Raw genomic sequence first — 144,179 nt, 5'->3', positions numbered from 1 at the left:
ACACTATCAAAGTCAATTTTCTATTTTTGTAGATAATTTGTCTAATTTATAAAATAAGGACTTTGAATAAGATTGTCTCTAATATTCCCCAGGATTAATGTTGTTAGTATAATTCTATTTTTTAACCCCACAAATACCTAAGACATTGTTTCATATTCCTCTTTCTATGATCACTTTTTAATTTACTTTTCTCAAACTTTTAGAGGTTGAAATTTATGAAATCTTTTAAATTTGTAAATTCAAAAGACCTTACTCAGGCCCATTCTTCCTGAGTCCCATGAGGTATTTGGCACTGGATGTCATCCAAGACATACATAGAGATGTGTTTTTTTGCATTAGTGTAATGTTGTAAGGAAAGATCCCATTGATTTCATCAAAATGTTCATCACATTTCATGGCACAGGAAATAAATCCTTTAATTGATACAATAGTAAAAATAAATAAATCAAATAGAAAGTCACTGGAGACCATTATTAAAGTAGCTCCGTGAAGTACTTCAGATAAAAACAATGTACTATAAAAACACATTGAAAGGTAAAAGAAAACTGATGAAGTGGCAACACCAGATGTAGCCAATAATTTTTAGAGGGAGATCTCTCTTTTTTTAATCACCTTAATCAGATCTGTGGCAATAATTTGTTAGTGACATTCGCAACGTTCCTCTGCCAGGATATGTAATGATCATCAGTTGATTTCCTTTATTTTCTAGAATGTCTTAATGGGTTTATCTAAGTTGACACACTGAGTTGTGGTAGATCAGTCTACAGTATGGGTTTCCAGATCCTTTCACCCAAATCCTTGCCACCATGTTATATGACTTCTTAATGCTTTACGTATGCACTTAGCAAGTCAGAAGCATAGTCTTATATCTTTTAACATGATGTGGCTAACAAGAGTTTGGACTTTGACTCACAGGACCTACGTTCAACCCAGTTTCTTCCTCTGCAAAGTAGAGCTAATATGACATTCACCTCACTGTGCTTTTGAGGTGAGGATGTATATAAAGCACTTTACAGTGCTTTGGAAGAGCATAGCCCACAAAAAGAGGTCCATAAATACTGGTGTAATTATGATTATGATACTTGTATTGCTCTGCACGGTACAATATAACAACATGGTAAAAAATGAGGGCTTCGAGATAGCAAAGGGCTGAGTTCAAATCAGGCATCACTCTTTCCTAGCTGTGGAAATGCAGGCAAGTTTTATTATCATTGCAGGAACAAGACCCATAGAACAGATGAGTAAATGAATTGACATTTGCGATTCACCATGCTCACTCTTAAAAAATATTCATCCATGGCTGCAATGAATGTGCCATTCTTTTTTTTTTTTTTTTTTTTGAGACAGAGTCTCACTCTATTGCCCAGGCTGGAGTGCAGTGGCACGATCTCAGCTCACTGCAACCTCTGCCTTCCAGGTTCAAGCGATTATCCCACCTCAGCCTCCCGAGTAGATGGGATTACAGGCATGCACCACCAGGCCCGGCTAATTTTGTATTTTCAGTAGAGATGGGGTTTCACCATGTTGGCCAGCCTTGTCTCAAACTTCTGACCTCAGGTGATCCGCCAGCCTTGGCCTCCCAAACTGCTGGGATTACAGGCATGAGCTGGGGTGCCTGGCCATGACTGTGTCATTCTGCATTTAAAGGCTATTTTCCCTTTTATCTCAGTAATCACAGAAAGAGTTAATATGCATGTCACACCTCCCCCTTGGCCTAAATCTCAGCAAGTAACTGTTGCTTTGGCAAAGACACAGCTTCCCAGGTGCAAGCAGTAAATTGCCCCATCCTTTGTGAATAAGCTTTTTGTAAACAAAAGTAACAAGTATCCAACGCCTTGGAATTCAAGAAAGCCAAACTGGCCAGGTGCGGTGGCTCACCAGTCTAATCCCAGCACTTTGGGAGGCCGAGGTGGGTGGATCACAAGGTCAGGAGTTTGAGACCAGCCTGGCCAACATGGCGAATCCTCGTTTCTACTAAAAATACAAAAATTAGCCCGGCGCAGTGGTACGTGCCTGTAATCCTAGCTACTCAGGAGACTGAGGCAGGAGAATCCCTTGAACCCAGGCGGTGGAGGTTGCGGTGAGCCGAGATCGTGCCACTGCACTCCAGGCTGGGCAACAAGAGTGAAACTCCATCTTATAAAAAAGAAAAAAAAAAAGGAAAACAGAAACCAAACCAAGGAAGATATAAAGTGAAATGAGGATTTGGAAGGATTCTGAGTAACACGGCCTCCTTATCTATTAATCTCTCCTGGTCAAAATATTTTTTTAATCACCAAAATGATGCTGTAAATTCCACAGTGGTGGCCAGAAGTTCATATGATACTGCCATGAATCCATGTGATAATTTGAATTCTCACAACATACTCTGTTCATGTAAAGGAGAATTTGTTAAAGAGCCACAGTAATACCTCACAGACCTCTAGGAAAGGAATATTTTGCAACTATGTGAAGAATCAGGAGAAAAAAATCAAAGTTCCCATCATCTGATTTTTTTGTTTGTTTGTTTGTTTGTTTTTGAGACGGAGTTTTGCTCTTATGCCCAAGCTGGAGTGCAATGGCGTGATCTCAGCTCAACACAACCTCGTGCTTCCTGGGTTCAAGCAATTCTCCTGCCTCAGCCTCCCAAGTAGCTGGAATTACAGGCATGCACCACCACGCCTGGCTAATTTTGTATTTTCAGTAGAGACAAGATTTCTCCATGTTGTCAGGCTGGTCTCAAACTCTCGAGCTCAGGTGATCCTCCAGTCTTGGCCTCCCAAACTGCTGGTATTACAGGTGTGAGCCACTGCACCAGGCCCATCATCTGATTTCATAGCAGTAAAAACTTAGGTTTGAAAATGCTCTATTATACACATCTGGCTGTAACTATCTAGTTTAATCCTGATTAACAATTCTGTGAAGCAGCTATTATTATTAGTCCATTTTATAGATAAGAAAATTGAGTTGAGGAGAGGTCAAGTAATTTGCTAACACCAGGAAGTGGTAGAGCTAGGCTTTGCCCTCTGATGCAAATCCTGGCCTTCAGAGTCTGGACTGTATTACCTCTTGCTATGCTCTGTGCAGCACTGCATTGTAAAATCGAGGGCAGCACTGCATTGTAAAATCCAGCAGACTGTTTGCAACTGGTGTCTCTTTTCATTTGCTGATTTCTGATGGGACTTCTTAAAAGTATGCTGAATTTCACTATCCAGGTCAAAATCCATCAGGAAATATCGATCTTGATGCTGATACCACCACTACATTAAGTTGTTGCACATTAGAAAGAGGCAACTCATTTATTGGAAATGAATCCGAGATTCTCTTTTGCTTTCCTAATTCCTTAACTTTCAGAAAATATGTCCAGATTTTCCAGGCTCTCAAAATTATTCAAATAGAGCAAAAAGGATCAAAGAGCAAAATCAGGAGAAACAATGTTGTTTGGGTGTTTTGACTTTAAAAAATACAAAGGCTGTCAAATCACTTTCTGGACTTGTGAGCTTGACATTCTTTCACAATAACAACTACAGGTAATAAAATAAAACCAGCATCACCTTCAGAAGAGTTTATTATTTCTCCTTCCCTTATGTGCTAGGAGGGAGCTTGCTTCCCCGATGCAGCTGTTTCAGAGGCCTGGGGCCTGCTTCACCTCTGGGGACATTAGCTCTAACCTTTCCATCTACTGGATTTAATCATATAACCATGTAATTAAATTCCAATAGTCAAGTTTCAGGGGCAGGGAGGCAAGGGCTGGGCCAGTTCCATTTAGCCCAAACAGATGGCAGACACTGCTCCTAAAACAGTGTGCTCAGATCGCATGTTGCTAGCATTTGTGTTGAGTCCCCATTAAACACGTGTAACAAAAGGTACAGTCAGTCTGCTTAAGGAATGAAAGCCTCTTCACCTGCTTCTGTGAGATAAGGTGCAATGTATTTTTAATGTACACTTTTATCCTTTCTTGACAGTCAAGATTGTTTCCACGTGATAGCCAAACCATAAGGTAAGCAAAGCTAATGGGTTTGATTTGTAGACAGCATATGGACCCCTAGGTTCCAATTAATGCGTTCTTTCTTTTTCTCTTGCCTAAAGCTTTTCAAATCTTGATGAGGAGCTTTCAGGATTGAGTTTAAAGATGCTTCTTCAATTTGTTTAACTGTTGTTAATAGCCAGGTGTTATTTCAACATCTGGTTAAAGTCTGTTTTATGATTTTACCAAGAAGACATCAGCAACATCTCCTACCTTGTTAAATTAACAATGCTGTGTTGAGAATATAGTAAAATCAGGGTTTCCATACACTGCAGGTTAATCTGTAAGTTAGTAGTACAAATTTCATTGAAAGAATATGACAGTGTAAAATAAAAGCTTACAGATTCATTCCTTTGCCCAAATGTTCCACTTAATTGAAATGCACAAGCAAAACAATGTACATACTGCCTTACATATGATACTGAAAAAAAGACATCTAAATACCCTTCACTGGACCACCGATTAAATAAGTGTTGTTACATTAATAAGATAAAATACTATGTTTGAAAAGTACATTTTATGAAGATAAATTGCTCAAGTAGGATGCAAATCTGCTTAAATGTATTATACCATTTTTTATTAAGAGTATGCATAGAGATATGAAAATGGTAAAATTAGTTAGATCTGGCTGATAAGAATACGGGTAACTTTTATTTTGTACTTTATGTACTTTTTTTCAAATTGTCAATGATAAGTAAACACTACAATTACACAGACAAAGTTATTTACAAAATGATAACATGGCATTGTCATAGCTGTCTCAAATCCATGCTATTAGTCATTTTAAAAAAATCACAATACAAAAAAGACAGTCTTTTCATTCCCCAGGAACTCAGCAGAACAAGTTTGGCATAGACATAAACATCAAGGTATTATCTTTATGAATTTGTATTTTAATATGCCTTGCCTTAAGTGAAATCATTCTGATTTCATCAGACGACCTCAAAAACAAGACTATAAATGACATTAAGTCCATTAATACAAAGTGATGTTGACTTGAGAGGAGCAATAGCATTTAGGAATCATATACTGTTAGTATCAAGAAAGATAATTATAGGTACAGTTTCTTTGTACTTCAATTAAAAAAAATAGACACCATTTTGCTATGTTTTCTTCATTCATTTCTAGAAAGTTTGCTACTCAGCTCTGTTCTTCATGTCTCTAATAGCAACACACAGAGAAGGAGTCACACACATCAACTTATCCTCAAAACATCCCTGCAACACAAGCTAGGAATGGAACTTAGAAGAGCACAGAGGTTAAGTGACACAATCAAAGTGACTCTGTGGCTGAGTGCTCTTAATAGTCTACATCTCCAGTCTCCGTGCAGGCTCTCTCCAAGGTGGCTTTGGTGAAGGAGACGGTTCACTTGGACCAGGGTTTCTTTCATGTGCTTTTAGGAAAAGGCAGCAAGTTTCAGTAGCAGTGTGGAGAATACTAATAGATCCCCTAGTGGAGGTATTTTCAGCTTTGTCAGTTTTCCTTAAATCTCCGAAGGATACAGTTAAATCGAGATGCTAGAGATCACTTGCTAGGAAGTTTAGTTTAAATGCCTTAATGGAGCATCCATCCATGTTCAATGAGTTGACATAGAACCACCGGATATTCGTCACCCAGGTGTGACTAGCCAAATGGCATCCTATTGATGGCACCAGAAGATTTCTCATCTAGAATGACAAAATTGGTACTTCTCCAAGTTACATCTGTTCCCTAGCAAAGCTGTTTTTGGGGGTAGGGTTACAACTTTGCTCAAAACATTTCATTTACATATGTGACTCAAAATATCTTGAGCCTATCTACATACAAGTCCTCAAGTAGATCACAAATTAAAAATATTTAAAAAGAAAAGGTGTTCTGACTTCAAATGCATAATTATAGATATCTGGAACCATTTGCTGCTTTCTTTCTTTTAGGTAATGGCCATTATCCCAGCCATTGCATATCAGCTGACTTGAGTTAAAACCTTAATATTCCCTTATTTGTTCTCATGTGGTTAAAGGCAACTTCCATTCACAGAATGAGCTATGACATTCCCCCAGCTGAACAAATCAAAAGGCGAACAGTTCTATAACCTCAGAGTTCAATGAATGTAAAGTAAGGTGTTCTTACATTGATTAATGACCAAAAAACATGTTAATCTCCTAGAGGGGAAGATTTGCCAAGCAGAAACTTTTTAAAATGATAGAAAAAGAAAATTCATTGATACTTTCTGGATTCTTATAAATCAGTGAAAATATTTTATGCTTATTAGTTCAGCTATATATTCATTCTAAGAAACTTAACTGATATAACTTGCTGTGAACAAAAGTCACGTGTGAAAATCCATGATTGATTCACTAATAGATGAAGCTTATATTTAACTGTAGCCTAATAAAAGTCATAAGCTCTTCTTAAATGTGTTTAAAGTTGTATAATATTTTATTCAGAGGCTTTTGATCTAACAATAAAGATGGGGTTTTTTGTTTGTTTAATCAGATGAAGAACGTTATAAGAAAAAAATTCTCAAAAAACAATTTTTCTATGGCAACAAACAAAATGGTAAAGGCAACTTTAAGGTGGAAAATTGAAATTACTTCTGAAAGAAAACTTGGTATCTTGGATATTCCTCAATGAAAAGGAAGGATGTCATAAAAAATAGAAGTTTTTCCCCAGACAATTAAAAAAGTTGCTTCTCAATATAAATGTTACTGCATATCAGAGCATTTAATAGTGCTGTTTGAGATTCTTGAAATAATACATAAACTCAAATCATTAAAACATCATCTGCGCTAATAAGGTCATTAAAAACAGAATTATAATTGATTTTAAATAATATGTTTATGAAAGAATCTTCAGCAACATCAAACATACTTTTAATAATACTTTGCCTCCTAAGGAGTCTTTGTTGTTCCTTGCTCAATGCTTTTTTTAATAAACAGCTGATTTAATGAGAATTATCTGATCTACAATATTTTCCTAGTGTTGTTTTGAATCCCATGTTTTACACAGAAGACTTTTTAAGATGTATTTTCCATTAGTTCCCAGCCCTAGTGGGAAAGCATATGTAAATAGGCAGGTGATGATTCCCAATAATATGTTTGAAATTCCTTTTATTGTTCAGGAAATTAAGAAAGTGTTGATTAATTTTAGAATTAAAGTCAAATATGCATGTTGAGATTTTCAGGAAACCAATAACAGGAATAAAAATAGAACATATATCTTTCAAATCAATTGAGGGGAAAAGGTAAAACCTCTTTGCAAGGCATGCAATTTAATCATAAAGACATAGAAAGGATAAAAATGAGAAAAAAGTAACAAAAAAAATCAGCCACAATAAAAGTCTGTATGATCAGATTAAGAACAATCAAAATAGAGTTTAAAGCAATAAAACAAAATATATGTTTGTCTGAGAAATTAAGTGGGTCTCTGCTTAATTAGAAAATATATGTAAGTATTTTAAAATCTTTCCGATTAATAACATAGAGTCATGATATAAGATATTATTGAAATAAATGGACACAGGTACACACATTTAACACATTATCTCAATAATCCATAGAACAGACAAACAAAGACAAAATGTGATCAGAGATAAAATGAAGCGATATTAGCTTAATCTAATGGAGTTGCATAGAATTCTGTAGATAACAATCAGGCAAAATCTCTAATTTAAAGCAATTGACCAAATTACTAAAACATAAAACAAATCACGACGAATACACATATACACACATAAACAAATGAATACTTTCCAGGCCATATCCTTTGACTTAAATGAAAATAATTTAGAAATACGTAATTAAAGATACCTATATACCAAAAAAACTTTTTGAGACATTTTCCTGAACAATTGATTAATCAAAAAAGATAATTGAATTAGAAGAGTTTAAAGCTGAATATTGACTTAAAGTTACATATAAAAGAATGAGGGAGGCAACTAAATTAGTTCTTAGAGGGAAATGTATAGCCTTATATTAAGAAAAAGAAAACAGGCCAGTGGCTCAGGCCTATAATCCCAGCACCTTAAGAAACCAAGGCAGGAGAGTATCACTTGAGCCCAGGAGTTGGAGGCTACAGTGAGCTGTCATGGTGCTACTGCATCCTAGCCTGGATGACACAGTAAGATTTTGTCTCTTAAAAAAAGAAAAGAAAAAGAAAATTTTAATAATTATTGCAAAGAATATAGCTAGCTAACACTATTCAGCATGTATAGAGAACATGAACCAATAAGAGAAAAAATGAAGAAAATCATGAACACATAATAAATAAATAAATAAATAAGAAATTTAAACACAACAGGATCTGGGGAAGTGCAAATTAAAATCAAAATGAGACTCCATTTTTATCACTCACATAAATACTTAAATGTTTTGCAATAGGAAATGGCAAGCATGTGAAAGTGGAAACTCATATTTTCCCAGTAGTAGAGAAAATTGGTACACATTAGAGAACAATTTTACAATATTTAGTAAAGTTCAAAATGAAAATTGAATGTTCAATTTTGGCAATTCAAATTCTAGATATACTGTGTGTGTTTAGGAACTCTCATACCTGACACCAGAAGACATTAAAAGAGTGTTCATTGAAGGATAGTTTATGATACTAAAAAATGTAAAACAGTGGGAAATGTTCATCAATATAATACAGTAAAATTAAAATATCTATATATTTTAAATATATATGTATTTATACAATAGCATATTATAATGTATTGAAAATGAATGAATTAAAGGAATATGGAAACATTTCAACAACAGGATATTAAGCACAAAATAGCAAAATGTAGAATGATTCATTAAGTTTGAAATTGTATGAATAAATTTAAAACATGTAAAATAAGACTATACTGTACATAATACATTTGAACGTAGTAAATATTTGACAAAGCAAAGAGCATAGTGTGACAGGTGAGGGGCTCAAGGGCTTCAATTGTATTTGTAATTTTTAATGAATAAAAGCAATGAAGCAAATTTAGGATGATATTAAGTTCAGACAAGGCTGGTTAATGTGTACATGAGTGTTCCTTTTATTACTTTCTTTACTTTCTTGTGTTATTCAAATATTTTTAACAAAAAAGAAAATAATGAAATAATATAGCAACAAACTTTATAATCATCTAGGACAGAAATGTTTCATTCTTCTTCAGAATATGAAAAAGTATTTTATATGTATAAGATGTACATTAAAAAATAAAAGTAATTTATTGCCTTTATCCAAAACACTCCCTCTCCTTTGAAATTAGTTGATACAACTCAGGTAAAGAAAAAAGAAGAACTCATCATTGACACAAAAATATTAATGATACAAGGTTCATTAAATTTTACAGTGAGAAAAAGTGTGGATACTAACACAAATTCCAATATGAAAGAATTTATCTTACAATCCTTTGCCTAAAACCAATACGATCAAAACAACATTCTCGTTTTGATTCCAAACTTTGTGTTTATTAGGATCAATCTGGCATCATCTTTGCACATCACTGAAAAACTTAATCCAATATATTGTATGCTACTGATAACAAATGTGGTTAAGGAGTTCATCTGACAAAATACTCTGAACAATTTTGAATTAAGTTCTGCCTCGAGACACACATATCCATCTTGGTTCCTGATTATCTTCTTGTTTTTCAAATTATTAAAGCACACAAACCAAAAGACCAATGGATGCAAATAAGAGTTACAGCATCTGCAACAGATTTTATCTGCTTCAGGCTAGTTCTTTCAATGAGCTATTAAATCATCAAAATTTGAGTCAAGTGATTTCTACTCAAGTAAATTGTTACCCAGAATAAATACATAGGGGCTTTCTGGAGGAAACTGTACAAAAGAGAATTAATAGTTTATAAATTTCCAGAGAAATACCATTTGACCCAGCCATCCCCTTACTGGGTATATACCCAAAGGATTATAAATCATGCTGCTATAAAGACACATGCATACGTATGTTTATTGCGGCACTGTTCACAATAGCAAAGACTTGGAACCAACCCAAATGTCCATCAGTGACAGATTGGATTAAGAAAATCATTTCTAAAAGGTATATTTTTACATGTATGCTTCTGCAATCAGACTACAGAAAACTGATGCTCTCCCTGTCGATCTTAAATTATATTGAGGTAATAGGTATATTGACAGGGAGAGTATCAAAACTGGAGCATTGCCTGTAGCCAAAATATTTTGCATGGGTGCTATGATGCAAAGGAATTGGTAAATTATAATAGATCAGTGAATTCTGTGACTACTCACACATGGTTTAAAGTCTATTCATTCAGAAAAATGTTATTAAATTCCTCTTATGTGCCAAGCATTGTGTTAAGTACTTATCAAAATAAATTCTTAAATTCCTGGATCTTATCACTTAATGGGAGGCAGGCATTAAAAACACAAGCACAGAGGTAAATGACCACTTAGAGTTGGCATCATTGGTGGAGTCCTGTGGGCGGTTAGGGTGGCAGACAGGACATCTCATCTGTGTTTGGTAAGAGGTCCAGTTCAGGAAATAAAACCTACCTAGTTATTTAGGGAAAATGGGCAATTATATACTTAGAAAATTATAGAAGAACTAAAGGAGCAAAGAAAAGGGACTGCCAAAGGAAGTGTTAAGTTCAATAGCACATCTGAGTGATTGCTCTCTGGGAATCAGGAAAACACAGCTGCACTGTATAGCCACCATCTCCACCTCAACTTCCCTTGACACTCATGTCTTAGTAAACTTGCTAACCAAACCAGCAACACAGAGATGGCCTCTGCCTCATTTTTGCCTTTCAAAATATATGAGTATGTTTAATGGTGAAACCTCATTCCCATTCAGACCCCTACCAACAAGGGACTCTGGGAAATGCACTTGTGGGCTTATCGCTTCTTTAGTACAAGATGACCCCTAGAAGGATATGAAAATAGATGCCAAATACTAAATCCAGTACAGTGTACACTTTGTACCCAGAACTTAGACTTGAAAAAAGTAGCAATATCAACATGCACCTGCCTAACATATAGTAATTATTCCTTATGCAATTAGAATTAGACTTACACTGTCCTCAAATTTTGTTAGTCACTGAATTCATAGCTGGGTTTTCTTTAACCTTCAATTCCAATCATAGTTTCAAGCTGATAGTCTGTAACTTGAGGGACAAATTACAAATGTATCCCAATTTTTGTAAAATTGTACGGAAAAAGAAAGAGGTGAAAAGTCAGTACATGCATAACAAGGCAAGGAAGAGAACAGGAGTAGTTATTAATTTCTTATTCTGCAACTGGCCGTGAGATCACAGTTGTTTATGACACTGTTTATCCCCATTTCATATAACTTTTGACATCAGATAGCACTGTGACTAATTAGAGCTCTGCCCAGTAGGGTGACCCGAATCCTAATTCCTGAGGGGTTTTTACCCTTAGTGATTCTGCCTGTATGTGATTGTGATAGTTGTCCATTTAACTTTTGACAGAAAAGCATGGAAGTTCTTAGAGATGCTTCTGTAAAATTCCCTGGGTCCCATACATATATCTCCTTGTCTGTAGGAACAACTTACTCTCCTTAATAATCAGGACCAATTGTTCCAGTTAATACAGATAACTTCTTTGCTTATAGGCACGGAAAGACCAAATTATTCAGTGGTAATCATGGAGTTCAAAGGAATCATTGTTGTGTCCTCTTGGAAGAGAAACATTCTTCCTTTGACTAATAAGATTTCTACGCCATCATATCCTAACATCATGTGGATGGAGAGCTAAATATTGTGAGTGATGCATAGGTGAAAAATGAGTGTTATCTCTCCCAGTTCCATCCCTTGAGTTTTAAACACATATAATTTGGTATGATTTACATATATTGTACTGCTGGGAAACATTCGATTCCGTTACAGAAAACAAGAAAACAAAACTCATACGTTAAGTAAGTTAATAAACTATAAGGCATATTAAGCAAAGGTAAAATGTATGTCTTGTGCATACTAAACATAGATAAAAAGGAAAGACCAAAAGATGCCTAACATTCATAATATACTATGTATACATGGGGTACCTCAGGTACCGTCATACACTACATGTACACGAAGCATAAGGGATACTAAAATTCTATGAGGTTGTGGATCAGTTGCATATTAGTGACATCCATCCTGAACCGACATGCACTTTGTCTAAGAAAGAGAAACAAAATTCATAGCTGTTCATCAAGTAATTGAGAAGCTATAGCTTTGGCCAGCTGTGCATGTATGTGTCACTGTGTTTCTTGGACAGATTATGTTGATCCCAGGCAACTTCCATACCTTAAGGCCCTTCCTTAAACTTCAGTTCTGGTCCACATAACCTTGCCATCAGAGAGGAAGCGTGATAAAGTCAAGAGACAGAACCAACCTAGCCAACATGGTAAAACCCCATCTCTACTAAAAATACAAAAATTAGCTGGGCGTAGTGGTGGGCACCTACAATCTCAGCTACTTGAGAGGCTGGAGCAGGAGAATTCCTTGAACCTGGGAGGCAGAGGTTGCAGTGAGCCAAGATTGTGCCACTGCACTCCAGCCTGGGCAATATAGCAAGACTCCACCTCAAAAAAGAAAAAAAAAAAAGAAAAAAAAATTCAAGAAGCCCTGAAACAGAAGAGGCCAAGGAGGAAATTATCTGATTCTGAACTCAAGAGTCAAGTACTATGGTTCATTCTACCCACTTTTACCTTCTTCTAAGAGGACTGCAAACCTACTTCATCCTTTCCTCCCTTCCTTCTCGTGATTTGTTTTAAATTGATTCATAAACTATCTGATTTCAGTATCTTAATTTGGTCTGGGAGCTTCTCTGTCCAATGACATCTGAGATTACCATGAGCTTAGGTAATTCCTCACATCATATTTAACTACAGACAAAAAGGGCCAGGTATTGGCCACTAATTCAGATCATACCTCTTATTCTGAATGACAGTGTCCTCAACTTCCAATGACAGCTTCACCCACGTGGCACTCTAACTGATTTTTCCACAGTCCATTATAGTATTTTTAAAGGCTGGTTGCTTCAGGCCACTTGTGGTGCGTGGTAACAGTGACTCTTATTGGCTTGAGTTCATTTTCTTAACCTCTGTGCCATAAACAAATCCACTGTTTAAAAGCAATGTTGTATGGTTCACCATAATAATGTCCCATTAAGTAAGGAAACAGATGCAAAGGCATGGTTACAAGGCAGGCAAATCTATATACAGAGTAATTGTCTATTTCAATATGGATAGTTGTCCTTTGCATAAGAGAAGAAGTCCACTGTCATCACCTGCCATTATATAGATTGCTGAACCTCCTAGTGAATGGTGCAATACGAGGGTATCAGAAATTTGGCTCTTAGGTACTCAGTATTGACTCTACCAGATGAACTATGTTGTTGAATGTATATGTTACCAACGTCTTTGCTAGCATAAACTTCTCATTCATGAAGTCATTGAGCAAGACATGGGGAGGGTGGCTGGGAAAAGAGACAGCTGACATTCATATGATAGATCACCTTATCTACTGAATCACTGAAAGATTCCTCAACTAGGGAGGTCTTCTGAAAAGAAATTACATGTGGCATGAATATTCTCATAGGTTCTGCCACTCATGAACAGTCCTTAACATGTATTTCTTCCCTAAGTCTCCTTATTACCAATCATCCAAATTGTATCCATGCTTAGTGAAACTTTTGTTTCCAAGCAGAGTGAACAAATAGATGTACCATTCAAAGACCTGCTACTTGGAAGTTTCCTCTTCTCTATAGTTTCTCTGAGAAGCAGGTATAGGTTGAAGAAAAGGTGGCAATTCAGCAGTAAAAATTTATGTGGGAGGGTGAACACCTGCTCAAGCAACAAATGGAGCACTCAGTGAATCATATATACACACACACACATATGCATATACACATATATACACAAGCACACATATATACATATGTATACATATACATACGTGTATATATATATATAATTTTTACCTGATGTAGAAGTTCTGCTGCCCAAGCTCAACTTTATGGTTGGTTGATCAAAACACATGATTATAATTGCAGTTGCATGACTACCCAGGATCCAGTGGCCAACAGTTTAGCCTCTTTCGGCATCATTTCTATTAGTATAAGACAAGAACTGTCCCTGACAAGGAGATTAATAATCTAAGAAACAAGATGTGATTTTGCTTCAGAACCACAGAGGTCTACACTCTTAATTTCCTACCAGATTGGCAAGGTTTTTACAAACTGCATGACCATCTGCCTGAAACACTTTACGCACCGTTGAATTTGCTGAATCATTGTAACCAAGTAGCAAAGACAGCAGCTTGGATCACAGCCTGTAAAAGCTAGAGAGTCTACTCTTCCTCAGGAACAAACCAAATTCACAGCTTTAGGGATTACTAAGTATTGAATCAAAAGTATCAAAGCAGCACATCTAAAACTAGTATATGTTGCCTTCAAACATCCAGGGAGCCCATCAAGAACAGGCCCAATTTCTTTGGAAAGGGTTTCCAGACATGCCCGACTAAACTGCCAGAAATTTGCAAAAGGTGGCATGTCCCTGAGTTTTATTGAAAAATTTCTCTTACCTTCTTGAATGCATGTGAATTACTGAGCTTTCTAGGATATCTTTTCCTTCCAGTTCTTCCACTTCAGTCACATAACGTTATTAAGCTGTAGACCTGTGTGACAACCTCTGGTATGATAAGACAATCAAGGTCACTGGGAGTAATTTGTGATATCTCTGTGGGCCATGTTAATGAAAGTGAAAGCAGACTATTATAATGTTCTTTGCCTACTGAGATAAAAAGAAAGAAATTTCTAAATTGATAGTTGCATTGGAGATATCATAGTGCAGTTGAATTTGTTTCAGTTGAAACCATATCTTCCACAACAGTAGCAACTGGAATTACCACCTGAGTAAACTTACATCAATTGCATATTCTCCAAAACATAGCCAACTTCTTCAGAGATTTTTAAAAAAGCAAGTTAAATGCGGATATCTTAGAAATATCCACTGCTGCACCTTGAATCTGGGAATTGTGTGATTGTTAATGATACTGTATTGTGCTAATTAGTCTGGCTTCAATTGCCCAAACCTGCGTCTTTCCTTCATTTGTACAATTCAGGTACAACTTAAGTTGGTTGAACATCTATATTATTCATGAAGCTATAATGAGCAATTATCCATTCTTGAAAACAGGTGAAACCCAGTTTCCTACTACTATACCTTGGATGGTTATAATAAAAACCACATCCATTCTGCTGCAACTGGAGTAAATGTTGTCATTTGTTCTCTGTCACTCCAGGATTCCATCACCCCTACTTAAACAGGGAGCAGATTGTGTGGGCAGCATCTATACTTTCATCTCTCTCTAAGAGAGGAGTGTCCTCATCAATGCATTAATGAATGCCTTAGTTAAACACCCTCTGGCCGGGTGCGATTGCTCACACCTGTAACCCAGCACTTTGGGAGGCTGAGGCGGGTGGATCACCTGAGGTCAGGAGTTTGAGAGCAGCTTGACCAGCACGGTGAAACTCCATCTCTACTAAAAATACAAAAATTAGCCAGGCGTGTTGGCCCACACCTGTAGTCCCAGCTACTCGGGAGACTGAGGCAGGAGAATCGCTCGAACCCAGGAGATGGAGGTTGCAGTGAGCTGAGATCATGCCACCGCACTCCAGACTGGGTGACAGAGAGAGACCCTGTACCCTCTGAACTTTCTGATGAGATGTTTTTAGACATTAAAGTGAATCACATCATGGGTCACTCCAATGTCCATATCTCCCTGTTATGGACTGTATATTTATGTGCCCCTAAATTTCTTTTTTATTTTATTTTACTTTATTTTATTTTATTTATTTTATTTTATTTTTGAGATGGAGTCTCGCTCTGTTGCCCAGGCTGGAGTGCAGTGGCCGGATCTCAGCTCACTGCAAGCTCCGCCTCCCGGGTTCACGCCATTCTCCTGCCTCAGCCTCCCGAGTAGCCTGGACTACAGGCGCCCGCCACATCGCCCGGCTAGTTTTTTGTATTTTTTAGTAGAGACGGGGTTTCACCGTGTTAGCCAGGATGGTCTGGATCTCCTGACCTCGTGATCCTCCCATCTTGGCCTCCCAAAGTGCTGGGATTACAGGCTTGAGCCACCGCGCCCGGCAATTTCATACGTTGACATCCTTGCCTCGAGAGGAATAGTGTTTGAAGATGAGGCCTACGGGAGGTAATTAATCCATAAGCATGGAGTCCTCATGATGAGATTAATGACCTAATAAAAAGAGACAGGAGAGAGCCTTCTGAAGGCAATTGTTTACAACTTAAGAAGAGGAGCATCACCAGACACCAGATCTGCAGGCACCTTAATCTTCAACTTCACAGCCTCAAGAATTGGAAGTAATAAATGTTTATTGTTTAAGCCACTCATTCTATGATATTTTTGTCACAGCAGTCCAAACTGACTAATATACACCCTATATTTCAGATTCTACAGTATGCCAAGGCTCTGGTACATGTACTCATATGGGCTAATATGGCCCAATCTGTTTATGATTTTTCCTACCTGGGGTACCTCCTTTTGAGTCTGCTGCCATACATAGTCCGCAGATTTCTCCTTATAAAAAAATAACAAACCATTGCCATTTTTTGTTGTTATTTAACCTTTTCTTCCCAGTTTATACTTCATATTTAAGCCCTACTGAGACACTGGGAACCAACACTAATTCTAGACCTGGAGGCAGTGATGTGACCAGAACAAGCTATTTTACATTAGTTACCTCAGGTGAGTTAGTTCTCCCCACAGAGGCAGAATCAACCTTATATAACAAAGATGAAGGAGTTCTATGGCAAAGAAGGCTCACCGGACTTACTTGGGGGTTCAGTATAGTCAAAATAATTTAAACCTACCTAACATTCCCTTTATAATGCTCTGGGTTTCTGATATTTCTCACTGAATGCCCTAATTTTCACAGGGAAGACCTGGTGCGGGTGTGATTCAACTGAAATTATGTTTCAGCAATAGACAAGATGAGACACTGTTTGCCGTTCTCTCTTTTTTTTTTTTTTTTTTTTTTTTTGGTCATCGGCAACCTTGAAACTGTAAGACATAAAATAATGTGACACATAATCATAGATGCTCCTTGGACCTCTGACTTGCCTTGAGCCGAGTATTTAAAACTCTGAATTTGTTTTTTTCTTTCTATACATGCTTCAGCCTACCTCACAATTATCATTCTCATCATAAAATTCTGACGCAATCACGTTGGCCGCCAAAGCCTTGCCTTTAATAAGCTCTTCATTCAGGTGATCTCAGGTAATAATTTCAGTTGCTGACTTTTCTTCTTGTTGTAAGTCAAAAGATTATCAGTGACCCATTATGCATGAATAGGACTGTCTCTTCTTTCAAATTCAGCCAGTTTAGGTAACCAATATCCAATGTATACCCTTAGGTAAATAGACCCTACCATCAGTTTTAGTATAAATACTTAATCCAACAAGATAAAATGCAGGAAACAGAAATTATTCCAGTTATTCAAAGCAGGAGAGGTGTTTAATATAAGTATTAGGTGTGCACAAAATCAGTGAACGAATTGGACAGGGGAGGAGGATAAATCAGGAACTACCTCTTAAATTGTTGCATCCAAGGACGTACCACTGTAGCCTTTATCCAGAAACCAGGTCTCTCCTGCTACTATTAATATCACCCCTGACTTCACTGAAGGTAGTGACTAGACACTAAAACACTGATTATGGGCACCGTGCCTGACTGCTTCTTGGGCCCATGACTGACATTAGTAAGAAGACAGCCTCCACTTCACCTCCACCTTGAAAATTTTGTACACGTGCCTGTCATTGGTAGAACCTAATTGATACGTAGAATCCAAATATAAAGGAGTCCAGCAAATGTGATCGATTCTGTCCAGAAAGGAAGATACATAGAAGGAATTGGGAATAATGAATACCATTAAGCCGTACCCAGGGAAAAAGCTGACCCTCACAGCTTTCCACCCTGGTGTTAAATACCATGCTCTCTCCTTTAATCTTTGGAGGCCGTTAGGTTTTTAAAGTCCTTCCTTATTGTTAGTTTTCACTTTCGTGGGTTTTTGCAGAAATAAGTCATAGACTAAATACTTTGTGGATGGGATTAGAATAATTGCCACCCATATTATGGAGAACTGCACTAGATGTAGTACATGCTTTCTATGCATTTTAACTCATTAAGTACTTACACCAAATCTATGAGGAAATTATGGCTACAGTTTAAGCCACTTGCCCAAGGTCACAGGGAGGAAAGGCCAGAAGAAAGTGAGGTCAGGATTTTCATGTAGGCAATTCAACTGTGCTGCTGAAAAGCCTAAGGTGGGATCTGCATTTTAGAAACGTTTGTGTACACCAATTCTCTCAGGCGATTTAAGAGAGGAATAGGAGGCAGTTTCTAATGATGTGTTTGCCACACTATGTGGCCTATGTTCTACTCAGGGGGATCAAATCTCTTTGCAGAGATCCTCGACTCTAACAGCAAAGACTGAGCCTGACCAGTGAGAATTTAGCACATGTATGGAATATTCACAAAGCATATTTATTCAATAGCAAAAAATTTATGACAGCAAGTGGTTCTATCATGGCAGAGACCTTGATGAGAGAACTTAGTCATTATTAGTATTATTATTAAATAATTCTGTGTCTCCTAATTTGCTTCTGGCTCCCAGAAGTCTCCCAGTGGCTTTCCTGTGAATTAAACAATTAAAGAAAACCTCTCAAGATATTTAATACTTGCTATGTATATTGTAGTGACCAAACTTTACTTCCCAAGGAAAGCTTGGTCACAATCTGCATTAAACACTAATAATTGCATGATTCTAAATGTAGTCAGCAGTTTGGAAGGGTCATTACTCCACTGATTCCCTTACTGTCCTGAATAAATACACAGTTTTGGAAATAAAGTATTCAGGTTGGCCATTTCCAGATTTCCTTTGCTTTATCTGCAGAAGGAACCACTGCAAGCTCACAGCAGAGTCCACACTAGTCAAGCAGTTAGATAACAACAACTGTTAAGAATTTCTGCTAGTGAAAGCACTATGGTGAGTTGAGGGAAAACAGCCTGATTTGAAATCCTAATCCCGGTATTTCAAAGCTCATTCCACCACTTATTGTAAGAGCTTAGCCAGTCCTTTCTGGGGGCCTCACTGTTTCCATCTTTAAAATGGATGATGCACATAATAATAGCAATAGTCTATAAATATAAATTCTACTAACACACACTCTAATTTTAGCCAAACTCATAAGAGGAAATTCAGCAGCTATCCAAGAAGATTGAGACAAATGAATCATTGCTACCATCATTTGGGCTCGTTAAAAAGTAGCAGAAAATGGACACAAGTCTCAGAATGACTGGTGGGGCCCCTTCTACTTGCATTATAGAAAGTAAATGTGGTTCCTTGAATGCCTAACGGCCTTTAATACTCATCCTCTTTTTGCGCATCCCAGTAAACTACTTTCAAGAAAAGCTGCTTATTTTAAAATCATAAATCACTTCACAAAGAGAATTCTATTCTCTTTTACTCCTGTCAAGATTTTGTCAACTTAACCAGAAGGCATGCTCATAAACAACTTGCCATCTGGTTAACTGAATTTGTCAAGGAGAAGGAAACAGGACCACAGTGAATGAGAGTCATCACTTCCCCAGCTTCCAGTCAATCACTGAGAAAATCTGTGGGATCCTACAGGTATCCTTAAAATAACTGGATCGTGAGAAAACATTGTTACAGAATAGAGACTGCCTGCTTCAGAAATTTTTTTTGTTTCAGTTTAGTTTTTATCTATGCACAAGAGACGACACTTATCCTAATGCACCAGTCGTTGTGATTGTCATTTTCTTGGACATTTTTATTTTCAGATAGAGTTGATAAACTTGGTTTCACTGGGCTTCATTCAAAGAATTGATTGTTAGCTAACTTTTGTTTGCTTTTTTGCACTGTATGTTTTTTAATCTTTTATTTTTAGCATATACCAAGGTTATTTGACAGTCATAAGAGAAGGGGAAAAAATTCAGCCCTGGTTAATCAAAATAGATTTGCAGACATACAGCAAACTCTGGGCCTCATATATGTTCAAGTGCGTCATTTAAATTCATGGAATTGGAACAGTCGGTGGTTATAACACGAATTAATGTTACTGTGCTCTGCTCAATAAGTACAGAAATCCCTTGGGCCTAGCCTCACACCTTCACATAATTACAGTTCTATTGTTGGAGGAATTCAAGACAGCCTTAAGAAGAAGTGTGAAGTAGGCTGTAGCAGGTTGGGTTCCCAAGGAAACGGATTCTGAGACAGAGCAGCACACGAGAGGCTTACTTGGGAGGGTTTTTGCAACTGACACCTGTGGAAGGTTAGGAAGAACCAGGACTGGTAGAGGGAGAAGTAAAGCCATGATGAAATCTCAAGGGAAAACTAAACTGAGCCTGCAGCCCATCAGAGCAGATCTGAGCTGGAGTAAGATGTCTAAGACTTCCTACCCCAATATCTATCAGTCATCAGGAAGTGTTGCCTGGAGAAAAAGACAGAACCATGGGAAATCACTCTCTTCAGCCTGGACAACAGGCAAGGGGCTAACAGCAAGGCTCTCTGCCAATAGAACCAGACCACTTCCAAGAATGCCAACCACACAGGCAAACCTTGCTCTCCCCGGTGGCGTCTGTCCATCGTAATGGCCCATGCTCCAAACTCTTCCATTTCTCCTTTCTCTGTCCACTCTCAGTTGTCCTTTATCCCATTCTCTACTGGTAATTGTTACATTTAGCAGAAGCCACCTAGTCCCAGCTTCCATCATAATGGTTACTAAACATTTCACTTCTTGAAAATCTAGGTAATGTGTATACATTTTGGTAGTGATGCCTGGTATCAAAAGAATGAGGATAATGGTAGGCATTTCAAGCGTAGTGGAGGATAGTGGAGCAGAGTAAGGACAAGAGAGAATTTAAATTCCCTTTAAATGACACCACTATATGGTTTCATATAATTAACCCTATAATTACCACCGGTGGGTGATTACAACATGAAAAATTTGCAAGAGTGTGTCCCCTGCCAGCTTTTCCAGAGACATCCACAGAAGCTCCAGAGGAAGCTATTATGTTTCAAATCTTCCTTTAAGACAAGTGATAGATGAACCTACCCAAATAATATGACAGAAATGGTGGGTCCACCCTCAAAGCTACATCACTCCTGATCACACGAGAAGGCACCTTTCTCTGTCTGAGATATTCATGGAAGAACAGACTGGAGGAAGTTTGCTGTCAGTGCAGGAGCATGGAAAATCACTTACTTCTACCAGGAGTGACAGACAATTGTGGAAAGAAAGAATATTGAATGGAGTTAATGTAACAAAGCAACTGTATATACTAGACACTGTGCTAGTAACTTGAAATGAGTCCTCACGCCAACACTATGGTAGGTATTTTTGTTATACCTTTTAAAAAATATGAAACCAAACATTAAAGAGGTAAAGTTGTTTGATTAGAGAACACAGCTGGCAAGTGAATGAGTCAATATTTAAACGCCAAAGCTAATGCTTTTCCTAACCACGTCTATGGCATGGTGATTCTTAATGAGTTTTAATTACTGCAGTTTAACTTTCTAATACTTACAGAGATAATATTTTCAACTACTTGTTAATGCTTTTAATAACTTCTTGGTCTAGATGAAAATTTTTTTATAATTTATAAATTACACTTGATTAGTTAAATTTGTACCCATGCCGGAAATGATTTGTACGTGTAAAATGTGTTTACATTTATCTCCACAAAACATGTTTGTTTTTCCCTAAAAATGTATGTCACACCACTATTTACTTGCCCACTTTGACTATTGTTTTGTAAAACGTGTTGTTTTTGTTTTTGTTTTTGTTTTGTTTTGCCTGTTAGAATGTTAGTCTCCTTTTTTTTTTTTTTTTTTTTTTGACACGAAGTCTCGCTCTGTTGCACAGGCTGGAATTCAGTGGCGTGATCTCAGCTCACTGCAACCTCCGCCTCCCACATTCAAGCAATTCTGCTGCTGTCACAGCCTCCCGAGTAGCTGGGATTACAGGCGCCTGCCACCATGCCCAGCTAATTTTTGTATTTTTAGTAAAGGCTGGCTTTCACCATGTTGGCCAGGCTAGTCTCAAACTCCTGATCTCAAATAATTCACCCACCTCAGCCTCCAAAAGTGCTGGGATTACAGGCGTGAGCCACCGCACCCGGCCAAGAATGTTCATAATTTCGTATAAATATTTTATTTGCCTTTCTTTTTCTTTTCCTGAAGATGGTTTGTTGCTTACTTTTCAGTTTATACTGGCTTTTTAAAACAGATTTCCTTTGGGGTAATTCTTTCAATGGTGACAGCTGTATTTACTGAAATAAAATGTTTCAAACATGTCTCTGGAAGTTTGAAGTTCTGTCACTTTAGAAAATTGGTTAAGGTTAATAAGAATATGATTTTTTTTTTCCCACAGATGACTTCACCTTTGATTTTCCTACATTTAAGCAATGTTAGTGATGTTCTTTAAACTGCCAGGTAGATTTTCAATGTTTGTGATACAAATACCGTTAAATACTTTTATTATATTAACTTTGATAAATTCTTTTAAAAATACTATTTTGATCTTTAATATTTAATACTAACTTTATAAAAATAATTATTTTACTAATTTGGTTGCATTTTATTAAATTCCCTTTACAGAATTAATGAACTTTTAAAGATTTTGTAACAAAGAACTAATTAATGAAAATCATAAATAACAGCTTATGAAAGAATAGATAATGATACCTCAATCTGAGTCCCAAGGACCACTTTGCAATTACACAATTACAAGCCATTAATTTAAAATATCAATCATTAGACTATTATCAATTATTGGAAATGTGTATTATATAAATATTATATAAACATCTTTAATAAAGCCATGTTGATTATATTCAGGTGTATGATGTGATGAAACAGAGCTAGTGTTCAGTGGCAGATTTTCTTAGGAAACCACTTTAAAGACTAAACATTTTGAAATTAACATTCCATTGTTACCTACTAAGTAGTGGTTTTATAAAAGTATTGAAGGTCCGGGAAAGAATAATTTCCTAATTATTCTAAAAACTTGTCATCTTTCTTTTTTTAAACCATAATTGTACATTTGTTCAAGATTCAGATAAAAGTGGCAGGGGTCAGGGTTAAAATCTGTTCTACTCCATTAAAAATAAACCACATTTATTATTTAATATTTTCTAGCTATTCTTATAACTCTTTTTCTGTCAAATATTAGGGTTTAATAGCTGTTACATAAAGGCTTGAAAACATAAAATATTTAATATTTTAAGAAACTTTTTTATACAATTTGTATTGTAGGACACTATATCTGTGATAATTTTTACTGAAATAGAGTATTTTATAAATAGTCTATTCAGTAATATAGTTTGCATTTCCTTGTTTTGAGGGAGAAGTGATTGAACTAATGAGTTCTGTTTTCACTCCCTTTCTATTCATTCATTTCTATTCATTTGTAATTTTTCAGTCACAATGCATTTTAATATATGCCAACCACTGAAGTGAAGACGACATAAATTATCTCATCAAATCCTTAAAAGTATTAGTACCTCATTTTGTATATGAGGAAACTGAGGCTTAGGGACATTAAATAATATCACACAGATACAAAGTCGCAGTTCTTTGTGATTCTGTAACTCCTGCTTTTAATGGTTATGCAGGTTGCTTCCCAAACATAACAAGTTTAAGTTTATTTTAACTAACAGAAACATGTTAGTCTTTATACTCAAGTCAATGAAACTGAGTGTTTATGTTTGCTCTATCTATCCTATACACATCTTCCTGAATTTTAAAAGAACACAGAACACAAATCAGTCCAATGAACTAAATCTAAACTACATAGAAAATGAACAAGCATAAAACAGAATTTAAGGTCCAAAATAACTTGGGAGATCAACTAAATTCCTGTGCTTTTGACTATAAGAAACAAGCCAGAGAGAGAAGTGGTCTTACCCAAGATATAAAGGGGGTTTGAGTTATTGTAGCCCAATTTTTGCACACTAATTCCATATATTTTCAGAAAGCAACTGATATTCATTGAGCATTTTATATGTGTCTGGCACTGTGCAGTATGGTTACTGTTGAGGTGAGTATTGTTATTAACCCATGTACAGATGAGAAAAATTGAAGCATAAACAGGCCGAAGAACCAAGGTAAGTATGAGCCAGGGTTTCAGTTTAGCTGTAGACAGCACTGGACTCAGAATTTAAAAGATTCATCATGTTTGCGTAATATAGCTTCCCATCCAATACGCTACGGTCTTAGAGACACTGTCGCTCTCTATTAGATATAACTGGCCTCCATTACAAAACAGCTCACTTCCTGCTTCTTCCTTACTTCGGATACACTAGTAAAGCATGCTGTATTCCAACTAATGAGGGCAGATAATTGTAAAATATTTAACAATAGGATAGCTGAGGCCTACCAATCAAAACAGACACTGGTCCAAACAGAATAGAGATTAGCAGTAGACCACAGGAATGCCAGTACCCATTGACACTTGCCAAATAACTGTCCTGAAACCAATTAAATCATGCAGTCAAGGACTGAGAAAGTATATTTCCCCCATCATCAAATATCTGAACTTCTGCATTTATTGAGCAAGGAAAGACATAAATAGAAAAGGAAAATAATGCTAATACAGACCATAGTGAGTGAATTGCTTTGAGACTATTAACTACCACAAAGTGTACAGAAAGAAAATAACATGACCCAGCTGAAGAGGATGCATGCCTGATAATAACAAACAGATTACAAACTTAATAATGATATCACTTGTGAAAAGTAACTGCATGACAGGTGGCAGACGATTGCATCTGCATTGCAGAGACATTAAAATGTTCTTCCATTTGACTGCTACCATCCCCACTATCAGCAAACCAAGTGTGGATTTAGATGCCGTAATTGGTGGTGTACTAGAATCATAAAACTGTGTCTTACTTAAAACTATAGATTTCTGAAACAGAACATCAGAAATGTATTACTTTTTTTTTTTTTTTTTTTTTTTTAGACAGGGTCTTGCTCAGTTGCCTAAGCTGGAGTGCAGTGGCACAATCAGAGCTCAATGTCACCTTGATCTCCTGGGCTCAAGTGACCCTCCTGCTTCAGCCTCCCAAGTAGCTGGGATTATAGGCACATGCCACCACACCTGGGCTAATTTTAGTTTATTTTATTTTTATAGAGATGGGTTCTCACTGCATTGCCCAGGCTGGTCTGGAAATTCTGACCTCAAGCAATCCTCCCATCTTGGCCTCCCAAAGTGCTGCGATTATAGGCATGAGCCACTGTGCTCAGCTTATCTTGATTTTGTTTTTAGCATTCTGATTTCCAATGCCTTCTGAATGCTTGTTCCTGGGGCTCTTTTGACACCCACATATTCTGAATTAATTTTCAGCAATAACCACACCTACGTGTACTCTACCAGATAGAATATATGCTACATCATAAAGAAGTCTGTTCTCTTTCTGTTCAACAATGTTGTTCAATGATCCCACTCACCACGAGAAAAAAGGCCTGCCATGGTTGCGCGTTAGCCCATGGCACTTCATCTTCTCAACTATTTCCCCCAGAAAGAATAGAAAATAATGAAAACCTTCCTGACAGACTCATCTTTACAATGGCTGTGCAAATTATTGAGTGTTATGAGGAATTCTGTGTGCTAATTACCTTTAAATAGATCATCTCTACATGTAATTCTGATCTTAATACTCGAGAAATTTGGTTTTCATCATAAAAAGGTGGCAATTTGTCACCATGTGCTTGTAAATTACATCTGCATGAAAATAACATGTCAATAATATGTCATTTATTCAATGTATACTCAGTACCAGATACTGTGTCAACTACTATACATGCCTTTAATTCTGACAACCACCATATGTGTTAGACACCATCATCTCCATTTTAGGGAAATTACACTGATAACCATAAAGTGCAAGTTATTGCCAAGGTCAGTTGGCAGGTCAGTGGTTGAAGCAGGATTCCAAAATAAGTCAGCTTGATTTCAAACTGATTCCTTAATAACTACCACTCTCCACTCCCTTCTTCTTTAGGAGCATATCATTTCTAGGAAAGACTATTTATTCTCATGGCAATAACCAAGATAACACAACATGAACCTTTAAATGATATATGCTATATTTTTATATGGGATATGACATAGTGAATAATGACTGTCTCTTTCGATTTTGCTGATGAAAAAAAAAATCTCTCTCTCTGCTTTTCACATGCAAAGAATTCATTTTGACTAGCAAACTGTCAAAATGTTTAACTTTGTGTCTACTTGTGCTTTGTGGACTTTTCATGATGATGGTGATATTTTGTTGCAAGGTTTTTTTTTTTTGTTTGTTTGTTTGTTTTTAATGAGTCTCACTCTGTCTCCAGGTTGCAGTGCAATGGCACGATCTCGGCTCACTGCAACCTCTGCCACCTGGGTTCAAGCAGTTCTCCTGCCTCAGCCTCCTGAGTAGCTGGGACTACAGGCATGCACCACCAAGCCCGGCTAATTTTTTGTGGTTTTAGTAGAGATGGGGTTTCACCATGTTGGCCAGGATGGTCTCCATTTCCTGACGTTGTGATCTGCCCGCCTCGGCCTCCCAAAGTGCTGGGATTACAAGCGTGAGCCACCGTGCCTGGCCTTAAGGTGATTTTTAAAGATACCTTTTTGTATGCTTTTCTGTAAGCTGATTCAGTTTTGAGTTTGTCTGCAATATATAAAAAGGATATTCTTGGCCTGGCACAGTGGCTCACACCTGTAATCCCAGCACTTTGGAAGGCCTAGATGGGCATATCACCTGAGGTCAGGAGTTCGAGACCAGCCTGACCAACAGGGCAAAACCCGTCTCTACTAAAAGTACAAAAAATTAGCCTGGCACGGTGGCGCACGCCTATAGTCCCAGTTACTCAGGAGGCTGAGGCAGGAGAATCGCTTGAACCCAGGAGGCAGAGGTTGCAGTGAGCCGAGATCGCACCACTGCACTCCTGCCTGGTGAGAGAGTGAGATTTCAACTCAAAAAAAGAAAAAATAAAAAGATGTTATTCAAGTCATTTTAATTGTTCTCTCAGCATACCCTATGAATGTAGACATATACTGATTTCATCTAAAGCTTTCAAATCAGATGCATGGCCACCAAATAATCATAAAAACATTTCTTTTAAAAATGTTAATGAGGAATCAAGAGATTTTAAAGAAAATATGTATGTTTGTTTTTTCTTGTAAAATGCATACTGTGGTGTTTGAGCAAGGCTAATGTTGCATAAGTCAGAACTCTGCAGCTCTTTCTGGGGCTTAAAAAAAAAAGCCATCTGGCCATAAGCTACTGACAGAGTGGCTCTTCCCCTGTAGCTGGGCACCTACCAGGGCCTGGGCATGGCTCTCAATGCTGGATGACGTACAACAATTTACAGAATACGTTCTCTCTCTCTCCAGGGACCCTAGTGTATAGGCATGAAGCAGACTCATAAAAAATTGCAATATATAGGTGCTAAAAATAAAAATATTTTAAAGTTGTATTAACTGCACAAAGGGGTCAGATAATTGGCAGGTGTGATTCCAGCAGCTTTGGAAGAGAGGAATTTGACTGGCATCTTAAAGGATAAATATATCATCAGGCAAAGGGGAATGTCATAGGATGAAAGACCTTCAGCAAATATACAGTGGTCTGAAGGAGCTTGAGATCCCAGGAAGATAAACTGAAAGCATTTTGTTGGCTCATGTCATTCATATGTATATATACACACACACACATATATATATGGACACACATATATATACACACACACATATATATGTGTATATATATACACACATACATATATATATAATCTACAGCATGTAATGGAGGAGACAATATTGGTAAGGAATGTTGGAGCAACGTGCAGTAGGACACATATGTCACACAAAGAGTTTGAATTCTATCTTGCAAGCAATAAAAATGCATATTTTGCAAGCACTACAGTACCATTCCTTATAGATTATGATTACCATTTGTCCTTCAATGTGTTGGAAAGGCTAAATTAGAAAAAGACTAAAGGAAGGGTGTTAACCAAGTCAGAGTCGGGGAACCGAGAGGAGAAAACAGTTGAGACCACTCTAGTGCTGGGACTAGCAGAATCCTAGGCTGATTATTTAAATACAGCGGTGTGAGTGCTCAAAGAAAGCAAAGAGGCAGAAAGAGTCCAGGCCCAGAAAGAGTGTTAAAAACCAGCAGCTTCCCAGAAAGACTTTTGATGTGCAAAATTTAACTCTCCTGGAAAACATTCTTATTCAGTACCAGAACCTACTAGGCCTCCGCAAATATTTGCTGAATGAAATCAAAACCAAACCAACAAAGGCCCATCCTATCCCAACTAGGGAGTTTAGAAGACTTTCTGAGCCAGCATAGTTTTATATTAAGAAAAGAGTGACCCAATACGGAGGTTTACTATGTCATTGAAATAATAAGAATTCCCCTAAGGATATATTGAGGTTCTCGTCTAGTTTAGACTTCATATCAAAACAAAACAAAACAAAAATAGACAAGTATGATCACCAGTTGGTATGTGTGTGCTAAAGTGACATAGAGTTTGGGGTATTACCATTAAAAACTTTTGTATCCTTAACTTTCAGCAGAGCCAATGAAAATAAAGCTAATATAATATCCCCTAAAGCACACATTTTTATCTATGTTATGGGAAAAAAATAAGAGCATAAATTCAGAAGCCAGTTTACTAATGCCCTAATAGATTGTGACACATGTGCTTTTTCAGCGGAGTCTACAAAATACTTAGAGCAACATCTCAAGTATGAAACAAATTCATTACTAAAAATAACCCAACTCAAGACCTTTCAACGGCTCTTTGAGCTCACCCTATGGGTAGAGACATATCTTGATTCCATCTGAAACTTTCCAATCAGATAAGTGTGCAGCCATCAAATCATCACAAAAAGAATTTTTATAAAAAGTAGGAATGGATGACCAAGGGCTTTAAAAGACAGGAATTTTGAGGTTTCCAAAATTTTCCCTTGATTTGCCATAATAATATATGCATCCACTGAGAAGTTGTGATAGCTCCATCATGAAAAATCTGAAGGCTAGTCAGTCTCAAGGATGGTCAATTTATTAAGAGGCAGGAAAACAATTAAGAGTCCATGGAGTCATGCTCAGGGGTAATTCCTGACTCTGTCATTTATAGGATTTGTAGCTATAGACTAACCACTTAGCTTCTCTTGAAGCTAAGTTTTAAGATCTAAAAATTAAAATAATGCACCTTACAGGGTTATTTTAAAGACAAAATGCAAACATATGTTATCACACAGTTTGCACAAGGTCTTACATAAACAAAGGTTGTTAGTAATTGTCAGGTGTCATTATTACTCCTTTAGATTGATTTTCATTGAGATGCTCAATAAAAATTTAAATGGCTGCATGTATAATCACCAAATACAAATTCAAAGTTTTCAAATACTTTTTGGAAACTTGAAAATTTAATTCAAATTAAGTTCTGACTTTATCAATGTACTCTCTCATTGCTGCATCTATTAAAAACCAAGAACATCTAACATATGACAGGTGCATCAACCTTACCAACAGGTGGAAACATCTCTTTTGTCACCTTAGATGTTCTGTCAGTTTAACGAAGTAGTATAAAGTAATTACACAGTCTCTGAGACACTGGAATGCATTAGAAAAAGTGTTTATTACCTGATCTGAGTTCCTTAATGGCTCCCAGACATTTTTCTCTGAATCCCCAGAAGACCCTAACATAGTGCTATACAAAGTAGATGAATAGTAAATATATCAGATGAAGAGATTTCTTCAGGGACATAGTGAGGGAGATTTGCCTGATTTGGCTAAGAACGCATTTCCTTATTCTGTGAGGCCTCTGAACTCAGCCTACTGTTTGGAACAGAGTAGGAAGACACTAATAAATTATTTTTGAATGAACGGTATTTTTTGACTAATGGTTTAGTCTGCACAGAATAAGGTCTGTAACTCTTGGCAAACCAAGAATAGCATGGATGTTACTTTACATTAATTCCCCAAACGTAATATGAATTACCTGTTAGCACTGTCTTTCACAGTCGATGTTCCAACAGAGATTCTACAAACAGGTAATACTAGTTAACTGAAATGTCACGTTTCCTGATTCAATCTCTGTCAAATACATTATTAATAAAATGGCCAAGAGGGATTAGCAAAAGGGGTTCTGAAAAATCATGAGACTAATCAGAACAGAACTTGAGCATGGACTTACATTTCCATGAGTGCCTACTGAAAGGATGGATGGATGTGCTATAAACTCTGAAGCAGAAAAGTACTATGAGAATTCTTAAAGAAAACTGACATTTAAAAACAACAGTGTGGCTGGGCATGGTGTCCTATGCCTGTAATCCCAGCACTTTGGGTGATGGAGGCGAGATGATTGCTTGCATCCAGGAGTTTGAGACCAGCCTGGGCAACATGGTGACACCTTGTTTAAACAAAATTAAAAAATAAAAAATAAAGCCAATAGCATCTATTTTGAATAGAGGAAAAGACTATTCTGATAAGTACAATGTCATTATCTATATCCTAAACAACATAGATTTCACCAATATGAAATAAGATGCTCTGTGTATGTGTGTATTCATAGGAACACACAATTTAGTTAGGAAATTTAAAAGAACATGAGGATTTCATATAAACTCCTCACACAAAAAGGATCAAATGGCCTTTAGAAATGCAAGTCATCTTCATGATAGGAGAATACAAAAATCCTATTACTTCCTTTATTCCTGCCCTCCTGCATCATTTATTCTACATTAACAGCACAAGTATTGACTGTATCCCAATGAACTTACTCAGATAAACACGATGTGGTTTTCTTTTAAAATAAGACTTTACTGAATATATCAACAAGGTACTGTATAGTGTAGAGTGAAGTTTGTCATTAACAAAGTGTGCGACATGGTAGGTCTCAGAGGATGTGTGATGCAGAATCTTCCAGCCCCTTGTCAGAGAGAACACACTAAACAGAAACCAGAAGCAAATCAGCATATGGTTCAAACAATAACAAATCATCAGGTTAACTTTCAGTGAATATACACTAGTCCTATGAGGGACACACAGTTGGCAATGCCTTCACCTTGCCTTAAACGGTTATAAATCTTACATTCCAGGGACACCTTTACAAACGCCCCCGTGTGTGTGTGTGTGTGTGTGTCCACGCATGTGCATGTTTGATATTAATTTTAAAATGCTTGTTGCGATGGCCTTCCTTTGTGCTCTTCTGGTGGGTGTGTAGCTAGAAAACAAAAAACTATAGTAAGAAAATCTGATTTGTTGTAACAACGGTACCAGAGATGTACAAAACTCTTTCTCCACAGTGACAAGCATTCCCCATTGCTGGTAACTGTCTTTTGACCCTGCTGAAGAAATCAGAGAAGGATGTAGGTTATGCCTTCTTAGCATTCGTATTTTGACTTTAGAAAGAGCATCAGGCAAGGTTTGACAAGACCAAGAAAAAGACCAAGAACTGTTTTGTTCTGTGTAAGTATCTTTTTTCCGTTTGGGGCACTGCTTTCTGCTTTGCTTTCCCCTGCAGCTGGAATGGTAAATCGTGAGCAAAACTGCTATTCTCATGTTCTAAAGTAAAACGTAATGTCTCCTTGTTATAGGTTAGGGAAAAATGCTATAAGCAAAGATGCCAATGGAAATTAACCACTTCACTTTTCAAGAGCTGCGATGGCCTCTGCAGCTGAGGTCCGGCGATCAAGTGAAGCATCCGTTCCCTGTGGACTACACTATTGCCTCGTGTTCTGAATGGATGCTTCGATCACAGCATGAAGTTGTCCTCCCTGGTGGGGAAGGAAGTTCTGATTTGTGTGAAATGACTAAGACTCTTATGATAGGTGCTAGTAGAAAATGAAGTTGTAATATGAGCTACTTCATTAATACTTTTTACCAGACAGGTCACATTATAGGTTTTGTTTGTAACCTCAGGGACAATGTCTAATATATTTTCAACGAACATCCAGATAATTAGAAACTGCATTCTTTCTCACAGGGGAGAATGTTTTCCATTTGATACACAAGGAAAATAGGCAGGGGATACAATCCTCGTAGCTGCCTGCGATTGTCCCATGCCGTGGGCTGCTAATTGCATCTGATGGTGTTTGAGGGTAGCCCAGAGTGTCTCTATAATCAAACATATCTCCCCAAACAAGCAGGTATTAACAACTACCCTGGCTATAGATAACTGTCAATATATCCTTGTGATCATGACTATGCCACTTCCTTTTCAATGTCTTCTGTACAGTGACAGTTACCGAGCTCTGAACGGGATCAGATTCTATCTGAATCACCTTATTTGGCCAGGCAGCATCAAGCTCTTTATTGGCCAGCGAGCATGGATTTTTTTCCATGGTCTTGGCCTGTACTCTCAACCTTGACTCTTGACTCGTCATCTCAAAATACATCATAATGACAGCAAGAGAGGCCCAAACACAAAGCAGGTATTTCTGCAAAAATACATTCCCATGACTAAAAATGCCAATCAAAGCAGAATCGCCAGGGACAGTTGTTTGGCTATTTTCATAAGACACATTAGACATCACAGATTCCATCATGTGCTTTCTATCCTGGTGTAGGTGAGGCTGCAACAAATGGGAGACGGATTTTAATCTTAGCAGTCTTTGTCATGTTGTACACAAGATGAAAATAAAGCCTGTTACTAGGTTCAATCTCTTCAGGAACACCTCCAGCAAAAGGGACCCCGTCAGACCACCTTAAGCATTGCACGTGACTGTCTCCATTGTACTACTTAAGCCCCAAATAATTCTGTGAACTCCATAAGAAATGACAGGAACCTCTTCATCCTTGTTTTTCCTGGCCCAAAGCGATGTCAGCAGCCAGAAATCCCACTGGGGGTTAAACACACAATATACATACATGAGAATGATTATTTGGTGAATAACAGAAATAAAAACCCTCGAAAGTCAAAGTACCATCATTTGAATGCACAATTTTATCTACACAGCCAAGGGGAAGAGGACGGTAGAAGGGAATTACCCAGCTGAGTACACAAAGCCCCCATGTCATTGTCTTGACTTTAGATGTCTTAGTGCTACACTGATCACCTTCACACTCTTTTCCCTTCACTGCGTGGACCTAACTTTAAAAAAAGCAACAGCCAAAACCCTCTAGCTAATAGACTAAAATGGAAACCAGAGTCACTTTAGAATTAATTTAAATTAATTCATAGCTAAGTTCAGCTCTACTGACTGCACAGTTTCAATTCTTGTGTCTAACATACAGCTGCAGTTATATTTTCTGCTTATTCTGAGGGAGAAAGGAGATTAAAACATATAAGTTGGGCTATATTATTAAAGAAAATAAAGCTCTTACTATAAAGAAAAAGTTGCATAGCATTTTATACCTAAACTTTTACAAAGAAGACACATCACAGTTTTATTTTGCTGAGAGAGAGAGAGCAAGTAAGATGATGGTGACATTTACTTCATGGGTCCTTATAATAATGGCCAGTGGTAAAAGAAATATGCATCACAGAGTGAAATGTTTAAATTTGATTTTAAAAAGATTTTTTTTCCCAGGGAGTAGTTTTTGATAATGTATGTGATCCATAGCCCTTCTCTGTCTAAGGACGGCAAAGATTAAACTATGTGTTTTATGAAGATGTTGCCTCAAAAGTATCTAGAATTAAGCAAGGACATCCCTCTCTTTTCTATGCCCTGCTCTGCCAGGATTAGGGGAACAAGCCTTCACTCTCTGACTTGTTTGTTTTTCATGCGTTGTCCTGCTAACAGAAGATTGATGATCCCTCCGCAACTGCCAAAGTAGAGGAACATCCACGACGGAAAAGGAACAAATAAAATTTCAAAAGTGGAATAGGATCAAAGTCAGTACAAGGTGGAAACCAGGTGTCACTTTTTTAAAAATTAATTATTTTGGCCAGCTTTGATGTGTCCTTACAGAATTATTAGCAGTGAAAATTAGTATGCATTTAAAAATGTATAAGTACATATGGATATTTTGTGCAGCCAAGACTGGCATCCATAATTTTCTTTGAAATACTGAGGAGAGGGAGAAAAACGAAGGTGTTATAAACAACTAATTACGAAAATATATGGGAGATGATTGGAAGACAAGAATTTGCAAGGGGATAAAAGATATTACTTCAAGCTATTTCAACATGATACTAACAAAGTCAGCTGACATAACAGAAGCACTGACCAGTTGTTTTTGTCTAAATAGCAGTAAGGGTAATTTTTAAATAAGTCATTGTTGTATTTTCAAAACATTGATCACCTGTTGGTCTAAATATCATGTTGACATAGCCTCAGTGAATCTACCCAAATAATTCTCATTATCAAAAATAATTCCATTCAATATAATTCTTCCCTTAATTTTATTAGCCTCTTCTAAAAAATTATTCTAGAATATATCTCTGTTGAATGTGATTCAACCTGACATACGATTTGAACAGTAACACTTTTAAAGGGAGTTTTCTTGCTACAACATCAGACCGGTCCCTGAAGATGACTGAAATCAGACTCAAGTCTCTAACTCTGTTATCACTTAGGACCAGGGAAGCATGAAGAGTGATTTTTAAGTTCCCAGTCGGAAAGCCAACCCCTGCATTTTCAGGTCTTTTCAAATCTCATCTCAATTTTCTTGATTCTGTCAGGCCGGGTTAACTTATCTCACGGGAACTAGCTTCCTCCTGGTGCTTTCAGCATTTCCCGCACTGGGTCAAATCAGGGTAACTACCTCCATTCTTACATTATAGAATTTTTTTTACCTGTCTTCCAGACCTGGAGGTATAGGAATAGTGTGAAACTCTCTGGGCCATTTCTTGTTTCACCCATATTATTCCTCTTACCCTGATGAGTCCATTTAATCTGCCCTTTCATCTGACCATCAGGAATTTATTCTGACAGCTTCAACAGCGAAGTGGTTGATGTGTATCCTAAGGAAGAATCACTCGTTCTTTTTGCCTTGGCATTGGGTTCTCATTGTACAACCCTGTACAGTACTTCAGCAACTATTTTTTTTAAGTTTTAAAAAGCAAAGAGTTACAAAACTGTTTGTAATTAACTTGAAATAGAAAAGATAGCACTTTTTTAAAATCCCATTATATAGTACACCGTATAAATTACAGAGTATTCAAATGCACAAATGCATCTGTGTAACATTTATCAAATGTAATCTGCGTGTCTTTACGTGCACACACGAGTGTGTTCTCAAGAGTCTAACTGTCCGCCTTGATAACGCTGGGCCTCTGGCTGTCACGTATGGCAGTGCTCTAGGTCTGGCACGCTGCTGTTGCAGTATCGCATGTTGTTGGGGATATGGCAGTCTGTGTAATTAATGCCCCCATTTGGGGTGTAAATGGGCTGCAGTCTGAAATCTCCTTTAAGGAGCTGATCGTTATTTAAGGAGACGATCTGAAAACTGGTTTCTGTCATCTCCAGGATGGAGTTGTCCTTCTTGGTGCCTGCCTCGCAATAATCATCTTTCCGCCGGCCCCGGTTGTATTTCCACTTCTGGGAGGTGTAGCGCCCCTTTTTGTGCATGTGCCAGCAAAAGACGCTGAGCAAGACCACGAGCACAAATATCACCGCGCCCCCGATCAAGCCGGCCAGCAGAAAGGGGGAGCCCATGCTGTGGGACGTCGTCTGCTCGTGACTGGATGCTGTGTTGCTGCCGTTGTTCAGATAGGAGGCGTGAGTGGTGGCCTCTGAACAAATGGTGTCTTCTACCGCGCGGTAGTTAAAAGCATCCAGTGGCACTAAACAAATCCGATAGGTGGATCGGGGCTCTAGGTTAACCAGGCTCAGGTGTTGCTTCTCACCGCTGACTATGCGCTCCTGAACGATGCCCCCTACTAAACTGTGGCCCATTTTCACCCATGTGAGTTTGTATGCCATCACGGTGAAGAGAGAGAGCCAGCTGACTTGAATGGAAGTATCATTCACAAAATGGATAGAGAGCTGGATCCGTTCAGAAATAGGTGGGGTCACTCTTTCTCTGCCATCCCAGTCAGGAATCGTGGGAAGTTTCGATGTGGTAGGAGTTGGAGGCGTGTGGCTTCTGCTAGGGTTTGGAATAGAGAGGGTGGGAGGCTGAGTGGTCGGAGAAGCTGTACTTGGGGCTGGGGTGAAGAGAGGCAGGCCGGGGGTGGTGGTGGGACAGGACAAAAGATTCATATTTAATTCCCTGACGGCCATCCCCCGGACTTGTTCAGGACCTTGGCACATGAAACCCCGCACGTTGAGAGATGAAGGGATGTATTTGAGCCATTCCGTGACCCATTTGATACTGCAGTCACAAAACCAAGGGTTATTCCGCGCAGTGAGCTGCTTCAGGTTGGAGAGATTATCAAACACCCCTTGAGTCAGCATCCGTAGTTGGTTGTTGGATATATCCAGCCGTTCCAGCTTCCGCAGATTTGAGAAGGCTGTCAAAGGAATGTGGTTTATCTGGTTGTCCTGCAAATAGAGCCTGATCAGATGTGTACCTGGCAGATCGGGAGGAGGGTGGGACAGCGAATTACGGACGATTGAAAATTCCTTGAGCTTGGTGAGATGGCTGAAGGTGCCATCGGCGATACCCTTGTTGGTCAGGAGGTTCCCGTCCACAATAAGACGCTCCAAGCTCGTGAGATTCTGGAAGGCCATGTCGGATATGACAGCAATTCGATTTTCATCCACCCTTAGCTCTTGCAAGTCCACAGGAAGCCCCACAGGCACACTGCTCAGGTGATTCTTAGACAAAAACAACAATTTGAGGCTAATGGCCTCCCGGAAGGCCCCGTCTTCCACCCCCACTGTGGATATGGAGTTGTCATCCAGGTGCAGCTCTTCAAGCTTTAAGAGCTGGGCAAGAGCAGCCCGTGAAATGGTCTGAATATTGTTTTCCTGCAAATGGAGAACTCTGACATTCTTGGGAAGGTTCATGGGGAATTCGTCCAGTTGGTTGCCGTACAGGTAGACCGTGTGCACCGACTGTACATTGTGCAGTTCTGCAGGAAATCCAGCATTATTAATTTGGTTGTTGTGGAGGTAGAGTACGGTTACGCCCTCCGGGATCCCAAGAGGCACTGAGGTCAAGCTTCGCTCATTACAGTAGACAAAGTTCCTGTCGCAGCGGCACACACTAGGGCAGGCCAGGAGTTTGGACACCTGTGAGTAGAGCCCCAGGGAAATGATAAGCCAAGACTTCAGGAAAAAAGCCCCATGGTTGGGCCACTTTGTGGTCTGTAGGCCCATTTCTGAAGCACAGAAATAAAATACAATGTAGTGGGAAAAAGAAAAAGAAAAAAAAATAAACAGATAGCAAAATCAAAATGACTGGACCGGGTTCTGCGGAAGTCCAGAACTCTAGCTAGAGGGAACGTCCTGAAGGCGTATGGTAAAATAATCTCCCTGCTGTCTTGGGTCTTATCAGCCTGTGTTGCCCTCTTTGCTGCTGTCCTCCATGTGCAAAAAATTCAACAGGGAGAATTTTTCCACACTGGCAACAGGTGATGGCAAGTTATCAGCCGTGTCAACACAAGCCCAAGTGGGCAGGCCGAACTCTCTTCTTTTGTAGGTCAAGCCAGCCTTGATTAGCCTACGAACTTCTTGGTTAAGCTCAATCTGCAATCTGTTGTAGGAAAGAAAAGAGGAAATGGTCAGTTAAGGGCAGTAATGAAAAAAGTGCCAATATAACCCTGAGCCTTTCAAAAACAATGAGATTGGAATGAAATGTTGAGAGGCCAGGGTTGGCATTAAGTGGAATTTCAAATAACAGTAACTTAGTTGAAAAGGTATTCAAGAAATAATATAGTATCTTCAAAAGGACATCATGCTGTTACTTGTCACCATCAACCATTGTATTGTGAATTTAACAGCCCAATCAGTACCTTCTCTTTTATCTATTCTTCATCTATTTGCATATCCAAACACTTAATTACAACAGGCACACTGCTGAATCCACTCAATCAGTTAATGATAATTATCTACAAATCCCACTGGTCATAGACTTGTTTCAAGGTAGAGGTGATGACTGACAGCTAGCAAAAGTGAAGGGGAAAATGTGAAGCCCTGCATAGTTATATATTTAAAAATGCAAAATGGAGACTAATAAAGTCACTTAAAAAGATGCATCCTTACTGAAAAATTATTCCAAATGCATTACATTTCCAAATACATTTACTATATAGGAACTTTCAAATACGATGTTATAAAAAAGCTGTAGCTGAATTAGTTGCCATTTCCTTTTAAAATGTATTTTAAAACTCTGATACAAAAACTTACTCAGGCTTAACGGAAAATTTTAGAGAATAAAATATAAAGAATATAGTATGAATGTGATAAAGATTATTCATTATATTATCACCCAGAGATAACTGATCGATTTGCTTACTTTCCTTTTTTCTATACATATACTTAACAAAATTGGAATCATTATTTATTTTTCTTTTTGTTACCTAACATACGTCATGACCACGTAATTTTAAAAAATCGAATCATTCAAAGAAAAAAAATTCAAAGAAAAAATTTTTCAAAGGAAAAAAAAGCAGTATAAACGTAGTGAACAGAAGCATGTATGAAGGCAGAGACTTTTTTCTTTTCCACTTCTTGTCTCCTTTCCTCTTTATCTTCCTCCAAAATAGCTTGCACTCGGGTCACCGAGGAGAATGACTAAGCTCCAGGGTACAAAACATCTCCACTTATCTCCTCCTTCGGGACCTCTAGGTCCAGATGAGATACACCATTGTGATCCCTCGAAGAGTTGCCAAGCTCACGACTAGGGGTAAATTATTTTTCAACACCATCACCTTCCTTCTGTCTGTGCTTTCCTGCTTTTATTAGAGGTCTTTTAGTAAATTTTGAAATGACAGAAGACACAGTTGAGGAAGTCAAGGCAATCCACAGATAGTAATCATGCCTTCTTGCTACAGAAAGTATTCCATCTGTTTTTAGATTAGAGAGGTAAAGAAGTTAATTGAAAGGTGCCAGATTAGATTTCCCTACAAAATAAGCTAACATGATAGGACATGGCAAACTGCGAGTCTCTTAATTCTCAGGAATACAAGGAGATTGAAACAACTTACATCTAAAAGCACAGAGGAACTACTTGAAATTGTTCCCTTAGCTATCTTTAGAAATATAATTAAAAAAGAAAAAAAGAACACTGGAAATGTTATTTAAGTGTCAAGGATGTTGTAAATGTGTTCTATAATTTAAAAGATTGTAGGCCATTTAAAAAAAATGCCTTTGATGACCAGAAATGGTAAAATTCATTTTTTATTGTTTAGGAAATATAAGGTGGGTGGGAGGGGATTTTTTTCAGGTAAAAAGAGAGAGATATGATGCTTTATTAAAAATCAAGCATGGCCGGGCTTGATTTCATGTGGTGGCTTACACCTGTAATCTCAGCACCTTGGGAGGCCAAGGCAGGCATATAGCTTGAGCCCAGGAGCTCGAGACCAGCTTGGGCAACATAGTGAAACCCCATTTCTATTAAAAATTAGAAAAATTAGCCAGGTGTGGTGGTGTGAGCCTGTAGTCTCTGCCACTCTGAAGGCTGAGGTGGGAGGATCGTCAGACCCCAGGAGGCAGAGGTGAGTCAAGATCATGCTGCTGCAGTCCAACCTGGGTGACAGAGCAAGACCCTGTCTAAAAAAAAAAAAAAAAAAAAAAAAGTCAAGCATTATTTAATTTTTTACAAAACCTAATATACGTTTTGATGCTGAAAAGGATGCCATTCCTTCCAAAAGAAACCTCTCTATAGACTTAAAGAATAATTTATATAACTGAGGTGGCATAGGAAAAATGAGTTTAATGCAATCAGCCTGATGGCATTCTTAGCTCAGGTTTCAAACCATCTTAATGTTGCCTAGCATCTTGGTACTCAAGTGTGGTCCTTGGTCCAGTAGCATGAGCCTAACCTGGGGAGATGGTAGAAAAGCTAAACCTCAGGCCCAGAATCTGCATGTTAGCGAGAGTCTGGGGTGGGTGCATTCAAATTTGTGAAGCACCATGAACATCTTATTTCATCATTCATGTTTTAATTTATTAGATTTAAAATAGATGCAAGAGCATGTCACATGACTCTTTTGAGAAGAGTTAAGGCATAAGGCATACTAATCACTTTTGTCCCCGGGAGACAGTCTCAAATAACATCTTATATGTAAATTACATCTTCTGGGTGGAGCAGTGCAATGACTATGTATGACATTTGGCCTTAACAGAAAATGTTTCTCTGGATGACAAGTACTAACGTCTAGTAGGACCTTAAAGAGCTACTTGTCATCACAGTAGCCCACTTCTGTAAAACATTTAAGAATAAAAAACTGTTTGGTTCTATTAATAATTACTTCCGCAAGAGCTAGGAAAGTGAGACTAAAGAATCAAATGTAATGTTTTTGAGTATTCTACTGGAATCTTCTAAGTGTGATAGAAACAACCATGGAAAAGAAAGTCCTAAGGTAGAAAAACAGCAACACCAGGGTCTCTAAGTTCCTATGTGAAAAGAATAGATGCTTCTACATTGTCTTATAGGCCAAGTATTAGGGGCTAAGAAACAATCAATACTTGAAGACGATGGTGTTTGCTTAGAGTTCATCAGCTAACAGCCTCAAGGACATTAACACTGGGAGTCAACCAAATAACTCAGGGATGGGCCTAGAAACTATTATTATGCATCCAAATTGTAAATTTTCCATTTCCTGAACTGTGTCCTCTACAAGGAGAGAATAGGTCCCCATCAGTCAACCCTTTGCCCCCGTGCCTTGCTCTCTTGCAGGCATATTTTACTCATGAGTGGTTCTTTTATAATTATATAAGAAGATGATGTGGTTCTGAAGAAAGCTCCTAATAAGATTACACGGGGCAAACTGTCACTGTTCATACACCTTAATAGGAGAAACGTCCCATCTAGAGCACAATGTGTTGATCGGCTATGACAAGTTCAATTTTGAATGAAAACAAACTCTCAGAGCTTTCTTTGACCTTCTTGGGAATCCCACAAAGTAACAGCAGATAGCAGATTTGTTCTATTCCACGTATCAACAACAGCTTACACCTATCAGTGAATGCACTATATTTTTCTTTCAATCAGTACAAATATTAGTAAAATTACAACCACCTAGGCCATAATGATTTTTTTAAATTTAGATTTTTAAAATTAAATTTTCTTTGCATTTCCAGCTGTGGTTCCCACTGAATAATGAAGATAGAGATCCTTTTAGACTTTAAGTTGGGGACCATATTTACAGAGAAAGAAAGTATAATGGTCAACAAGTATAGATCCTGAGTTCTCATCCTACTTCTATCACCAAGTAGCAGCAGGATCTTGAGTACACATTTCTCTTTTCAAGTCTTAGTCTCCTTATCTGAAAAATGGTAATAATGGTTCCTAACTCACAGCACAGGTGACAGGGTTAAATAAAATAATACTTGTAAAAAAACTTATGTCTGTACATGGCAAAAACGTAATAATGCTGATTATTCTCTATGTAATTGTTATTATTAACGATATCCAAAGAGGTGAACTCCACTGTGTAGAACAAAATAAAATCAGCCTTGACCTGCCAAGCTTTATGCACTTTCAGCCACCCCAGTCTCTCAGCCTAAGCACTACTGACATTTTCCAGCAGATAATTCTGTGCGGTGGGGCTGTGGTGTGCATCCCAAAATGTCTCCTGATGTTGCCACATATATGTCCCCTGGGGTGGGAAAATCATCCCCTGTTGAGAATCGATGATCTACACACACCTTCTTACAAGTGCTTTAGAAAGTTAGCATTATTGCCATAATTTTCTAGAGAAAACTAAGATAAATTTCTAATAAACATAACCTAAAAATGCTTCTCCCATGGACATCAAAAAGCATGAAAATGTAATATACTTTCCATTAATTTACTGAACCAATATTTATTGAGCACTAGAACGAGGATACTGCTATATACGGAGCTGATGTCGTTTTTGGCTCATGAGTTAAGTGAGGGGAGAACAATGAGTAGGCGGGGAATTAGCGATCTATGTAAAGAGTTCTTAACCCTAGAGCATCAGGTAATCGTGGTCCTGTGTAAAGAGTTCTACCCTAGCCCATGAGGTATCAGGGAAAACACTGCAGGGAAAGGATGGCTCTGTGAAAATCAGAAGGATGGAGAGGCCCAAGCCGGGAAGAAGTGTAAGTTCTGCATACAGATCCAAGCTGCTTGTAATGTGAAGCCAGAGATGAATCCCAGCTCAGCTGAGAGGAGGAACAAAACATTAACTGCACAATACTTTCTCCCAACTCTCTGTCTGCTTCTCACTGAGGTATTCGTGCTTCTAGAAGACGATAAACAAACCCATGTTTCAAAATCACTGGGCATTTCACCTGTAAGCCTAAATGTTGCTGATAAAAAGAATTGCTTTACAAGATAAATTTCAAATTCAAAGGGAAAAGAGTATTTTTTGATTCTTAAATATTTCCCCGTTTATGTGAACACTGTATTGAATATGTTGCTTCCTCTCCAGGAAACTAGAAATGATAAAGAATGGCTTAATCGCAGGTGCTAGGTAAAACCAGAAATTTTCATTTAAGGGAGATCACAGTTTCAAAAACCTGAGTATAAATCAACATGCAAAAAAAAAAAAAAAAATGCTCTTTGCGGGCAGCAAGAACCCGGCCTTGCCAGTCTCTTAAAGATGACAGTAAAAGCAGAAGCTATGCCAGGCTACTTGATTGTCATTTAACTCTTTTCATAGGAATTGAGACTCAAAGCACGTAAGTCATGCAAAAGCTTTCTGCACGGTGTTTCTCTTCTCGTGCTGCCTAGGAAGCTTTTTTCTTTTTCTAATTAATTCCAGGAGTCTGTATTCCAGGAGCGCTGAGTAAACTAAGACGATACAAATCACAGGACAGAAAATAAGAATTGTCAATAAGCATTGCCAATCACATAATAGAATGACAAGAACAAACCTAATGAAATCTTAATGGTTTCAGCACTGGCTGAATTGTGACAAGGCCGCACGGCACATGAAGTGATACAAATGAGAAAGCTCTACTGAAGAGGAATTCTCTTAGAAAAGTTTCCCAGGGTCATATCTGACTTATAGCTTCTGGAGTTAAGCAGTTCATGCCGAAAATCAGACACAGGCAGGTGCCTAATCCACAGGCCTAACTGCACTACAAATCTGGAAACACTAAGGCACTTTATAGATTTTATGCACATTTCCACATTCTTGACTATAGGTTATAAATACTGTTTGCACAATAATCAGGAGAGTCCTATAGTTAGCTGACCGAGGTGTGGGGATTAGCAAAGGAATTTAGGGAAACATATATCAACAGCTACCCTGTAGCCTGAAACCATTTTTCTATCTCATTCACTAAACTTCAACCAAGCCTCTGGAAGTTGCTCATTAGGCAGATATTTATCTTTACTGAGACAAAGAGAAAGAAAAAAGGGAAAAGAGAAAGAAGGAGAGAGGGAGGGAAGGAGGGAAGAAAAGAAAAGCAACACTTTATTTAAACAGTTGACCATCTCCAGGCTCCAGTCAATCTAAAATTAAAAACATTAAAACAGACCAAAAAGGAAAAGCTACGCTCTTGGCAAACACAAAATACTCTAATACATTTGAAGCGTTGTTCTCACATGGTTTCCAATTGGTTCGAGTAATGGGGGTAACTTGAGAACAAATAACCAGTGTTATAAATTCAAATGCATGAACTTGAGGACACTTTCACTACTGCTACATGCCTCTCTCAGCCCACTAGGAGGGAGATCCCACTGATCATCACTGGCTCCCTTTAAAATCTGGAACTGCAGGATTGGGTGGCCTCTTTCCACGTCAACTACTGCCTGCATGGTGGTTGGATCCAGAAGAATAGCCAACTGTCTTGATGCTCTGAAAGCTATTCCTGATAGCAACTGCCTGGGTAGTTGGTCCTCAGTAATGAAGGGAAGCTGGTAGAGCAGGATTTCAGGAGGCAAATAAATTGAGAGAGTACTAATAAGATATAAAAGTCTATGGCCCATAACAGATGGATCTTCTATAGTGGATGTCTATATACTTTCAATTCATTTCAAAGGAATATAATTCAGTTCCTTCATAACATTAATTCATTTGCTCAGATTCCAACCATCTTATGTTTCACAGAAAATAATTGATTTCTTAGACTCTTACCTTTGGGAAAAATTTTTCCCCCTCATCACTTGGGACCCTGTTTCCCCAAACCTGAGGGTCATCAAAAACACTAGGGGAAAGTGATGAGAAATGAAGGTTTCTGGGCCCCACCCCTGCAGCTTGTGGTTTAATAGGTCTGCAAAGGAGGTGGGTCAGGTGCAACTTGTCAACTTTCCCAAGTGAGGCTGATGATCAGTCACTTTAAGGTTTGACCACCCAGCCACTCCCTATCAGGAATTGCTTTCAGGGAACTGAAACAACTGGTCCTTCTCTCTTCTGGGTCTGATTTCGTGTTGTGGAAAGAGTTAAGGGTTTGGAGTCAGTCAGAATTTAGTTTCTTATCTCAGCGCTTCCACTCCCTAACAGCATGACAAAGGGCACCTGACTTAATTGACTTAACCTCTCTGAATTTTACTGTTTTTTCTCTCAAAGAGGATAATAAGCTGTGCTTAGGAAATTGTTGGGAGGATTAGATATAAATCACATAAAGTGACTAGCAGTACCAATCAGGCACTCAATAAACTGGTTTAAGAGAGGTGGAAAAGGTGTTATGAGCAAGAGCTGGGCTCTGGAGACAGAGGACCTGAACAGCTTTTCCACTTACCAGTTGTGTTAACTTGGGCATACTATGTCACTACTCTATGTCCCAGTTAATTCATATAAAATGGAGAAAATATTAGTATTAATAGTTCACAATTGTTAGAGGAATGTAAATCACTTAGAACATTACCTAACGTGTGGAAAACACACTCATTATGTTGGTCATTCCTAAGATTAGCTTTAAATAACAACGAAAGCTCCTGTGCCAGGGAGCATTTGTCCCTAATTTGGTAGAGAATTGGTTGTACTGAATCCATCAACTTTTACTTTCCTTGTTCATTCATTGATCACAGTTCTTTTCTTTGGTAATATACATATACATCTTCCATCCATCAATCCTGAAACTATGTTCAGACATTTATGAAGTTGATCAGTGAGTAAGTGACAGGGCTAGGACTTGAACTCAGGGATGGGCTGCAGGGCCTGCTCCTAACACCTGTTCTGCCTCTCTGTAAGCTCTAGGCAGACCGGCTGGCCTTCTTTCGCTCACCATTATTTCCCCAGAGCCTACCGCAGCACGTGGCAGGCATTCAAGAACTGTTTGTAGCATAAACGAACGAGTCAAAGAACGACCTTCAGATGATTGCTTTGTTTGAAAAGGCAGTCTGCAAAAACTCTTTGACATCTTCAATCTGAGGTCCCATAAGGAATCAGTGAGATAATATTTCAGAATAGCTTTCAAGAGTTTTAAGCTACCTAAAGCTATCTGGAAAGATTGAGGGATAGATAGAGCGATGGATGAATAGTCCCTAGGCTTAAAGAAACTAGATGTCCTTCATAAAAGGCATGCAACTAGGAAATAGTTGCAATTACTACAGCACTATATTTGTTTTACCAAATAACATCAAATTCCATGCTCTAATTGACTTATAGTACTGCAGAAATAGGATCACTCAGAAACATTATAACATACTTGGTTTGTCGAGAGGCATGGCCGTACCTAATAGCTCACCTCTATGATGGTTGTGACCTGAAATCAAGTATTTGTGATCTACCACAAAAAAATATGAATTTCTATTTATATAATAACAATATATTTTAAATATTTACATAAATTCAATGTGACAGTTCAACCCAACTTTAATTGCATACTCCTTTACCGTTCCACAGTTAGAATCAACATAAAATAGGCCAGTATCTTTGAGAACTATAAAAAGGCTTATGAAAAAAATAAACTGAATCCAAAAAGGTAAACATGGCCTACTTCCCTACCCTAATATTGCACACATGTAATATACATAACAAAACAGAAAATCTTACGCCTCCTTCACAAGAGGAATACAGATTTTGGTCAAAGATATTGATTAGGTGCATGAAATGAAATTACATACTGTGTATTTCCAGGTGAGTTATCTGGTTTTCAGTCTAAAACATGAAAAATTCATTGCTTAAGCCTATTTTGGTATCCTAGAGATGACTCTGAATGTAAATGGTATAAAATTTCCTCACTGAATAAATAGGTTTTTACAATGCGCCTTCTCATCTTCAGAACACCTGTCATGCCGAGGTGTCAGGCTATGTTCAGGAGACTATTTCTGGATTTGAGGAACAAGAGGGGATAAGAAACAGAAGAAAAATTAGTATTGCTTATTATCCTTGACCCTCTTCTTCTCTCAAGGACACTCCCCCATCCCTACCCCAAGAACATGACTAGAAATGGCTTAAGATCAAATCAAGTCATTCTAAAGCTTAAAATAAAACCCAGATAAGCTGCCTCAGTATCATATCCAGTGTAGCTGCACAATACTCATAAGGAATAATTTGAAGGAGAATATTGAAAATACACAGCAGGTTTTAAAAGCTACCTTTAAAATAATCTATACTGGTGGCCTTGATCATGTGAATGAATTCTGAGATGTGTTCTCCAAACACAGAAGAATTTAAACATACAGGCAGATCCTTTTACAGGTTTATACACAATCAGAATGCTGCTTTCATTGAGGGCCACGGCAGCTTTCAAACTCTACCCCAAAGGCAAAAAGCTCGTATTTTCTTAGTGCTAATCAATTTCAACCACTTAACTGTTTTTTTTTTTTAAAAGAGCTCCCACCAATAATAATTTTTAAAACTCAGGAGCATACAATGACTTAGGTTTTTTTCTTTTTTTTTTTTTTGAAAAGTAAGTTACGTTCTGACTCAGTCCCTGTCACTCAGGCCTTGTGCATATAATGGCCACCAGAGGGAGGCAACACAGCTGAAAGATGGTCCCAATACACACACACACACACACACACACACACACACACACACACACACACACACGGGTGCTCTCTCTCTCCCGCCCCACCCCCACACACATGAAAAGGTAGTTTTGATTGACTTTTCATCCTTGACTCAACCATGTGATGTTTTTCCAGAAAAAAGTTCCAATCTTCTATGGTCAATAAAAATCACATTCATACATAAGGGAATAATGTGAAGTCTGTGATGATAATGAAGATTTAAAACAGTGAGAGTGATGAGAGAATCCTATGCTTGAAATGAGAGTGGGTTATTCATTCCTTCTTTAGTTACACTCCCACTCTTGACTAGACTGCAGGCCCTGGTCCTTGGGAAGATCATACTTGGTTCCTCTTATAAAGTACTACATCTCCAAGACAGGTCAGCTGTCTGAGACAATACATTCTAGAAACAGGTCAAGGAAAAAGACATGTGAGTGGGCAACAACTTCATATGTTGTGCTTTCCTGATGAGCCTCCATTGCCTCAAAAATCTTTTCTTGTTGGTTCTCTGACGTTTTGTAAAATTTCATAATTATAAACCAATTCTTTTGGATCAGCCTGCAACCCTCTCTAGAAAAGCAAAAGTTTTTGGTAAACATTCCAAACCAAGTGAAGTGTATCAGACCTTTCTTTAAGGCTAGTATTTCTCATGCATTTATTCATCAGACAATTGAGTGGCCGCTGTGTGTCTGATGCAGCAGGAGGGCCGTGCGATGCACAGGTGAGCAAGACAGATAAAGTCCCTACCGTCCGGAAGGTGCTATGTTTAGAAAGCAAGATCGCCTGTAATCCCAGCAATTTGGGAGGCCAAGGCGGGTGGACCACCTGAGGTCAGGAGTTCAAGACCAGCCTGGCCAACATGGTGAAATCCCGTCTCTACTAAAAATACAAAAACTAGCTGGGTGTGGTGCCAGGTGCCTGTAATCCTAGCTACTTTGGAGGCAGAGGCAGGAGAATCACTTGAACCCAGTAGGCGGCGCATGCAGTGAGCCGAGACTGCACCACTGCACTCCAGCCTGGGCAACAAAGTGACACTCTGTCTCAAAAAAAAATTAATCAAAACTACAAAACTTGAGATTAGAAATGATAAAATTGTAAGCAATGTCATGAAGGAAATAAAGAAGTGTCACAGAGGATGGTAATGGTGGACGTCAGGTAGATTTGAATATGGCAGTCACAGATGGCATCTTAGAAAATGGCATTCCTAAAGAATGAGGAGTTGCTAAGGATGGGGGATCCAGGGTGACAAACGATAGTGCTCGGGAGAAGAGCGGCCAATAAGTAAGTCCAGGTAAAGGCAAGAGCAGGCACAAGGATACAAGGAAGAGAGAGCCTTAGCTCTGGCAGGAACTGAAAGATCACTGTGTCTGGGAAATTTTATGAGAAATGAGGAGAAGACAAAGTGCAGAAATAAGGTCAAGAGTTTTAATGGACTTAAACAGGCAAATCTTCATGGCTTTGGTAAACCATTTAGACTCTACTCTCATGGCAATGAAAAGCCCACAGGGAAGGTATAGTGAGAAGGTAAAGATCAAAGAAGCTACCTGCATCTACCCAATAAAGAGCTGAAAGAAGTTCTTGAGAAGTAATGATGACGTAGAACAGGAAATTGCATCAAGAACAAGAGCCTGGACAAGAAAAGTATGCTCTACACTTCTGTCAGAATTCTCTTTCCAAATGTCCCATTTCAGAGAGTCTCTTCTCGCAAACATCCCCACACATTTTTTTTCCCAGCTGTCTCAAATTCTCTTTAGAAAGAGAGGAAATATAAATAATAAATAAATGAAAGAAATACAGCTTTGACTAAACAAGGGCTTTGATGAGAAAGTGAGGAACCCATGCTGGGTAAAGACAGTCATGTAATTAATTAGAAGGGTCTCCTGACTCCTATCGTGAGCACTGAAGCCCGCCACCCTGCTTAGCATAATGTCCCTTCCACTGGGGAAGGCACAGGCCACCCGCTGTTCCCTAGCGAGTAAATTGGTCCCCACCTATAAATTATTCTATGTGTGGTGAAGAAAAACATTGGCTTTTTTCCTTCTTCTGAAGTTCCGTGCACAGCCTGGCAAACAACCTCCGATAATTTGAAAAAGTGGCTTTTAGTGACCCTAGCAATAAACAAGTTACTAGTGCAACAGAGTTTGACACATTTCTAGAAGGCTGCGTGGGCTGTGTCATGCATGAGAGGTGACCCTGTCTCACCTGAGAATAGAGCTCCGGGGCTGCTCCCCAGTTCCTGGCTTACTGCAGAGGGCGGGCCCCATTTTAAGGAGTGCAGGTGCCCACTCATGCTCTGGTTCTTCCTGAAATCTGCTCATATGTTTCTAGAACTCAGTCTCCTAAAGGAGTTACTTTGTCTTTTGTGGGGACTCACAGGTGCAGAAACTAGGTATTTAGGGTCAAGACTAAATGAAGCAAATTCGCAGTGAAACAGCCACCTCCATCAACTACCTTTGCATGTGGCTAAGCTCTGACTCTAGTGTTTTCTCCAAATGTTCTATCTCCCCAGCTCTCTTGACCATTCTGCAGGGAATTCAGAAGATGGGAATAATCTCAAAACCAGTGAGAGTTCCTGAAAAAGCTGAAATTGACCACAGTACCAACATTACACCTACCACCCACGCCCCTCCTATCACGGTAAGGAACGCACAGGGTCAAAGGGATATGACCATCCAAAGCCTGTATTACTCCTTCCAGGCTCCGTCTTGGGTCCCCAGATTCCAGCATTTCCTGGCTCCAACTTTCTCACAGGGCCCTGGAGAACCTCTCCACTGGGCCTGTCCTCCTGAGGTTATGATACTTCTAAGCTTGTTTGGATTAGGGAGGAGGAGTGCAGAGCTGGGGTGTGTGTGCAAAGCCTCCTGGGTTTCAGGACGGAACTTCAGTGGGAAAGGAAGAGACCTGGGACCAGTTATCCCTGCACTGCCACTTTCTGTTCTGTATTTGGTAGAGTTTGAGAATTCTAAGGTCAAATCTGCCTGGCCTTCCAGGACATTCTCAAAGCCAGATGGGTCACAATAAGCAAAGTTACTATACTTTTTAAACAACTTGCTAATGAGATTTGTAACTTTTGAACAATTAGATCTAAAGCAGGCCTCTCCCCATGTTCTTGCTCAGGACCCTGGTAAATGTTTGCGTGGGCCTGTTGAGGGCAGTGGCTCTTCACATAATGAGCGGACCTGCCTCCAAGAAGAGAAGGGTCGTGCATACTTCCTGAATAAACAGAAACACTGCTGAAGAAAGTCATATTTTAAGCATATCATCAGGGTGGAAGAAACACAAAAACTTTAGGAAACATTATGACTTTACTCATGAATATTGCTAGATTACAGATTCACCACCATTAAATAAAAATCCATCCATCCATTCATCTGTTCATTCACTCATTCAATAATCATGTATCAGCTGGGCAAGGTGACGCTCGCCTGTAATCCCAGCATTTTGAGAGGCCGAGGCGGGTGGATCGCTACAGGTCAGGAGTTTGCGACCAACCTGGTCAACATGGCAAAACCCAGTCTCTACTAAAAATACAAAAATTAGCCAGACATGGTGGCAGGCTCACCCTTGTAATCCCAGTTGCTTGGGAGGCTGAGGCAGGAGAATTGCTTGAACCCGGGAGGTGGAGGTTGCAGTGAGCCGAGATCACACCACTGCACTCCAGCCGGGGCAACAGAGAGAGACTCTGTCTCAAAAAAAAAAAAAAAAAAAAAAAAAAAAAAATCATTTATTAAATAAACACATGACAGACAGTGTACTGTTATGGACTAAACTGTTCCCACCCAAAACTCGTATGTTGAAGTCCTAACCCCCAGTATCTCAGAATGTGACTATATTTGGAGATAGAGTCTTTAAGGAGAGCATCGAGTTAAAATAAAGTACTGAGGGTGGGGCCTAATCCAATATGACTGGTGTCTGCATAGGAAGAGGAGATTAGGACACAAACATACACAGAGCGAAGACCATGTGAGGATCCAAGAGAAGGGAAGACAGTTATCAATCAATACAATCTAAAGAGAAGAGCCTAAGAAGAAACCAGCCCTGCTGATGACAGCTTGAACTCCTAGCACCCAGAATTGCGAGAAATACATTTCTGTTGTTGAAGTCATCCAGTCTGTGCAGTCTGTGGTACTTTGTTCGGGCAGTCTGAGCTGACTCATACAGAGACGCTTGATTTCTTAATACAGGAGAAAGCACATAAAATGCATAATACATAAGACAAGCATGCCACAACTAATTACAACACAAGGTGATTAAGAAACAGCTCACTTATGCCCAACTCTCATAGCAGGACTGCAAAGCAAACACTTGTTTGTAAACTGAAGGCAAGTCGTTCTTCTAGACATTCACATTGAATTCAATCTCAGCTTCCAGGCCTCCCCAAAAGCATTTCTTCTTCTTGGAGCTGAAAACTTTCTTTTCCCAGGTGCTGTGATCCCACCCCTGGCTGTTGCAAGAATCCACTCACTCCCTACTTTTCTGTTCAATGAATAATGACTTTGAATCTTCAGTGACAATCCATTAACAAAAATGAAAACTGCTGCTAAGTGGTTATTAGGAAAAGTAATATCGCCTAACTCTAATTGCTTTCTCAGACTTTAAAAATCACTGATGTGCATCCATTCTTTACTGTATACCCTCTGCACCAATGGCTCCCAAGTCTAAGCTTCCATCTTGGCAGGGAAACTTCCAGGGGCGGAGGGAGCATGACTCTCCGGTCAAAACTTGCTCAATCCCATATTAGAAAGTCAACCCTCCTCTAACACAGTGCTCTGATGCCTTGGGTTGAGGAGGAACACAATAATCTGTAACCCAATAGATCACACATTTCCAATGAGCATATGGAGTCTTCCCCAGCAGGATAAAAGCTGGTTCTTGGGGAAAGGAGATTAAAAAAAAAAAATCTTAGCTGTTATGGGAATTTGTGTCCCTCCAGGTGGCTACAGTACATCCACAGGTATACAGTAGATCTGCAGTATTAAAATGTTATGAGGGAATGCAATCTTCAGAAAAAAAAAAAATCTAGGCAATCTCCTTCTGGATGGTGGCAGGGGGCTGGGGAGTGCGGTAATGCAAAAAATTTGAGAGACACTGTCATAGACTACCAAGCATGGAAATAAGAACAGGCCGGGAACGGCGGCTCATGCCTGTAATCCCAGCACTTTGGGAGGCTGAGGCGAGTAGATCACAAGTCAGGAGATGGAGACCATCCTGGCCAACATGGTGAAACCCCGTCTCTACTAAAAATACAAAAATTAGCTGGGCGTGGTGGTGTGTGCCTGTAATCCTAGCTACTCAGGAGGCTGAGGCAGGAGAATCACTTGAACTAGGGAGTCGGAGGCTGCTGTGAGCTGAGATCATGCCACTGCACTCCAGTCTGGCAACAGGGCGAGACTCCCTCTCAAAAAAATAAAAATAAAAATAAAAAAACAGCTAACATGTAATATGCAACATGTAACATGTAATGCACCATGCCATGTGCTTGAAATTTGCTACCTAATTTAATTCTGGTGGCCACACTGTGTAGTAAATATTACATTGCCATTTTAGGGCTGTAGCAACTGGGACATTAAGTATTTAAGTAACTTTCCCAAGTTTACAGGTGGGTGGGATATATGTAGCAGAAAATTTCCTACCAATATTCCACTTAATCATAGAAAATGCTGTGTTCTCACACCCTTAGCAAAATACACCAGCCCATGACATACTGAGGGTTAGCGGGTTGCTACAATATTCTTCTAATACCTCCACACAGTACTCTTAACCACTGAGCTGTGTGCTCACCAAGAGCCCCTAAGTATATGATGCCACTTATACCTTTTAACTGTAATTATATAATAAAAAGAAATATTTGGTCCAACAGTATTAGAAGTACAAAAAGGAGTTACTCATAGTATGAAAAGTTACTTGAATGGTTCAGAAAAATTCATGAATGCAAGCTAAAGTTGCTGGCATATGGGGGGGTGGGAGGGAGAAGTAGGGAAAACAGAATCTTACGAATCTTTCCTCTCAATATAAGAAAGCAAACTGGAAGTCAGAGTTGACATATTTAGGGGAGAAAATATACGAATTCAATTGGTGCTATGGAAATGTGCAGAGGAAAACTGAGCTCTACGTGAAAAGATTGGCCAATTAATGTCCAATTTGATGTTTCTGTGTACAAGTTATTATTAAATATCTTTGTGATTTCTTAATTCAACTGAAGTAACTGTCCCAATTATGTCTGATTTTAGGTAACTTGTACACTCTATACATTTTCAAATGTGTATCATGGTTCTATCAGCCTTAAATTTCTGGAAAATCTGTGACTTTTTGAGGCAAAGACTCAAGCGAAAGTGTTGAGCGCCATTCACAGGAGTGAGCTGCCAGTACCGGCTTAATGATGTTCCCAGTCTGCAACTCTATTTCCGAGTTATCGAACGCACAATGCAGCTGAGAGAAAACAAAACTCTGGGCTCCCTAAATGGTCTTTCTTGACAATAGAGAGGGGGTGTGGGGAAATGTAGGTTTTAATCAAAGTAGCTGGAAAGGCCTGAGATGATATTAAAAGAAAAGATAAAAATGCTCAGTTCAAGTCTTCCATACCCAGGCACTTCTGACTGCCTGAATTATTTATCAGGTTCGCTGCAGTTAGGCCCCAAAAGGGCTATGAATTCTTACTGGCATCTTCTCTGTGACCTGTGATGATTCTGAACTGTCTGTGTCAAAGAATCATGTTGGCACTAACAGGAGGCCAGACTAGGCTGGGAGGACCAAATGTCTTCCTATTTTCCTTCCTAACCTCCACCCACTTCATCCCTCTGTCAACACACGCAGCAGGAAAGACTAATTTCTTTCCCATTTTCTAAGTGCTCTTTGAAGGTATTTCTTTAGCACTGCTCTGAACTACAGCTATTTAGAGCAATTTAGTTTATCTGCAATCCTTTTATTCCCTCTACCATTAGTCCAATTTCAAAAACAATAAGAACAACAACAAAAAAAATCGTCTCAGTTTTAAAAACAGTCCTAGGCTTATTTATTTTGTTTCTGATTTTTTTTTTTTCTTTTTTGGTGAAGTTTTCCAACTCTCTCAATTTCTTCACCCAGAGCAATTTATGAAAACAAATGCAGCCCACAGCAATCATTAATCCTTAAAGTGAACAATACTACTGTGAATTATAATGTTCAAAGACTTGGGCTAGATGGTGGGAGCTCAAAAGAAGTCAAAGATATGATTTGAGTGCTTAGTAAATTTACAATCTAGTCACGTAAATAAAATGAGCACACTGGAGATTACCAGGCAATATATAAATGTTGAAAACGGAGGAAATAGGTGTAAGTAAATGAAGATCTGGATAAGAGTCAGGAAGTCATGATTTTACTCCTGAATGTTCCACTAAGGCAGACACATCACTTACCTTTCCTATGCGTCATGCCACCCACCAGCATGAAAGGAGACAGAGCAGATGATAGTTAAGCTCCTTTTCAATCTTAAAATATGTGACCATTTCCAATCCATCTCACCCTCAAGAAGTAACAACACTCCACGAAAATGTTTTTACTAACTAGTAAGACAGGTTGGGATAGGTTTAGGTACGATGGCTTCCTGAAGTTCTTCAGCGCATCAAAATGATATTGAAGAAAGCAACAGAAATGGGTTCGCATGAAAGCAGCCATGTTTTAACACAGTAAAAATGGCACCCTCAAGACACAAGGAAAAGTCACCTTGTGTTGTTCAGAAACATGCATACATTTAATTTCTGATCTGTTCTCCATTCTCAATCTAGGTTTTTTTTTTTTTTTTTTTTTTTTTTTGAGATTGAGTCTCACTCTGTCGCCGAGGCTGGAGTGCAGTGGCAAGAGACCTCCGCTCGCTGCAATCTCTGCCTCCTAGGTTCAATTGATTCTTGTGCCTCAGTCTCCCAAGTAGCAGGGACTACAGGTACATGCCACTATGCCTGGCAGATTTTTGTATTTTTGGTAGAGATGGGGTTTCAGCATGTTGGACAGGCTGGTCTCAAACTCCTGGCCTCAGGTGATCTGCCTACCTCAGCCTCCCAAAGTGCTGGGATTACAGGGGTGAGCCACCGTGCCTGGTCAGGTATTAATTACCTAACAAGATGTGACAAGAAAGAAAGAAAAAGAAAGAAAGAAAGAAAAAGAAAGAAAGAAAGAAAGAAAGAAAGAAAGAAAGAAAGAAAGAAAGAAGGAAGGAAGGAAGGAAGGAAGGAAGGAAGGAAGGAAGGAAGGAAGGAAGGAAGGAAGGAAGGAAGGAAGGAAAGAAGGAAAGAAAGAAGGAAAGAAAGAAGGAAAGAAAGAAGGAAAGAAAGAAAGAAAGAAGGAAGGAAGGAAGGAAGGAAGGAAGGAAAGAAGGAAAGAAGGAAAGAAGGAAAGAAGGAAAGAAGGAAAGAAAGAAAGAAAAGAAAGAAAAGAAAGAAAAGAAAGGAAGGAAGAAAGGAAGGAAGAAAGGAAGGAAGGAAGGAAGGAAAGAGAGAAAGAGAAGAATGAAAAGAAAATCCCGTCATCTATTATCAGAAGTTATTTATCTGACCTTATCTCGTCCTCATCAGAAAGTCTCACTCAGCAATGAGCAGTGAGACACAGCTATTCTTTATATGCTGGTTTTGAGGCTATCAGTTATTCAATCAATCCCATTATTCTAGAAAGCATCATGACACATCTTTTTTTTCTCCTTCATAATCGATGCCCAGAACCTCAACTTTCCTCTTTCCCATAGACACAAAGGGGGCTCTATCTACTGTTCTCTGTAGATAGCTCTATAGGCATTGTTCTCTGTCGCAGCTTGTACCAAGTACCTTCAGGGAATTCAGAAATAAATCAGTTCAAGTCCTGGCTTGAACATTATTTAGGAGAGAGGAAGACAAGGATGATGGCTCAGTTAATGATTTAAGGCAGATGGTCATAAATGCCATAGAGGTATCAACAAAATTATACCCAGGCACAAAAGAGAGATCCTATTTAACTGGAATATTTGAAAGACTTGAAGAGAACAGGGCATTTAAGAAAAACTTCATTTGTACTTTTCACATTCCGCATCAGATGTAAAGGAAGTTATGCTCAAATGCCTCCATTCTCCAAAACAAAACACAACACAACAAAACAAAAAAACCTGAAATCCTAAAACAGAGGTAATCATTATTCCGGGGTTATGGTAGATTTCTCTGCAATACCTCCTCCAAATGGGTTATTTTGTTCCATTGTAAGCAGAAATGAAGGGTCCCCTACACAAAGAATTCACATACATCAAAGCAGACACCATCCGTTTGTGACACTCTAGCAACTTGTTTCCTAATAAGTTGCCAGATCCATTCAGTTAACAGGGCAAAAGTCACTAATGTGAAGGTGCATTTTCCTAAAGCAAAATTACACCCACTCTTTTCATTTTACTCTTCATAATTGGAACTTTTGCCAAATCATAATTCCCTGTGCTGGGCGTAGAACTCCATTCAGCTACTCTGGCTTTGAAAGCTCAAACTTGGCTTTGAACAAACCCGGAGGAAGACAAAGAGAGCACATAATGTAATCAATCCTGATTTCTCCAATTTGTTCTTTGAGCTCCAGGGTGCTTTAATAAAATCGGAAGTGCCATCTCGCCTTCCAATTGAGAAGCTGAGCACGGAGCAAAGCCAGTAGTGTCCCAGGAATAATTCTGCAGTGACAACTCCAAGTCAGAGCAAACGGACTGTTCTAAGGTTGTGTTAGCAAAATGGTTACTTTGAGAGACTGAATTTGAATAGATTGCTTTGTCAGGAGACAGTAAAGAAAACCAAGTAGTTACGTATGTATTTTTGTGTAATATACATGCATATTTATGTATGCATTTACAGGGTGTACATATGTATAAGAGTGTATATGTAAATACACGTGTGCAAATGTATTTATAAGCCACTATATATCTGAGCAGACACTTTACTATCCCTCATTACAAATTAATAATAACAAATTGCATTCACAGGCTTAGATATGGTTAAAATTCTCCATTTCTCTATCCTCTATTGTGAAAAGGGCTGCTCCTTCATACAGATCAATAATCATTGTTGGTGGTAGACAATGAACTCTTCCAACCTGACTTCCAAGAGCAACTGTTTCCAGAATCTGATATTCAAAATATTCCATGGTGACCTCAAGGGAAAATTTCCCATTTTTGAGCACAGTATGTCAGACACAGGGAAATCCTTCTGCTAGTACTCTTTCTTAGTCATTCACATCTCTGTGACTTTACCAGTAATAATTCTAATTATTTAAAAAACTAATATTTGCACAGAAGGTACAAAGTTTTCTCTGATGCATCTCGTTTGATCCTCACATCTCTCTAAAGCAACTATTATCATTGGTCTCATTTTATAAGTGACTAAACTGAGGCTCAGGGAGTAGCAGGGTTTTGCTCAAGTTTGTCTAGTTAGCAAGTAGCAAAGATGGGGTTCAAACCCACGTGTTCTGACTCTGGGGTTGTGCTTTTTCCTATGGGCTGGAAAGGTCTTCAGGGCTTTGCTCTCTAAGCCATTAATCCATTGCAGCTTGCCATTCACCAGCTGCTAGGACAGCCTGCTGTCTTGCATTATCCAGAGGCTTGTGGTCTCCCCAGGGAATTGGTGATGTTGGGCATAATTTTAGTCCTGGAAGTCTGGCTGTGTTCCAGAACCTCTTTATTAGGATCGTGCTGTGTCATTTAAAGTTCAAAGAGGCTTGTAAGTAATGCTTAAAAAATGGCTCAACAATGGTCCATGAGTCCATGGTGAGTTCAACCTGGCCCTGATGGCTTGGCCTAACAATTTATTGCCTGCCCATGGCAAAATTATTTCACTTGGTTTCTTCCACACTGCATCTCCCTTCCATCTCATCCTACACTACCTACAGCACTTCAGCTTCCACCTCTACATCGTCACTGCTTCCTGCACCTTAGTCCCTACCTGGTCATTAGCTGAACATTCTCCTTTCTGAGGCGAAGCTTGTGGCCCTCATCCAATCTCCCTCTCACCACCCTGTTATTGTAGGACGTGACTTCCATTTGCTTATTTATTTCTATGATTTTTTATAAAATATAAAATGAAAGTAATATCTATCTCCTGGCTTGATAAAGACTAAACTTGTCATTCAACAAACATCTACTAAATAGGTAGAATGGATAACACTCTGTACAGCATAACGCGTAAGTCACAGACTTCACCCCCAGCCAGGTCTTCTCTGACGAGAAAGAGGATCAGGTCTTCACTATTCCAAAAACTCTTTCCCAGCAAGGGAAGTTCCCCAGGCTCCCACTCCATCTTTATTTTTGCTTCCATGTAAATTATATTGTCTCTATTTCTTACTCTCGGGCTCCTTATAATCCAGCTTACGCTATCCTGAAATAGTTTTGAAATTGCAAAAAAAGTCCACAATATGATTTCAAAGTACAAAATCTAATGGCCTCTTTCAATTTTCCTTTGTCTTGACTTCTCTGCAAGGATTGATACTCTTGACCACGTTTCCTTTCCCCAAGCTCTAACCTCCATCAGTTTCTTTGATGTCCTATCAGAGTCTTCCTTTTTCTGACCACACCTGTTTTCTTCCCTGCACATAAACGTGGGCAGTCCTCATAGTTCTATTTCCAAGCACCTCGTCCTCAGTACACAGATTAAACGTACATGCTTAACTGCTACCACTTTAATCTTATACATCTGGATCCCGAATCTTTAACCCAATTAGAACATTCTGATCAGAAATGTAGCCCTACATTTCCAAATCCATGGATACTGACAGTCACACATCCATCCGGAACTTCAAACCAAATCTTTCCAGCTCTTTTTCTGACTTCTCCATTTTGACCAATGGCATCAACATCTTTTGTTACAGTAAAGAGGCCTATGCTGCCGCCTGCTACTTCCTCTTATGCCTACTACTTCCTCTTATCGCCCAAATGAATCATTAGTGAGGTCAATTCTTCTTTTACAACATCGCTCACATGCCTCCCGTCCTTTATTTATAGCTATCCCCATAAATGAGCTGAACTGCACTTGCCTCACATCTCTTTGTCTCTAGTCTCTAAATCACCATCAATTACTTACAGATGATATTCTGAAAGTATCATTGTGCCCATCATATACTGTCCTATTAACAACTTTTATTTCTACTGCCTGTGACAATAATATTTAACATTTCCATGGCTGTATACAGCCTTTTTATTTGGATCTTGGATTTAAATCCCAGATCTAACACTTCCTAGCTATGTGACCTTGGGGAAGTTACTTAATTTTCCTGTGGCCTGGTTTCTTCACCTGTAAAATACACGTATAATTTGTTAATCAACTGATAAAGGGAAGAAAGAAAGAAAAGGAGGAAAGAAAGAAGGAGGGAGGGAGGAAAGAAAAGAGAGAGAAGGAGAAAGATTAATTGAACTGATTAAAGATTAATTAATGGCTAAGGTACGACTTAAGTTTGTTTAGTTGTACATGGCATTATCAGACTAACTTAAAACTTCTTCCTTCAATCCAATGTGCTATAGAGGGAAATACATTAGAGAAACCAGTGTTCAATGCCTGAATATTCTAGTGAGTGGCTCTGTGATACTGTGGAAAGTAATTTAACTTCACTAGGTCACAGTTGTCTCCTGGTAAATATGAATAACAGTATCTACTTTACAGGGTTGCTTTAACAATTAGGAAGAGAAATGTGTTGTATCTTTGGTAGCCCCCTACTTACAAGATTATTCTTCAGAGTGGTTTCGAGAGGCAGCAGCCAAAATACGACCATTTCTGCACCTTGTAAATACTTTTAGCTTATTAAGAGTGTTTCATAGGACCAAAAGCTGTTTGCAGTACTTGCCATCTTTAAAAAAAAAAAACAAAACTCACTTCTCTTATTTCATCTTAATGCATAGCTATCTAAAATAAGTTGCATATCATTAAACCTATCACACAACACAGGCTTTTAAAGAGAGGCTGTCTGAATGATAGTAGAAAGAGTTAAACCATTGAATTCCAAAGACCTACATCATTTACTTTGTTCTGTCACTATTGGGAAGTGTCGTCACTTCATTTATCTAGGATTGCATATTAAAACCGGAACAGGAAGAAGAGGAATTTTATAATGTCTAAGGTTTCCTTCAGCTTGAAAATCCTATGAGATCCAACTGAGAAGCAGCTTTATGATCACACAAACTTCTAAAGAACTTCTCCAAACATCAGAACATCACCATCAGAAGCCAAGCCCTATGATGAATTCACTGGACATAAAGTGCTAATAAGGATGATAAAGAAGACTTGGTTTTCTGAATCTGCTTCCAGTATCTGGTATCACTTGTGCAATGTACCCCAAAATCACTTGAAAATCTAAGTTTAGAATTCCAGTATAATGCCTTTATTCAGTTACGAAATCTGTTTAATTCCAGGATGAATGAAACACAATTCACCCAAGTCCCATTCCATCGTTCCCTTTTCTCTGAAATGCAGTCAGACAGACTTGCATGTCTGAACACTTACTCTGTCATTAATGAGCAGTGGGCAAGTATGCAGCAAATCATGTAACTATTCTGATCCCAAATCTCCTTGCAACAAGGTTATAAAGATTAAATGAGGCTACTTATGCAACGTTTTTATTTAGTAAATGGCCTGAATAGAGTATGTGCTCAATAAATGGCAATCATTATTTTCATCATTAGACGTAAGATGTGTCTATATGAAGTGACTAGATTGACAGTTTTGAGTGAAACAACTGAAGGAAATAGTGACAAGTGTAGGCAAGCCATAAGAAAAATAATTTGAAACTGAGATCAGCTCAGATCAGTTCTCAACTGCAGACCATTATGTTTCTGACTGTAAATAAATCATTTTGTGGGTATAAAGGAATGCCAACAGAATATATCATCTCAGCAGTCCCACCCAGCTTTAACATCTATCAGTATACAATTTTAAGCCACACGTTTCCACGTAATTCACTCATGGTTTTAGATTTCCACAGAAGTAGAAATAATTGTGTCTCTGAACAGACTGGACTCCTCACAAGTTGTTTAAACCCAATAAATATCTTAAAGTTGGCTGCATCCTTAGCAGGGCATGGTGGCACACGCCTGTAATCCCAGCTACTCAGGAGGCTGACGCAGGAGAATTGCTTGAACCTGGCAGGCAGAGATTGCAGTGAGCCGAGATCGTGCCATTGCACTCCAGCTTGGGCAACAAGAGCAAAACTCCATCTCAAGTAAGTAAGTAAGTAAATAAATAAATAAATAAAGTCGACTACATCTTGTTACTTCCAGTATCAGGCTTCTAATCAAGAAAACAGAGCAACTTCAGAAAAAAATAAGCTCACAGACTTTGCCATTTAGCTGGTAATGGCAGCCAGCAAAATCAGGTGGAATAAATAAAAAGACAAACTTACAATGACCTATATGATATATTTTCTCATAAAGAAATCAACATTCTCTAAATCGTCCATCTCCTTTTCTCACATATCTCTCTTAGTTAATAAAAGAACGTGTATGGAGTATTGTGTATATAAATGTAGTTCATGCCCTAACATCTTATATTTCTCTTCACCTTTCTCTCATGGCCTGATATATATTCTCTCATTTTCCAGCTCCTTGAGCTACATTTTTCCTTATTATATTTTAATTGACTTTTTCATATTACATTTTGCTTGAAAGGATGATTTGAGTTCAAAAGCACCAAAGTTGTCATACCTTTTGAGCAAAGCTTTATGTCATATTTAATTTGATCCAAACTTGGATAGCAAACGCTGGTGTTCCTCTTCATTTTTTTCATCTCAATGCAATAAAATATAATAAAGGCATAGCTAAAAATAATAAAGAAGAAATCATTTCTGTCATTCAAACACCCAGCTTTCACCTTGACTTTGGCACTCAGAAAACTCTATCATTTTTAAATGTTTGCTTGTTTTCTGAGAATCAAATCGTTAAGGCCATATGCTCTCTCCCAGCTCAGTATTCTCATTACCATTTCCAGTGTGCTTAAAATCAATTGAAAGTCAACACACCCCATAATAAGGCATGTTCTTATCTGCACCAGTTGCATGGTAACTGCTCACCTGTGAAAAATCTGAATTCTCCCAGGTACCATCATGATAGGCAAAGAGAATTTAAACAATGAAAATGTTTTTTTAAAAAAAAGCTTTAGCAAGGTGATGGGTTCAATTACTTTAGAATCGCTACCTCTGAAATTATTTTATCTATTTTTATATTGGACAATTCCGGAAAATAAATTCCCACATTAAAATCCTTTTTCCACATTAAAAAAAAAAAAGTCTGTTTTACGTTACTGTCTAATCTCTGGTTTGGTCCATGATTGTAGAAGGCGTAACATGACAAATAGCTAACAAATGTGCTGGAGCTCCTCAGAAAAGAAAACAGAGCGACATGAAAAGTGTGGGTCCAGTTGTTTTAATATTTACAGAAATTCCTGATTCTATTTAAGATTCTTGTGAAGATGAGTATTGGTGGTAATTTAACGGACCGCACCTAAATCCGCGAGGACAGTTTCTATGTCAGTCTCCAGATCTGGAAGAGAAGATAACGTGTGAAAACAAACAACGGCAAAGGTTCAGGGAAGCCTGTTTCCTGGCCCCTGGGTGAGATGCGGCCTCCTTGCCCTGTGTAGGGAGTCATTGTTTGTTTTTTGGGCATCAGTATTTTAAAAGACTCTTCCTGGACAGTCAAAAAATGAACTGTAATTTCCTGAGAGATGCAGCCATAGCCCGTCTGAATCGGAATGAAAACCAGTCCAATCCCAATTGCAGAAATCTCAAAAGACCTCCGAACCTGCCCCAGGGGACTTGTTCAGCTCAACTCCAAGTAACAGACCAAGAAACACAATCACTTCTTCACCAACTGAACCCTTCCAAATCTTCTTCACAGAACCAAGAAAATATATATGTGAAGTCAAGAAAACATAGCAAACCAGAAATAGCCTAGTTTTCCCACTGGGTCTATTACTTGATATTGAGAACTTATCCCCCTATAGAAATAGCTATGGATTTTTCCAGGTCCTTCTGTATCAGGGCTTCAAAGAAAATTTTGAATATTAATCCTATCGATGCCCTTTGAACATGGTAGGCAGTTATACCTCGGATAAAAGCAGGACATTAATTCCTAAGCTCTTTTCATATAGACTTCAAACGGTTCTTTCTTCCATATTTTCGAAAGGAATCCATGATTTCTCATAGCTGTGTGCGTATACAGATAGGTAACAAACAAGCACACGTGTATACTTGAAATGTATGCAAATCAGTTACTGAGCACCTTCTCAATGCCAAGCACCTTGTTGGACATTTTTTTATTTTTTATTTTTACATCTTACTGCTAATCGTCACAAAATTCTTGTAGGTCATTATTACTAGCCCATTAGTGAGATTTATTTTAAAACTAAAGTTAAGAAAAGTAAATTCATTTGCTTAAATTTACACAGACTGTAAACATCAGTAGTTGATCCTAGGATTATGTGACTCCCAAAGCCACGGTCTTTCTAACTTATAGCACAAATCTCTTATTAGTTAATGACTTCAGCCATTATGGAAGTATAGTTGGCACTAGAACAACATGGGTTTGAACCGTGCAGGTCCACTTAGATATGGATTTCTTTGAATAACAGTAGCACCAAGTGTACCTGCCTCTGCTGCTTCCCTTTTACCCTTCATCTCTTCCACCTCTGCCACTCTGAGACAGCAAGACCAACCCCTCCTCTTCCTCAACCTACTAATGTGAAGATGATGAGGATGAAGAACTTTATCATGATCCATTTCCTCTTAATGGATAGTAAATGTATTCTCCTTACAATTTCCTTAATAACAGTTTCTTTTCTCTAGTTTATTGTAAGAATACTGTCAATAATACATATAAAATACAAAGTATGTATTAATCGACTATGTTATCGGTGAGGCTTCCACTCAACAATAGGCTGTTAGTCGTTACATTTTTGGGGAGTTAGAAGGTAACGGCAGATTTTTCAACTGTGCAGAGGGTCTGTGTTCCTAATCCCAGCATTTTCCAAGAGTCAACTCTATTAAGTAAACTTTAGTTTTTATGGGGATTATAGGAAAATTGAATAGGAGACAGGTTTAGATTTAAGGGTACCAAAATATGTGTTTCTCAACTGCCAATGAGTGAGATTAAACAACTCCAAAGACCCTCATTCTTTCAGAGCTCACGGAGAAAGTTCTCAACTGTTTATTGAGCACCTACTGGGGTAAGAGAAATTTAGAGTGTGTGGTAAAGGGCCAAGGTTTAAATAGTCACGGTCAAGCTAAGCTGCACCTAGGGTATGTGAGTTGAGACTTACAAGCATGAGGGAGAGGTACACACACATTTCTGGGAGGAGCTATTTGATGAAGTTCTACTCACTCACACAAAACCAAACTCAAAGACACGTGCACACACGCCACACACAACGCAAATCCCCAGGCCTTCCCAGCCATACTGATCAAGGCCTACATAACATTTTCCTCTTGTCCCTTAACTAAGAGTATTTAATATTTAAACAACAACAGTTAAATGTTATATGCTTAGTGTATGTTTAATATTATTAAACAATACTTATTTTAATGAAATTAAAAACAAATTATTAACAAATACTGGGACCTGAATATTCTAAGTAAGTAGACAAATGATGGGATATACAATATGTAAGGTGACTAGGAATTTTAAATACACACACACACACAGGCACACACACACAGACACATATATATATGTGTGTGTATATATATATATATTTTATTTGAGATGGTGTCTCACTCTGTCTCCTAAACTGGAGTGCTGTGGCATGATCTTGGCGCACTGCAACTGCTGCCTCCTGGATTCAAGCGATTCTCCTGCCTCAGCCTCTGGAGTAGCTAGGATTACAGGCATGTACCCCCATGCCTGGCTAATTTATATATTTTCAGTAGAGATGGGTTTCACTATGTTGGCCAGGCTGGTCTCAAACTCCTGACCTCAAGTGATCCACCTGCCTTGGCCTCCCAAAGCACTGGGATTACACAAAAATATAATTTTAAAAAATCAAATGCTAAGTACCTTTAATGCTCAGAGCCAGGTACAAGATTGTTTCAATTAAAGGGAAAAAAATGTCCAGGTAACTAAGAGTCACATGAACAATGCTAAATCGTCAAAAGAAATAGTTGAAGGTTGGCAATGATGTAAAGAGTCAACAATTTGTAAAACATTATTCACTGGCTCTGAAGTAGAGTATAAATACCAAACAATACCTTGGTTCTTATCCTCAGAAAGTACATGACATTCAAAACCCTACTGGCACTTACAGATTTGGGCACAACACATTTTCAGTCTTACCAAATCAACAGAATTTCAATCATATGTAAGGAAGAGTCGTATGAAAGGTGTGACAAGCTCTAAATTAACCCTACTAGCCCTGCAGCCAGAAGGTGAGGTCTGAGAAAAAGAGTTTGAACATTATGTGCAAGAGATAGTGGTTAATTTCATGGAATTTCAAAAGTCACATAGAACTGGGTACACAGACATTGTGGGAAAATCTGAAAATTTTAGGAAAAGTCTAAAATTAACCATTTGAAAGCAGCTTCAAAAAAAAGTAAAAGCTAATCTAGGAAAATTATATAAACATCTAGCAAAATGTCCGTTTACTTTTCTCTTTTGTAGTTAACCTCAATGTTCTTAAAGAAACAGTATAACCTGGTGGCAATTACTTAGCCTAAGGAAAAAAAGGAAAGGTTACCCATATCCAAATGTGAATTGATATTTAGTGTACAACAGATGAAGATACCTTTTCTGCATTTTCAATTCATTGATTTGAAACTATTACTTGAAAATACTGTGTTAAACATTTATGTATTTTGAAAACATTATAGAATGACTACAAAGAAAGCCCTATGCACATGAAGCCAACAATGTAGAATGTCCTCCACCTATGACTATTCCATTATACTCTGCATGGTATAATGTATGAACAGGTACAGATTTTCTTTTTTTTTTTTTTTTTGAGATGGAGTTTTGCTCTTGTCACCCAGGCTGGAGTGCAGTGGCATAATCTCGGCTCACTGCAACCTTCACCTCCTGGGTTCAGGCATTCTCCTGAGTAGCTGGGATTACAGGTAACCAATCCTATGCCTGACTAAAATTTTTGTATTTTTAGTAGAGATGGGGTTTCACCATGTTGGCCAGGCTGGTCTCAAACTCCTGACCTCAGGTGATCTGCTCACCTCGGCCTCCCAAAGTGCTGGTATTACAGCCATGAGCCATTGCATCCAGCTGATTCCAGGTTTTCACCTGGCAAGTAATGGTGATACTGCTTTGCACATACCAGACCCCATTTGGTCTTAGAGTTGACGTATATTTATCACCAAACAGGATGGTCTACAAGTTCTATCTATCTGAACCAGTTCTATCTATCTGATAGAAAAAGAAGAGAGAGTGGAGGTTCCCATTTACCACTTGTCCCACAATTTGCAGCCCATTTGCTACCAGATTAGGAGAGGAACCAGGATGTGGTTTTTGGGATGTAATGAGCAGAAGAAAGAGGAGCTACCACCTTCTTTCTCTGGGGACATTTTCTTATTTTTCTATTTTCTCTTCTATCATCACAAGAAAACCATCTTTATCCTATCACTTGTTTTTTTAAAAAAATCTTATAAAATTTTTTTTTGTTTTCTTCTTGTCACATCTGTTTTAACGACCCACTGCAGGCAGAGTAAAATCAGCGACTATGTAAAAAAATATTTAATGTGACACTTTTAAAGTCAATTTGTAATTTACTTTGTTAATTTCAACTTCGTGGAGTGAGTTATTCATTTCTTGACTGCTTATGTGTTTAAAACAATGACATAAATGCATACTAAAACTATATAGCATTCTATATAAGCATAATGCCTCTCTATTCCCCACATCTATAAGAGTCAGGGCTTAGCTCATGAAATATTTAATAAGCGATAAAAATGCTATGTATTCACCAGACAAAACACCACCTCATTTATAAATTAGGTAGCCATGTACACCTGTCACTCAATAAATCAAGAGCAGTTAAGAAGAAACATTTAGTTGACTACTGCCCTAGATACATGGAGATCTGTTATATTCTCAGTTGTTTCATATACTAATTGGCAAAAGCAATCTGATGGTTATTTTGCAGGCTTGAGGTGATGGGATTCCCAGTCACCTAAGGATTCACCTAAGTTACATTTCAAGTGCTTAATTACAACCTGCTCTGTAACTTCCTCGAGCAAGAGGCAGGGCTGTGGTGTGTCTGCTGTCCATGTATCTTCAGAACTTCGGAGGCCAGATCTTTTTTTCCATTGCAGAATTTCTAACTGGGAAAGGCATTCCCACAGGACAATGTACTTCAAACATATCTATACTGGAAAAGGGTAAGATGTGTCCTCAGCTTCTATGAAATGAATGGGTGATACCAACATGCAGTCACTACTGATGCGTGCTTTCATTCAGTTTCTCTACAATGGTTTTGTATTTACCCAATCCTCAGTGATTCCAAGGCTTGAGAAAGGGTCTATCCCTGAGAAAATGGCTTGGAAAGGGGTTGTGTTACAACCTCCTCACTTTCTTCTTATCGTATTTGAAATATTGATGGCTGACAAATGAACTGTTTCATCTCCAAAATTAATTCCAATGAACAATGCTTTCTTTTTCCAAAATCTGTATTTGCTTTTCAATGAATTGGATGTCTTGGAATTCCTTTCAAAGAGTTTTGCAGTTACTATCACGCTACCCCCCGAAGTCAAAAGTAAAAGATATTACAGTAGAAGATGGTGTTTGCTTCCCAAAAAAGATAAAGAAGAAACACAAATGATTTAATGACTCACTCAAGGCCACACAGCAATTCAGAGGAAATACTGATTAGAAGTCTCACTCAACGAACATGTAACTACTGCATATCCCAAGCACACAATTAGGAAAGACAGGTGAGCAATTTTAAAAATGCTATGGCTCAAGCCTGTAATCCTAGCACATCGGGAGGCCGAGGCAGGTGGATCACCTGAGGTCAGGAGTTTGAGGCCAGCCTGACCAATATGGTGAAACCCTGTCTCTAATAAAAATACAAAAATTAGCCAGGCATGGTGGTGGGTGCCTGTAGTCCCAGCTACTCGGGAGGCTGAGACAGAGAAATGCTTGAACCCGGGAGGCAGAGGTTGCAGTGAGCTGAGACAGCACCACTGCATTCCAGTCTGGGCTGTAACAGAGTGAGACTCTGTCTCAAAAAAATAAAATAAAAATAAAAATAAAATGAAATAAAAAATGCTTACTCTGTCCCTTCTCCATATGCATGATACTGTGCAAATGTTACTGCCTTCACAATACATGGATCTCTACACAAGTTTTAATTTACTATACCCACAAAGAGAGAAGGAAGTATTTATCAATGCACTTCACCCATCATTGAGATGAAGAAGCAGGCATTAGTGATTTGCTTTTCAAGTTCTACACTCTTATGTTCAGATGAAAAAACAGAAGGGCAAGAAGACAGGTATTATACAGCACATGGGTTAAGGCGAAGGAAATTCATCTAGGGCACTCCCAGGCTCTGTCACATGGCTAGCAAAGTCATTCTAACGGGGGCAATTTTGCCTCACTGCCCCCACCCCAAGGAAATCTGGCAATGTTGGAGACATTTTTGATAGTCTTGACTGGGGATGCTACCGGCATTTGGTGGGTAGAAGCCATGAATGCTGCAAAATCCCATACGATGCACAGCTCAGCATCCTACAACAAAGAGCTCAAAAGGTCCATACTGTTATGTTAAAAAAAAAACCCTGGGCAAAAACAAGAAAACTGGAGGAATCACATTACCCTCAGATTATACTACAGAGCTACAGTAACCAAAACAGCATGGTACTGGCATAAAAACGGACACACAGACCAATAGAACAGAATAGGGAATCCACACACCTACAGTGTGTTCACTTTTGACAAAAGTGCCAAGAACATATGCTGGGGAAAAGACAGTCTCTTCAATAAATGGTACTGGAAAAACTGGATATTCATATGAAGAAGAGTAAAAATAGACCTGTATCTCTTGCCATATACAAAAATAAAATAAAAATGTATCAAACACTTAAATGTTAGACTTCAAACAATTAAACTACTACAAGAAAACCTAGGGGAAAATCTCCAGGACATTGGTATGGGCAAAAATTTCTTGATCAATACCCCACAAGCACAGGCAGCCAAAGCAAAAATGGACAAATGGGATCACAGGTAAAAAGCTTCTGCACAGCAAAGGAAACTATCAACAAAGTGAAGAGACATACCCACAGAATGGGAGAAAATATGTGCAAACTGTCTATCTGACCAGGGCTTAATAACAAGAAGATATAAAGAGATCAAATGACTGTAGGAAAAAAGCTAATAATCCAATCAAAATATGGGCAAAAGATTTGGATAGACATTTCTCAAAAGAAGACATACAAATGGCAAACACGCATATGAAAAGTTGCTCAATACTACTGATCAATAAAGAAATGCAAATTAAAACTACATTTCGATATCATCATACCCCAGTTAAAATACCTTATAGGCCAGGCGCGGTGGCTCACCCCTGTAATCCCAGCACTTTGGGAGGTAGAGGTGGATGGATCACGAGGCCAGGAGATCGAGACCATCCTAACTAACACGGTGAAACCCCGTCTCTACTAAAAATACAAAAAATTAGTCAGGCGTGGTGGCAGGCGCCTGTCATCCCAGCTACTCGAGAAGCTGAGGCAGGAGAATGGCGTGAGCCCGGGGGGTGGAGCTTGCAGTGAGCCGAGATCGTGCCACTGCCCTCCAGCTTGGGTGACAGAGCGAGGCTCCGTCTCAAAAAATAAATAAATAAATAAATAAATAAATAAATAAATAAATACCTTCTAATATGTAGAAGAGACGCAATAAAAAATGCTGGCAAGGATGCGGAGAAAAGGGAACCCTTGTACACTGTTGGTCAGAATGTAGATCAGTACACCCACTATGGAGAACAGTTGGGAGGTTCCTCAAAATACTAAACATTAAGCTACCATATAATCCAGCAATTGCACTACTGTATATACTCCAAAGAAAGAAAATGTTTGTCATTTGTATATCAAAGAGATATCTGCACCCCCATGTTTGTTGCAGCACTATTCATAATAGCCAAGATTTGGAAAGAACCTAAGTGTCCATCAACAGATGAATGGATAAAGAAAATGGAGTACTATTCAGTCACAAAAAAGAATGAGATCCTGTCATCCATCCAACATGAATGGAACAGGAGACCATTATGTTAAATGAAATAAAGCACGCACTGAAAGACAAACATCACATGTTCTCATTTGTTTGTGAAATCTAAAAATCTGAACAACTGAATTCATGGACATATAGAATAGAAAGATGATTACCAGAGGCTTGGAACGGTAGTAGGGGGCTGGGGTGGAGGAAGGGTGAGTGTGGTTAATGGGTAGAAAAAAAAATAAAAAGAAGGAATAAGACCGATTTGACAGCACAACGGTGTGACTATGATGAATAATAACTTAATTGTACATTTTAAAGTAACTCAAAGAGTATAACTGGATTGTTTGTAATACAAAAGATAAATTGTTAAGAGGATGGATATCCTCTTCTCATGATGTGCTTCTTTCACATTGCATGCCGGCATCAAAACATCTTCTGTACCTCACAAATACATACATTTGCTATGTACCCACAAAAAGAAAAAATTTAAAAAAACAAAAAAACAAAAACTGAGCTACTGATAGGACCTGGATCAAGTCATTTAATTTCTAGAAGGCCAAGTCTTATTTGAGTAATACTATCAATAACCTTGAAGGGTAGATGAGGGTACCACAAGAGACAATTCAAGCAAAGCCCTTCACCCAGTTACTGAAATGTTTATTGAATTGGAAGTATTTTTATTGTTTTTAGTAATATTAACGCGCGTCTGTCTTTCACTTAACAAGATATGAGAAGAAAGAAACTATATGAGGCCACAAAAACAGGCACTAATTTTAAGTGTATAATAGTATTAAGAAAATAAAATTCGGGACTCAAATAGTCATACTTGGTTCGTTCTACAATATTTTTGTCAAATCCCATCATCATCAATAAGAAAGAAGCTGAAATAAAAGCAGTCCCCCAGAACAATTCCTCATCATTCACCATGCCACAGTTCCAGACATCTTACTAACCAGGTGATTAGACAATACAGCATTGTGGCTAATATTTAATCATGAGAAATTTATGCTAAAAGAGGATGTTAAAAAATGTTCTCGTATTAATATCATCTTTGAAATACGAGCTCTTCTTCCAAGGATGAGTTTTTATGTAAAGTCTTCAGGGTTTTGATTTTGTTCTTTTGAGCTGTCAACGGTGACCACATCTAAAGAGGCCGCTTGCATGTGTCTGCTGAACCTGCGGTAGGGTTTGAGGAATGGCAAAGTGTTCACTTAGAAAAAAAAAAAATTCATGGTCAAGTCCTTTAATTTGTTGACATAGTTGGAACTTGAAGAGCAAGTTCCAGTTAAAACGACCTAGAAACTGAATATGTTTTTTCTGTTTTAGGTGGTGAGGAGGGCCAAACCACAAGATTATACATCAAATGCACAAACAAAACAAATCAGGAAAATCTCGGACAGCTGAAGTAGCTTTTGCGTAGGAATTCTTTGGAGCTATTGGCACACTGGTGTCTGCTGTCGGTGCCAATTACGATGATCAACATGAGCTCTGCTTTCTTATTTTTTCCATTCCTTAGCCAGTTACAAACTGGACGACAAAGCAGTTTCAAGGCTAAAACCTACGCATGCCCACTTCCTGAAATACTAAAAGAATGTAAGTGCTGGTGTGTGTATGTGTGTGTGCTTTCAAGTATCATTTTGAAAGCAAAGTAAAACAAAGCTTCCTCGTTTGATGGTAAAATGGGCAATTGCAATACCTTTGTCTTAGATACAGCCAAGGGCTAAATATCAAGTTCGATACTGGTTGTAGAAAGTAATATATAATTGTGTATAAAATAGCATATAATTTCCCTATGGCCAAGCAGGAGAATGTATAGTGGTCTATAAAGGAAAACCAGCTCCACCTAAGCTCAATGAAAACTAGCTTACCTTCTCACGTCAACCTTTTGGATGTGAACTTCTTTCTTCTGACTTTGAGAAACAGCATGATCCCACTGTACAAATGACTGGATCATGACTAAACTGATTCCATATCTACCATGCCCATGAGAATCTGCCTGATTGGCATTAAAATTTCAGTTGCTAAAACAAAAATCTAAACGAAGACCTTTTTAATTTTTTCCTTTTTACTTTGAGATGTATGTGTGTGTGTACATATATATGTACTTGATATATTTACATATATATATCAAAATACCATATTTTCAATTTCTAAACTGTGTGAGAATTGGCACATAAATATGAGTGAGTTGTATCATGATTATAAAACACCAATTTTAAGTATCCTTTCTTAAGTATTCATTTTATTATAGTAAGAACATTAATATGCTGTCTACCATCTTAACAAATTAGGCGTTCAATATAGTACTCTCAACTATAGGCACAATGTCATACAGCAAATCTCTGGAACTTATTCGTTTTCCACAAATGAAACTGTATGTTATTGATTGAGCATTGTTTCTTCTTATCAGTATTGTCAATGCAGTAAGCAGAGTAGATAAGAAAGCTCAGACTCCAGAGTGCCCTGGAATTGAAGCCTGACTCCAGTGCTTACTGCTGTGTGACTTATAGGCAAGTTACTTCACTAACCTCTCTGTGGCTTCTTTTCCTCTTCTGTAAAATGAAGATAAAATAATTATGTATCATGGAGTTGTTAGAATTAATCATATTTATATTAACATGTAATATATATACATATATGTGTATGTGTATGGGTGTATATATGTATTATATATACACTGATTATATAAAAATATAATATATATACACTGACTATATAAAAATTGTATATAGTTTATATAACAAGTATAATATATATTTTAATTAATATATATTTATTTAATGAAATATATATTTCATACTTTTAGTTAAGTATATACACTTTTAGTTAAATGTGTATATATAATTAAAAGCATATATTTTAATACTAATTTTATTTATATTTATTTTATTTAAATATATATTTCATTAAAATATATGCTTTTAATTATATATATACATTTAACTAAAAATATACATACTTAATTAAAAGTATGTAGAACGAATGCCGAAGAATAAATTATCAAAATATCTTCTATCATTATCCTCTGGTGCATCACTACTCCTGCAGAACATCAAGAACAGAAAATTCTGCTGCTCATCTTTGGTTACCCAGCTGTTCACCTAGACAGACCTCAGGGCAGGTGCCACAAGGGCCTTTGTAGCTTTATATCTCCTTTTACCAAATATCCTGTCATTTAGATTTAGTTAAATATGAGAAAAACAAGGTTCACCCATCTTCATTCTCAAAAAAAAAACCTTTATTTTACAGTATCAACAACCCTAAATAATAAAGAAATATAATGCAAATAGAATGTCCTCTCTGCACACACACATGCATATAATACACACACACACGATTCTTTCTACGTGTTGAGATTATAATCACTAGTAATTGTATCCTTTAACTTTGGATTTTCCAAATTATCAACAATACACTTACTTTACATTAATGATCAGAAATAAAAAGGTATACATTTTCAAAAATGAAGATAATTTTGGTATTATCAGTATAACTGAACACTGCCGGGCCCTGTGAAATGGGGAAGGCAGCCTGAACACAGTGACCATATAGATACTGCCCTGAAAAATAACAGTCTGGGATGAACCAAACCGGCGAGAGATTTATAAGAGAAATAAAATATTTGAGCAAACCATCTTGCCCTTTCAACCCAGAGGGCAGATCCTCACTTCCGTCAAACCTGAAGATGGATGGTCACGAAAGGAAAAGGCTTATCGAGTGATGACGACAGATGATTGGACACGCATTAGGTCCCTTATTCCCACCTCCAACCTTGTAGGTAGTCATCAAGGCCACCATTTTACAAAGAGGGAAACTGGACCTCCAGGTCACACAGTAGGTCAGGGACAGCGTTAGAATGCCACCCCATTTCTTGGTGCCAAGTTAAATATCCTTTCCTCATGCCACAAAAGCCCTCGACTGCTTCTGGTCTCTCCTTATCCTTCTTACATCTTTATCCATCATTCCTACCTTCCCCCCGACCCCGCCACCCACCTCCCACCCCCATTCTATGCCTTTTGGATACAGCCCCATTTGCAATGAAAAGTAAGCAGGAGTACAAAAGCCTCATATAGCTCCCACACAGAAGGCCTGGCTAAGGTAGGGCCAGGGTTGCCTGAACTCAACAGTATTCTCGCAGATGTGCAGCTGCACACATGCACACCGCCTCTGCAAGGCTCATAAAGCAGCTTTCAGCACCACTTAGAACCCTGTGTCAGCCAGCATCTGCAGGGGCAGCCAGCAACAGCACAGGATGTGATCCTCTGCTCAGCCTAGGCAGGACCTGCCCTGTTTGCAGAGGAGCAGGCATGGAGGCCCAGAGAAGGATGTCTGTCCTCTGTGGCTCTGTGGGGCATACTGTCATGTCCTGAAAGATGGCAAGGGGAGAAAGAACTGCAGAATGTCTAAAGAAAAACCTCAAAATCTGACTGTATTGAGCCACTCCACCTAGGCATTCAATGCCTACTGCTTTACAGAAATACAGAATTAAGACGCAGCATAAGAAAGGCCATTCACAGCTTTGATTGGCCATCACATTTTTGTCTTTATACCTTTCAGCATTTTTTATGTGATTTCTTTTGCTAATTATTTAAACAAGGAAATAAGTGCAATGTACTGAGTCAATACTATGCAGCCATATGTGCACATCTCATTCACAAAAGCCATTTTCTAGTACTGTGCAAATATTAATCAACTTGTTCATTTTGCTAGGCAAGTAGCTAAGGAGCCCTAGTTCGCCAGTGCTTAAACAGAGAGGTTAAAACAATAGAGCAATTTAATTGTAGAGCTTTCCTGAGCCTGCAAACTCACTGGTGAGGAAGTGAGGCAGCCTATATTCTCTGAGGGATAAATAAAGAAATCCTATTGCAAGAATAAAGACGGTCCACTGCACCACAGAGGCAGATCAAAACACTAATGCCAATCACTACCTACTCTTTTTTTCCTTTCTTCTTTTTTTTTAAGAAACAGTGTCTTGCTACATTGCCCAGGCTGGCTTCCAACTCCTGGGCTCAAGGGATTCTCCCAGCTCGGGCTCCCAAGTCACTGGGATTATAGGTGCACCTTTGCATTCAGCCACCACCTATTCTTAAAACATCCATATATCCATTGTCAGATTCTGATTAGTTTAAGAAAAGTCCATTTTCTCTTCCTTCTGCCTGATATTCAGGAGGCTCCTGCCTCTGCTCTTTCTGGGGCATGGCAATCAACATGCAGCACTCCACGTTACATAAAGTAAGTTATATCTCCTTCCGTGCACAATGCCTTGAGGGAATATTCTTCAAGCAGACCAGGAGCTCTGATCCTGACTTTATCCTGTAGGAGTTCAGGGCTGTGCTAGGAGCATCCCTCCACAGCATCTACTGCTTAATTCTGGAAGTACTTGGGCTTAAGTAACTGTTGCCAAAATAGGAGCGTTCTGCTCCTAAAATTCATTGCTTTAATCCACATTTGAATTCCGTTCATGGGACAGAGTGCTCATCAGTGGCTCAATGGATTAACTCCTTGACAGCTACAACTAGGGGAAATCTGGCCACTTCAGCACACCAGCTGCATGGCTTCTGAGTGGGTGAAGAGTGTTTCTCTAATTTCTGATTGAACAAAATGAATGAACTTTACCTATTCTTTTCTATTATCTTTATTTCTCTGAGTATTACAACACAGTATACGAAAATGAAGGTGGACATTATAAAGAAATAAATCTCCCTTGTATTTCCTATTAGAAGCGCTGGGAGAGACAATTTAACCTTCAGAGTTGATCCCTGCCAGTAATTTTCAGCATCCTATAAAGATTATCTTTCAACGATTTTCTGCACACAGTTCCTAGAGCCCTAACCCTTCACAAGGACAATTTCATTTCTTACATGGGAATTTTCCCTAGGTTCTTTTCTTTCAGATGGCTTTCTATTTTAGATAAGGACGGGGAGAGGAGAGTGGGGAGGTAGCTTAGCTTTAACCTCCAGAGCTGTGAAATCAAACAATGGGGCAGAAAATTATAGAAATACATAGTTTATATATATATATATATATATATATGTATCTCCAACATACACAGATTCCTATAAAATAGGTCCTTTTTGCTAGCCACTACTTAACAACTCTCAAAATTAGGTGCTGTCATCCTAAATTAATAATAAAAACAACTAGACATGTAATCCACACAAGGACTATATTAGTCCATAAGATGGACTAATTATTATTCCCATTACACATATTATAGTAATGATTATAATGGCAATAGCTATGGTTTACTGAGTGCCTAAGTACGTACCAGGCACCTTATTTGAGATGTCTTCGTTTAATTCACACTGTAGCATTACAAGGTCGATGCTCCAGTTACTCCCATTACACAGATGAAGAAACTGATCCCAGAGAGGATAAATAATGCACCCAAAATCTATGCTAATAAATTCGAGGATTTAAACTTTGATTGGCCTAATTCTAGACTTCTTGACCACTTTGCTACAATGCCTCAAACAAACACTAAGTACACATAGCAATCAATGAGTAGTATCGAAAAAGACCTCTAAGAGTTACTGAACAAGTAATTTCTACCTCTTCCTTAGGGTCTCCATTCAAGCTTTCTGTCACTTTCATAGAGGTTTGTAAATTGAAACAAACCACAACTACACCCTGCCTGCATACACAAACATACATCATATAATCACAAGATTGTGTTTCATATGTATCAAAATAATGCTCATATGGCTACTCAACAGAATTCTATCAACACTCCATTTGTTTTCGCCTTACCACCAATCTACAGGATCTAAGAGCAGGATCAGAATATGGATTCAACCTCCTATATCACACAGACTGTAGAGTGGTATTTAACATTATGTAAGCACCTCCCATTGTTAGTGGTACTGTTCCATGCCCTTCACTGTATGGAAAGATAAAAGTTAATACCAGACTGCACCCATGTTTACAGACACAGCTGTCAACCACAGTCAAGATTTCATCCTTTCAAAGGCTAAGTAAGACCCAAGTTGAAATGAAATGACATAGACTCGCATGTGTCACACTTCCTAACTGTGGGTGGAAAGATCTTAAGAAATAACACTACAAAATGATTCCACACATCACACCAAGTTTTACTCAAATGAAACATGGGTCAAGAACTTTGGGGTGCCAATCTCATAAGCCCCATAAACAAGTACACACTTTTCCTGAATAAAACTAATTTCATTATATAAAATCCATTGCTATAAGTTTAAAATAATACTGTAAAACAAACTTTGTAAGAAGAATGTATATAATGTTACTACTTTAGAGAGATAATTCAATCTTTTATTCTGGAAGAAAATTGAAGTCTTCATTCTGGAGTCAACTTCTAACATTAATATTCTTTTACTTGTGCTACGAAGGCCCATGAAGACTCAGACCGTGAACCTAGGGGAAGGGAGCCACCGCCATATTGGTCCAAGAAGTGGAGATGTGATAGTTTTCTAAACGGTTTGAACTAGGACTCAATGGTACCATCAAACAATTATTTTCCTTTCTTTGACCACTAAATATAGAGGTCAGTCTTCTCTGGGGGTAAGTGGTATCCTGTTATGAGCCATGTGGAACCACGGGCTTGTCATTCAGAGCACTGCTTGCTCTGTTCCAGAATCTGGAAGACTCAAGGACTGCTGCTGCCCTCGACCATCTCCAAACAAATGGGAAGCTAATTTGCATAAGCCTCATTTCCATTTTATTCATCCTCTGCCCAAATCTAGATCAGGATGTTTTAATACCGTCCCACTGTGGGAGGTGGTGCAAATTTCAAGGGTATCCGTGGTCAACAATTAGAAGGCATGGGTTTCAGAGTTGAGTTTATGTTAGAAATTAAAAGCCGAAATAAAAGAATGCCTGTTGCAAGATAGAGAATAAGAAAAACAAAAAGGCCAGCTAATATATAAAACGTGACAGAAACACGAATCATCACTATGGACTTCTAATCTAATCTCTTCGGATTAGCCAGAATGCCACTATTTTTGGAATGCCTAGGACGTACACCAGGTACTTTACTTGCATTTCCACATTTATTCTTTAAAAGTACCTAGATAAATGAAGGCTTTCTTTTTTTACTCCTTGATATATAAGTAAAATCCCAGAGGAAAAAGAAAATCAAAAGGCAGGCATTTTTCTCAATCCTCTAAATAGCAGAAGCAAGATTGAAATACAGGAATGTCTGGCTGTACACCCATTTCCTTTACTCACCAGCCCACATGACCTGGCTTTCTGCTGACTGACTGTTTTCTGATGATAGCCCTTCATATAGCAGGAATATGTCCTAATAAGTGTACACAAAAAACTTCAGCAATTCACTTCACTTTTGGGTGTTTTCTTCTCTTTGAACATTAAATAGACTAAGACAAACCGTTAACTTTAACGAAACTCTATTAAGGTTATGAACTACAGATTTGTAGGTATGTGTGAATATTATTTTCTAAAAATAAATTGGCTCAATGCCATCATAAAGGTATTATAATAAAGGAGCATGCATGCACTTGCACATATACAAACTCAAACTTGTTTTGCAAATGTAATCCCATTAAAAGGGAGAAACAAAATTACTTCTGAAAACTTCTGAAAATCCCATTCAAAGGGAAAAACAAAATTATTTCTGAAAACTGCAAAAATCTTGCAACACCAACAGTACCTTTCCTGGCTCATTAATTCTGGCCTAAATTTGCTACTGTCAGGCAAACCAGGCACACTGTCCAGCAGACACCCACCTGCTATTAGGCTGAATGTGCCTGGCATCTTGACATTCTATTGATTCCAATCCAAAGCTTATGTAAAAAAGGCAGCTCAGAGTCCAAAAGGAATTTCAGCCACAAATACTTTGGGAGAAATCCAAACAACTAAACACAGAAAGAAAGACAAGATGCAAATCTGAGTGACAAAACTAAGACAACCCAAGCCAGACTGGAGAAATGTTCAAGGACAAATCTCCAAATGACCCAGGCATCAACCCCTTTGGATAATCACTTACTTCAAAAAAAAAAAAAAAAAATTCCAATACCCTGGGCACGGAATGACCCCCCTGACACAATCTAGAGTATTGGTGGACATATTCACAAAGAAGTATTCACTGGTATCCCAGTGGCATTGCTTTTAACGACAGCCCTGTCATTTCTGCCCTTTAAGCCCTGATTACATATTCAGTGGAAACTTGCCATCTCATAAATACAGTCTGGATAATGATAAAGAATTCAAATTATTAAGCAGTTAAAATGAACCAGAAACTACGCAACGTGCTTAAGAATATCAGTCTTTGCATCTTCAAAACAACCCCATGGACTAAGAATTTTATTTCCATTTTATAGATAAGGAAAATTGGGGTTCTGAGAGGCAAATTAATTTGCCCCAAGTGGCTGGAAAACGTGACACTAGAAATGAGAGGACAGCAGGATTCATTTATAAATTTTCTGACACTTTCCAGCCCTTCCCCACCCCTCCCAAATAACCTAAGCATAAATGAAATGGGTCTATGTCCAATTTCCAAATTCTGGTACTCGTGGCTTTGTTGGTGGCTGCTTGTCACAGTCAACTCTGTATAAATAAAATGGCTCCAGTGGGTTCTTTAAAGCCAGACCAATTCCCCTGGTCTTTATTTTAGCCAAGAGAAGACACACATTTCAAAAAAATAAATAAATATATAAAAAGGAAGGAGAAGGAGAAACCCGTAATCCCACTAAGCAGCATGGATTGCATCTGGTCCCGGTTCCCCGACTCCAGCCTCCCACTCTCACCAGCCCACTGCACAGCTCCCACTGACTTCAAAGGCAGCTCCCGGGGAAAGGAGAAACAAAGGTCCAACAGGGCCGGCAGAAAGGAGGACCTTATCCATAGGGGAGGGTGGGAGACGGACAGAGATTCACTGCGGACACCGGTCGTCTCAAAACAAGAATTCAAAGTGTTTTCCCAAAGCTGATTTCTATCAGGGGTGCTGAGGTGGATCAGAAGGTTGAGATTCCAGCAGATGTGTTTCTGCTGCTCAAATATTTCCCAGGTTTGCAAGACATCTCCAGCCTTTGGAGTGCCTTCCGGTTAGAGAAGCAGGGATGGCCATCCAGGTCTCAATGAGACTCAATTAACTCCTCCCACGACAAGGCAGCCGTATTTCACCATCCAACAGAGCTGCCTGTGATTTGTGTGTGTGTGTGTGTGTGTGCGCATTGATTCAATTTGAAGCATTACTCCTTTTGTGAAAAAATGCCCCCTGGGTTGAGGTACATAAAGTAAATATGTGAAAAAATCAGAAAGTTCCTTAAAAGAGGTTTATTACATCCCTCAACCCGTATCTCCCCAAGATGCTACGATGACTATTTTCTTTGCCTGCGTCGGGGGTTGAAAGCTGTGTCCTGAAGTCAGGCCTGTCCTCCTTCCCTCCGCTCTGCCTCTGATTTATAAGCTGACTTCTCCAAGACAGCCACTTAGCCATCCGTCCTCGGTTTATCACCCATCGGTTACCGCTGTTATTGCTGCCATTAGTATTCAAAATGATTATAGACTTATAAAGTTGTTCTCTTCTGATAATAATGTTTGCAATATGCTTTTACACTGCCTAGTTAATATAGTGAGCCTGTGATTTTTTGCTCTGGCACGAGTCACACAAAAACTGTTGCAGGAGAATATTGAGCAGCTCTCCAAATGGCTACATGGAGAACTAGGGGCTAAAACACAGGAGCCAATGTATTTTTTTTTTTTAAACAACAAACTGGGTGTCCTTTTGTGCACAGGTGACAACAAAAAGGTGGCACTGGATGCAAGATTGGGCCTCTTCCTGCTCAATTCAGTTTGACACAATCTCTACAGACAGTGATAGCCATTTGCTGAATAAAGGCCAAACTCTGTTCATGACCTTCTCGCACAAGCCCTATTGACAGTTAAAAAAAAAAAAAAATTAAATCAGGCCCTAGTGTGGTAGCTCACACCCGTAATCCCAGTGCTTTAGGAGACCAAGGCCAGAGGATCACTTGAGGCCAGGAGTTTGAGGCCAGCCTGGGCAACACTGTGAGACTCCATATCTACAAAAAAAAATTTAAAAATTAAAAATTAGCTGGTGCAGTGTTGCTCTTCTGTAGTCCTAGCTACTTGAGAGATTGAGGCAAGAGGACCACTTGTGCCCAGGAGTTCCAGATTACAACAAGCTATGATGGCACCACTGTACTCTGGTCTGGGTAACCCAGTGAGACCCTGTCTCAAAACAACAACAACAACAAAAGGAAAACACACATTGAAGGTAGGGCATAGTCCTCAGAGGCTAATAGCCAAACTGAAAGAGAGGAGACTGCCTAGAAAACAGAGTCTTGAAAGCGAGCATGGCTGCAGGGAATTAACAAAAAGCCATGCATCTCCTTTTAGAGACAGCAGCAGTGAGTCTGTGACTAGAATTCTCCCCTTCATGCCTGTGCTTAACTTTAATGTCAACAGGAATTTTGTAAGAGCACTGCAGGGGAAAATGGATTCATTTGTCATCTAAAATGAATCATTTCACTTCCTCTCCTCCATTTTTATATATATTGACAAACTATAAAAATACGTTTTTGAAAAATCAATCCAGCTTTGTAGGTTTCTACTCAAATGCAAAAGTAGCCACCAGAATTATAAGATTCAAAAGCCTTTTACTATATTATTTAAATAGGGTTCCCCCACAATGGGATTCCATGGGCCTCAGATTTACCAACCCCAAGTGAAAACCGCAAGTGGTAATGCAATACAAATCGGTCTTCGTTTATTTTGAGGTTTGAATTTCCATTTTATTTTTAACAATAGCTTCACAGTTCACTGACAAATGTCCCAAACTATATTTAGAAGAATAACAGTATTTAAGATCAGGAGCATACATGGGCAGAACTGGCTTTCCACTTTTTCTAAATAAAAGTACAAAACGTGCGCATTTTGTGAATTTCATGTCAAAGATTTGGGTCTGCCAGCAAAATTTCTGCTCCCCTCTGATGGCTGAATGTCAGCGCTCTTTCAGGTAGACTTGGAATACTTTCAAGGTGTGTCTATAATACCTTTTCTCCAATGCAATAGAATATTTCCACCACCAAGCAGGCAACTAGTTTTAATATGGAGAGCTGCAAATCTGAAATGGTTTGAAAACAAATAGGACAGAGAGCTTGTTAACCTACCCCTAAAAGGTCCAACCAGTGTGTAATGCCATTGCATCTGGAATTAGATTTTCAGAAATTGAAAAACACTGTCTTTGGCTTTCCTTAAAAGAATGCTGGAGGCAAGCAATATGCTGATTATTTTTCAAAGGAAGAAAAGAAGGTGTTGAAAGCTTTTAATAACATGTAAATCTCCCAGTTTGCAAGCACCAAACACAAAACAATGGTAATGTTTTAGCACTTCATAAACGTATGCCATTCTGTCTACGGTTTGGAGACAGCAAATACTTTTGGACAAATTATAATGTTTCTGCCTTTATGCCTAAATAAAAGAAAACAGTCAAATACTTTGAGGCATCAGAAGATAACTATGGTGATGGAAATACACAGCTCTTGCCACAAAAGGAAAAAAAAAAGTAAATACTTATAATTAAAACAGCATCAGAGCTGAAAGAAACCCGGATGACTGAGGTCATGAGTTTTTGAGGTTGCCACTGTCAGTCAGAATTTCAAATACAGCACACATTTTGAGTAAAGGAAGATCATTTTACCTCATGTTTGGTCACAGTGAGCTCCAAAGTAGGTTATTAATCAGAGGAAACACAGCATATAAATAAACAAGTCCATGAATAATCTCTTAATGAGTTAGTGCAATAAGCACCCTTTCTAATTCTAGAATATACCCTTTCTAATTCTAGAATATTTCTAGAATATTCTAGAAAAACTCCACAAATGGAGTTTTAAAGGCAGGAGGGAATTAAGGTTTCTTGAACTCCTTAAAAGCTATACCCCTCCCAGGCATTGTGCTAGGCACTTAACACATATTACTTGCTTTAATCTTCTCCACAGCCCAGCCAAGTAAGTGGCATTATCACTTCTTTAAAGATGAATATTTGACGCACAGACATGAAGGCATTTAGCTGTAGACTAGGGCTTCAGGAGCTGGCTGAAGGGCAACAAAGCTAGGCCCATTCTGTCTTCCCTCCTAAACTCTTTCACTCTCTGCAGCTCTCACTGAGGTTGAAATTGCTGCCCATTGTTCTTTATTCATTAGTCCATTTGACCTGTGGAAAAAAAGTGCAGTTGAGGGAAGGATTTCCAATGCTCCTTGTAGAAAACAGTGGTTTGGAGCCTCAGGGAAGCAAAGTGTTCATCTCAGTTCCCTGCTGACTACCCTTTGCCTGGGATTTCCACGGTGCCTGAGCCAACACAGAGAACTGTTTTCTTTCCCCAGGTCCGACCTAACATGTGCTTACCAAAAAGGTAAGTAAATTTGGGAACACTTCGTTTTTGAGCTGCAGAACCCCTTAATTCCTTCGACAACAATATTTTAAGGTGGAAAATCAGAAGTATTGGTAGATATTTTTGAGTATGAGACAAATAGTTTAAGAACTAATCAAACTGCCCTCAGCTGCAGACACAGAGGAATGTGGTTCTCAGTCACCAAAGCCATTATTCCATCCACCCACATTCCACCCCAAAGTACCCAGAAGCAGCAGATCCTTGACAATCACAACCGCCACTGCAGACTCTGTGCTGGTATGTGCCGTATTCACAAGATAAGTGTGCCTATTAGAGGCCTAGAAAACCACATTTGAAAACGTATTAAATAAAAGCCAAAGCAAAAATATGTGCTTATCGAATGGCCCCAGGCCTTTTTTGCCGAGTCAGTTTGTAATAACTGTGGGGGGTACCCTGAGATCAATTTCAGTGGCAATGAATCCTGGCTTTGCTGGTTCTGACCTGGTTTGCTCTTGAGCAATGGCCAATGCCTTGGTTTCCTACCTCGTTTGGTATGTCCTGGGTAAATTTTTTCCAAAGGAGCCTACAGAAGTACAATTTCAAGCCAGTAAGAAATATTCTATTTGAAAGAATAACTATTTGTGAAGACAACAAATTGGCCACTGAGGAGGTCTTAGATTTCTTACACGCCTCACATCAAGATACTTTGCAATCTAGAAGGTGGCAGTATCCACAAGAAAATGTGTAACAAATTTCTGTATGAAATGATGACTTAATAGGAGCATGTGGTGAAATTCCTTGGCACTCTAAAAAAAAAATCTTCTATTTATTTAAGAAATAAAAGTGAATGCTGCACTGGCAAAATGCAACAGAAAGAGAAGAAATGGAACCAAAAATTAAAAAGGCATCTCCAAATGTCCAGTGTAATGGTTCTCAAAAGGACGCAGAATACATTTTAATGGGCAGTACCAAAGCCTCCACACACCCTCTGTCTCAAGGTCCTTTGTGACCTCTCAGCATTAGTTTTTATAAAAGTATTGAGATTTTCCTGGCTCTATGGCATGAAGCATTGCCAAATAAGTTAAAATAAGATTTGAATATTGCCTGGGACATATGTATGCAAAAATATGTGTTATCAGAAATTCAAATATAACTATTTTTATTTATTATTTATCTTCTATTCTTATGTATTAATGGACTATTATCTATACTATATATTTTACTTATATATAAAATATTATTATTTATCCTCTATTTTTATGTATTAAAACTATCAACTCTAATAACAAAATAATGAAATAGTCATGAGGAAATTTTGAATGAACTATTTTTGAGTTGGTTAATGGTGCAATCCAGATGCCCTTATCACTAGTATGCTTCATGCTTTCCTGGGAAGAACTGAAAATCTGAACTACTGGGGCCTTCCCCTGTGGATCCGGCCTCTTATGGGCCGAGCACCACTATGTTTATAAGCTCCCAGGTGAGCCTTGATGCACAGCCATTTGAAAATGATCTGGTAACTCAGACTAATCAAAATAAATGAGGAAGACACAACAAACCAGATTTCTCTGATGGCTCAACGGACTCCCTTGTGCCTTCAGATGTGGCATAAAAGTCTTAAATCTTAAAGCAGTATTGACTTGAGAATGTCAAAAGGAGATCATGTAAATCCAAATAATGGCTGCAAAAACACTGTCCTGGACTACTTCTTCATTACCCAGATGAGCACACTGAGGGGAAAATAATCCTCACCCTAAATTAGGAGTCCAGAAACAAAACCAAGAATAGAACCCCTGACACCTGATGTCAGAATGTACCCCATGCTGTAACTGTTAAACAATTCCTCCTCACATCCTGTGTCTCGAACAGCTGAAAGGGGTGGCACACCCAGTAGAAAGAGCGGAGACATTTTTCCAGGCTTAGCTGAAGTGCAAACTCCTTCACTACAAAGCAACTGGCCAATCACGATGGAGCATAAAGAAACCCACATCTGATTCAGAAATTACCTCAACAGGTGTAAACTACTTCTTCATTTTACCAGAGAAAGCTAACATAACATTGAAAGTGAGTAAAGAAAAATCTTATTGCACTGTACTAAAAGTAATACTCAATTACTTTTTGCTCCCAGAGATGTGTGTGTGTGTGTGTGTGAGAGAGAGAGAGAGAGAGATGTGTGAATGTGATGTATGTGATGTGTGTGATGTGTGAGTGTGATGTATGGTGTAAGAGTGAAGGGGTGGGAGAGGGAGGGTCTCCCTCTCTTCATCAGCAGGATTTTTTTCTCTGTGATATATCAGCCTTTTAAAATAACTCGCCACCCACCCCTATTTACATTGATAGGAACTTTCCTCTGATGGAGAATATGATAGACAAATCTGGGTTGCTGACTATAAGTCCCAACCCAGTTCTATGCCCAAAATGATGACTCACTCAGAAAGAAATGTATGCACACAAAACTGTGGCTAATCAGCGATAGGAATGACTAAAAAACTGAAGCATGGCATATATGTAGTAAGAATTCAGTAGAGTGGAAAATAGTGAGTGATAAAAACTCTCTCTTGAGAGAGTCACTCAGACTTGTGTTCAAATCCAGGTTCCATGGGCCATGAGATCTGGGCAGGCTACTCAAACCCTCTAAGTACCTTAGCCTTCTGTAAAATATAAATAACAGCAGTTAACTCAGAGGGCTACTGTGATGAGTAAGTCAATTAATATGTTTGAAGTATCTTCCACAAGCAGGGCACAAGGCACACTAAATATATAGAATGAGAAGCATGAATGTGTGTTTCTGTGGACCCAGTGGGTCAGCCAGTTATCGTGTACTTACAGAGACTAAAGCACAAAACTTACTCTGTGCCTAGCAACATGCAGGACAAACGAGCTATAACAGAATAGTGAGGCCTACTGTCTGCACACAACTGTCTTATAATCAGTTAACCAATACATGCTTAATAACAACCCCTACCATGAATACGGGACGTGAATAATTATGCAGACAACACAAAATATGATTGGATATACTGTCCTGCTCCCCATGTCTGGGTTGAGGAGATAACGCATACCTGCTTGAGAAGTTAATGAAAATGACAGTCAAATAACAACTACAAAAGAACATAAAGGTACACATGGCAGTTCCTGATGAATAGCCTAAAGTGGTATAATTGATAATGACTATGAGCTCCGAGAAAACGGGAACCACCATGAGTTCAAACAGTCTGGGAATTCTTCGTGGAAGATAAGCCACTTAAGATTGGCCTTGAAAGAGGAGTAGGATTTAGATAAGCAGGGAAGAGGAAATCCTAGGTTTATGATCTAAGTAAAGACACAGAAATGAGAAAACGCAGGGCTGAGTGATGACTTCAAGATATAAAACACATGATTTGTGTTGTTTGTAGCAGTGAATGCCAGACACAACAGTGAGGCTATAGCTGTCTAGGCCCAGGGCTCTCAACATTGTATTTGTTTTGTTTGTCTCACCCCTATGCAGCTGTCAGATAACAATAATGATCATTCTCAAGACTCTGGACCCCAAAATATTTGGGGTTGCATAGATAAGACTGGTTGCAGATTATAGGAAATTGCTAACAAACTGGCACTATGGTATCCTTCCAGAACAAATACACACATACTCACCTTTCTGTTTCACTGAATGCAAAACAACGGTGTCTCCTGACAAATGGTTTAGGACACTGTAGTGAGAATTATAAGAGCCACTGAGAGCTCTGACACACCACATCATGAGACACTTGATAAGGAAAAAAGGTCCTAACTGTGGTCTTCAGACATCCAATACACAAGAAGTCAGAGAAGTTGTGCCTCCCTATGGCTCTGTCCCTATGCTGACCCACCACAGCCCACCTAAATAAGATTCCTCGCACTCCACCATGGTAAGGAAGTCAAGGAAATATTCAATACTGGACTAACAATGATTACATTTGATTCTAATTCTTGGAATCAATCTTTGGTATAGCCAGCCTTTGAGCATGTCAATAGAAGAGAAGAGCAGAGATTATACAACCCATTTCTTCTTCCTTATGCCTACATCAATCTCCCCTTCCACTGGTTACACTCTTCAGGCTGCCAATTGTCAACAGTTAAGTGAAAATGTCATATTATACACTATTTGACCACCTAATAATTCAATATTCTCTCTACCCCCCAACTTTTTTTATGGTTTGTTAAAGTTTCTGAAACTATTACATAAGAAGGTGATAATTTCTATTCTGCAAGAAATTCCAGATTATAAAAACATGATAGCAGACCCTAGGTTAACATGATGGGATTCTTAAAATGACATCATTTTCTACAGAAACACATTCATAGATATCATCCAGGGCTGAAGTAAAGTATATCCATTGAAACATCTCAGTCTTGAGCAAAGCAGATGAAGAAAAGCCCTGAGTTCCAAATCTTCAGGATGTTACCAGGACCCTAGATCTACTGTCACCATCTACCATCATCCAAATGCAACACTACTGAAAACCATAAACTTTAAGTAACAGAGGCTTTAAAATCTAAACTCTTGACTCAGTACAGTGCAAAGAAAAGGAAAGTATAATGGAATACATTAAGCCACCAGAGCTGTTTTTTAAAAAAAATTAAGGAGAATTTAAAGGGAAACACAAACATAAAACATTCTGTAAAACTATGCACTTCACTCTTTGCTCCTTCATTAACTATACAAATTGAAGCACACCTATGCAATGTTTAAAAAAAGAAATAATTGAAAGCTAAATGTAAAGTCATTTGGATACTTCTAATATAGTAATCAGATTAAGGTAAGAAAGTAAGACTATGAATTCTAATGCCTAAAATGAAAAGGAAGTTGAACTGTTACATGTTCAATTTTCATACATGTTTACTGAGTTATTTACAATATCCTCACATAGACTGTAATCTGGAGTTGGAATATGACACCTATAAAAACCAAGATCTTCCATCTTCAATATTCAATGCAAACTTGACAAGGAACAAGAGAATATTTTCGAAGGAGCCCAAGGTACAATTTATGTGTCAAAATAACAGCTCTACCCTCTTGGGTGATGGCTGTAAATATCAGAAGCTAGAGAACGGGATGGTGGAGATACTCAGTCTCACTTGGTGTGAAAGCTTGTCACTTTCTGTTTTTGATTTCTGTAAGGCTGAAAGATGATATGCCCATTTGGAGAAAGGCTGTTTAAAGAACACTGTGGTAGACAAAATGGCCATACCAACATCTTACAAATACCACTAAGACCCACTGTCACGTTAATATGATCCTACAACGCAATCTGGCCGAAACTCTGAAAACAACTTGGTCATGACAACACTTGTCATCCTTTTTTTGGCTAATGCAAAATCCCTCCAAAAGCACAGAAAAAGAAAATGCTTTAATAACATGATTTCAGGACCGGTATTCCGCTCTTGTCAAATCACTGTGTAGCAAGATAAATGTATTTTTTACTAGCTCTGCTGAAACCAAAACAAACCGTGGTAACCAAAGGGCTGGGGGATAAAATAAACCTCATCGGAAATTCTTACAGCGCATTCCTCATGGTGACTGTCTGCCGACTTTATGAGAACTCTAAAGTACACGTCCAATGTCCTGGTTCCTAATGGTGCTTTTGTCTCTCTAACATTTATCTCTAAGGACCGAGTTGAATGCATCCAGTGTGAGCGGTGGTTGCTGCATGAGCTGATCTTTTCTTCCTGCTGCCCTTGCCCTGTCCCGGTCCCACAGTCCCAGCACAGAGGACTCCACTAACCTCTGCCCTCCCTGCTGCTCCTGGTACGGTTTCCTGGTCAGCTGAGGGAACCAGAGGAGCACAAACTTCCCCTTCACTCCATGCCACGCTGGCAAAAGGAAACCTGCATTGCCCATGGTAGGTTTGACAATCGGTGTTCAACTGCCAAGGATGTGGGGGGATGGCAGAGCTGCTTCAGACAGATTAGTTTCCTCTTTTCTTTCTAGGAGAAATCCAAGAACAATGCTCAAAGGCAAAAATGGTAATCTGGAGCAGCTAAAATGTCCTCCTCTGTCCCCACAGAGCCCTCACAAGTTTGTCACAAAGCCTAAAAATCCACCACCTGTGAAGTCTTTTGTTTCAGTGAAGAGTTGCAGTCACTAGAAAACTGCTACTATGTATCATGAAAGGGTTTACTGATCCATCAGTACCACCGTTGGGATTTCTACAATAACAGATAGATTGGCAGGCAAATCCTTAAGAGAAGGGAGACGAGGGAAAAGGGGAGACGGAAAGAGTGAGAGGCGGAGAGAGGCAGCTGATATACACCAGGCATTGAAGGTGGCTCAGGCCTGTATTCCCAGTACTTTGGGAGGCCGAGGTGGGAAGATCACGAGGTCAGGAGTTCCAGACCAGCCTGGCCATTATGGTAGAACTCCGTCTCTACCAAAAATACAAAAAATAGCTGGCCACGGTGGCATGTGCCTGTAATCCCAGCTACTTGGGAGGCTGAGGTGGAAGAATTGCTTGAACCCGGAAGGCAGAGGTTGCAGTGAGCAAAGATAGCGCCACTGCACTCCAGCCTGGGTGACATAGCGAGACTCCAACTCAAAAAAGAAAAAAAAGAAATCACATAAGTCACTTCCTGGGTGCTAGTCCCTCTTCTAAGCCTTTCACAGATACTAACTCTTTCAATCCTCACAAACACCCTAAGAGTAGATACTCTAACTATGCGCATTGTACAGAAAGATGCTGAGGCAGGATGGTGCAGTAACTTACGCTCCTGAAGAAGTGGCAGAGCTAAGATATGAGCCAATGCAGTCTGGCTCCAGAATCCATGCTCTTAACCAGCATAATGTGGCAACTGGGCACACACACACATTGCAAACACAGAGTGTATGCTTTTCTAGAAAGCCTCAAGTCGGTCTAATAACGGAAGATGCTGAAGGAAGCTTCGAGATTCCAGGTATCTTTGGAGCTTCTATTACATGCAGACACCCACCAGGGATGGGGAAACCACAGCATTCAGAAAACTGTCCAGTGTCCATGGGATTCTGAGGGGACATGTCAAACGTGGCAGTTCAAATATGATGCTTTCACCCACTTTTCTGAAGCCCAAACTTTATGCACGTGTTTGCAGGTACCTTCCCCAAACCCAGCTCCTCTGATAAAACTACCATGAAGTGAAAGCATAAACACATTTTTCATTTAAATAGATTCTAACAGATGTGTCCTTCCTCCAACTTTCAATGACACTGTTTCAATCATCAGAAATATTGTATGACCCATGGAAACTATGTTGATTACTTTTTAGTCACAATAGAAATATTAATACTGCCTCAAAGTTCTGTGCTGTATTACTCCTCATCTGGTAGAAATGGATGGCTTTTTCATCATGACTAATTCACAAATGACCAAACTGAAAAATATTTATGTTTGCTTCATTCCTGGGAAAGCTGATATACAGAAGGGATAGGCTGCTTTTTTTTCATGCCGAAGATTTCATGGTACCCAACACTGAGACTATTTTTCAGCCATGAGATGACACTTCCTTCCCCTGCAACTAGGCCAGGAATATAAACCTTGTATATTCTACCACATCTATTTGGATCAACTACTGAACAATACTAAATGTTGCATTTTCCAAAGTGTTTTCACCAAAATAGCTGCAGAAATTTCCATCTTGCACACACACACACACACACACACACACACACATACACACATACACACACAAACCATGGAAGTTAAAAGGACTGAGTGTTTCTTTAGGATTCAACTTGAGAATTTACCTTTGATTATCTTACAGGCTGAACATCAAGATAATTTTCTTGATTCCTTTATGAAGTCATTTTATTCTCAGAAAACAGTCCCTGATTTTAGTCTAAAGCAGAATAATACTTTGCTATGTTTGTTCGTTTGTTTGTTTTTCTCAATAAAACCCTCTCTTGAATGTCTCTACAATCAGACTCAACAGACATCCAGTGAAAACCATCCTCCCTGACCCATGCATGCATGGCTCATCAGGGTACAACAGTTTGACTCTTTTCCCCAACTCATCTGGGCACTATTATTTGTCAGATTGTGTGCATTCTCTAAGGCCCTCAACCAAAATGAATTAGGCCAAGTATCATTGTGAAAGTGGGTCTCTATCCAGGTAGAATCTATTTTGTCTCCTGATCTCCAGTGTATGAATCATCAGATTACTTCATGGAAAAAACTACTGCTGGCATAGGACCACTTGCAAATGTCCTTAATTGTGTCATTTTCCTATACGGGTTTACCTGTTAGCATGGTTTAGATTTGGCAAAGGACAAAGACTAATCTTTCTTATTCTAATGATTGGTGGGAGCAGTGATGTGGGTTGGGGGGTGGTTTACAAAAAATTGGTGTATTTTGCTTATTCGTCCTTTCATCCTGTACTGAAATCATTCCCCAAACAGTAAAGTTTCTGTCTGCAAGACTAACAAAGCAATGTGTTTTCTCCCTTAAGATAAGACCTCAAGGTGGGTATTTTACAATGAATTCCATTTCAGGTTCCAAGGGCCCATGGATTCAATTCGTATGAAGTTATCAGTGTCACATCAAGCACATTTTCCCTCATGACCTAAAATAGCTTTCAATCTAGGAGTCTTTTAATGCTACTTCCAAGTGTCTTTCAAGCATGACAACTCGAAATACCAACTTTGATTGTAAAAGCTAACAATGTGTATTTTAAAACCAATAACCTCAGCACAAGAAGCATATGTATCTTAATACATCTCCATGCATATGATTTCCAAAATCATTCAAAAATTTAAATAAATAAACAAATTTGATCACTAATCATGCATGTAATGGAGAGGTAGTAATATCACTATCAATAAGATTAGGAAGCTATCGGGGTTCCAGATGCCACATAATATTCTGAATAGCAACATCAAGGTCATTATTTCTATATCCAGCCCCATAAAACAATTGTAGATCCCACCTGTCACATATCCACACTTTAACTTAAAATGAATGTGACAGATTACTTATGAGACAAGTAGCAGCACACAAGTGATGTTATGACAACAGCTATTTTTATGACTCCATACTTACTGAGGTTATTAATATCACTCCTAGGCAAAAACAATATATGACACTACAGACTGCATGCTATTTGGGTCAGGAAGGCTTCCATTCACAAAAAAAAACCAAAAACTGTTTTTTAAAGTAAAGTAGTTTGTTCCCTTTCTCAAGGTCCCTGAAAGGAATGGAGGTGACCAAAACAAAATGGAAATCTGGTTTAAAATAAAACTTTAGGATTTCTGTGGCTTCGTACCACTGACTGTTATACATACTATCTTAAAAATTGCATACCAAGACTGGCAGAGTTCATAACTTTGCTACTCTTTTCTTGCCGTCATAGAAATGGTAAGACAGACAGCCAAGATAACTAGTGATCATCTGATGAGTCTCTTATCTCCTTCACTTGATACAACTAGTGATCACATGATAAATATCTATCTCACATCACAACCAAAAACCCCTTTGAGATCAGTGCTATTAGAATTCTCATCATCCAGATGTAGGAGCTGATTTGCAGAGGAGGCGAAGCTGCACAGTTTAAGAACTATTACATGAAATCACGTATCGTTTGTTTCAATCATGCTAGGTATAATAGCATTTTTCTGTAATAGTGTTACCCACGTCTTCAAAAGACACAGGAAAAGGTGTGCATGACAGAATCTTACTTTCAAAGCCTTTTGATGTTATTTGAGTCTCATAAAATATCCTTGAATGAATCTTCCACAAATACATTTGGAACAATCTTGGTTGGTCCAATGGAAATGTAATGACTTAGGTTTTTAATTACCTAAATACATTTTTAACCCAGGTTACTGGTGATTGTATTTACTTGCTTAATTTTTGATTACTTTCTATTTCTCTAAGACGATTCATTTGTACTAACATGAAGGAAACCGGTGTTTTCTTTTAATACTCCCAAATTGCTACTCGACATATGGGTTAAACATTGTTAAAGCTTCTAAATTGATATAGGCAATTGAAGCCAATCCAAGCAATACATATTTGAGTAATACATAGTCCCTGGCCAAATCAATTCATGGGTTATGAGAAAACAATGCCATTTGGCTGAAATATTCCCTATGTACAGGCAGAGAAGAGCAGGTAGCCAAGTGCCACTTTGGTGTTCTGCCATGTCAACATTGAAAACAGAGCCATAGAAAAGCAAAACTCTCTGTCCACCCTCTCCTTCCCTTAATAAGGTCACCTATGTAGGAAGAGGACAAGTGCCCTGACTTTTGGCTGTCCATTTAAGTATCAAATGTAAGGGCCATTTCGCGCTAGGGCTTCTACATGAGCCTCTCCCTTTAAACTCTCCTATCTTCACTGGAATTTAGATCAACTATCATTCACTGAGTTATGTACAAATAGCAGACATACTTATGGTCTCTACCTAAGAGCAAATAGAACATTTTACTTTTCTTGAGAAAGAAGTCAACTTTATCTGTTTTTTGTTTGTTTGTCTGTCTGCTTTTCTTTTTTAAGATTATTTAAAATACTAGGGTTTAGAGATAAGAGATCTGAGCCAAGTCATGGTTTCGCTCTGTGTCCCCACCCAAATCTCATGTCTAATTGTAATCGCCACATTGGAGAAAGGGCCTGGAGGGAGGTGACTGAATCATGGTCGTAGACTTTCCCCTTGCTGTGCACATGACAGTGACTGAGGAGATCTGGTTTTTTAAAAGTATGTGGCACTTCCCCTTTCTCTCTCTTCCTCCTGCTCCACCATGTGAAGAAAGTGCCTGCTTCCCCTTGGCCCTTCTTCCATAACTGTAAGTTTCCTGAGGCCTCCCCAGCCATGCTTTCTGTGCAGCCTGAGGAACTGTGAGTCAATGAAACCTCTTTTATTCATAAATTACCCAGTTTCAGGTAGCTCATCACACGCAGTGTGAGAACAAACTAACACAAGGTGTGTGGGACTCAATGTATCTGGCATTTGTTAAACACCATAGACCACGGAGTCAGACACATCCAGACTCATTCCAATCTCACCATAAGGAAGTGGTTGTAAGGCCCTGGTGACAGGGGTAACTGCTGTGATATTACCTGGGAACAACTGTGATAACCCCTACTTCCCTAGGCTTCTGTAATCATGTCAGGCAGCAATGCCCAGAGAGCCATAATTCTCAAACTTAGTATGTGTTCTGTTTAAGGAGTGGAGGTCCAACAGATGCTTTTGGGTGTCTAACTTTACATAAGTTAAAAAAAAAATTAAATCACACTGCTTTACTATTTATTTACATGTGTAACACTGTGGAAAGGGCACTAGGTAAGGAGAACAAGAAGTCCAGTTTCTGGGACATCCTGCTTCTCAATCACCTCTAGGTATCTGGGATTTGAAAGCTATGTCTCTTCTTACAGGGTTCTGTTACAATCCATTGATTTTCCCTCACAGCATAAAATTCCCTTTGCTTAATTTCATGGGGCTATTTCCCCCAGGTCATTCTGACCAATGATGTTCTTTGTTGTTTATATTGTTCAATAGATTTCATTTTGAAGAACATGATGCAATCATGTGATGACATTCTTTCCTGTTATTGAACTGTGTGGCCTGAATACTGCCCTAAAAGACAAGAAAGAATTGATGTCCGTGAGCATAGTTTTTAAGGCAATGATAAAATAAACTAGGTATCTTCAGTCTGGATTAAAAAAAAAAGAAGAAAGGTGGGTTGAGAGGAGATTTAGGAACTAGCTTCAAGTAACTAACATTATAAACCTACCTACTCTTTCTGATCTTTCTATTATCTCATCTGATCCTCAGAATGAGTTCATGAGTTGGTATTACTAACCTCAATTCTCAGAGGAGGAGACTGTTTCCCGAAAGTCAAATAACCTGCACTTGGTCTTCACAGCCAAAATGTGGTAGCGATTGCATTGAAACGTGGGTCTTCTTGATGCCAAAGGCCACACGCCCAAGAAACACACAAACCAATATAAAAATTTTAGGTAACATTTGAGCTACTTTGAGTTTAACTTTCAGAAATGTCTATGTCTGTGTGGAAATGAAATATTCTCTTGGAAACGGAAGTGAGTCTGATGGACTAAAGAAGGTGACCAGATGTGTACTGAACAAGTGATGCCTTTCCTTCCATGAGCACTGTTACTTACTTTCTCAGATACTTGCATTTAGTCAAAGGTTTTACTCACAGTTTTAAAATGTAAAAGCTGTCAGAAAACTAGCACTAAGCATTAGTGGTAGTCATATTCCCTGTAGTGGGAAAGAGTCTTCAACTTATCTTGAGACCAGTTTCATTGGTAAGAAAGTTTAAGGACAGAAAAGAAATGAGTGAATGTGTCCATGGACATGACGGAAGTGTCACATAGATGTGAGGATGAGAAGCTCTGGAATTTTAGGGGCACTAAAACCAAACAACCACCATAACAACAACAAAATACAAAGACGATGACAGCAACAGAATTTCATAATTTTATCGAAGGCTGGGGCTGTCTAAAGAACTAATGATTTTCAATGTTACTTTACTATACATTTTCAAAGAAGGGCAATTTGACATTCTAGTTGGAAAGGCTTCTGGTACGATTCTATTTGGTCTCGTTCCTACTTTATCATTGTATTCTAGACAGTCATTCTGTAACTTTATTGGTTGTCAACAATATCATCTGCTGTAATAGTGGAGGGAGAATTTCCACAATGGCAGGAGCCATGCATCAGGGTGTTTTGTCATCTACCCGCCAGGGTGCTGTGAGTGTTCTAGTACATTTCCAACATTTATTCTGTACAATTCATGACCTGACAGATGGCACCATGAAGCAAGTGTCCCCAGTAGTCAGTCTCTTTGAAAATGAGGGCAAAGAAATGCAGAATAAAATTAAGTTGACTAGAATAATACACTTGCTTATTCCTTACAGTATGTTGACAATGGCTGACAAATTTCTAGCGGATATAATCTCAGGGAACATGCACAGTAACGTTTTACAACAACATAAACTGAGATTGTAAGATACTTTGATAAATAGCTACTTTCTTACCCCAGGCTGGTTCTCCTCTCTCCAGATACATGTACAGCTCCCATTACTATCAAACAGCCAGGGGAGAATTACAAACTGCTCAAGAGATAGCTTCTGAAACTGCGAGATGTTAAAAACCGTATTAAAATCACGGGGTCGTGCAACACAAACATGTTGTACGGAATGTATTATCATTTTCTGAGGCAAAGAAATATAGACTGTGCAATAGAAAGGTAATGGGGAAAAAATTTAGTGCTCTACGTACTGACAGTGAGCCGTTAACAAGGTAAAATTACCAAATATTGGTGCAATTTGGAGATGCATTTTTCTGTTTGGGGAATTATGATAATGTGACAAGGTTATAGTTATAATTAGGAGAGTAATTAAAGTAACAGAGTAATTGCTCGTCTGCATTTTTTCTTAGTCAAGAAGATGTAACTGTACAAAAAGAAGAAAAGAAAATTCTTCATATTTTTTTTTAAGTTTCGCATCAGCATCACACAGACCCTAAAGCACGGGCATATTGTGCCTTCTAATTTTTTTTGTTTCTTATGAACAACTATGGTTTCTCAGCTGCTAGAATTTCCTGGTCGTATAGCATGCATTCTATGTGTGAAGACTGCCTTATGAGGAGCCAGCCCTTTTTTGTGTTGTCATTTCTTGTTTTTTTTTTTTTTTTTTTTTCTCTTTTGTTTTGAGATGGAGTCTTGCTCTGTAGCCCAGGCTGGAGTGCAGTGGTGCGATCTTGGCTCACTGCAAGCTCCGCCTCCCGGGTCCCAGTTCAAGCAATTCTCCTCCCTCAGCCTCCCAAGTAGCTGGGATTACAGCCACGCACCACCTTGCCCTGATAATTTTTGTATTTTTGGTAGAGACTGGGTTTCACCATGTTGGCCAGGCTGGTCTTGAACTCCTGACCTCGTGATCCACCCCCCCTCGGCCGCCCAAAGTGCTGGGATTACAGGCCTGAGCCACCGCACCCGGCCTGTGATGTCATTTCTAATTCTGATGTGTTTCTCCTTCAGGCTTCATGATTCTAGACTTAGTTTCAATGAATTGTATGTTCACATCTTCTCACCTATAGACACAAGGGAAAACAAAACTGCACCCAATAGGATGTAAATCCACATGGAGTTGGAGACAAGTAAGAGCCAAAACATAAACAAGTAAACCTACTCAGCCCCAAAGAGTCAGAGCTGAGACAGACAAGGTATGCCTGGCAGAAACACTTTGAAGTACAGAAATGACAAAGCAGCATTAAGAGATCTGTTGACATTCCTGAGGGGAGTGAGATGGAGGACTCGGCAAAGCCTCCAGGAAGTCTGCATTTTTCCTCAAATTCTATGGCTTCCTGAGACAGATCATCATACATGAAGTGAGAGTGATCCAAGTCACTGACTAAATACTGCTAATGCCATCAGGAGATCTGGATATCAGAGATCTAACTTGTAACCTGTGATCTAACCTCAGGGAGGTCATCGGTAGCACAGACCTGAATAAGAGCAGTGAGTCCCAGAACATCATTGGAGGGAAACTGGGCCATGTATCTCTGTGAGCCTCCCTTTCCTTAGGTGAAAAATAATGATCATATTAAACTGACCTGCTGAGCTGCTATGAGGTTAAAAAAAAAAAAAGTGTAAAGGGGTTTTATAGACAACGTATATTCATGGGTAGATATATTAAATAGAGATATACATATATGACACAGATATAATCTTTACTACAAGCACCTATGGTTCAGCTCACTCCCCTTCCTCTCGGCAGTAAGAACAGTCCCTTTAAAGAACATCTGAACCTTTTGGAACGAAAGGACCTAACACTCATTTTGGTGTAAATTTAGTCCCAAAGTGGTTACTTACTGCGTCCAGTATTCCTTCTTTTCTGCTCAGCTAATCCATGTTCCTTCACCAAGGACCAACTCAAAGGTCATCCATGACCTCCTGGAGTCTTCCCAGGGGCCCGCAGGAGAAAGGGCCCCCTTCTACTCTGTTCCTGGGCTGCAGTGTACACACCCTCTCCCATCATAGCATCTCTGCTCCCAAGTCTGTTCCTACAAGACTTTGAAGAAGTTGAAAATGGGGTCTGAGTCCTCTGTATGCTTGCACCCCTCTGCTGAGCACATTTTCAAAAAGTATGTCTTGATGGGGCTGAATAGCAAAGTATTCTGCGTGAAGAGCTCTGACAGTGATGTACGTGTACATAAGCACGTGCACCTATCTATGTGTACAGATGTGCTTCTATGTGCATGTATCGGTCCATATTAATGTATTTAAATACAAGTTTATTTGATTAGAATACTAAACCTTTAGGAAGCCACTAGCCACCTATCCACATTATCCAATCCAGAGAAAACTATGCAAATAACTAATTCCTTTATTTCAGAACACATTATTTCCCCAAGGTTATTATCTGCTCTGGCAATAGCAGTATCACAGCAATCACTCTAAAGACAAACCGTGTCAAATATGCATGATACAAAAGCATTCCAAAAACAAAATGTTGATCTAGAAAAGAATCATGTAGCAGGAACTCCCTGGGTGAATAAATACCTCAATGTTGCTGTGATGGCTGCCCTTCATCTGAGCAATTGCATCTTCTCCTCGTTTTTGTGATGCGATTTTAAACTGAAAGTATTAGGTAGCAAGGAGCACTGTAATTAAAGCTTCAAACAAAAAAATGATTGAAGAAGCACCGAACGAGACTTCTCCTTTGAAACTGCATTTCAATTCTCCTCACGTCTCTAGAAGAAAAATGCTTCTGACGGTCTATATTTTACCACTGTTTCATTTAATAATGCATATCGACATTTATCTAGGAATATCAGCCATTGCTTTACTTCTCATTTTAAATCAGCTGAACACCTGCCTGTTCCCATGACTCTGAATTCCTCCTTCCCTCCCACCTACTCAGTTTTTCTTTTATCCTTATTTACTTTTTTAAAAAATTTACTTTTGATGCAAAGATAAATGTTGAAGGATTAAAAAAAAAAATTCCTGAAAAGCCTGACTACATAACTCTGGGGGCATAGGAGAGCCCTTTGCCTCTTTTTCAGCTTACAAAATAAAAATAGGGCATAAACCCAAATGAAAATAAACACACAAGCACATGTACATGCACATATATTCCCAGGGCAAACAGAATACATGGAAGGCTTCGTTCTCCTTATGGTCTGTTCATACAACATCATAAGTGCTTTCTAGGGAAGTCTATGGATGCTTTCTATGGAAGTCTACTTATCCTTTCCACATAAGTCTATGGATGCTTTCCACGTAAGTCTACATTACGTGTTTCATTTCCTGAAAAAGATCCCAGCTTGACTATTCCTACAGTCACCATTTTCCTTCTACCATAAACTAGTGGCATAAGCAAAGTAGCGCTGAGAAATGTCTTTTTAGTTTGCTTTTGTTTATTTATTTATTTATTGAAATGGAGTTTTACTCTTGTTGCCCAGGCTGGAGTGCAATGGTACAATCTCGGCTCACTGCAACCTCTGCCTCCCAGCTTCAAGCAATTCTCCTGTCTCAGCCTCCCAAGTAGCTGGGATTACAGGCGCATGCCACCACACCAGGCTAATTTTTGTGTTTTTAGTAGAGACGGGGTTTCATCATATTGGTCGGGCTGGTCTCGAACTCCCGACCTCAGGTGATCCACCTGTCTCAGCCTCCCAAAGTGCTGGGATTACAGGCATGAGCCACCGCGCCCTGCCGTGCTTTTGTTTCTATACTCTATCTGGGCCTAGTGGAGATACCACCTCTTCTATCTCGTTTTTGAAAATCCAGGTGCCCTACTCATAATACTTCATATTCCTAATGTAACCTGAAGAAAAAAGAAATTCCCGAAGATTTATTTATTCAACACTTCAATACTCGGTTAGGTGTGGCAGAGGTATTATAAGATGAATATGATATGAACCTTGCTCTTAAGGCATTTGCAAACCAGTAAGGTAGCTGGCTAGTAAAAAAAAATGCTTCAAAAAAAAAAAAAAAAAAGAAGAACAACAGTGGAAATTAGTCATGGTTTTTAAGCTTCTACCTTAGTAAGAGGGTCTCTGTGTTTTGCAGGTTTATTCATAACATCTGATATGGTCTGACTCTGTGTCCTCACCCAGATCTCATCTTGAATTGTACTCCCATAATTCCCACGTGTTGTGGGAGGGACCCAGTGGAAGATAGTTTGAATCATGGGGGCAGTTTCCCCCATACTGTTCTTGTGGTAGTGAATAAGTCTCACGAGATCTGATGGTTTTATCAGGGGTTTCTGCTTTTGTAACTTCCTCATTTTCTCTTGCTGCTGCCATGGAAGAAGGGCCTTTTGCCTCCCGTCATGATTCTGAGGCCTCCCCTGCAATGGAACTGTAAGTCCAATTAAACCTCTTTTTCTTCCCAGTCTTGGGTATGTCTTTATCAGCGGCATGAAAACGGACTAATACAACATGGTTTACCAGATCAATCACAAAAGGTACAGAAATTGTGCTAGTAAGGCATTACTTACAACTAATAGCAATAGCTAATACTTACTGTGTACACACCATGTGTCAAGCACTATTCTATGTAGCAACTCATTTAATTTCTCAACAACTTTATAAAGTTGGTCTTATCTCCAGGCTCTACATGAGAAAACTACGGTACAGAGAAACAAGTAACTTATCTACAGTTAACCAGTGTGTAGAAAAATGAGACTTTGAACCCAGGAAGTCTGGCTCCACAACCAGCTTAACCATTTTCTCCAACTGCCTCTTGGCATAGGTGCGCCCTGCAGAGTAGCATATACACAACATTACAGGGTTAAATGTGGCTTCTCTCCCAGAAACATGTGTCCTCCCCAGATCAAGCTCAGGCAAGCTGAAATACTTTTAGCAACAGTATTTTATCACTAGCATTTTGAAATTAGCAGATCACCACTTGTATGTGAAATGGAGGAAAAGAAAAGAAGGTATTTGGGATACAGGATAGAGGTCATTGAAGGGAAGCTAAAAATCTAAAAGAAATCTCCTACCAATGAAATCACTGTGCCACGCATATACCCCTATAAGCTTATTTTTCAACGACCCAGTGGGCATTTTCTTGCAAAATCTATACAGTTGTCTCTAGGATACCAAACTTTTAAAAAAAGTTTTAAATGTCCAGACAGCACTGCTTATTATCATTGTATTGATTATATTCCATGTAGTTTTATGCAAGCCTAAAACATCTGTATTCATGGGATAGGATTCACCAACTTAACGGTAAATTTCTTAATTACATGCCTTCCATCTATATTATACTAATATATCATTGCTAGAAATTAGAAACATGTGTATATCTTAATGCTTACTTCTTCCTCAAGTCCTTAAAAGTGTTTTCTAGTTTTTAATAATTGGCTTTCTTCCGATTTTCTTCTTTCCTTACCAGATTCATTTTAAGATCTCAGATAGAGGCCAGGCACAGGGGCTCACACCTGTATTCCCAACTACTTGGGAGGCTGAGGCAAGAGGATCACTTGAGGCCAGGAGTTTGAGACCAGCCTGGGCAACAGGGTGAGACCTCATCTCTAAAAAATACAATACAATACAATACAATAAAAAAGATTTCAGATAAGGGAGAAATAGTTAAACTGATTGGTATGATTAGACTGTGTCCCCACCCAAACCTCATCTTGAATTGCAGCTCCCACAATTCGCACCGGTTATGGGAGGGACCTGGTGGGAGACAATTGAATCATGGGGAGGTTTCCCCCACATTGTTCTCATGGGAGTGAATAAGTAAGTCTCATGAGAATGGATGGTTTTATAAGGCGAAACCCCTTTTGCTTAGTTCTTATTCTCTCTTGTCTGTTGCCAGGTAGGATGTGCTGTTCACCTTCCACTATGATTGTGAGGCTTCCCCAGCCACATGGAACTGAAAGTCCATTAAGCCTCTTTTTCTTTATAAATTACCCAGTTTCAGGCATGTCTTTATCAGCAGCGTGAAAACGGACTAATACACTGCTGATCTGCTGATGTGTAACATCTTCTAGGAATCTACGCATATTCTGACAGACTGACTATGTCATTTCTAAATGTACAGCAAGATTACCAGGACTGCTAACCTTTTTGGCCCATAAGTCAGGATCTGAATCTACTGTGATATTTAAAGTAAGAAACTAAGCATTAGTATACTACCACCTTAGATTTTAGCTCTTTCTTTTCCATTAAAGAGACAGCTTTTATACAAATAGTACAATCAAATTTCTAACTTGCATACCACATCTCTAAGGCCCACAGTTATACTATCAAAGTGATGCCTATCTCCAATAGGTAGGCATTATTAGATGATGTTATAGATCTTTACTACACATCAGGGCATTCTGCAGAAGTGGCATGTGACAGATGCCACCACTGACTCTGCAGGACGGCAAACTACCACCTTCAGCCACAGGGAAAAGGGAACTTAGAGTCAACCCTTAGAGGGCATCCTGTAACGATACAGACAGACTTGCTCTTCCAACCAGGCTGTTTATTGAAATTCATAGCAGCAACCCTCTATTTTTATCACCAGAAAGGAAAAACTAAAGAGAAGTAACCATTCCTTGGATTAGGTTAAAACCTAGACTAATATTCACAACCCTAATTATTTAGATCAAAGTCAGTGAATTCAGTTTTACAGATAAGGGATCAAGTAGAAATACCACAGTTTGAGAAGAAAATATTCTCCACCCTATCAGGTGAGCTGAATTTCTAAGCAATTTTAATTGGAATGTGAGGTTTCAATGCAGGAAAAGTCTAGAGGATTCAAAATAGGTACACAAACCACACAGAAGTGATCCGAGGGGATCTGAGAGCCATCTGCAGTCCGCTGGCACTTAAGGACAATGAAAATACTGTACATCTTATACATCCTGGGCAATATTTCTCAGATTTACTATTACATCAGAAAATGAAGAACCTAAGTCCGCTCTGTTGTAAGGGCACTTGTGGCCTGTGATGGCTCACTGATAAATGTTTATCTTCTACAATGTATTTTGTGACAAGATTTTGTTAAATCCCTTAGGAAGACCACTTAAACTAGCACTTTGAACTTTCTGGTATGTGAGTCTTCAATAAATACTTGTTGATTGCTGGCTCACTCATGAATCTTTTTTTTTATTTAAATATGGGCGGTGTCCTGCAGAGTGTAACAAAGCCTTCAAATAAGTTATGCTCTTTAAAAAAGAATAAAATAAGATGTTCTCCCCTTTCTTCCAAATGAGAATGAAAAGAGAAGGGAGGCCTTGCTTCCTATTTTTGATGAGATTTTTCTTTCCAATGTAAACCCTCAAAACCACATTTGACAAGTATCTATCCTACCCTGTAAGCAAATTAATATAAAACTGAATCTATTGTTTTTAAAGTACTTTGGACAACTATGTCCATCTCATAGGCAGCGTTCAGTTTTAAGACACCCGAAAATTCATCTGTTAATGCTATTTCTTCAACAGCACGAAAACACTCTATCAACCCCAAAGTGACAATGCAGAATGAAAACTAAAAGCAACAACAACGAAATATTTATAACCAACTATTGGAGGTAGGCTCTAATCTTTTTCCCTTTCTCCTTCTCCCTCAATCTTTCCTTTCCATCCTCACCCTTTCCTTCCACAAATATTTGTTAACTCCTGACTTGGTGACTAATCAGTGCTTGGATCTGGGGATAAAAGTGTGAATCTAATGTCTGTAGCCCTCACAGGATTCAACAAGCAAAAATAACCCTTAGATCAAGCTTGTCCAACCCATAACCCATGGACCATTTATGGCCCAGGACAGCTTTGAATGAAGGCACAACAAAATTCATAAATTTTCTTAAAACATAATTTTTGTGATTTTTTTTTTCTAGCTCATTAGCTATCATTGTATTTTATATATGGCCCCAGACAATTCTTCTTCTTCCAATATGGCCCCAGGAAGCCAAAAGATTGAATGCCCTTACCTTAGATGGTCCCAGTAGCACAGCCTCACTAAGTGAGAGAGCGTGCGGATTATTCGACACAGGCATTTAAAAGGTGGCCACTACTAAACTCCCTGTCTGCATTCTAAGATTTTATCATCACATCTTGTCCTTATTTGTGTTTCTTGGCCAATAAACCTTAATGCTGCATTATACTAAATTATTTTGCTCTTTCTGAAGGCTACAAAGAGCTGGGTATGCATTTCATAACAATAACTAGTGCAGATATTCACAGAATCTTAACCAAATCAAAAGAAAAGGGCCAATGGGTGAAAGGCAGCTGCTCTCTTATCCCTGCCTTATTCACTGTATCTATTTTACCTGAAAGTCTTTAATTCACAAAAATCCCATAGTTGAAATTCAATGTAGGAGTTGTATGTTGAGCACCATGTGAAAAAATACCAGTACTCCTGCGGTGTTCTACAACTAGATCCCGGGTGTCAGGCTGGCAAATTTTTCAGAGACTTAACACAGTGGCAGAAGCATCAGATACATGAGCAACAAGACTCATTACTTACAGCAGCACAGGTGTCTCGGAAGGATTGCAGGAATACCTCCTCACATCAAAGGTGCCACCATCAGCCCTCAAAATCTTACCATCAACCCAAAGGTCTCCGTGTCTTACCTGTCTGCACCAGAAAACCCAATGCTGCGACGGAATTATCAACATTATCATCCTCAAACAATTGCTGAGCTCCTAGAGGGGCCATTTTTCTCTTTGAAGAGGCCTGTGGGACACTGTGGGATTAGTTATGATGGCTCTGCCCTTTAGAGAGCTTTCATGATTTGGGCACCATTCGGGCAGTGGGATCAGTCACATAGTAACCTGTTAATATCAACTGCTTTCTAAAAACATCAGTGATACTCACCTTAACTTTTTCTGAATAAGCCACAGTAGATCTGCTAATCTATTAAGCACTTAATTGCATCAGGCACTATGCAAAATGCCTCCTGTGGATTATCTTATTTAATCCTCCTGGCAACTCTTCAAGGGGATTTATTACTGCTATCCCCACTATACAAATGAGAAAAGTGAGGCTTATATAGGTTAAGTACTTTGCCAAGGTAACAAAGCTATGAAGCAGTGAAGGCAGCTACAAACCCAAGTAAACTAAATCCAGAGCCAAACTCTAACCAATAAGACAAGCTCCCTAGATTCTGAGAATCAGAGAATTACTAGAACTGCCCGGCCTTGTACAGATGAAGAAACTGTGCCCCCAAGGTTCAGTAAATTGACAAAAGTCACAGATTTTTTTTTAGGGGCAACATAAAACCTAGAATTTAAAGCTCCCGCTCACTATCCTATTGGTATTTTGAGTATCCCTCATTGCTTGACAATCCAATTCATGGCAAGAGTTGTTGATAAGATGTCCATCTGCTACACAGATGCACAAAACAGAAAGGGACATGACCTTTGGTAGTTCATTTTCCTCTCTGGAAATCTAGAAACAGGGAAAATACATATGCCTTACCTACTACAGGAGATAAAGAAGTGAAATGATAACCAAAATGGAAACTTTAAGAAATAAAAAATATGTGAGTTACAAAAATGGAAAAGATTATGGAAAATGGTTCTCACCTTCAAGTTTCTCATCACATGGCTACCTTTTCTCACTGGCAATAATTGAATTAAGTCATCAGTAATCTCAGTCGGGTCCATTAAAATCTAAAATACCATAAATCTTAAGGTATTTCAGGATGAAATCCCTATATATAGCCATCCATTCCATGTGTCCATCCACCCATGTATGCATGCATTCATCCACTCATTTAGTAAAGAACTTAGGATACAATGATAATTAGCCAAAAACATCATAGCCACAACAATAAACAGGACAAATGGAGGTAACACTGGAGCCATTTTACTTTTTTCATGAATACTCAATACATATCCCTTAGAGAAGGGTAAGAACTACTGTAAACAGAAAAGGAGATACTAGAAGGTAATTTTCACCAGTGGCATGCCTGTGCCTTTCTCAAATTTCTCTCCGGCCCCTCCCATTTCCTAATTTTTCCAGACAACCCCACTCCTTACATCACATCAGTTATGATTAAATGGCCCCATATACCACCTTGCACAGATACCAACCACTGCTCCTCCATCAGCAAGGTGCTTTTAATTTCAAAAAGAAAAGGAAATGGGATTTGAAGTTTAAATTCCTTCATTTTCTCTTTAGGAGTTCTGGTAAACAGGTGGAATCAGAATCACTTCTAAGCTACTAGCTAAATGATATTAAAGATTTCTCACTAGATTTCATTATTTACAAATCTCTGTCACTTAAGGATGATGAATCATGTGAATAGCAATTTTTTCAGGAACCCATTTGCTATATATTTTCATAGAAATTCCATTCATGATTTCACAAGACAGAATCATGGAGGAGGATAGGGTAATGACAAGCTAGCTTGTGTGTATGCCTGTCATAAGACCAAATTTAAGCAAAACCAGCAGATTAATTATTCTTGTTATTTTAAGGGTGGCTAATAAAGGAAATGTTACAATTTTCCCATGAAACTCCTTCCAGATTTTCAAAGTGTGTTAGACAAAGAGATCAATCCTTCAGCACAAAGAAAAACATAATCAAATATAAGTTCTAATATCCATGCTTTAAGTTAAAAAAAAAAATGTGTTCTATAGATCCTTCTTTATCTTTTAACATTGAGTTTCTAGATTGTGGATAAGCCTTAAACTGAAATGTAGGTAAAGGCTAAAACAACCCTAACTTCTCTCCAAGCATCAGAAAAAAAGTCCACATAATTTTACATGACTTTAGGTTTTCATCTGAAAAAAATACCTTCTTAACTTGGATGATGTTAATATTATGCAGAAAAAGAAAAAAATACTCATTAGCTGATTGTAATTACATTGGTCATTCAAGGTAAATGAAATGTGTCTCATATCACATCACATTTTCCACAATGTGGTCTATAGTGAATTCATTTACTTGATCTGCCTTTTTTTTTTTTTTTTTTTTTTGCTTCCCTGTTTGAAAGGGCTCTCATTTCATTGTTTGCCTGATTCCTAATAGCTATTTCCTAGGCTTTTCTAAGAGTAAATTCTCATTCTTAGAACCTCTTACTTGAGAATTCCGCCTAGTGGAAACACTCACAGCACTGTCCCCATAGATTATATTACGAATGTGGCTATTTTCTCCTTTATAGTGACAAGCTAAAATTTACTAGAAAAAAATCTCCTTTTTTGCCTGTTGATAAGCCAACCTCCTCTACATGCAGTTGTTTTTAAGAGCACTTGCTCTGGGTAATTCCCTTCCAATAATCCACGATGCCTGCTGTTTTTGAGGTGATGAGATGTCTGAAAATATTTCTTTTTTTCCCAGAAATAAGTGGTTGTAAGAGTTCTTCAACAAGCATATCCAGATTGAGACAGAACAGTGACTACTTCTAAGGTACCTTATCTTCTTCTTGACCACAGAAATAAATATTGTTAAAAAGAAATTACGCAAGATGTCCTGTAACACTGGCCTTACAGAATTGCCTTATCTATACAGGACAAAAAACAAAAATAGCTGTGTGTAAGCCACAAGATTCATGTTATTTTGCATTGGAGGGCAAAGGGATAGGGATTTTAATGCATACTAGTACTTGAAGTGTGGCAGATAACACGCAATCTATTCAACAATTCACCAGAGTGGTCCTATGAGTATTATTTTTTCTCCACTGAAAAACTGAGGAAGTACACACAAACACAAGCACCAAGAAACATGCTGAAGTCATCCTAGCTGCTGGAGACAGAACCGGGATTCAAATCTCGTCTGTCTGATTCCAAACTCCATGACCTTCTCTCTATGTTCACTCTTTATGAAATGGGATATTCCCCTCAGACCCTTTGCAAGACTCGTGAAGGGGTTGGCTCATTTACTCAGCCCACAGCTCTCGACCCCTCATGGGGTGAGCAGGTGCAGAGGCCAGGACAAGAGCTTCTGGGCAACTGGCAGAAGCAAAACTCTGTGCAGGCCCATGGCAGCATCTAGGGGTTGCCCACAAGCCCCCGGAGCCCCAGAGGGCCTGTGTTACAGTGTGCTTTTTTAGTTTTGCCATCCATGGATGGCTTAAGTGTTAGACAGCTCAGTGGAGGGTCTTGCACCTGCACCTGGGTCGTTGTCTGTCATCCAGGAGGAATCAGGTCACACAAACAAATTGAAGATGGCAAACCCAGAGGATTGTATTGCCGATGGAAGTGGATCTCAGTGGAATGGGGAGCTGGAAAGGGGATGGAGTGGGAAGGTGGTCTTCCCCTGGAGTTTGGCCATCCCTGGTCAAATTCTTCTCCAAGGTCCTACTGTCAAGCTGTCCCTCTGAAGTCAAGTTGCTTCTCTCCAATGTCCAGCTACTTCTCTTCTCTCTTTCTCAGCTGCTCTGCTGCTCTGTCGGTGGGGCCTGTGGTTTTTATGGGTACAGGAAGGGGGACAGGACAGGCCAGTATGGTTTTGGAAAAGGCAACATTCGGGCAGGGAAAACAGAAATGCCTGTTCTCACTTTGGGCCACAGGTCCAGGCTTGAGGGTGTGGTCCTCGCCAGGGACCACCTTCTTCTACCCAGTATTTCCCTGCCTCCTGTTTGTATCATTTACACAGCTCCTTTTTTAAAAGAACACAATTATAGAGATAATAAAAAGCATGTGATTGTTGTATTTTCCAAAACATCCAGATGTCTTCGAAGATTGCAGCAAGCTAGTCTATGGTTTTGCAATATCTCAAGCATCTCTTTCAATATAAACTATAGCACAATTAATTTTGGCTATCAAGCTTCAGTTATAAGAATTCAATTCAGCACAATCAAGTTCTAAGGCCTCTGATTATTTCTATTTGTTCTTGCCTAGAGACTTGGAAAGAGCACAGGTTTTACAAATACAAACAGAGGACTCATGATGCTGTTGGAATGTGCTACCTTCCTGTTTTCAAGGCAAGAGGCTGCACTGCTTTGGAAAAGATTCCATGGAGGGAACAAAGGAAGCTTCTTCTATGAGATAATTTTAAAATTCATATATATCAGAGTTATTTGTGCATATTTGGTAAATATTAATTTACCCAATATTTAAATCTAATGGGCAGTAGCATACATGAAGTAGACAGAGTGGTACTCTACGTAAGTTTCACAGAGGTGGTTTGGGGCCACACACCTGAGTTCAATTCAACTCCTCAAACATTTATTCAGCATTATTTTTGCCTTGTGAAAGGAAAATAAATCCTGGGGCCCCAAAATCACTAAGCTAAAGGGAAAAGTCAAGCTGGGAACTGGTTGGGCAAACCTGGCTCTCATTCCATTCAGTCACCCCTCTGCTCACTGAGATAAATAAATGCACATCTGGTTGCTTCACTTGGAGAAGGTAATCAGAAACTCAAACGAATGCAACCATTTTTCTCTCTTCTCCCTATGATCTGAAAGCCCCCTCCCTGCTTCAAGTTGTCCCACCTTTTCGGACAGAACCAATGGACATCTCACACGTATTGACTGATGTCTCATGCCTCCCTAAAATGTATAAAAACCAAGCTGTGCCCCTACCTCCCTGGCACATGTCATCAGGACCTCCTGAGGCTGTGTCACAGGTGTACATCCTCAACCTTGGCAAAATAAACTTTCTAAATTACTTGAGACCTGTCTCAGATTTTCAGGGTTTATACTCTAGATGAGTTTACCCTCAGAAAATAAAGACAAAGCAGCTGGGCAAGGTGGCTCAAGCCTATAATCCCAGCACTTTGGGAGGCCAAGGCGGGCTGATCACAAGGTCAGGAGTTCGAGACCAGCCTGACCAGCATGGTGAAACCCCGTCTCTACTAAGAATACAAAAATTAGCCAGGTGTGGTGGCAGGCACCTGTAATCCCAGCTACTTGGGAAGTTGAGGCAGGAGAATCGCTTGAAACTGGAAGGCAGAGGGTGTAGCGAGCCGAGATCACGCCACTGCACTCCAGTCTGGGCGAAAGAGCGAAACTCCGTCAAAAAAAAAAAAAGAAAAGGCAAAGTATTTGGTGAAATTTTATATCACATTGGGGCCACTATGCAGATAAAAATGGGGGCACATCCTAAATTTAGGTCAGAAGGGAAGAATAACTTTCTTTGGAAAGATTAGGGACAGTTTGAGAAAGAAGGGCCTTGAAAGTCAAACTGGGGAGTTTAGACTTGATCTTCTAAACAATGGAGAGTCATATTGTCACCACAAGAATGAGGAAGAGTAATGTAATTGGTGTGCAGGTCAGGAAAGGAAAGATGAAAGGGAGGGAGAAACATGGGCTTAATTACAATGACCCCAGTATAACCAAAACAGAAATTTGTTTTAAGTGCCTAAGACTAGTGACAGAACACATGACGATGAATAAAAGACAGTAATCAAAGAAGACTCAAACTACTGATTCTAGGCAGCATATTTTGTTTAATAAAGAAATGTTAATTCAGCACAAGTAGGACTTTATTGGGAATGTTTAGTTCATTCTAAAACACACTGACACCGAAGTCCAGTGGAAAATCCAAGTGAGTTCAGCACTTGGAGGGAAGGAAGAAGGACACCAGGCCATAGGCTGATTCTTGACAGATGCATGCAGTCCAGCCAAACCAAGAAGCCATTTCTAGCAGCAGAGACACTGGTAGGTTACAGTTTCCTTTATAGGGCCTGACCATTTTTCAGTAGCAAATTGCAGAGGGCAAGCGTTTTGGTTCCACCCATTTCAGCTAAATTTGCACTTCCATAGTCAGAAGAAACACCGCAGAATTCACCAGGAAGCCAAATGGTGCTGGTGCTTTCATGTGGTAATGGAGCTGGCTGACTGTGGAGCCATTCACCTAACTGGTACCACACCTAGGTAGTACCTACTTCCCTAAACAGCCCCATCAAGGATTCCATTAGACTGGCCCAGGGCAAAAACAATTCAGAGTTGCCTCTTGACAGATAATGAGCAGATGGTGACAAAAGAACACAGAAGTGACAGAAGCCACAGTCTAGCTGCTTAAAGGGAAGTGAAGGAATTAAGGAATGGATCACAGAATTTAGACAGTATTAATAATATTTACATAGAAATACCATGGACTAATAACTGAAGGGTCTTAATTACAACCCTAGAATTCAAAAAACACAACTTTCGTACGTGTAGAGATTAGTGCAACCACAGAAAGTGCAAAAAGCGAGGGATGGTCAAAAATCTAACTGAATAGTGGAAAAACTTGCAAGCACATACTGTGCTTATTTTCCATTCATCAATGTGGAATAAGTCTTTCCCAGCCCATCTCTGGTCATTTTTTCACCCAATAAAAGTCTATCACCTGAGCAATTACAAAGATTTCGAAAATCAGTGAAGCTGATCTATTAATAACACAGTCAGTTCTCCATTTTTTGCAGGCCCTCTCAGAGGACACACACTTTATGCTATTATCTTCCCTCTGGTAATTCCATTGTCCATTATCACCTCCACAGGGAAAAAGAGGTGAATCTCAAATCAATCCACTTAACTATTTATTAGCAGTGCTGGTAAAAGGGTAAGGGGAAAAAATGGAGAGCGTTCTCTACAATAAATATAGCCCCTAATCATTAGGCATGTATCCACAAGCTTTCCTTAGTACTGAAAATGTGCTAAAAGTCGTCATGCTTTGTTTTCAAATTAATGATTCTTCACTATTTCCATGTTACAGAAATACATTGAGAGACTCATGAATCTCTTTCACTCAAAAGTGGCAAAGACTAACTAATGATTTCTTAGGCAGTTATCTATTAGAAAAGTCAAATATAGAAAGTTGGACCACTGGTTAGCAGCTCATCATTTATATCCACTGGACAGTGAGTAATCACCTCTGAATTTGATTTTTAAGCCCTGGACAAATAAATTTTGAGTGGATTTTGGAAATTATCCAGTGTTCATCTACCCTATTAAGACAATTCATAATAACTCTAAAGTAAGATAAGCAATCTGAGGCAACTCTACTGCAGTTTCCCTTTGTGTGAAATGAGGCTGTTCACAACTTACATCAACAGAACCTACTTTACAAGGTTTAAAAGAGATAATATACATGAACCGCATAAGCAGCACTCTCAATAAACCTTACGATCAATATCACTATTAGTATTGTTGTTATTGTTGTTGTATTACTGGACTTCTGGATAAGAAATTGGCCTTGCCAATACTCGTTGTAATTCAAGAAATCAGGAGAGCACGTTGTTTCTAAACAGTCTCATAAATTAACATGAAAAGATCTGGGGTGGTGTTTCAAGTCTCCAGTATTAAGGGGTAGTGTCTGATCAAAAATCATCTCAGGTGTTTTTTCACGTGTTTCCCGCTGGCTTGGGAAATATTCCCAACATGCAGACAGCCCAGATGGAACCAAAAGCTAGAAAGGGGCATATCAAATTATGCTCTATCCTCTTCTACCTCTTTTCAGCCACTGAAAAGTTTTGTTGAAAAAAGGGGAGGAAGGGATTAGAGTGTGTTTAATGTGTGTTTGCAAATACACCACTTGCATGCAAGTCAACTCTGTCCATCAAATGACAATCTACTGCAAAACTCAGCAAAGTATTGTTAGAGTTTTCTATTGGCCAACAAGAAGAACCTAAAGTCCAACTTCCTGTAACCATCAACACATTAAACCATATAAATTTAGAATTTATTGTAACTTTCCCAAGCTTTGTGCTGTACTCAATGTGCAAATCATGAAGACTAAGGATGGATCCTGTTTTGTGGAGCCAAATTAAGGCGTTGTGATTTCTAGTCTTTTCCCTTCTCTGGAGAGCCCTGGGTCCTGAGAGGCCTCCATCAGGAAATAATGGGCCTAGGATGAAATAAACAAAATAATGAAAAGCAAAAAATCAAGAAGAGAGCAAATGCACAAAATTTCACAAGACCTTTGCTTTGCTCTTGTTAATTATGCCAAGACAGATACACAAAGTTAATGCTATGAGTTAAATTTCTCATTGTATGGAAAAGCACATCTGTGTGAACATCTACTTAACTGACAGTTTTACTCAGTTCCAAGAAAGATGTATCATCAAGTGGAATTATTATTTCTTTAAACAGACCTATCCAGTGTGGCATATGAATTGCCTCATGTGTGGTTTGGAAAGCTTGCTCCTTATCAGGGTTGGGTTAACCAGCCAACATTTGTCTGACAGACCTGCTCAGAGTAAGGCAGAAAGGTGGTGGTTGCATTGCCCATAGATAGATTGGGCAATCAACCTATGGGAACAAAAAAGTACTTCTGAGGAAGCAGTCCTTCTCACTGGATCATGAAGATCTTCTTGTGTTCCAGGTCTGGCCAGTGCTATGCCATTTACTAACTCAATTACATTTTTGCAGAATGTGGTACATTGGGCAACTTTGTTGGCACCATGGAGATGAAACGAATGGGCCAATGTTCCTAAAGTCTAATGAGAAAGATAGACATGTAAGCAGACACATTTTATAATACAACATAAACCGGGAACCAATCAAGGTTCAAACAAAACGCTGCAGAAGCCCAGAAAAAGGAGTGACCAGGAGGGAAAGTGTCATCCACGTGCCTCTTAAAGGAAGAGTTTGCCAAATGGACAGTATGCGATAATGTTCTAGGTAAATGGTAAACAGCAGGGGAAAGGCAAAGTATTTGGGGGCCATGTCTCACCATGTTTGGCATGAGGGTACAGGGAATGTGTGCTGAACGATGAGGTTTGAGGAGTGGTTTGAGATCTGGATTGTCATGGATCTCACATGGCATGATAAGTTTTGATGGGCTTTATCCAGAGGTATAGGGGATACAAGAGGTAGGTTTCTAAAGGAATATGATGTGGTTTCTTTATTTTGTTTTTAGGAAATTAACTCTGGGGACACCAAGAACAGTACAGGAGATTGCAGCTACCAAGAGGGAAGCCAGCCCTAATATCTGGCCTCTCTGAAGATACTTTTCTAGAAGATGGAGTTAAATTCAGCAATATTTTCTATGTGGCAAAACACACAGAAAAACTTTCAGAAAGTCACAAGTGACTGCAAGTCAGACAACTATAGAAAACACTGATTCTCCAGGTCAGAAAAAAAATTCTAAAAACTATCCTGCTCAGTGATTTCCAATAATGGGAGTTTTCAAGGACTCACATTCCCAGGTTTCATCACAGACTTAACACACCAGGATCACCACCAAAACAGGATTCACTTTAGTCTTCATGATTTGCACACTGAGTACAGCAAAGGGCATGAGAAGGTTACAATAAACTCTAAACTTATAGGGTTTAATGTGTTGATGGTTACAGGAAGTTGGATTGCAGGTTCTTCTTATTGGCCCAGGAATCTGTATTTCTAACCAGTTCCTTCAGTTAATTCGGGTAGATAGGTCAAGTTTATAAAAGAGTGACTATAGGCCAACCTATCAGATTTCTCTGTGCGCAGGGACAAAGTCTTGTCTGAAAGAGTCTCCCAAGGGCCTAGCACAAAATTTAGCATGGTGCCTGGCACACAGTGAGGACTCAATCTTTGTCAAATCCTCAGTTACAAGCTCGTGACTCAAACGGATGCCTGCGTGGCATTCCTTCGGGACTCAGAGATTATTAGAATTGAGTTTTAAATTCCATTGCTGCCAGCACCACTGGACTTGTTCTTTACCTATTTGAGTACAAAAATTCTTTTTAAAACCATTTCCCAAAGAATTTTAATCTCTCTTACATTTCCTAAAGTAGCAAAACAAGGTCTTTTTGTTTTATGTTGGGTTGAATGTTGGTTCAGAAGCAACTTACCAAGATGTTAACAGCTTACAAAACACACTCTAGTGACTGCTTCTCTCAGGTCCAATTTGATTAATTATATGTATATATTACATTATATATTATGTGATCTTAACAGAAAAAGCCTATGTGTTTCCTAGCTTGGAGGTCTGGGGCATGCCTAACATCTTGTTAAATATAGCTTTCCTGCATCAATAAATTTACAGATTCACAGTGTTGAAAAAAACAGGGGCAAATCTCAAATGTTAAGTGGAAAACAGAAATTATACTATACATACATGCAATTATAATGATAAATGAAAAATAACCCAGTACCACGTATTTTTACCAGGACATCTGAGCACTGCTATTTGTTCAGAAGTATCTGCAGTAGAAACAGTAAGAAGTTCCTTTACTTAATTGAAAATTATCTTCTAAAAGAAATAGTTCCACACTGAACTCATAGCCCAAGAGTATCATTCTGATTCTAACGTCCACAGCAAGGTATAATCATTCTATAAAGATAGAATAAGCCTTAAGCAAGCATAACGATAATTTACATGCTAATCTTCTACGATAAAATATTTTCATGACTCTGCCAAGAGTCATGTATAAAGTGAATTGTATGAGGAAAGTTGTTAAAATTCATTTTGATAAAAATTTTTGTACTTTGGCAAAGACATAATAACCATGGCTCACTGAGCTCGGTGTCACAGTCCAGACATGGAACTCCTTGGAAGCTGCAGGCACTGGTGTCATTGGTAGAAGGACACATGGCTATGAGGTAGAAGGCATGGGGGCGGGTATAAACCCGTTAATTGTCACAAAGGCTATGCTTTCAACGAACAAATAAAGCCCAAGTTAGGACCCAGTTCATTCCCCAAACTGAGACAAGTCAGTAGAAGGTAAGGGAACACAAAGAAATCATTACCATTTTGGAGACAGAAGGACCTACAGTCGTCATTCATTAGGCCTCTACTATGTGCCAGAACAGGTAGACATTTTAAGAATTACCTCGATCCTAAGATAATAGCTCTAGGAGCAGAAAAAGTATTTTCCTCCATTTTCTACTTGAGGAGACAAAGAGTAAAAGACATTTAAAAATTTGGCCAAGTTTACAAAATTAACAAGTCACAGAGCTAGCACTAGAGCCCAGGACTGTCCATCTCCCAATGAAGAGCTCTTTTCACTAACACTATGTGTTTCTGGCACACTTAGTGTTCACTGCACTCCCTTCAATCTTGTATAACACTGCAGTGCAATTAGGTTTTGTGTTTACCTCTCTGCTTACCAGCCTAGCTGGCCTCAAGTGGAGGGATCATGCCTTACCTACTTTTGGCCTGTCTCATCTTACTCTATGCCCAGTACATTGTTAGTGCTAAAAATCATCTCCTGAATCAATGAGCAAGCTTTCTTCATTTGGTGAAACCTCCATAAGAATATCTCCTTCATGAAGATCAGGCCAGTCAGACTTAAATATATTTTCTGATTTCATTTTGTGCTTTTCTTCATTTACAGTTTCCCTAAGACCTATTTGGAAAAGAAAAGCACCAATTAAAAACTATTTGGGTTATATCATTATTTTTATCATATTAAGGACATATGGGCTAAACTGGCACCACCTAGCTTCAGGGTATAACAGTACTTCCTCCCCATGGTACATAAGACTTATATTTGTTGGTGCATTTCAGAGATTTAAATACATACTAACTCCCCACATATATGCCTACAGATGATTCTCATTTTATCAGTAGACGTCTTTAAAGTAGTAGCAAATATTTTCTCTCTTCAAATATCATATCATTCAACACTGCCAGTACAAAAGGAATTCAGATTAATTTTGCCAAACTATGCAAGCAATTTTTCATGTTAAAATACAGTTCTGTGGTCACATATTTTACAATGTACTGCTAAACTACTAATCAACTTAAAAAAACAAAAACAAAAACAAAAACATTAAAAAAGCAAGTGTCAGAACTCCTACAATAGCAAATCATAGATTGAAAAGAATGTTGTTGGATACAGACTTCGTACCTCAAATCACTGAAAGAAATACTCATTTTGGCCAAGAATCAGAATCCAACTACATATTTTATAAATATAGATTTCACCAAGGAATTTGTTTTCTGAAGGCTTCAACTATGCAACACAAAAACAATTAAGAATTAACCTTTACAAAGGCCTAAATGTAAACAATTTAGCAGAAACAAATAAACATGCTCACTCTTGGAACATTTAAAATTAAGTGTCTCAGATTTGACAACAGAAAAAACAGAACTGAACAAAACATGCAGAAATACACTGTAAAGAACTGTTCCACAGGGTTTAATGACACTAACATCAAAATAAAGCCAAGCTTTGGAATATATGTTGGCTTCACAATAAATTATCTTTCTATTCACTGGTAATGGGCTGAGGAGGTTTGCCAATGTATTAAAATGACTCTTTTGCACTAGCCTGCCTTATTTTGCAAATCAAAATTTTAAAAAATCATTGTATTTCTATTGGTGTGTGTTTGCAAAAGGTAACCTGGATGGTTAAACTGTAAATCCAGTCAAAAAGAGAAACAACCTCATTTCAGAAAACATTGATGATTTTTTTTTCCAAAAAAAATCCTCAAAATTATACTTCCAAAATCAAGCCAAGCTGTCAAAGGAAAAGTTTGACCCTCGGACTCAACTCACCCTAATTATCCTTTATCCTTAAAATGGATACTTTCATCAAAATACCACAAACTCAGAAAAGGAGACAATCCATTATTAACTGAATGGAAGAAATGATGCGGGGGCTACCAGACACTGTATTGGTTAGACGATATCCCTTGAACTCGTAAGAGTGAAAGCTCCTGAAAGGCAGGACTCTGTCTTGGTTACCATCTTATTTACATAAAACCTCGTCTGTCATAGCACAAGACAGGCATGCAGTGATAAATGTTATCAATTTGAATAATGCCTCTTTATAGGAATATAACACTGTATTGTTATCAAGGTATTTTCACACACATTAATCTTATGTGACCTCTTAACAACTCTGTTGAACTCTGTAGAGAGGAAATTAAGTCTCCAGGAGATTAAGTAATTCATACAAGGTTGACTATAGAAAGAAGTATGCTGACACGAGAATGCAGATTTTCTGTTCTTTCCCCTAAGGCAACCTCATTTATTTCCCACTCCCCACCACAGTCAAAGTGCCAAATACCTACATCATAGGATTATACTCATTCAGAACAGGCAAACTTGTCATCTAATCTAATGCAGAAGAGTGAAATGCTATTATTTTAAATCTAAATATTTCTAGGTTTGTGATTTTTCTTACTGTTCTAACTGAAACAAACAACTCTCATTATTTTGGGTGGGTTCATAAAGAATGGAACTTCTCAATTCTATCTGCAGAATTCTACATCTGTATAATAAAATGCCCAGCCTTAGTAGCCCTTAACTTCTTTCTGGCTCCAGTTACTCAATCAGAAGTGAGGCAGGTAGGATTTTCTTGTATAAATTTAGAAGCAGTTGTGAGAAATAGATGAAATCCTGGACATGAGAACTGGAAAACGTAAGGGCCAGGAGTGATGAGGGTGGATACGAATGCGCTTTCAAAATCAATCTTAAAAAGAGATTCCTCGAATCTCTATGGCCCATATGCACCCAAACTAACCTGTAACCTCCATTTTGTCTATTAGATATGATGAATATTAAAATTCCTTGCATTATTTCCTTTGTCTAAGTACTTGAGTCCAATTTTGGGGCCAAAGTGAGAGAGGAAATCATTACAGAGGCTGTTTAGATGCTGGATTCTGATGAAAGTGACATGTAGAGGCAGCTGGGGCTAAGAGTGACACCAGCATGTGAACCTATTTCAGGACTGATATGCGTCTAATGCTTTCCATTCAGTCATATGACCTCTGTTGACTTCAATGGATAGTATATTTGTGAACCAATTTTAGAAGCCACTGTTCTTTTGCTCCCTGCTGAAGGTGGTTTCAATTGTTCTGAGGCCTAATATCATCTATAAACTTTGGGACCTGGTATTTTTTCAGTGGGTTTAAATCCAAAAGCCCTCAAGTTCTTAAGGGGTTCAGACGGAAGATTCTTTTATCTGTGTCATGAAAGCTCTAATAAAGAGAACTGAAATATAACAGTATGACATGTGAACCAAGGGAAGAGAAGACCTTTTTCCAAGTTTCTTGCACATTCCCTTAAAAGCAACCTGGGAACAAAGTAGGGGGAAAAACTGCTCAGTTTCTAACGAGCATCTAATGGTTAGTAGCTTCAGAGAGTTATTTAGTGAATGCTTCAAAAATGGCTAAGGCCTGTAACCATTAAACTGCCAGAAAAAGTACGTCCTTATTAAGCATTAGTAGAATAACTGACCAGTGTGTGAGAATCACCAACGTGCCCTTTTGACTTTCCAAATTATATAAGAATATTTTCTTTGACCTTCCCTGATTAACAGATCCGGACGTAACAATGACACTGCTTTGTTTGGGTGACTCAAGACACATGGCACTGCACACTTTGGCAGGAACACATCCTACATTAAATTAAGTTAGAGGTGGTATTTGAAAAATAAATAAATAACGGAGTTCCAATTCACTGCAAATGGTACAGGAGGCCAGTAAGTGGGAAGCTTGCAAGAGAAGGACTTCTTTTAGAAAGATGTTTTACAGGACTTTTTCTGCATCATTAACTCTTCTGGAATCCTGAACATAACATGATGAATTCCCCTGAAAAAGTAGCTACTGTTTAATTTTGAATCACTTCAAAGAGCCACAGTAGAAGGAATCAAAGAAAACCAAAAAGACCAGTAGATGTGAAATTCGCCAAGGAAGGAAAAAAAAAAAACAAAAAAAAAAAAATGAAGGTTCTAACAGATTTTGACCATGTACTCAAAATACCACTGATTATTTTACTAATACAGTGTTTTACTGTTCCATGAGACTGAAATAAGTCTCTGTATTCATCAGAACACAGGGTATTTTTATTACAATATTTGTGTCGTAGCCTTTGAAAAAGGAACATACTTAAAACCTTTAAAAGAATCTCTGTCTTAAAATGGTTCTTCCTGTGTGTGTATGTTTTACTATAAACAGATACATAATTGGAGGTCCTTTATTACCAAAAGGAGTAAAAGTATACTGATACTTCAATTCGCAACATGCAGTTTTAAAAGAAAGACACAATTGCGCAAAAGCAATTTGGAGAGTAGAAAAGGTAAGAAAGTTGGCTGCAGTATGATAATGGTTGTTTAACTTTAATAATAATAATAGCTAGTCTTAAAAAAGTCTTTTGTGTAAAAATTGCCCAAGGGAAAAGAAAGAAAACCTCCTAAAAATTCCATATCCCCAAATACCTCTAGATCCAAAACCATCTGGAAAATGTCAGATAATGGTATCCACCCACCTAAGAAATTCAGTAAACTTTGTCTTCAATTCGCATTTGAAATAATCGGCTAAAATTGAAATTTCTATCTGAAAACCCTCAAAAGACAAACCTGGATTAGGAATCAGATTTTTAAAGTCTCCTTAAAAGGACCATCTGTTTATAAATACTCTTCTCACACTCTTTGATCTGTACCATAAGTTCACAGTAGAAGCACAGCTGAATTTAAAGACATATACACACAGCTACCACGAAGTCTAGTTACCACATACATATTCTGAGCTCGTCTCAAGTTTCCCTTGTTATGTAAGCACTTAGGAGCAATAAAATTTCACTTACATTCAGCAGCATTGTGAGTCCCAAAACAATAGTCAGCCTGACTGTACAATCCCTTCATTGGCAGTGGATAGCTCTGGTGTTTTATTTATGTTGATCATATTGTCAATGCTATATGGAATAACCATTTAGTTGCCTGTTAGTCCATAACATTTTTATTACTGTAATTAAATGTCATTATCCATATTGAACTCTGTATTAGAAAAATCAAATTAGGTAAACTGAAATATCCAGAAAGAACGACAGAGCTGTTGGGATTCACCCCCAGCACCCCCAACATTATCTTCAGACCTTGATGAGAACGAAAAAAAAAAAAACAATGAGTATTCACTTCTCACAGATAGAGGTCACTAATGGACTGAATTTGAATCACTGTAGCAGAAACCACAAAGTTATTAAAGTAATCTAGTGAAAAAGGAACTTGAATTGAAATTAAAGATATCAAAAGATGATTATCCGGAAAAGTCTGACCTGAATACAAATATTACAACACCTTGACCTTTTTTGAATCTTCTTAAGAGAGAGCAAAACCAAAAGCCGCTTGGCACCCTTGCTGTTTTTTAACTTCAGACGCTTCAGATCCCAGAAGCAGGAATTCTTCCTTGTAAAGTACAAAGCTCAAGAGTCAAACTAGATCAGATGTTCACACTGGGTCTCTACAGAATAAAGCTTCTGGACTCATACTTGAGCCTTTCTTAAAACCACAGCTTCAAACTGGGAAAATATAAAGTTGTCTAAATCCTAAATCAAACTCACCAGCAGGCCAGAATATAAATGTAACGGGCATCAGAGAAGGTTCAAATTAGATCCAGCCGGTCAAAGTCAAACTCGGATATGATCACATCATCTGAAACCAAGCATACAGGAAAAGCCACGACTGCTTTGGGGACTCCAGGGTAACCCAGCATGGTGTCATTTGGGAATCTACTTTATTCTGCTAAAAGCATCCCCTGGAATTTCTAAAACTGCAATGAAACTACTGATGTGTTAAGACATGGGCTTTTTTTAAAAAAAAAAAAACAAAAAACAAACAAACAAACAAAAAAAAACAGCATTCCTTCCATGCTAGGTTTGTAATAGGTTCTGCTAAAGTACAGCTAGCCCAATTCTTTTTACAATTTCTTGTATCTACTGGCAGAGACATGGAATAATGTTTGAAATTTCATCTTCCAACCTCCTCCAGTCAGAGATATATGCAACTCAACATGACAGTATGGTGTTGCGCTGTCTTCAGTGATTATTAAAAATCCCTAAATGGTTTAACCCTATCCTGTTTCAGGCTTTCAAGGAGGGGAGGAAGAGAAGCAGTATTCTCAGACGCAATAAAGCTGTGGAGAAAAAAGCAACTTTTCGTGGTATGCGTATTACCCACAGATTGATTATCTGCTAATATGGTGGCTGGTGGCCTGCCCATCGTAAGTAGCTGGCCCATGTTGTTCAGTAATGAAAACAAATAAGAATCTAGTTCTAACATTTCAAATACTGACCTAAAATTTTACATTCACACTGAACAACCTAATATATCCCTGGAAAAATGCCAATCTGCATTCTATTTACCTCAAAAAATTTTTTTTTGGTGGGGGCCTTTTCATTGGATATTTATTAAGGTCATATCGGTTAAGTCGACAGACAATATCGGTCCGATATGGAAGCTAGCTTTCATGTTAGCTTTCGGCTGTGAGAAGTTAGACATAATAAATGTAGCAGTAAGTCTGTGGGCGAGTGGACATGCTCCAAAGCACCCTGTAACCCTCTGTGATTAAACAGCCTCTAGTGGGGAGCAATAGCTCCCATTTAGAAGAGGCTTTGCATAGCAAACGCAGCATGTAAAGAAATCTAATCAGCATCTTGCACTCTTGAGCGAGCGTTTACACGGATTTGTGCCTTGCACTTGGTTAGCTAACTGTAAGCTTTACAAGAGATTCCCTTACTAAAATTAATCAAAAGCTCTTGAAGACTGATTCCCATTCACAGGAGAAGACAGGATGAGTTTCCAGGCGAATAAATAATGATCATAATAAAGATAGCAGCAGCAAACGCTGAGCTGCTTTGAAACTAAAAACTGAGTTGGGGGAGAGGGGGCGTCGGGGAGTTGGGGCTGGAATCTTTCTGCTTTTGGAGTGAGCTGCAGCTATTTTCTTAGCCTGAGTAAGGCTGTCGTTCGGGAAACGTGACCGTCTTCTCTCCGCTGCTGCCGCCGCCTCAATGCGCACACGCGGCCACTCACTACCTTGGGACCACTGCGCTTCAGGCCCCCGAGAAAAATTCAGCCTCTCTGCACCACCACTAACCCCCTCCCCCAAACACGGACACACAGAAACATACATACGCACAGTCGTGGCAAATTCACATCACCAATAGCTAACACGTTTCACCTCACCCCCGAATGAAAATGTAACTTCTAAAGTTCCTATTTTATGACGCCAGAGGTGAAGGGAGGGAAGGAGGACTCCAGGGATGTCAAAAGGGGAAAGGATATGTTTTTCCCCTTTGCTTGCAGTATTTCACCCCTGAAATTTGCTGTCCAGCTAAACGAAGCAGGCGAGTAGGGAGTGGGCTCAAATTATTTTTTTAAAATGGTAAACGGGTGAGAGTGTGAAGGCGGGTGCGTGCGGTAAGTGAAATCCATGAACCATTTCTCTGGACTGAAGAATACTAAAAGCCCATAAATTCACATTCCAAATTTCCAAAGAGATACAAGATGAGGCGCCAGCTGGGGCTGAGGGTTCCCATCCACTCCTGGGGGGATTTGCCTCGCCGCACAGCTGCCCCTCTAACGTGACTAGTGATCTGCCAGTGCTCGGTGCCCATCCCCGGGACCTTGAACTTCGCCTCCCTCTTACTTCCTGCCAGACCCGCGAGGGCCAGGAAAGGTTCTGGGAGGAAGCGGGAGCGCAACCGAGGGGCATGGAAGAAGAGGCTTGGGGGCGCGCGTTACCTGCAAAGGTTCTCGAGGTCTCCTTCCAGCCCTGGTGGTAATCCCGCTCAGCGCAGCGCCCTCCCCCAGATCCAAACTTTTGCTGGGTCCTCCGGGTGGCGGCGGAGGAGACGGCGGCGGCTGCTGGAGCCAAGCCCTGTCGCCCGCAGCGTCGGGGCGCGGGGGTGCGGAGGCCGGAGCCTCAGAGCGACGCGCGCCTCCCCGCAGCCGGCCAGGGCCGGGGCGCCCAGCTCGCCTCGCTCGCTCTCGCCTACGTCCCCTACGGAGCTGCGGCATCGTCTTCCCCAGTCCTCCGCCACCTCCACCTCCAGGGTTCGGGCATGCCACTTTCTCTTGGCTCCGGCCGCCGCGGCCCCCGCCTTCTCTCCTCCTCCGCCTCCCCCTCTCCGCTTCGTCAAGCCAACGAACCCCAAAAGAAGTACAGCGAGCGGGGAAGGCGGCAGAAAGCGGCCCCGCGGCGCCGGAGCTCCTCGGATTTGGAGGATCCCGGGACTCGGCGGGAGACCGAGGCGGGCGCTCCTCCGACGCGTGTGTGCGGACAGCTCGGAGCCGGGCGTGCGGCGCTGCGCGGGGGCGGGCGCAGGGCTCGCTCCAAGTGCTGCGCCCGCCCGGCGTGGGTCTGGAGGCTGCTCAGACCACACTACTGCTTCAATCCGACGCGGCCGGGCTAATGTAGGCGCCGCGGCCCCCCCCCCCCCCCCCCCCCCCCCCCCCCGAGATGTTTACAGTAATGAATTCGCGGGATCGTCTCCGCAGCTCCCGCGCTCCTCCTCTCCCTCCGTCCCTCGCGCTCTGGCGCGCTCCGCTCCTGGAGCCCTCTTTCTCTCCCTGCCTCATTCCCTCCCTCTCTCCCGGAGTCCCTCCCACTTTTCTGGTTTAAAGAATGCTTGGGAGGCGCGGCTGCTACCCAGCGATTTCCAAGAGGCAAAGTCGGACTTGGCTTTTAACCCTGTCCTCTCTGAAAAGAGTTTCAGAGCGCCTGGCTAACCCGGCCGATGCCAACCTGACCTTCTCTCTGTCTACCCAGCACATACTGTCCCTACCACCAGCCCTTAGGGATAATGCCACCATCTGAACCCTGAAAGGAGATTTTCCCCATGCCTGCTTAATGGTGTACTGCCAAGAGGGAGGATCTATTACTTACACATTGAGAAATGATCGAAACGTGAGATTAGAGGGTAAAATACAGCAAACCTCTCAACCAAAATGGCGTTATTTCAAATGCAGACAACCTTGGTGATGTGCCCCCCACTCCTCACCCCATCACTAGTTCTCTCATCCTGGACCACCTTAAATGACTTTAACTGGGGGAGTGATCAAAAAATGAATGAGATTAATTTAAACGCCCCCACTTTCTTCCTTCACGCTGGCTGCTTCTGGCAAGAGCGTTGTTAAATTTCCCCACAGATTGCAGCGAACAACGAGAGATTCAGCCTAAAGATTAGCAAACAGTCTTGACAGCTAAGAAGCCTGATTTCTGTACAGGCAACGTTTCCACTTCGCAATCTCTTTCCAAAGGTTAAAGAGTAACGTAAAAAACAAACAAACAAGCAAAAAAACTAGGTGCACGTCTCCATGTCGGAAGGAGGAGATATTTTTGGTTTTCTCATCTCATTTCATGCTGCTCCTTCTGCCTCCAGCAAGTTGCTGTCATGTTGTAACAAGTCCGGTGAGGCTGAATCTGAACAGAAGAGGGAGAACGAGCCCGCTCCAAGAGCTACGCCGAGACGCGCCGTCGGTGTGGCCACGCGAGATGCAACCGGAGAGTTTGAAACTAGCCCAGGACCAACCCCCCAGGGATCCGCTCAGCTCTCCCCGCAGAAGAGTTGTACTGGGGCGGTGGCCGCCACAGGCAGAGGATGATTTCCGGACGCGCCCCAGGCGCGACCGCACTCCTCGTCCTCAGTTCAAAGCGTGAGTGACTTGGCACCACTTCCCCAATTGTTTTTTATTTCCTTCGCATCCCTGTTGTGTCTACCGCCTTCCCGTATTTGAGAGCCTAAATCATGTTAAGACGACTTGGAGAAAAGCCCGATTTGCCACGCAAGGATCCACCCAGACGCACGCCCGCGCGGAGACGCACGCTGGCACACGCGCTCACACACGCGCACACACACACGCGCACACTACCCGGTTCATGCGCGCGGGTCTCTGTTCCTGTTGCATTATGCAAAGGTAGCCACCTTTGCATATTTACATAGCCCGTCTTCTCCCCCCAGAGTGTGACTAATAAGTATCCCGGGGAGGAGGGGGCGCGGCTGGGGGTGTTAAGCGGAAGGGAACAGACAGTGAGTGCCATCTTGCTGGGAGGTTCCAGGAGCAAAGCGCCAACGACGACAGTGGCGGTGGCCTCAGCTCCACCAGTAACTACCGCTGGCAGGAGCCCCACACGCTCTAGGAGTTTCCCGGGTGTCAAATATGGATCCAGCCCGTCCCAGTCACCCTCTTCCACTATGGCTTCCTTTCCCTGGTCAGTACCCCGACTTCAACTTACAGCCTTGATCTAGGGCTTGATTACAAAAGACCGCGGCAGCGCTCAAAGTGCGGGGGCGAGCCCGGTACCGGTCAGCGCGGCGGAGGGATCTTTCCAGGAGACTCCAAGCTCCCAAGCCTGTTCAGAGACTGGGTAACAGCTGGCAAGGCCCTGCTCCAGTCAACCTCGCTGGCTCCTTGTCCCTGCATTCAGCACCTGGGGGCTTTTTTCGCCCTCTCCCTGCGTCCCACGCATGCGGCTCAAGGAACTCGATCCCGATTCCGTCCGCTGTGCTCCCCAAGCCTTCGCCACCTCCTCAGGCGCTCTAGAAAGGCTAGATGGCCCCAGCTCAGTGCCCGCCAGCCCGAAGAGGACAAGCAGGGCTGGAAGGGACTTGGTTTTGGAAAAAGCACCCTCCCCACCACCACTCCCACCCCCACCAACTCTAAGGAAAAGGAATTAGTATCCACCGCATCTGTTTAACTGCTAATGGATCCCAGATTATGGGCAGGTAGCACGCTGGTGTCTTTAGATACAACCGCTTGATAATAACGCTGGTGACATTAACAACAGCTTGTGGAGGGGAGACGGTTGTTACTGGTGAAAGTTAAGAGATTCAATCTCCGGAAGTAGGAGGGTGAACTCTGGCAAGGTTAGGGGCACTGAGAACCCCAGTTTAGCATCGATGCATCTACTAGACAAGCAAATTTGCGTTTTGACCCAGAACTCAGTTATGAAGCTCCTTAGAGGAGGTGGATTTGACCAGCAGACAGATGTCCCCAAAGTCGAGAGAAAGCTAAGCTGCCTATTTTCTCTCCAGGTAAAAGACAAAGCTTAGAACACCCCACTTAAGATGACCACCCCAACTCTTTCAAAAAAAAAAAAAAAAAAAGAAATCCCCCAAAGAAACAGCCTGGTGCCAGCGTAGCAGCAGCTCGGCCGGTTATTGGAAACTTCACCTGGCACCGCAGCCCCTTTTACCTGACGGCTGCGTCTTCTCCTCGCAAAGGGCTCATCCAAATCCGACAGGGTCAGGGAGGTGGAAAGGGAAGACGCTGGCGCGGCAGCAGCGGGGCTCCCGGGGCATGGTATTGTTTTAGGGGTCGCCGCCGAGGTCCCTCCTGCCCATCGTTGAGAACTGCCACCCTGATCCCGGGGCTCGGTGGACACGGCGGTGGGAGCGGAGACGCCGCCTCGCCGCTGCTGGGCACCCGGGACGGAGGACCAGAGGCGCACCTCGGAAGGAGTAGCGCAGCGCCTTGGCGCGGAGATTTGCGGGCGCTGATGTTATCTCAAGCGCTCGTTCCTCCGCGGTGACAATGGATAATGCCAAAAGCGCAAGTGACGGCGACAGGTTTCGAACGTACAACTAACTACAAGGTACCCAGCCCGAGACAGTACGCTGCCTTTCCCCTCCCCCTCCTCTCCCTCCTACCAGGGAGGGAACTAACTTAACCCTATGAGCGCCTGACACTCCCTAGAGAAGCTGGGATCGACTAGGAAACCGCAGGCGGCGGCTCCCGGGGGCGAGAGCTTTGTTCACGTGCGTTTCCAGTGGGTGTGTTGCTGTCTAGGGGCACTCGCGTGGCAAGACGCCCGTGGCTGGCTTCCAGCGCCCAGATTCAAGGATGGGAAGGAGCCCTAGCGTTTCATCCGGACCAGACCCAGCCCTCGGAGTCTATTTTTTGCCTCCAGTTACCGGATTTACTGAAGTTGCCAGCGAAGTTGGTTTTATTCCTTTACTTCTCTACTCTCCGCCCCCGTCCACGCCCCCCAACCCTGTATTATTTCCTGTCCTAGCTGCGCTTTGAAGATTCGGAACTCTTCGCTGGTTCTAGCTATAGATTTTAACTGTGTTCCGTATGAGAGACGAATTGTGGAGGGTACCCAGCCACCCATGCCAAGTGTAAATGAAACCGCAAGAAAAGCTGCCTCCCACTCACCCATCCAGTGTCCGAGTAAGCCTAATGACACGCATTCACATAACTAAGACGAAGACACAGGAAGATAGGGGTGCGGAGGACGGCGTTTGATGTGTGAATGGGAAATGGAAAGAGAGGGGAGAGCGCGCGCGCGCGAGACAGCTGGAGCCTGAGCCTTAGAATGGAATGAACGGGAAACACATACAAGAATGACGACGCAAAAATGTATCAGAGTCCCAACATTGACAGCAGCGGGTCAGCTTTAAGCGCCTACATTTTGATCCGCGAAATTTCCCAGCTTTTTTGGAGGCGGTTACATAGAGAATACAGGAGCCTCTGCCTTAGCCGCCCAGATGCTTTGCATTTTGTACACAGCTTTGACTAAGTGCTCTGGACTTCCAAGAAGTTAACCGGAGTGGAAGGCGAGTCATATTGTGGATGCGGAATGCAAGCTTAGACAAGAAAAAACTGTCAGCAGAGCGCCTCTGCTGTCACCGTCACACCCAAATGAGCGAGGACGTCGCTCAGAGCGCAAACTCAGATCCACACACGGACATCTTCGACCGAATCCTTCTTCTGTCTCTATTCCGGGCTAAGGAGAGAAAGAAACGAATACGGAACCTTTATAGAGCATTCAGAGGCTACACACATGGATCTTGCTGAAACGGAGTTACTTAAAAACAGAGAAAGTATGTTTTCCCACCAGATAGATGTTATAATTCCTCTTTGAAGCATACCCAAGTCTATGGGTATCAGTAACAGCCATTTCAAATGCCTCTCTGAGCCGTGCCAGCCCCATGAGAGGATGTGGGGATGCTGCTTCCAGCTTTCCCTGTGCAGAACTCCGTTGTAAATCCGTCTGAGTTGCCAAGGTGGCAGCAGAGCATAGGGATAGCTCCTCAAGTTCCAGCATCAACAAGGAAGATCACATTTTAGGACAAATACTCATCTACCTGCATTTAAACATCCATTTTCGTATGTAAGTGTACATAAGTATCCGCAGGAGGTTCTTCCTTTGAAATCTTGATCCAAGAAAGCAGCGTAATTATTTCATCTTTAAGAACACATTTTAAAAAGGCAAAGCAGGACTTTTAAAGCAACAAAGGTTTTGCTTTCTGATTTATGCTTCTAGAAAACGAACGAGATCGAAAATGGGGGAGGGAGTTGTTGCAGATGTACAGAATTCATATTTTAAATTATTGCTGTTTCTAAACCATGAGCAAACCATGTTATGAGTAGGTGCCACCTATTAAAAGTTATTGGTTGCAGCTATTGTAATCAGGACAAGGAAAATTAAGTAAGGAAAAATACCACGCCAAAATACAAGCAGAATTGTTGTAACAAATTTCTTATGCACATGACCTATGAGTCGGCTTTAGAAATGTGTGATGATGGGGCCAGAGGAAAGAATAGGAAATGTGGCTCAGGGACTCCAAAGAGTGATAATTTTGCAGACTCACAAAACTATAATAATTACGTTACTTTATTTTTATCAGGAAACTCACTGATCCATAAGAGAAGTGGGTGAAAGAAAAACGAAAAGCAAATCTGCAAGCTTCAAAAAACAGAGGGTCAGCCCACTATTCTTAAGACTTCAGTCTTCAATAGTTTTCCTTTCAATTGAAACTGACATCTCAAATTCTTTAATCCCCCACCCCCATGTTTCTTACATCATTCCCCAACTATACACACATATGTACATTGGCCTTTCTTTTCTAATACTTTGTGAAAGTAAAAATAACACAGTATAATAAGATCATGATTTCAGCTCAGTTTTGATCTTGGGTAAATTCGACGCTGAAGTTCCTCTTCATTTATAAAATGAATATGAAAAAAAATCCCTGTTCTGCCAGCCTTATAACATTGTCCCACCATGAGTCAGCATATGAGAAAGTGCTTTAGAAATTCGACTTGTTACTGCTAATGATATTATCATTCCATCACACCATACCAGCCTTCAAAATATTGACAAATTATATTAGTGTAAACATTGTCAGTTTCCCCTGGTGTTATCATCTTACATTACCTTAGAACATTTATCAAAACTAAGAAACCAGCTACATTGCTATTAACTAAATCTTAAACTTTATTCATAGTTCATCAGTTTTCCCACTAAGTCTTTGTCCTGTTTTAGGATCTCATCTAGGATACCACATTGCCTTTAAACATCCTATCTCCTGTATTCTGTACAGTTCTTCAGTCTTTTCTTGTTTTGTATGATCCTGTAAGTTTTGAGAAGTGATAGTCAGGTATTTTGTGGAATATCTATCACTTTTGGTTCATCTAAAGTTTTCTCATGATTAGGCTCTCGCTATAGTTCTTGGTAAAAAGTATCTGAGGTGGAATGCTTTACTGGTCACATCATGTCAGCTGGCACATGATAGCAGCATGATGCCACTGATGACATTAACATTCTCCAAGATATTTCATATCAGGGTTCTCTACTATAAAGTTATTTGCCCTTTCAATACTCGGTTCTTTATAAGTGAGTCACTGAATCTGGCCCACCCTCATGAATTTAAAATTTTTAAGTGAGCAGAATAAGCATTTATGATTTATAAACATCTCAAATATCAAATTTACTCAGGAATAATCTCTCACAAAATTTTTCCTGTATACAATTTAGAGAAGTCCTCCTGTATTTCCTTAGGAAAATGCTGAGCAGGCCAGGTGCAGTGGTTCATGCCTGTAATCCCAGCGCTTTGGGAGGCCGGGGTGGGTGGATCACGAAGTCAGGATTTCAAGACCAGCCTGGCCAAGATGGTGAAACTCTGTCTCTACTAAAGATACAAGAAATTATGCAGGCATGATGGTGCGCATCTGTAATCCCAGCTACTCTGGAGGCTGAGGCAGGAGATTCGCTTGAAGCCGGGAGGCAGAGGTTGCAGTGAGCCAAGATCGAGCCATTGTACTCCCGCCTGGGCAACAGGGCAAGACTCTGTCCAAAAAAAAAAAAAAAAAAAAAAAAACAAAAAACAGAAAGAAGGAAGGAAGGAAGGAAGGGAGGGAGGGAGGAAAGAAGGAAAGGAAAGGAGAGGAGAGGAGACGAGAGGAGAGGAGAGGTGAGGAGAGGAGAGGAGAGGAGTAGAGAGGAGAGGAGAGGAAAGGAAAGGAGAAAGTGCTCAACAATCTCCTTTGGCTACATATTTTGAAGCAATTTTCAATTAGTCTGTGTTTTACAATTCCCAAACCCAGTCATTCTCCAAATCTTGGTAAAGTTTTTTTGTTTGTTTGTTTATTTTGTTTTTGTTTTGTTTTGTTTTGTTTTTTATTCTCCCTTTTGGCCAGTCCCATTGCCACATTTCTGGATGACTCAAAACTCCAACTTCTCTATGAAAAGATAATATCCATTACATCCTAACCTTTTCTCTTACATTTTTCCACCATTATGGTACTCATTTCATTCTCTCTTAAAGTAATATTAACAATCTACATGTTTAATATCGTGACTAGATCTTATTGACTCCGAGGATTAAGTTAGTTTCACTTTTCTATTCTCTTAGTGTTCCGTATAGAACTTTTCACCTGATTGATGCTCAAAACACGATTGCTGAGTTCACAAATAAGCTCCTCTGTCAGGTAGAGAGCATCTTGTTCTCCACGATGTGGACCAGTGTAAGGAAACCCATGCCTACCACACTATGGAGAAGTGGGTTTCTTTTCTCCCATGAGTATAAAATACTCAGTCTATGACATCCTTTAGTGAGTGTGACTTGATTCACGTGAATCTGTGACATTGAAATGCATACCCTTCTGATTTTGAACCACCACTCTACAGGGAATGGCTCATCCATTTATCCAACACACATCTGTAGAAAACACAAAACATGTATCAGGCCCTTGATGAATAGATTCAGTCCCTGTCTGTCAAAACTCAAAGTCTAGAGGAGACCCATAGAAAAATAATTATCCTCTCTTTAGGGAAATATAACAATTTAGATATGTGCAAAGTACTTTTGTGCCCTGAAACAGGTTCTTTCTAGAGAAAAGGCTCATTCAAATGATGATGAGAGTCTTTTGATAATGTACTGATTTTACCGGGGACTTTGTGGCATTATTTTATATCCAGCCTTCTGCATACAGCAGCCCCAGCTACTGGCGTCCCTAGTCTCAAGGAAATTCCTTTGGGCCAAGAATTGGAAAATCAGCGTGAAAGTAATTGCTTGAATATCCATTTCCTCAAGCCTTGGTTTCTTTGCCTTTCTGTGCAGGTTACAAGATGATTATGCGTGAACAAAAACAGAAGATACATACTGGCAGGAAACAAAAGCACGTTAAACCATGGAGATTTCCTCTCACATAAACCTGCCATTTGTTAAGCAGTTGCTCTCTATTCCACAGGGAAGCTGGCAAAAACTTGATACAAACATTCTCCAACTGCACTGGGAGGAATAAGTGAAGGTAACACCTTTTTTAAAAAGGCATACAAACAGATAAAAGATCTACCTAGGGACTTATTCAAACTTAGATGCTACCATTGTGCAAAATGTTACCGAATCAGCACACCAACATGGCACATGTATACATACGTAACAAACCTGCACGTTGTGCACATGTACCCTAGAACATAAAGTATAATAAAATAATAATAATAATAATAATAAAGTAATCAATATGGAAAAAAAAAAGTTACGAGTCTACCTATATCTAACTATAGTTCTGATAAAGAGAGAAGTGATGTTTTAATCTGGGAAAACACACTTAATCAAACATGTATAAGAGATTCTGAATTAAAATTGATATGTACTTTCTCTCACTATCAATGTGCTAGAAAAATAAAATTGCCTTCTTTGGAAGGACAGAGGCAATTTTCAAGAGTGCTTATTCACAGAAAAAAAATGAATATTTGCACTCAAACTTTATACAGTTACAAAGAGCTCTGAGCTTGGTCTTGGAAGGTCTTATTTCAAGTCTCCATCTTATCAGGGAAATCACGTAACTGCTCGGAGCCTCAGCATCCCTTCTATCAAATAAAAAGAGTATAATAAAGATCATCTTTCAGGGTAGATATGAGAAGATCAAGTAAAGTGAGGTGTTTCAAAGCTCAAAATAAGAAAAAGCTGTCATTATTTATATAATTAATGTGTTTATATAACATATAAATATATATAATTTATATAATTAATATGAACACAATTTAGCGTGAGATATATTTAGTCCATCTAACCTTCAGCCATTTCATGGAGTATTAATTGCATTGCTACTTCCTGCTTTGTTGGTAACCTTGTTCCATATGACCTCTGAGAGCTTCGAAGGTGTAGAGCTGCTTAGTTCTTGCACAGTTAACTCTGCAGTGCTTTCAGGTTTCACCATCTGCCACCCTAGAAATAAACTTGACCTACCCTAGAAATAAACTTCCTCAAACCAGAGAATTCTGAGCTTGCCTTTTCACTATATATATTATTTAAAAATTTGTATAAATTGCTTAGCCAATTTTCTTTCACCCTTGTTTTCCTTAGCTAATAGAGGTAACTGTAAAGTTTTTCAAGTGAGTCTTTTATTTTGCTTTTTAATTTTATTCCTGAATTATTTTAGTGCTTGAGTTTTCTGGATTTAGTCGTCTCATTTACTTACTTGGTTGGAACACTTGGATTTTATGTTTCCTTTTTCTCTACATAAAACAACTTTGAAAAATAAAATTAACACTAAAAACTTGATCAGAAAGTTAAAGAAACAGTTCCTCACAAATAGTGTCTGTTTCTCTGTCTCTGTCTTATCTTTTGAAGCTTCCCTTAGTACAATATTTTATAAATAGGCTGGACAATCACTTACTGTGAATACAAGTGAGTTTATTAGAATTAGATTTTTGCTTTTTATTAATCGTATAGGGAAAGGAGTTAAATTTGTCCAAGATGTATACAAGAGACCACATATTGTATGATTTAATTTATAGAAATCTACAGAAAAGTCAAAGCTGTGGAGACAGGATGCAGATTATTGGTTGCCAGAGGAGTGGGATTAGGAGGAGAGAAGAGAGAATAGGGGTTAAAAGTAAATATGCATGTGGGATCATAATGCCATGAAGAAAAGGTTCTAAAATTGATTCATGATGATGGATGTTTAACTTGATAAATTTACTAAGAAGAGGCTGGGCACAAGAGCTCGCACCTGTAATCCCAGCACTTTGGGAGGCCAAGGTGGGTGGATCACCTGAGGTCAGTAGTTCGAGACCAGCCTGGCCTACGTGGTGAAATCCCATCCTACTAAAAATACAAAAATTAGCTGGGTATGGTGACACGCACCTGTAATCCCAGCTAATCAGGAGACTGAGGCAAGAGAATCACTTGAACCCAGGAGGTGGAGGCTACAGTGAGCTGAGATTGTGCCACTAAACTCCAGCCTGGGTGACAGAGCGAGACTCCACCTAAAAAAAAAAAAAAAAAAAAAAAATTACTAAAAAGATGTATGGAGAGCTATACACACAAAAAGAACAAATCATATGATATGCAAAATATATCTAAATAAAAGTGTTTTTTAAAAAGCTAGGAAGGAAGAGGTCAATACCTATATCTTGGTCAAATTCTTATTAGATCCTCATACATCATCAATAAATAGGACTTGAATTATCTTAAGAGGATAAATAAAGAATATGAAATGTATCAGAAATAGTAAACAAATATGCAAGTCTAAACAATTTTTCCTGTAGTTCCCTAACTTTTCAAAACAGCAGGTAATTTCCAATCTAATTAAATACACTTTTTGATCTGTAAAATTTAGAAATGAAATAAACAAAATACCAAGTGACATATCTCTTTCACTCTATTTTCCTTTTAAAAAAGTTTACATTTTTTAAAAGCTTATGAATCACCAAGAGTAAACAAATTTTCTGTATTTGTATTAAGTTCTCTGCTCACCAGGATCTTCTGCCAAAAGATTCTTCTATTTTTACAACCCAAGGTACGTTTATTTACTATGGCCCACGTTAACATGATTGTTTATTAATAAAAATCTATCTTTCATAATATAGTTAAGAAGTATTTTTACATATTCAAGAATGGTTTAATTCCTTCAGATATTCATCACTCACGTATTTTTTACTCTGTCCACTTAGGGCAATATAAATACCATTTTGTGAGGATGTCAAATTTTTCTTTTTTTTGGCAAAACAAGAAAGCATAAGACAGATGGGTTAAGAAGAAAGTCAGACACAGTATCAGTTGCCAAAGGGGGGAAAACAAGTAAAGACAACATCCTGTCCATCAAGGAACTCAGATAAAGGCTCTTTCTTCTCTCAAATGATGACAGCTCCAGAGCTGTGAGCAACGAGAAAATAAATAAGCACAACCACCAAAAGTGTTTCTCCATGGTTTCCACTGTAATATCTGGAACAGACAAACATGTTATTTTACTGGGAAGATTACCTGAAAAAAAAGTAACCTAAATAGAAAAGGAAAAAAGAAGAAAACTGAATAGGGTCGCATCATGTCTATTACATCTGGGTAGATGGTTATCATGCTTTTCTAGATGCAACTGATGAAAACATCCGGGAAGAATAATCCACATCTCTTTCGACAATACAGAGGGATCCAAAGCACTGATGTGTGATTCTGACGCAAGAAGCTTCAGGACAACTGACACAGTTGCTCTCAGTTGAAAACGGACCCTAGTTGGTATTCTGAGTTTATTTTTCTCAAATAGAAGTTTGCCCACAAGATGTGGTAAAATTGAGTTTGTATGCTCTTAAATGGCCTTTTCACAGGCAGGAAGATCTTGTTTGTCAGGCCTCAGGAAACTGCTGATAGAATGAAGGCGGTTAGGATTGTTACTGGATCTGCTGAACCTGTGAGCCATCCATCACCCATTTACAACAGTATCCCGAATGGAAGAGAGATGAGGGTGGGCACATTTAATGAGGTGTGAGCTTTGAATGGACGGAAAAACACAATTCTGAAGGTTTTGAGATCAACTTCTTGAATTAACACAATGGAAAATATTTTATTGTGGATATAAATTATCTTTTTAAGAATTCTTTACATTACTCAGACTTTAGGGAAAGAATAGAAAGTAGATTCAAAGATACTAAGAAAATTTGCTAATTGCGCAAGTTCTTTTGCTAATCTCTTGTAGGCTGTGTTTAAGCATAATACCATGTTGCAGTCTATTTGGAATAGAATCAGGCTGAGTTTTGGTGTCAAATATGTTTCAAACTAGCTGGGTATTTAGGAAAGTCACTTAATCTCTTTATGCCCCAGATGTCTCATCTGTCACAGGTGATAATAATTTCGGGCAAACATGCTTTACATCATTTGGTAAGTATAGGATAAAATGATAAATGTAAAAACATTTAAGGGAAAAGCATTTCCCAAAGCAAAGGTGCCATTCTTATTAAAAAATGAGAACGTCTCCTCTTTAACCCCTAAGTTTACTTGAGAATAACAGCCAAGGTAACTCCTTTAGGAAATGATTAGGTTCTGGTTTACATTTCTTATGTTATGGGGGTGATAAAGGCTGATCTTTAGACATGACAAGTACAAAGTCCTATGCTTGTGCTAGAGTTTGAAGAGTCTCATTAATCATGCTCCATTGTGCTACAGGTTCTGTAAACATTGCAAAAGCATAAAGTACAGCCCTTCTCTTAGTGACATCTTTCCAACCTAACTCCAGGAAGCCTTTGAGATTTCTTTAAATGACTGGATTTTATTTCAGTCATTAGTTAACCCTGCCTAGTGGGTGACTATGAATCCCACCAGGCAGAAGTAAGGGGATATGTATTCAAACAGTTCAAACATGGTTTGTCCTGTCACATAACCATTAAGAACAGTAGGAGGGCTTTCCTTTCTTCGGGTAAGTCAAGTCATTTATGTGAATCAGATAATATTCCACATTTATTTGCCTTTAGAAACCAATGCTATAAAGTTATAGTTAGAAAAGAATGCTGACAGTCCTTTCCATGGATATTTTAAGATTAAAAGGCAAGTGTTATTTCTAAGCGATTCATAAATTCTACTGGCAAAGACTTTTATGTAGGAAGAGGCTGCTTTGGGACAAGCAAGAAGCCAGAGCATCTTAGGGACTATGGGTGAGAGTACATTCTTTATTCACTAGGGCTCATTTACCTAGGTTCCTTTTTATATTTTGGTTATACCTAGCTTTCCAAACCCTCCAAAATTCTTTTATTTGTAAATGTTTTATTATTTATTTTCTGATATTCTATTCATATTTTCCTTCTTAGAACTGTTTTAAAGCACATCTATTAGTTGGAACATACTTTTGTTTTGTAGTTATACAAGCAAAGATTCCAACAGGATTAATGCTAACAAGACCATTTAAATAATTGTGTGGGTGCAATTTGTACAGAGCATATAAAAGTATATTTTAATATAATTAATTTTACAATATTTTTGAAGAAGACTATATTCAGTCCCAATTTCCAAGTCGTTTTGGGAGGGCCAGATACTCTAAGGTGAATTAAAACAGTAATTTCCTGGCTGCTTTTCTTGCCTGTGAACCCCTCCATTCATTTTACTCCAGGTAAACCGTTGGCTACGTGGTTAGGGATTGGTCTAATGAGGCAAATGGAGTTTAGGTAACATAGAAAACTTCAGGCCAGGCATGGTGGGTCATACTTGTAAACCCAGCACTTTGGGAGGCTGAGGCGGGTGGATTCCCTGAGGTCAGGAGTTCAAGACTAGCCTGACTAATATGGTGAAACTCCCTCTCTACTAAAAATACAAAAATTAGCAGATGTGGTGGTGCATGCCTGTAATCCCAGCTACTCCAGGGGCTGAGGCAGGAGAATCGCTTGAACCTGGGAGGCAGAGGTTTCAGTGAGCCAAGATCGCACCACTGCACTCCAGCCTGGGTGATACAGTGAGATTCTGTCTCAAGAAGAAAAAAAAAAAAAAGAAAGAAAGAAAATTTCATATGTCTCACAGGATGATATTCATACATGTGGAAAATGCATACAGCTGTATCTGAGACAATTCATTACCAACTATGGATAAACTAGTTAAGATATAGGATATGCTGACAATGGGTCACCATCTGTAAAATGTGTTTATGGAAAATAAAGCATGTATTTCCTATGCCTATACCTGCAAACTTCTTCAGATTTATCAGCAACCCTAATGTCTCTTCTTCTACCTTCTAGAAGTTTACCACTTTCATGCTACTACTTTTAACATATTTTAAAACAGTGAGATTCAAACTATGCAATTATTTAGAAGAAGAAGAATTAATCAAAATGCATATCTAAATAATTGCAGTGGGTACGTTAGAATCATTAATAACAAGAAAATGTGGATGTGGAGACATCCACATGCTTATAATGATGGACAAAGCTGTGTGAAATACAGTTATGGAATTGTTTCCTGGTCGTTGTGTATCATAATCCATAAATGTCTAGTTATTACATCATTATCTCTCATAGCTATATCATCACTTTCTCAGATTTCCCTAACGTCCCAACAAAAATTCATGTTCACTCTACCACTCTTGGACCTTGCGTACTTCTCCTTAATGGTTGTTTTGTTTGTACTTTTCCAGATTAAACTTCATCTTGATATTATAGATTCTTTTTCATTTGTTTCTTTAGTATAGAAATGGTATCTGCATTTTATTACTCATGTTATTAAATATTTCTGAAACCCTACTATGTGTTAGGTGCTGTATTTGATTCAGTTAAATGTGGCAGCAAGAATGCTAGCTCTGCAGCAGATTATTGCAGAGGATTCAGACAAATAAGTAAAATTACAGTGCAATTCTAGTAAGGACTAGATTAGCGGAAACATACGTTCTATATAAGAGCATGGAAGAGGCATCTAACATATTCTTTCGGAGCCAGGAGCTTTTTCTGGTATGGCATGGAATACTGCAGAAACTGATTTAATGTCATTCACACTTTGCATGAAATGTCTATGTGGAGGAAGGGGATAAAAGAAGAGTCAGAGGTAGAAATAGGCTCTGCAGGTTGAATTTAGAAGGGTGAGCTTTATATTGAGGGAAATAAGGAGCATTGAAGGTTTTTAAACAGGAGGGTAATAACATCCAATTTATAATTTTGCTACTTAACTCTGTCATAGACAATATGTAAACAAATGAGTGTGTTCCAGTAAAACTTTATTTACAAAGCAAGGTGGGTGGCTGGAACTGACCCACAGGTCAGAATTTGCAAAACCTAGAAAGCTGCTGCTAAGGTCAATTGCAAGGGTTTGGTTACCTGCTAGAAGTAAGGGAGACCGAGATGGTAAGTTTCTGGCTTAGTCAATGTGAAGCAGATAATTACCAGTGAATAATTCTAAGGCATGTGTGTTAATATACCATGAAGAATGTTATAGAAAAGGGCAATGATGCAATAATAGAAGTTATTATAATTTGGAGTATATCTTGAAATGCCCCACAAAAACACAAAGTTAGAATAAGCATTGTAGTATGAGAGTGTGAGCTAGCCATTCTATCATTTAAGAAATTATGATGTAACTTTACACCTATAAAATGTACAGGCATTTTTAACACAGTAGTTAGACAGTATTTGTTTAAACACCAAGTTCTAAAAATAAAAGGTGCTAGATACAAGCAAAGTATTACAACCCAGTAACATGTAATATTTTGAAATGCTTAACAAAGAGTCATACATAAGCAGCAGAGACAGGGGGAAATATGGAAACATTTAGAGAAAGGATGTGACTCACAGGAAGAGAGCCAATCTGAAAATTCAGAGAACACAGGGAGGAGACCGAGGAGAAATCCAGAGTGAAATGAAATAACGGTTTGGGGAGCAGATGGTGCAATATCTCATTCTTAAAAGATAAGATGAGTGAAGAATCTGCCTTTTCTCCTTTGAAAGTTACATACCTTATAGTTTCTATTCCATTTCTTTCTTTCTTTTTTAAACACTGGTTTCATCTGTAATTTATCTTTATCCACAATTGGATTTCTTCCAGTTTCCCAGATAATATCACTACTGTTGCCTTGATGACCTGGGGTTCTTACGCTATTTTTTTCTCATTCGTTCCATCTCCATTTTTGCTTCCATCCTTCATTTTCTGCAGATGAACATGAAGTCAGTGAGGTTGTGCCATAATGTGCCAAATGTGATGTTAAAATGTTTTGGCAACTCCTAATGACTGGGTTCTGCACGACATTTGGGAGATATTATTCTCTTACAAGGAAAGGAAATTTCTTTGCTCCTCCTTTTTGGCATGCCTCTCTTGTGGGCCATCAGAGCCCATCAAATGGAGAAGATGCAGCTTTTAAATTCCTGGCAAATATAACTTGGGACCTCAAGCTTTCATTGGTTTTAGCATCCAAAATCTGGAGATTCTGTCCATATCCCCACTCCCTGCCATTCTACCAGTTCCTAGTCTCTGAAACTTTGCTGTCAGTATCTTCAGTGTCTGGAAACTTTTGGCGTGGAAACCACTACCAAACAATGAAACACTTCCTTCTCATGTAGATGGAGTCACATTCATGTGCTTTAGATCTCCAGAACCCTCCAGGAACTGTCTACATGCCCCTGTTTTAAAGAGAGGACACTGATACAAATGTCAAAACCCAATGACAGCAGGGTCATTGCCATCCTGAGTTCTTAATTTCAACATGACGAGCCCTGAGTACGTCCAGATGTGTGAGAATAAGGTTTCATTTAGTGTGCTCAGAAAATAACGTGGAGGCATACAGTTGAAGGCCATTTATTTGGAGTGTGTGTGTGTGTGTGTGTGTGTGTGTGTGTGTGTATGTAGTGATTTACATTTTCAGAGGGATCCATTGTCCAGAGAGCAAAATGCATGGTTTGTCTATGTTCCAAAAGGCAGAACCTAGGGTTCACTACTTTTAAAAATTGTTTTATCAGCTTTAAAAGATCCTGTTAGTTGTACTGTCTGTCATGTAGACACGACTACACAGGTCTAACAACATATCCTTGAGTTTTTTCCTATAATGACGGGGTTCACTTTAGTGAAACAGGACATACATACATACACACACAAAGGAAAGAAAAAGTGCCTGCTTCTTACCAAGTATATGGTTAGAATAAAGCTGGGTCTATCCAGGTTCAAGCCCAAATGTCCCTGTAGATGTTTCATCTTATTCAAAGTATAAGGAGTAATCCCATCTATTGCATCTGAAATATAACTGTAAAGAATATCAGATGTTTGTTTCAAAAATTATGAAGATTCACATATAACATTGTTTTATTGTCTTAAGTTATACAAATATATATCTACTTTGACTTAGTAATGAGGGTTAATATGGTTTCATTCTTGTTTAATTTTCTCATAGCTAAGTGTTTGCATAGAGCAGACAAATTGCCATATCTTTTTATTAGGTTCATTAAAACCCCTGAAAGGTGATATTTACAATTAGTTGAAAAAAAAAAAATTATTGCTTTGGCTGAAACAAATCCGGAGTAAGTGATCAAGATTGTACCTCTTCAAAATTTCATAGCCACAGTGCATAGAATGCATTTTAGATAATTCGAAACACAAAATCAATGCTTTAAAAAAAACCCACTTAAAAAAGTCATATCTCACCAAATAACTACCTCAGTCATGTGGAAAATGTTCAAAGATTCACTGCTTAAAATATACTTATTATTCTGTATTATCATAAACTGGAGTTTGTAACTTAGCAAAAATTACCCCATCTTCTTTGTTAATCACTTCAATCTATGGATAGAAATGCATTGTTAGCAACTTTTTTAGCCCCATTGCTCAAAAATTGTCAGAAGGCAGAGTCTGCATGCTTTCTGGACTTTGCAACTACCTGGGCACAGATTTTATACTCTCAGACATATCTACAAGGCCTCCAAGAAGAGGGCTAGAGTTTTTCATCCTCCTTATTGTTTAAATCTCTCAGAAGTAAGGTAGCTGTTGCACATTATCTAGACACTCAGAAAACAATAACCTTACATCAGTAAATAATACCTGAGAACCTACTACACGTGTGCTGAGCATGTATGCTAGGTGTTGGAGATGCAAAGCTGAAGAGGAAGCTGTCCTAGCTGTGAGCCTTCAGAATTTATTTGGTTGCAACTAGAGAAGAGAACATTAAGTTGCTTTACTTGACAAGAATGTATCCGGTAAAACCTGTCAATTATTGTCCTACTCCAAATTATTGACTTGCTTTTGTTCTAGATCTAATCTTCTTAAAAAACCAGGTATCTGCTAGTTTCATTAGCTATTCAAAGCTTGTCAAAGTGACAAATTATTCTTGTAGTACTTCTACTACAAGACAAAATATGATTTTTAAACATGTTGAGCCTGTGCTTTGCACTTCATTGTGAGTTTACTGGACAGACGATTAAGTTAAGAAATCCTTTGCTAGTAATTAAATACATCTCAAAACCTCTAAGGTTCAGCAAGGGTAATTGCCAGAGAGAGAGAGAGGAGATCACTGACTCTGCTTACCACAGATAATGTCTTCCTCTTAGGGTTTTCCTACTTTCAGTGACTGCAGCCAATCTACTCCTCAACTTCACCTGGGTCCCTTAGCTGTACATGCCAGGCTTTTCTTTTGATGTCCACATGTGAAACCGAAATCCCTCCCTTTAATTGTCTGTTGGTAAAACTGAATTATTCTGGAAGTTCCCCAAATCTTTACTGAATATTCATAAGGAACAAATGGGAACTAAATGTTAGAAAAGAAAAGAAAAAAGAAGTATTTCCCCTGATAAGGTAGAAATGTGTGTGTTCATCCTATCTAGCTTTCCTGAGCATCTGCTAACCTTATCTTTCTCAACTAGTGAATTAACTGCAGAAGTTATGAATAGTAATGTCAGTGGGGAGGAAGGTAGAAAGAAATAGTACAGCAGGTGGACATTACATAGACAGTTTTACTTTTGCCTGTTATGTTTACCTTTCAGGTGAAGTTTCTTTTGAAGAAAGTTTTCATGAGCAAAGAATGTTTAAAACCGCAACACAAACTATCTAAGCTGGGTACCTCTGGTCCATATGTGACAAACATATGACAGAAGCACTACTTGTTATTTTCATTGCTTCCATGGAAGGTTTCTGATATGGTTTGGCTTTGTGTCCCCTGCCAAATCTCATCTTGAATTATAATCTCCAACATGTCAAGGGAGGGACCTGTAAACCCTGCAAGTGGAGAAAAGTAGGCGATTGGATCATGGGCGTGGTTTCCTCCATGCTGTTCTAGTGATTGTGAGTGAGTTCTCACGAGATTTGATGGTTTTATAAGGGGCTCTGTGTGCTTCGCTGGTATTTCTCTCTCTCCTGCTGCCTTGTGAAGAAGGCATCTGCTTCCCCTTCTGCCATGATTGTAAATTTCCTGAGGCTTCACCAGCCATGAGGAATTGTGAGTCAATTAAACCTCTTTCCTTTATAAATTACCCAGTCTGGGGTATTTCTTTATAGCAGTGTAAGAACAGATGAATACAGTATAACTAGATTTATGTAAGCTCACATTGATTCCTGGTGAAATCTTAGAATCCTTCTCAACCCAGCATTTCAGACAGCTATAATAATTGGTTAGTATTGGCAAATAGGTTAAGCATCATCTTCCTTCTAACACTTTGTTAGAGTTCCCTACTTCCTACCTCCAGGCCTATCTTGAGGTGACAAGAACATCTTGATCCTTAAGGATTTTCCCTGTGTATCACTGTCTGCTCATTTTCTCAGCTGAAAGTCAGAAAGCTAATTCTGCCATCCCAATAGCTCTTAGATTAACCCATTGTCAACTCCCCCCGCCACCCCTAAATTTTACCTTACATTTCTTATGAAGTGTTCTTTGGAACACATTCCTGTAGTATAAGCCATGAAAAATTTCTGTTGGCAAATATACTTGCAACATCCTCCTTATGAAGGGTCACAATGTGCAAATAGCTAAGCAAAGACTCTGAGAAGTGCTGTAGTGGAGAACTCACTTTGATTTAGTTTAACTAAGCATTGTTCAAACTTATTTGATCACAGAAGACTCTTATCCAATGACACTTCGTAACAAGTCTGAGAATTCATTTTGGGAAGTACTCCAACAACTTTACTCAAGCTTCTTTTTCCTTTAGTTCATTTTATTTTCTGACACCAGGATTATCTTTCTAAAATTACGTGGCTGATAATATTGTTCCTGGCTTCAAAAACTCTAAATGGCTTCATGTTAGCTATAGAATAAGTCCAACCTCTTGACCACAGTGTTCAAAGTTGGAGG

The 144,179-nt window shown here is 39.2% G+C and overlaps 1 protein-coding gene across 4 annotated transcripts; it reads right to left on the bottom strand.

Moving 5' to 3' along the window:
- Positions 1 to 29,663: 29,663 nt before the first annotated feature.
- On the bottom strand, positions 29,664 to 129,348 carry FLRT2 (fibronectin leucine rich transmembrane protein 2). Of its 4 annotated transcripts, XM_025391940.1 has the most exons (3): positions 128,816 to 129,348; positions 127,138 to 128,670; positions 29,664 to 37,628 (listed from the first exon to the last, which is right to left on the bottom strand). In XM_025391940.1, the coding sequence occupies exon 3, from the start codon at positions 37,250 to 37,252 to the stop codon at positions 35,270 to 35,272; it is 1,983 nt and encodes a 660-aa protein (XP_025247725.1). In that variant the 5' UTR covers positions 37,253 to 37,628; positions 127,138 to 128,670; positions 128,816 to 129,348; the 3' UTR covers positions 29,664 to 35,269. The 4 variants fall into 4 exon arrangements, with proteins under 4 accessions (XP_025247725.1, XP_025247727.1, XP_025247728.1 ...); XM_025391942.1 differs by having other exon boundaries at positions 127,116 to 129,348; XM_025391943.1 differs by having other exon boundaries at positions 127,393 to 129,348.
- Between the last annotated feature and the right edge of the window lie 14,831 nt (positions 129,349 to 144,179).

This window comes from Theropithecus gelada, chromosome 7b, assembly GCF_003255815.1.
Source record: "Theropithecus gelada isolate Dixy chromosome 7b, Tgel_1.0, whole genome shotgun sequence".
NCBI classification, from domain to species: Eukaryota; Metazoa; Chordata; class Mammalia; order Primates; family Cercopithecidae; genus Theropithecus; species Theropithecus gelada.
This window is presented reverse-complemented; position numbering and strand designations above follow the sequence as displayed.

Coding starts and splice junctions, on each gene's coding strand:
- FLRT2 (XM_025391942.1), bottom strand. CDS start 37,252: ATGGGCCTACAGACCACAAAGTGGCCCAACCATGGGGCTTTTTTCCTG.